The sequence below is a fragment of the Phacochoerus africanus genome, chromosome 1 (genome assembly GCF_016906955.1).
Source record: "Phacochoerus africanus isolate WHEZ1 chromosome 1, ROS_Pafr_v1, whole genome shotgun sequence".
In the NCBI taxonomy this organism is placed as follows: Eukaryota; Metazoa; Chordata; class Mammalia; order Artiodactyla; family Suidae; genus Phacochoerus; species Phacochoerus africanus.
The window spans coordinates 28574037-28697170 of NC_062544.1; the positions used below are offsets into that span (position 1 = coordinate 28574037).

Genomic DNA, 123134 nt, shown 5'->3' on the forward strand with positions numbered 1-123134 from the left:
ATTTATTTTTTTATTTTATTTTTAATTTTTTTGCTTTTTAGGCCCGCACCCGTGGCATATGGAGGTTCCCAGGCTAGGGGTCCAATTGGAGCTGTAGCCGCCAGCCTACGCCACAACCACAGCCATGCCAGATCGAGCCAAGTCTGCAACCTACACCACAGCTCATGGCAATGCGGGATCCTGGATCCACTGAGTGGGGCCAGGGATCAAACCTGCGTCCTCATGGATGCTAATCAGATTCGCTAACTGAAAATCACTGACAGCCTCACAGGAGACTCGGAGACCAAGCTTGAAATCAAGCCACAACGGGAAATCCTGGGCTCTGTATTGCCAGCAGCCTCTCTGGGGCATCGTAATGATCCGGACAGGGGGAGACCTGAGCAGGGACCCTGGCTTGTGCCCTGGCCCTGCTGTTTGCTCAGCTGGCCCAGTGACTCCCTTCCTCGGCTTCCTCTGTTTCCTCTGCTGTGAGTGGAGCGAGTAAGTGGTGCCCACCCAGCTCAGACGGTGGTTGTGAAAATTCCCTAACATTCTTAGGGTTCGGGGAATATGGATTTGTTGCAATGATTCCACATAGGATTTGTTACAACAGCAATTTAAGAAATAAAAAAAAAAGGTATCTGTGTGGAATTGACAGCAGCATCTTCTCCTTTGACGTGGGAGTCTCAGGATGCTGGGATCAAGGCACCTGGCCCCCATTTTAGAGATGAAATGACGGAGGGGGCAGATTGGACTTTGGAACTCCTGTGGGGGCGGGGCGGGCATGGGGGCGACTGCCCTGGGTGGGAACTGCAAAGGGCTGGGGTGTGAGAGGTCACGGCACCCCCCTCCCCCCAAGTGGCATTGCTCAGAACACCAGGAAACACTTCCAGGTAGGGATGGTGACACTGATTTCCAGGAGGACAGTTGGGGCCAGAGAGGAAGCACCCAGTTGCCTCCCTGACCTGGTCTGCATCCAGGGATCGTGGCTTCCTATGACCCCCTCACATCTCTGCATGCGACTTGGCTGGGCCAGAGGTTCCACCCAGAGCTTGTTTGCTGAGATGGTCTCAGTCTAGCCGGTGCTCTGCTTGCTCATGCGCTCACTCGTTCATGTCACAGTTATCCATTGAGCACCTGTTGTGTGCCACGTGCTCTGCTGGTGCTGGGGTGTGAAGCTGACCACCATAGACATGGTACCTGGTCTCGTGAAGCTTCCATCCCAGCAGAGAAGAGGGACCTTAAAGGATCAAGAGTTGCTGGAGTTCCCGCTGTGGCACAGTGGGATCAGCAGCATCACTGGAGCTCTGGGATGTGGGTTTGATCCTGGGCCCGGCACGGTGAGTTAAGGATGAGAATTGCTGCAGCTACCTTGTAGGTCACAACTATGGCTGTGATGTGATCCCTGGCCCGGGAACTCCATATGCTGTGGGGTGGCCAAAAAAGAAAAAAAAATAGAGCTGGGCAAGAAGGTCCAGGCGTCTTTGGGCACATTCTGATCTAACGTGGTGTGGGTTCTGGAGGGGTAGTGCCACCTCGAGGCCTTGTGATGAGCAGACCTGGGCAGATGCCAGGGCGAGGGCCCAGGCCCCTCCAGAGGCAGAGGTGGGCGTGAACTGTCAGCCCTGGCCCACTGGCTGGAGAAGGCATCGGGGCGGTGAGGGGTGACCCTCAGCACAGCAGGAGCAGCTCTGAGCGGGGAACTGGGTGGGTTCTTGTGCTCTGGGCAACCTGCAAGTCTGTGCTGCTGAGACGGACGTGGGTGCAACCCGGAGGGAGCCAGGCCAGCAGCCACTGGCTCTTGCGCTGTCCAGTCTCTCTGCCAAGAGGCTTCTTTGAGTCACATTTTCCACACGGACTTGATGTTTTGGAAATATTGACCTTCAACTAATGTCACTTATTAAATTGCAAGTCATATCCTATTCAATTCACAAAAAGGACAATGGACTGGTGGCTTAGTTCCCGGCCTGCTGGCAGGAGGGAAATTGACAGCACTTGAGGCCAAAGAAAGACAGATGCCTTATCGGTGACCATCCCCGCCTTCCACCCCGAGTCCCTATGTCCCCGGGGGGGGAGGGGGCAGTGTATCTTTTCTGTAAGACTCTGAGGCCAGGCTGGAGAAGCTGTGGCAAGGCCGGAATGCCGAGTCCAGGCTGGGGGGCTTGAGCCTTGATCACAGGAAGCAAAGAAACCTTTTAGAAAGGTGAGGTCATTTCGTACAGGCTGGAGAGGAATTTCGGTGCCTCCTGGGCAGCAGCACTTGGCTAGAGAAGGCTAGAGGCTGATGGTGCACGAGCCAGGAGTGAACTGGGCGGCTGGGGGCTTCCTGAGGGAGGGACGGGAGTAAGAGTGGGGGTGGGGTCAGGGGACGGGTCAGCCTTCTAGCCCAGGAGCTCTGCACCTGATGGGATTGGGAGGCAGGGGAAGCGGCGTGAGAAAGGGCAGGGGATACAACGGCGGGTGATGTGGGCCTGGTTTGTAGGCCACCCAGAGGGACTTGGCTTGGGGTCTGCTTGTGCAGCATCAGGCAGTGGGGAGCCATAGCAGGTTCTGGAGCAGGGATGTTGCTTAGGAAGGAGAAAAGGATGAAATAAATGTAAAAATCTCCCTAGGGCATGGACACAGGGTAACTGAAAGCCCATTGGCTTCGGTCAGTATGTTTCCCAGAGATTGTGTGTGTGTGGGGGGTGTCTCCTTGGTAGAATGACTGCTCCTTAATCACACCTTCAGGGAAACAGGAGACAGACTGTGGGACCAACCTCAGGCTGAATCCATGCATAGGAAATGCCTAAACCACATTGCGGGCATACGAGCAGCCGTGGGAATTGTAACCAAGGACCAGGGGCCCTGAAAACCCCATAGCAGGAAATTCACAGATGGGAAATTTACGTATTTATTTGCCTTTTTTTTTTCTTTTTTTGCCTTTTTTTCTAGGGCTGCTCCTGCAGCAAATGGAGGATCCAAGGCTAGGGGTCTAAGTGGAGCTGTTGCTGCCAGCCTCCAGCACAGCCGTAGCAACCCTGTCTTACTTTCTCACAGGGATGTCTGGCGTAAGAGACTTTTCCTCCTTGAGTCTAGAACTAGACAAGTCTGGACTGTTCATTGTGTGCAGCAGTGAACACTCACAGCCCTGATCCCAGCCCTTCCCAGCTGTGGGATCTCAGGCAGATTCTTATCCCCCCTGGGACTCAGTTTCCTTATCTGTAGCAATGGGCCAGTAACCCCACCCCCCAAACCCCCAGCATCACATGAGGCAAGATGAGATGCTATCTATGGATTGTCAGCAAGTGCTCCACCAGGGCCACCAGGTCACTGACCCCTTCCTCTTGGGTCCCATGAACCCCCAGGACCCCAGGCAGCCCTGACGTATGACCCAGTTCCTTCCCCATGTCCTTGTTTTCTGCCATCCTTTGTAGTTCCTTGAGTGGGGGTAGTAAAACCTGGGTCTCCCGTCTGCTCTCTGCTTTACTTCCCTTTTCACTTCTCCTGCCCTGGGCTGGTTGTTCAAACATTCATTTGTTCATCCATTCACTTACTCATTGTGTACAGGCATTTAGGCTGGTCGTTGTGCTGGGCGCTGGGGGCCCAGTAGTGAACGAGAGGGATATGGCATCTCCTGTCCCGGAGTCCTCATTTTCAGCAGTTAAATCAAGCACCCAATTAAACTTGTACTATCAGTTGGGAGTTCCCCCCGTGGCTCAGTGGAAATGAATCTGATTAGCATCCATGAGGATGCAGGTTCGATCCCTGGCCTCGCTCAGTGGGTTAAGGATCGGGCGTTGCCGTGAGCTGTGGCTCGGATCCCGTGTTGCTGTGGCTCTGGCGTAGGCCAGGGGCTGCAGCTCTGATTCGACCCCTAGCCTGGGAACCTCCATATGCCATGGGTGTGGCCCTAAAAACAGCAATAAATAAATAAATAAACTAACTTGTACTGTCAGTTGCTATGAGAGCTGTGAAGGATAAACACAGGGGGGCCCCTCTAGAGGTTGAGGGAAACCTCGCTGCAGGGACCCGGGGTGGCTGTCTGAAAGATGCTTGCGAGGAGCCCAGGTGGAGGCAGCCGCAAGGGTAAAGGCCCTGAGGTGGGAGGTGACATTGTCCGGGCTGGAGGCTTCAGCTGGGCCCGGCTGTGAGGGCCTCAGAGGGCACGATTAAGAATATGACCTCTGGAGTTCCCGTCGTGGCGCAGTGGTTAACGAATCCGACTAGGAACCATGAGGTTGCGGGTTCGGTCCCTGCCCTTGCTCAGTGGGTTAACGATCCGGCGTTGCCGTGAGCTGTGGTGTAGGTTGCAGACGCGGCTCGGATCCCGAGTTGCTGTGGCTCTGGTGTAGGCCAGTGGCTACAGCTCCGATTAGACCCCTAGCTTGGGAACCTCCATATGCCGCGGGAGCAGCCCAAAGAAATAGCAAAAAAAAAAAGAATATGACCTTTATCCTAAGAAGCCTTTGGCCCTTGAAGTATTGTGAGCAGATCTTCATGAAAAGCTCACTGAGGAGTTCCCATCATGGCGCAGTGGAAACGAATCCGTCTAGGAACCATGAAGTTGTGGGTTCGATCCCTGGCCTTGCTCAGTGGGTTCAGGATCCGGTGTTGCCATGAGCTGTGGTGTAGGTTGCAGATGCGGCTCGGATCTGGCGTGGCTGTGGCTGTGGTGTAGGCTGGCGGCTACAGCTCCGATTGGACCCCTAGCCTGGGAACTTCCATATGCTGTGGGTGCAGCCCTTAAAGAGCCAAAAAACAAACAAACAAAAAAAGCTCACTGAAGGGGAAGGAGAGCAGGTAAGAGCCTCTTTCAGTGTCCGGGTGAGGGGTGGTAATGGCTCACACTGCCCACACATCGGGTCCTTTGATCACACACTGGAGGAGCAATTCGTGACTTGCACTGAGCGAGACCAGAATCCTTGGATACAGAGGAAAGTTATAGACGGCAGGACTGCGTGACCTGGAAGCCTGGGGTGTGCTGAGATGCCTCTGCCGAATCACCTGCTATCATGTGGCCATGAAGACAATAATCCAGGCCACTCAGAGGAACCCAGGAAAAACCTACTATGTGCTTAGCAGGCCCAAGTTCATGATCTCCGTTGACCTTGCCAGTATCCCTCGGACTGGGGCGGGAGCGCCCTACTGTCCAAAGAAAGAGAAGGGTGTTGGGCCCGGGTGAGGGATTTGCCCTGGATCCTGCCTGCTGGGTGTTTGGGGCCCAAGTCTGCATGTCCTTGGCCTGTAGGTAACACCAAGGAGAGAGCACGTCCGTGTTTCTGAAGCACTTTGGATGGGTGACACCAGGTCAGGAGGTTCTGGGGCCAGGAGAGCCCTCTCTGGGGCTGTGACTTCGGAGGCTCGCGTTGCCCCTCAGCCCAGGCTCGCCTTCATAGCTCCCTGGGGAGGGCTCTGTTCCCCTGTATACCCTGCTCTGTGCCCCCTCCCCCCATTTATCCTTTCCAGCCTTGGGTCGCGGCAGGGCCGGTCCCTGTAAATACCAGTCCCCTTACATGTGCATTTTTCCTCTATGATTTTTCCTGTTTTGATGAAACACTGCTCTTGGCTGTGCAGGTTCCCAAGAGGGAACTGAGGCCCCGGCCCGACCAGCCAGTCATTCAGGAACTTTGCTCCCAGGCCCAGCCCCACACCCAGCCCGCATTCCGCCAGGGCCGTAACCTTAACCTCCTCGCGCTGTGTGAATGGGCCCGCCCCTCCCCCAGCCCCCATTCCCTGGGTTCCCAAGGCCACCTCCTTATCGCTTTTCCCAGCTGACGGAGGGAGGCTGCATTCCAGCTGAAATCAGCCTCACCCCGCCCCCCCGCCGCCCCCCGCCTCTGTTTTCTTCTAGACTGAGGAGTGTGAGAGTTTATTAGAGTTCGTGGTCCTGCCTCCAGTGTCTTGAGCCCCCTGCATCTGTCAGGACCTGATTCACAGGGTGCCTGTAGGGAAAGGTGTGCTGCCTTAGCCGGCTTATTCTTTGGTTCGTTCAGCAAATGCACTGAGCGCCTACTATGTGCTGGGCACTGTTCTAGGTACTAGGCCTACAAAGAGTGGGTGTTAAGGAGTGTCACGGAGGTAACAGTGCCATCGGCCCACCCTGTGAGGTGCACCTGCTCTCTTTGGCTCCGCTTTGCAGGTAGGAACAGAGGCAGAGCACTGAAGTAGGTCTCCCCGGGCTGCCGGTGGCCTCTCTGCCACCTTTGTGGGGAAATCACATTAGAAGCCCCTGGCGTAGGGCCTCTGGAGCCCAGTGTAGCCCTCACACCTCCTCCAGCTGAGCACAGGTGACATTCCAGCCCTTCCCCTTTGCCCCGGTCAGGACATTCTGCTCAGCTGTACGTGGTGGCCTCTCCAAGACCACAGCATGGCCGGTGGGTGGTGGTTCCGGGATTTGGGGGCCAGGTTCCTCTAACTTCAAAGTCAGTTCCTTGGGGTGCTGCTTTTTTTTTTTTTCTTTTTTTATGACCGCACCTGGAAGTTCCCCGGGGCCAGGGGTCTACTCAGAGGTGCAGCTGCAGTCTATGCCACAGCCATGGCAACACCAGATGCAAGCCACCAGATGCAGCTTGTAGCAACACTAGATCCTTAACCCCCTGAGCGAGGCCAGGGATCGCGCGCACGCATCCTCATGGAGCCTACATTGGGTCCTTAACCCACTGAGCCACAACAGGAACTCCCAATTGTTTGAGGGTCTCGATTATTCGTTGGCTGGGTTACCCCTGTTGCTGTTTTCTTGGGGTGTTTCTTGCCTTTCTGCGGTGCTGTGCCTGCAGGCCTTGTCTTAATCACCCAGCTCTGCCAGAGGTGTTTTGTTGAAAACAGTTGTCCTGTATAATTACAAGCTTTTAATCTTACCTTTGACGCATGTTTACTCATCCCATCCTCCTACATATTTGTTCATTACTTATTCATTCTTTCAACAAACAGCATTTATTCAGTACCAGGCCCCTGCGTGCCAGGCAGGGGAGGGACAGGTGAACCGGACTTGTCCCTGTCCTTGGGGGCTCACCCAGATGTGTGGCAGTGGGCTTGGTACTCTGATGGGGGTGGCATGCAACCTGCATGGGCCTTGGTGCTCATGGTGGGAATGGCTCACCTCAGAGTAGCATATTCTCAGGGCACCTGCACCGCCTTCTTGCATCTATTAACCGATTTAATCCTCACATCCACCTCTCTGCGGTCCCTATAGGGTCTCTTATCAGCAGTGTTTTACATATCAGGAGCTAATTTGCCCAGGTGGCAGAGGCAGGATTGGAACCCAGGCTTGGCTAGTGGCAGAGGCAGGATTGGAACCCAGGCTTCCTGACGCCCCGACCCAGTCTGGGTCCTTTACTGACCGTGCTGCGTGAACGTGAACTTGCTAGATGAGGAAACGGGAACAGGCTGTGCAGATGACAGGACCGTGCCAAGGCCAGCGGGTGCCCGAGCGGGAGCAGAGCCTGGGGCTGAGCTCGAGCATGGGTCCCGGGCTCCAGGCAGGAGGACGGGCTGGGCTTGGGTCCTTCCGGAGCAGGAGACCCAGAGTGATCTCGTGTAAGGAGGAAGCCAGGGTGTGGTCCGCACCCGAGTTTCTCTATGAGCACAAAAACACAGCCCAGAGCCAGACTCTGAGTTCCAGTGTTTGGAGCTCTGCCTGAGGGCCTGGGCCGGTGCTGTGTGGAGGAGGAAAGGCCTGGCGAGGGCAGACGGAGGCCAGGCCAGCCTCATCCGGAGCCTGGCTGTGTCACTGACCGCTGGGGTCACCCTGGGTGAAACACGGTCCATCCACTGCAGAGAACAATCCAGAATCCTTTCCCTGGTCTGCAGGGCTCTGCGTGATCTGTGCCCTCTACCCCCCATCCCCGTCCATGACCTCCTCCTGTGCGGTCCCTGCTCCCTGTGCCCCAGCCACGCGGGCATTGCCGCTCCCTGACCAGGTCAGCCGTTCCCCCGCGTCACCTCCTCCGAGCTCTCGGCCCCACCAGCTCCTTCCCTCCCCTCAGGCCCTGATCACGCCGCCTGAAGTGTCCCCATTGAAGCGTCCCCATCACGCTCTCTCAGATGACCCTGTGTGCTCCTTCATGGCTCTCGGCACACTGCGGAGCAGTCCCCTCTCCGCTTTGCTCTGTCCCCTCTTCTCCATCCCCTCCGTGAGAACTCAGGTTCCTCAGTTTGTGGCCCTTGCCTGTCTTGCTCCCCGATACCATCAGGGGCGCCTGGCACTTGTGGACACTAAAGGTTTGTTTGGCTAAATGAACGAGCCTCAGTTTCCTCATCTGTAAAATGGGAAGCAGCTTGCTGGTTACTAAAGTTAATGTAGGGATTAGAGCGGGTTTAGGTTAAGGTGCCTGGTACAGTGCCTGGCACATAGTAGGCACTTCGGGTGGGTAAATGAAGCACATGCTGAGGCCCAGCCGTGACTCTCCAGCCTGGACTCTGGGGACCTGCATAGCTAGGTTTTTTTGGTATCGCCAAGCCAGCCTGGTGCTCACCCGCTCTGCAGATCAGGGTCGTGGGTGGGGCAGAGCGAGGTGAAGGAAGAAAAGAAGAGAGAGGAGAAATAAGAAGGGAAAGGGCCTGGGATGCAGTGGATTGTTTTTCAGTGGAAACATAGAAAGAGAGTTTCTCTCAAGGCCTATTTTGCCCCCTGGAAAGTTTGTACCTTCCTACCAAGATACTTTATTTTTAAGACCAAAGGAAAAAAAAAAACAAAACAAACCCCAATCCAGAGAAAGGAGCACACAGGTAATTCTAATTAATAAATTTAGAAAGAATGGCACAATTTGAAAATCACCATTCAAACTCCGTGGTAATAGGAGTTCCCATTGTGGTGCAGCAGAAACAAATCTGACTAGGAACCATGAGGTTGCAAGTTCGATCCCTGACCTTGCTCAGTGGATTAAGGATCCGGCGTTGCTGTGGCTGTGGCAGCAGCTGTAGCTCTGATTCGACCCCTAGCCTGGGAACCTCCATGTGCCGCACATTCGGCCCTAAAATGCAAGCAAACAAACGAAAACCCCATGGTAATAATTGTTTCAGGTAAAATCGATGAATGAATGCTAAAATTAGTGGGCAAAAGTTTAAGCAGAAACAAGATATTTGTATAGTCTCAGTCTCCTCCCCCAAATATTGAGTCATTACAAATGAAATGGTAACTTTAGGATGGTGAATCCTGGCAGATCCCATCTTAGCCGAGTGATGGAGTCCAACAGCACAGGTGATAAGACATATGGACATCCTGTCCCCAATGTGGGGCTCTTAGGGAGGGCACAGCACTGTGGGATTCTTCCCAGAAACTCACATCCTGACTTAAATCACCAGGATGCATCAGACGAGCCCAGTTTGAGAGGTATTCTTCAAAGTAAATGACAAACAGTCTTCAAAAGTGTCACAGTCTTGGAGTTCCCATGGTGGCTCAGCGCGTTAAGAACCTGACTAGTATCCATGAGGATACAGCTTCCATCCCTGGCCTCGCTCAGAGGGTTAAGGATCTGGCGGTGCTGTGAGCTGTGGTGTAGGCTGGCGACTGTGGCTCCATTCAACCCCTAGCCTGGGAACCTCCATATGCCGCGGGTGTGGCCCTAAAAAGACCAAAAAAAAAAAAAAAAGTCACAGTCATGACAGTCAGGGAAAGATGTGGGATTGTCACAGATTGGAGGAGACAAAAAAAGGCGTAACGTGGGGGCCTAGGCCAGAAAAAGGACACGAGTGGGAAAACTGATGAAATCCTAAGTTTGTCTTTTCCTAAGAGTATTGTACCACGGTCACTTTCCTCATTTGGAGAATTTTCCTGTGGTTTTCTCTGATTCTGTAAGATGCAAACATGAGGGGCCGCCGGGGAAAGGGCGTCTAGGAATTTTCTGTACCATTGGTGCAGCTCTTCTGTTAAGGCTCAGGTGACCTCCAAGTAAAACGGTTAGAAAGATGGCATTAGATGAAGGGGGACGATAGAGAAGATGGCAGGGGACATCTAGTGGGGGCTTCATTGTGGCATCCAGACTGCGCCGATGAGGACGTGTCTGCAGAAGGGCCCTCTGTGTGCGAAGGCACAGAGGTAGACTTGCAATTGAAAAATCCCGTTTCTATGTTTTCCACGGCTGGGTGGCCAGCTGGCCTTGACTTTGCTCTTCCTTCCTTAAGGGGTCTGGTTCTTCTCTCTTGAGCTCTGTCACCCCTTACTCAGCAGAGGGTGTGCCTTTAGTGACGCCCATTGATGTCAGGGTGTGCAAAGCCACGGTGGGATTCCCCAGGGGCGGATTCGGGAAATCCTTGGCAGCATTTGCCAAATGGAAACCATTCCCGGGCCACTTGCACGCTTTTTGCCATTATCTGCCTCTACCCATACTGTTGCAAGCTTTCTATTTTATTGTACGGACCCACTCTCAAGACTGGAATAGACGAGTTAAAAAGAAAAGGTAAAACCACAGCGTTCCTGCTGTGGCGCAGTGGGTTAATGATCCGGCTTGTCTCTGTGGCCTTGTGGCATTGCCAGTTGGATCCCCAGCCCCGAGCAGTGGGTGAAGAATCCAGCGTTGCCGCAGCTGTGGTATAGATCGTAGATGCGGCCTGGATTCCATTCCTGGCCCAGGAACTTCAACTTCCATATGCTACAGGTGCAGCCAAAAAACCAAAAAAAAAAAAAAAAAGAAAGGAAAGAAAGAAGGAAGAAAAGGTAAAACCAATATCATCTGCCGGTAACCCAGATCTCAAATCAGTGTAAAGAAAGATCACGCTTGGACTAGCGCTGGTGGAAGGTTCTGAGCCTGAAACCTGCTCTTCGGTTTATTAAAAAGTGAGATTATTAGGTGTTAAAAGATGCTCTGGCACCACAGTGAGGCTTTCTCTTAGACTTATTCAAGAGAAATAACAAAAAGAACGGGAGTAACTCCCTCACCAGGTGATTCAGCTTTTTGCCACCTTGTCCGGATTCCACCTAAAACCATCTCGTGCGGGAGCACTGAAGCTCCCCAAGAGCCACCTAGCCCTTCCTGAAGGCCAGGAGACAAAGGGCCCCAGGGCTCAGCTGGCCACACTCTCGGCCTGGGTGGCCATGAGCCCTCCCTCGGCCTGGCCCACCTCTTTCTTCCAGCTCCAGGAATTCAGATCTGACTGTGGGCGCCCAGGTCTGTAGCCACGACCTCCGGCCAGCTGTCCCTAATATTCCTTCAATGCCAGAGCATGTCAGCTTTAAAAAAAGAAAAAAGAAAAAAAAAAGCAAACACCTGCCTTTCTTGGAGGTATTAGAATTATTCTCATACCGTGTTATTGTCCTTACTTAACTCCAAGAACTAGGCTTCGTCATGTTGAGCTGGTGCCTGCTACGTCACAGCTGTGTGAGATTCACAGGGCTTTTAATCACTTGTGACAACTACTCTTTGTAAGAAATACATTTTCTATCGCAACCCAGTGTACAACCTATAAAAAACTCAGTGCAGCAAGGCTTCCTTTTAAGCAGTGCAAACAGATTTTTTAAATTCTATCGTAGTCTATTTTTTTATTTTAAAAAAATGCTGTTTTCAAGCCATTGAGTTGATTTTCTCACCTTGCTAATCAGTCATAGCTTAACAGTTAGTAAAACATTGCTCTAGAGGCTGAAAGCATGAACCATAATAACAGGTCCGTCCCCCCCCCCCCTTTTCTGGGACCCTAGCGTATGCCTGGCACAGTGCTAAACACGGTCTTGTTTAATCCTGACTGTGTTTGCACCTCGGACCACTGTGTCGCAGAGGGGACACCGCTTAGCCCGGCTCGCACAGCACGTTGAGGGCAGAAGTAGGATTTCTACCTGTCCTTGGGGCTCGGGAACCCTTCCCTTGGGTATCTGCCTTTGTACCTCTATCAAGATTGTCCCCGGAGAATGTGGTGACAGATGCGCGACGACAGGCTCAAACATCAAGTAGGTATTGAAAGAAATTCAAATGATCTCTTTAGTTTTACCCTAAGCCAGTGCGAGGGGGTCCCACACCTGGTCAATGATTTGATGTTCTTTCTTCTTAAAATTTTACTTAATTTTTTTATGGCCACACCCACAGCACAAGGAAGTTCCGGGGCCAGGGATCCAGTCCAAGCCGTAGCTGCGACCTACTCTGCACCTGCAGCAACGCCAGATGCTTTAACGCACTGCGCTGGGCCTGGAATCTGACCTGTGCCTCCACAGACCTGAGCTGCTGCAGTTGGATTCTTTTTTTTTTGTCTTTTTAGGGCCACACCCACGGCATATGGACGTTCCCAGGCTAGGGGGCAAATTAGAGCTGCAGCTGCTGGCCTACCCCGAAGCCACAGCAACATGGGATCCAAGATGCGTCTGTGACCTACACCACAGCCACAGCAATGCTGGATCCTTAACCCACTGAGCGAGGCCAGGGATTGAACCTGCATCCTCATGGATACTAGTAGCATTTGTTTCTGCTGCTCCGCAGTGGGAACTCCCTGCAGTTGGATTCTTAACCGACACTGCACCACAGCAGGAATTCCCACTTTTAATTAATTTTGTTTGTTTGTTTTTTGTTGTTTTGTTTGCTTTTTAGGGCCGAACCTGCAGCCTACTGAGGTTCCCAGGCTAGGGGTTGAATCGGACCTACAGCTACCGGCCTACACCACAGCCACAGCAATGCTGGATCCTTAACCCACTGAGCGAGGCCAGGGATCGAACCCTCATCCTCGTGGATACTAGTCGGATTCGTTTCTGCTGGGCCACAACGGGAACTTCCTTAATTTATTTTTAAATTTAGGTATAGCTCGTTGTAAAGTGGATAACACAATTCTTTTTACACACCTACACCCGTGCCTCCACCCCCAGATCAAGACACAGAACATTCGCAGCACCGGGAAGGCTCCCTCGGGCCCCATCCCAGCCAGTACCCCACCCAAGAGGGAACCCTTCTGATTGCCCTCACTGTTGATTAGTTCTGCCCATCCTTCCAGATCACGTAAATGGAACCCCATGGTATGTGTGTGTCTCTTTCACTCAGTCTAACACCTGTGGGATTCACTCGTGTTGTTGCATGCATCGGTAATTCATTCTTTTTTGCTTCATAGCATCTGATTTCTTTTTGGTACTTTTAAGCTTTATTTATTTATTTATTTATTTATTTATTTATTTTTGTCTTTTTGCCTTTTCTAGGGCTCCCTTGGCATATGGAGGTTCCCAGGCTAGGGGTCTAATCGGAGCTGTAGCTGCCGGCCTACGCCTCAGCCACAGCAACGTGGGATCTGAGCCGCGTCTGCGACCTACACCACAGCTCACGCACGGCAACACTGGATTGTTAACCCACTGAGCGAGGCCAGGGATTGAACCCGCAACCTCATGGTTCCTAGTTGGATTTGTTAACCACTGTGTCACGATGGGACCTCCACTTTTAAGCTTTAAAAATTTTGGGGGGGAGTTTCCTCATGGCTCAGCAGGTTAAGGGTCTGGTGTTATCACTGCAGTGGCTTGGGTCACTGCTTTGGCTCAGGTTCGATCGCTGGCCCAGGAACTTCTTTATGCTGTGGGCATGGCTGAATTTTTTTTCATACATTATTTTAGGCATATCAAATAGAGAATAATCTATACCTACCCCCCCCCCATTTTAAGAAACACACCTTGGAGTTCTCACTGTGGCTCAGTGGAAATAAGCCCTGCTCGTCTCCATGAGGATGTGGGTTCAATCCCTGGCCTTGCTCAGTGGGTTAAGGATCCGGCATTGCTGAGAGCTACAGTGTAGGTCATAGATGCCACTCGGATCCCAAGTTGCTGTGGCTGGGGTGTAGACAGCTGTAGCTCTGATTCAGTCCTTAGCCTGGGAACTTCCGCATGTCACACCTGCAGCCCTAAAAAGAAATACACCCTAAGCTCTCATAGTCCTCTTCTCCTGTTTTCACATTTTCATCTTTGATTCATCCCCACCCCCATCTCAGGATGACTCCTCTCTTGAATGTGGTATTAATCCTTTCTGTGCATGTTGGTGATTTTTTTACTCCCTATGTATACACATTCCTAATGAGTCCTCCATTTGAGTGTGTGTGCACATGGTTTTTTTGGGGGGGGGCATTGCTGAGCCCAGATAAAAAATATTTTTAACATGTTCCAAGTCTTTCTGGAATTCAGAACCTCAGCTCTGTGCTATTGAGGTCAGGAGAGTTGGAGCCGTGTCCAGAAGGAAAGGCCAGAAGGAAAGGAGAGGCAGGAAGAGAGCAGAGTGGGGACAGAGACCCAGGGGGCAGCAGGTCCCGGCACGTGAGGCAGCTGTAACCTGGGAATCTCTGAAGCCCCTGCCTCGGTCTCATCCTGGATGCACAGGCCCCTCAGTGCACCCCCTCTTTCTGACCTGATTTCCTGGGTCCACTGCTGCATCCTTTGCCCAGGCAGCTTCCGAAGGGACTTGAGGGGTGTGAGGTGGGGTGGAGAATGAGGTTCTCCTTTGGGAAGAAGCAAATGCTTTGTGGTCCCCTCTGCCGCACGCCCTGCAGCCTCATCTTTAACAGGTAAAGCCTTGAGCACTCACTCGGGGCCCGATGCTGAGCTAAATGCTTTTCACGTTTTAACACACGGGCCCCCTCAGAGCTACCCAAGAAAGGAGCACAGTTTGCCAGACTGGAACTGAGGCACCGGAGGGTGAAGTAAACGCCCAAGGCCACAGCTAGCCAGTGGCGAGCATGGCCTCACAGACGGAAAGACCAGCTCCAGACCCACAGTGACCCGTACACTCACCAGCCTCGATTCTAAGAAAGGGGTGAAGGCCCTCGACCTTCCCTTCCTGGCGCTCATCTCCTCCCGTAACTGCACCTTTGCAACAGAGCTTCCTTAACTCTGGCCCCGGGCAGGCAGGGGCAGCCTTCGTTTGATTCACATCGTATCAGAGGGCCGAGCTCAGCATCCAGGACAGCGTAGATGCTAGTGACATTTGTGGAATTGATGCTGAGTGAAGGAAGGCATGAGCGGGCAACAGCACCAAAGCAGCTCCGGGAAACCATCCCTGAGGAGGCCTCTGGGTGGCGTCTGCAAAGCCCAGGCTTGCCTTGGGGCTGCAGGGGATCCAAAAGGCAAAGGTTTGAGTTCCAGCTCCAGTGCCCCCTGGGGGCGCTTTGTCCCCCTCATCTGTCATGGGGATCATGCCTGTTCCTCCCTCCCAGGGTCCTCGACCCTGCATGGTCGGGGTGTGATGCGTCACAGACAGGTGGGGGCGGTGGGTCTCTATAGACAGAAGGCCAAGGTCATTCCGTGGGAGAACACAGGCGTCCTGGCTCGGGCCCAGCAGTTGCATGGAGCTCCCTGGTGGGCACCTGTGAGCTATTCAATGGATGCTGCCCCATGACTCTGCTCCATGTCCCTAGTTCTGTCCCTGGAGGCCGCAGGAACAATGCTGACGGGCCTTGGCCACTCGCTGTCATGGACACCAAAATGACAGCTAGCTAGGCTGCACAGGTGTTACTGCCCGCATTCCTGGCTGACGTCCGCTGGATCCTGGCCGGGCCAGACAGCAAGGCACTCGCTTTGAAAACCCTCCTGCAGGCCTGGTGCTGACCAGCAGGCTTCCATCGCCATTCTCTCTAACACACGCACGCACCGTCCACCTTCTCTGCAAGGTGTCCTCAGCAGGGCTACTCACAGGAAATGCCAAGCACCTCTCCTTATAGCTTTGGACTAACCTTTTATGAGTGCCTGCAGGGTGCCAGGGGCTCATTCTGGCCTCCAGTTAGCCATCCCACTTGTTTCTTAAAATTTCTCTAGAAGAAGAGTTTCCGTCGTGGCGCAGTGGAAACAAATCCGACTATTAACCATGAGGCTGCGGGTTTGATCCCTGGCCTTGCTCAGTGGGTTAAGGATCCTGTGTTGCCGTGAGCTGCAGTGTCAGTCACAGATGCGGCTCAGATCTGGCATGGCTGTGGCTCTGGCTTAGGCCGGCAGCTGCAGCTCTCATTAGACCCCTAGCCTGGGAACCTCCATATGCCACAGGTGTGGCCCTAAAAAGACAAAAGAAAAATAAAATTGCTTAGAAGAGAAATGTAATCCATTGAGGTTCAGAGAGGCCTAGTTAGTTGCCTAAGCAGAGACAGCATTAGAATGCCAGCCTGGGTATTTCTGCTGTGGTGCAACTGGCTAAGTGTCTGGCATTGTCTCTGGTGGCGTGGGCTTAATCCCCGGTCCAGTGTGGTGGACTAAGGATCTGGCATTGCTGCAACTGTAGCATAGGTCACAGCTGTGGCTCAGATTCAATCCCTAGGAACTTCCATATGCCTTGGGTGTGGCCATAAAATTGTTTTTAAAGTTTAAAAAAAGAATGTCAGCCTGTGTGAGCCCAAAGCCAGCACTGTCTCCATGGCCCCCTGTGCCACTCTGCAGAGAAAAGCCAGAGTAAACCCACACATGGCCATACCAGCCACAGTGCTAGTGATGATAATTGCAGCTAACATCTGTCTCTTGCTCCCTGCTGCAAACTGTAATCCATGCCTTCCGTACGTTTCCACACAGATTCCTCCCTCCCACGAGGTCGTCAGGGTTTTTATTCCCGTTTTACAGATGAAAAACACTGGAGGTTCAGAGAAAATTTTGTCAAAGGCACACAGCTAATGCATGAGGCAGCAGAGCCCCTGGCTTGGCGGATCCGCACCCCAGGGGTTGAAAAACCAGGTACCCTGTGGTTCATCTGGACACTGGCATATTTTTCAGGCCTGGAAATAAATGAGCTATGAAGCCATGAAAAGACCCGGGGAAAACTTAAATGCATATGTACGGACTGAAAGAAGCCCATCTGGAGAGGCTGGATACTGTATAATTCTCCTTCCATGACATTCTGGAAAAGGCAAAACTATAGAGACAAGAAAAAGAACAGTGGTTGCCTGCGGTGCCGGGGCTTGTTGAGGGATGGATGGCTGAACAAGAGGATTTATAGGGCAGTGACACTCTGATACTCTGGTGGTGGATGCATGTCATTTTCCGTTTGCCCCGTAGAGTGTACAACACCCAGAGGGAGCCTTAATGTAAACTGTGGGCTTTGGGTGATAATGTCAACAAATGCCCCACCCTGGCAGGATGTGGACAATGGGGGAGACTGCATGTGTGGGGGCAGGTATATGGAAACGTGGCTGTACCTTCTTTTTTTTTTTTTTTTTTGTCCTTTTAGGTCTGCACCCACGGCATATGGAGGTTCCCAGGCTAGGGGTCTAATTGGAGCCGTCGTCGCCAGCCTACACCACAGCCACACCAGATCTGAGCCACATCTGTGACGTACACCACAGCTCACGGCAACGCCAGATACTTAACCCGCCGAGTGAGGCCAGGGATCGAACCCTCAACCTCATAGTTCCTAGTCGGATTCGTTAACCACTGAGCCAGTGGTTAACTCCTGCCGGTACCTTCTGTTCAGTTCTGCTGTGACCCTAAAACTGCTCTAAACAATGGTCTGTTTTTAAAAAAGCAAACAGGTACACAATGCCCTCGTTTCGGTGCCTGAGCCACCACCAGCCTGACCCCCGGGACAGTGTTCTTCCCGCCCCCTCCAGCAACGACGTGGGGGTCATGGCTCTGCAGAGTGTAGGGCTTCCCTGGCTGGGTTATCAGGGGGGGTGGCAGGCCTGCCAGGGGGGCTCTGCCAGGGCATGGACTGATCCTCCCCCTGGGGGAGGAGGCGGGGGGAGGTGAGGGAGGCGATAACCGCATTCTTTGGTCTTCATTCCCCAGGACGGCGTGTGCTCAGGGAGGCTGGCCTTGCCCCTGCTGGGGCATTGCAAAACTCAAACGCAGTTGAATCAATGTCCTTTGGAAAAGTACATTTTGCTCTGGAGCCAAAAGTAAAAGTGAAGGTTTTGCAGCCAGCACACTAAAGTCGAGAGCCATGACTCACACTGAATGGGAGGGAGGACGGCCGAGCTCAAGGCAGGCTTCGGCCCTCAGGTGCCAGGCCCTCAACCGGGACAGCGAGCATGCTGGGAGGAGCATGCTCAGATAGCATCAGCAAGCCTCAGACCCGCTTGATGTTTAGAAAAGGTTCTGTCCCGACAGAGCTGTGGATAAAATGAATCACCGTTAAAATCAAATTTCCGTATTGACTTGCAGTATTGGTTTAGAGATAGACCCGGGCAGTGCAGTGTTGCTTCCCGAACCTCTGTTTGTCTGCCTTTAAAATAGGTCTGGGCTAAATCAGCCTTGCTGAATACCCAGGAAGCATGTTGCCAGCGCCCCCAGGCCCGTGTCCTTGGTAGGTGTTGCTAATCCATCCCAGCACATACACCCCCAATGCAGTCCCAGCCTTAGCAGCGGGGCAGCCACTAGAATTGATCCCTGAGACGGACCTTCTTGGCCACACAGGACTCCATGATCTCCAAGTCCCCTTCTAGCTCTGCAGCTTCTGCTCTTCCTCTGCCCTCTCCTATCTTTATCATCCTACTCTCCTGATACAGAAATACTTTAAGATTTAAGGCCAGGTTCGCCAACTGATAGTCCCCAGGCCAAATCAGAGCCACACAAGAAAAGTATTTCCTTTGATTTGCATACTGTTTTATTTTTAAAAACCAAAAAACCCCCAGTTGCCATCATTTTCAAATCGGTAATTTCACATAAGACCCCAGATTTCTGGTTCTCCCTCATCTGGCCGCCCCAGGGCTCCTTGTTCTGGCCGTGGGCTAAGCTGGGGGACTTTCTACCCTCTTTAGATGGGCTGTGGACCCTCCGATTGCCCCAGGCCCTGCCAGCCCTCTTCTGTCATCCCAGTACCTGCCTGGCCCCAGAGGGCATCTTCTCCTGGGGAGCGTCTACTTCCTTCGGAGACATGTGATGCCTAGTGCCTCTCACTTGGTGATGTGAGCAGCTAGCGGACGAGCGTCCAGGCCCGCTGATGCATTTAGGATGCTTGCTGTTTCCTGGAGTCATTTTCAGAGGGAGAAGTGTTTTCTCTCTGAGTAATCACCCCCCGGTGAAGTGCTTTTAAATTTTTATTTTCCCATGTGGGCGCTCGTGAAAGCCAGGGCTCAGATAAGCTGTTCGCTGGTGTGGAAGGCACAGGGCGAGGCAGATGGGGGTGCTGGGAGTGGGGAGGAGGTCCCCTGCCTCCCGTGGGTCTCACTCGTGACATCTCATTGTTGGGGGGTGGTTAGGAAGCCAAGCAGCTCCCTGAGGGGACTCACCTGCACATCTCAGGTGAGAACCACCACCAGTCTCCTGTGACTCAGTGGACCTCTTGCTGCTCAAAAATGATGCTCCCTACTTAAGACTGCAGTGCCAGGCAGTGGGGACCCTACGATGTCTGAGACCAGTTCCTGCCCTTGAAGAGTTCACAGCTTCAAGGGGAAAGACGCCAATAGGATTTTTTTTTTTTTTTTTTAATGACTATAATGCTATGGTAACAAGGACAGATGGGAGTTCCCGTTGTGGCTCAACGATAACGAACCAGACTAGTTAGTATCCATGATGACATGGGTTTGATCCCTAGCCCTGCTCAGGGGGTCTGGGATCCGGCATTGCCATGAGCTGTGGTGTCGGTTGAAAATGCAGCTCTGATCCCTCGTTGCTGTGGCTGTGGCTGTGGCCGGCAGCTGTAGCTACAATTGGACCCCTAGCCTTGGCACCTCCATATGTCGCACATGTGGCCCTAAAAAGCAAAAAAAAAAAAGTGGGGGGGGATCAGACAGAAGGAAAACAAGTGATAAAGTAACACAGGGTTTGGTTTGTTTTTGATTTTATATTCACCGGTTTGTTGTGTTTTTTAGATTCCACATAGAAGTAATAACATATGGTATTTATCTTTCTAAGTCTGACCTGTTTCACTTAGCATAATACCCATCCAAGTCCATCTGTGTTGTTGCAAATGGCAAAATTTCATTCTTTTTTATGGCGGAGTGGTACACACACACACACACACACACATACACATGCGCACGCATATCACATCTTCATCGATTCATCTGTTGACGGAAGACACCAATAGTAATGAGGCAGAGTGGGTTGCGCAGCTCATTCATTCTTAATGTGCAACGCATATATAATGACAACATGTCAGTGCCAAATGATGACAGAGAGGGGCTCGGCCCAGAATAAGGTGCCTCAGCCAGCCTGATGCCGATTGGAGATGACTTCTAAGAAAAAGAGTTGTGTGTGCTGAGGTTTAAAGAACTACGTGGGGGAGTTCCCATCGTGGAGCAGTGGAAACGAATCCGACTAGGAACCAGGAGGTTGCAGGTTCAACTTCTGGCCTCACTCAGTGGGTTAAGGGTCTGGCATTGCCCTGAGCTGTAGTGTAGGTTGCAGATGTGACTCAGATCTGGCATTGCTGTGGCAGTGGCGAAGGCTGGCAGCGGTAGCTCCGAATAGACCCCTAGCCTGGGAACCTCCATATGCTGCGGGAGCAGCTCTAGAAAAGGCAAAAAGACAAAAAAAATAAAATAAATAAAGAACTACCTGGGGCCTCTGACCTCACCTCCCAGTCTGGCTGTATCAGCCTCCTTGCTGAGGGAACATGCCCAATGTACTCCCTGCCTCAGGACCTTTGCACTGACCATCCTTTCAGCCTGGAACACTCTTCCCTGGATACCCAGGTGGCTACTCTCTCACTTAGCTGAGATATCTGTTTGCATTGTCACCTTGTCAGATGAACCTTCTCTGACGGCCCTCACACCCCATTCAAGCAGCACCCATCTTACGCTTTATCGCCTGAGCCCGGTATATGTCTCTTCATGGCACTGACCTGTATTAGGTCATTTATTTCTTGTCTCCTGCACTGGGATGTAAGCCAGGTAAAGGCAGAGAGTTCTGGGTCTGACCACTGGTGTTCCTAGCACCTAGAACAGTGCCCAGTCCATGGTGGCCCCTCTGTAATGACAGAGAGAATGAGTGAGCTGGCAGAGGAGGAGAAAGCGGGGTGCTGCAGCCAGAGGCACACTGCATGCAGAGGCCCAGAATCTGGGGCAGAGGAGGCCTTTCTAGAACAGAAAGTGTTGCTAGGGTCCTGGGGTAGGTGGGGTGAAGGGGCAGATAATAAAGAGATGGACTGGGGAGCCCAAGACAGGTCTCCTAAAACCCTGTTTTTATTTTGCTGTTTATAACCTATTTATTATAGAACAACTGAAAGTACCAAGATGTGACCAAAAGAAACTGGTCACCAACCGATTCTCCCTGGGGCCAACAAGGAGAATCCTTTGATTCCTTTCCTGGTGCCTTTTCACGTGGGCCTCTGTGAACATCTCACCTTGTAACTGCGGAGCCAGACCTGGTTTCCTAAAGCACAGAGCTGCTCCCGGGCGCGCGTGGTGCAGTAACTTTGAGTCCAGGCAGATGAGGGCACCGACCCCAGCTTTGCCACCTGCTGCTCGAGTGACCTCCGGCTTCCAGAGCCACGATCTTTGGCCAGAGCTGTCACTTTGCCTGAGACACATTTCCACCCCTTTTCCCAGCTGCTTTTCTGCTCGTCTTCCTGCACTCAGGGTCTCAGCCCCAGATTCACCCTCTCTGCACCGTCTTTGCTGAGCCTCGGTTCCTTTTCCTGTAAAAATGGGAGTCAGTCTCATTTTGCCATCTTGAGCGGTTTTGAGAATTTGATGAAATGACGTGAGTTCACAGGCTGGCTGGTGGGAGGTGCTTCGTCAGTGCTGTCCCTGCCTTCCCCACGACACCGGGTCCACCTCCAGCTTTTGCCCTGTTTTTCTTCCCTGACCTGCAAATCTCTGACAGTCTTTAAAAAAAAATTTTTTTTTAAATTAAAGTGTAGTTGATTGACAATGTTTTATCAATTTCTGCTGTGCGGGAAAGTGACCCAGTCTTAATCCAGTCCTAGGCTTCTACTCTCAGCCCTTTGCAGGAACTCAGCCTTGACTTCTCCAGGGAGCTGAGGATGTGGTGGTGGGGGGGCCTCAGGGCACAGAGTCAAACTGAATCCCACGGGCAGGTGGAGGGCAAAGGACACTTGGGGTTCCTCGCAGGGGGCCTTTTCCATGAGGATTTTTCCCCCCAGCTGTCTTTCCCCCCTGTTCTCTCCTCCTAAACTTAAAAATACCGGCACCAATCATTTCTTCCTTTTAAATCTCTGTGGAAGGCCGTGCCCTGGCGGGGAGCCACGGAGATGAGAATCTAGTCCCCGGAATAGCTCCTGCCACTGAGCATTTAAATGCCGTCTGTATTTTTATCCGATGATGGGTCACTTCTGAAAAACCCCGCTCTTGTCCTGCCCCTCTCTAAGAATACATTTCCATTTATAGCGTCTGCGCTGGGGATGTTGTGTCCCGGTGTGGGGCCGGCTGCAGCGTCCTGTTTCCAGTGACTTGGAAACACGTCGGGGGCCCTGGCTATGCCCTGGCCCTTGCTCCCTGTGGCCTTGACGACTGGGAAGCCTGACTCCCAGCCAAGCACCCGGCTGCCTGCCGGCCTTGGGCTGCGACACCAGGCCTTTTCCTGTTTCTGTGGGACCATGAGCTCATCAGGCTATTGCAGGGCGGGGGAGCCCGGGGGGCTGAGGGTCCCTCCCAGGGCCTCAGTGGCACTGCATCACGGTTCTGTAGCTCCACGGGACCCCTACTCCTCCTCCTCTCACTCAGTAAGTGCCCCCAGCCCACTGAAGGTGCTGGGCTGTGCACGGGTGAGAGAGGGCAGCAGGGACAGTCAGGCTCCCCCGGGGCCAGTGTGGCACTTTGGGGAGGGCGCAGAGGGGGAAGCTGACCCAGGTTCCAATCCTGACCCTGCTCTTGTTGGCTGTGTGAGCTTAGGCAAGTGGCTAAGCCTCCTTGAGTCTTGGTTTCCACATTTTTTTTTTCTTTTTAGGGCCGCACCTGTAGCATATGGAAGTTCCCAGAATTCCCAGGCTGGGGGTCGAATCGGAGCTGCAGCTGCCGGCCTCTATACCACAGTCATGGCAATGCCAGAGCCAAGCTGTGTCTGTGACCTACACCACAGGTCACAGCAACGCCAGATCTCCAAGTCACTGGTCGAGGCCAGGAATGGAACCCGCATCCTCATGGCCACTGGTCAGGCTTGTTACTGCTGAGCCACACCGGGAGCTTCCAGTTTCCACATTTGTTGATGGCCCCTTGTGGGTGATGGGGAGAGGGATTGAGTGGGATAGAGTAGGTCAAGGGTCCTAAGTCGTGCTTGGCCGATAGGGTCAGAGCCCTGGAAGTGTCCTTGCCTGTCCCTCTGTTGACCTGTGGTAACTCAGGTGGGTGCAAGCAGAAAGTCTTAGGAAACAAATTTGAAGTTGGAAGTAAATGCGTGACTTACACTTTAGCAGTCCGTGCCTGCCCTGTCATTTCCTGAACTGCACTTTTTTTGGCCATGCAGATTTCTGCCCTCCCCACCCCCATGCTGGGTTTAGTTCATTCTGCCGGGGGCCCCTGGAATCTGCAAATTTAACCAGCTTCCTGGCAGATTCGGAGGCAGTGGTTCATGGACGAGACTTTGAGAAACACTGCCTCCTTCATCCATTTTGAAATATTTCTGCAGTCCTACTGGGTGCCAGGTGCTTTTTTAGGCTCTGAGGATATGGTGGAACTCAAAGCAGACAGGCCCCTGCTCTCCTGTCACTTGTATTCTAGTGGCTGAGTGGAGCAGTGACCAAATACACAAAACCCACATGCTAGCAGCGAAGGTCTCAAGGGCAGTGAAGGGAAGGGCAGCAGAGTATGGAGGGAGTGGTGTGTCTTAGCTGGTGGCCCAGACAGGTCTCTAAGGAGGTGACATTTGAATTTAGACCTCAAGGAAGTGTAGCAGCGAGAGAAGCCAAGATGTGAGGGCAAAAACATTCCAGACACAGAGAATGCAAGGCAGAGGGGGCCTGAAGTTGAGAGCATGCGTGCTTGACTGTTCAAGGAACAGATTACATTAGGATTTAGAACTGATGCATTTATGGAAAAGAATAAGATGAGTGCCCCCTCCCTGCTGTGCATGAGCTTTTGTTCTGCCCCCAGTGAGCCTGGATCCAGTAACCGATAAGGGTGGTGTTGTCTAGCCCAGTGAGGTCTCCATTTTCCGGTCAATAGACCATCTAAAATACTCTCTGAGAATTGCCTGGATGGTCGTCTTCCTGCTTAGCTGGTTTTACTTTCTTGTGGCCCAGAACAGCCCATCTCACCATTTCTCAGGCATTTGGGGACCTTAGGAGGACATAGGCTACGACTTGGAAAGCATCAGAGATCCTTATCTTTCTAACGAGGTGTTGCTGTCCTTCCCGTATTTCAGTTGAACTCTCTGCAGATGGGCGTGTTTGGATTCCACGAGGCCTGAGGTTCCTTCTACCTCTGTTGCTTTGGCAGTTTAAGAGCAGGCTTTGTGTGAGAAGCTCTTGAGTTTTGTTCTGTTTTGTTCCATGTCAAGTGTGAGGGGCAGGGGTGATGCTTTTGGGAATGAGAACGCCCCTTGGGCATTACTGTGTGAGCGCCACTGGATGGGGACCACTTCTGTCTTGTTGACGTCCTCCTCTCTCCCTGGAACTTGGTGCAGTCAGTTAAGGCCTCAACAAGTTGGGGATGGGAGTTAAAAGAGAAGGCACCTGAACGTAGACCCTGGGGTGGGGGATATACCTGGATATCAGGGGCAGGAGGAGGAAAAGGAGCAGACAGAGAGGATGCTGAAGAGTGAGGATGCCATGGTATTGGAGGCAGCCGAGAGAAGGGAGAGATCCAAGAAGGAAGGACAGTCAGTAGAATTGGTGCAGAGGCAGTATTGAGGAAAGCCAATGGCATCTGGCCCTCAGTGACTCTTGGGTGATCTTAGCTATAGAGCAAGAAGAGAGAGTGGGTGAGGGGGGCTGGCTTCAGTTTGCTATGGGATGAGGATCAAATGAAGGTGGAATGTGAGGTGATTTTAGGCCCATCATTGGGAAGTGGGCTGTGCACTGCCTCCTGTGTTCCATGGAGTACAGAACCACTGGTTCTTTTCTTTTTGAGATGCTAAGATCAATCATTGTGTTCAGGCAGTGGCAGCCTCATCTATCTGTGATGAAATTTCCCATCCTTGCTGATAAATGCCTACATCCAGGATTTCATCAGAGGATGCACCATGATGATTTTTTGAATTCTATTAGCCCTTCCACATTATTCTTTGAAATTATTCTACAAAATAAATTTTGTCCTCATCAGCTATTTGGCTACCTAGAAATACATTGTGATACCAAAAAGTCAGAATAAGTGCTTTCTATTTTTACCAATTTTCAGAATAATGAATTGCTGGCTTAGCATCTTCAGAGGTCCCCAAAGAGGCTTTTTTTTGGCTTTTTGAGGTATCATTATGAACTCATGAATTGCTTAATATATTTGATGTGTTTCAATCACAGCTATCATGAAGAAGTTTTTTTTACCAACAGGTTTATTTGAGGTATAATTGACATACAGTAAACCTCACATACTTGAAGTGTACAGTTTGAGAAATTTGACCTGTGTATACACTCATGCAACCATCATCACAAGGGAGTGAATGAGGCTCTCCCTTCTTTCCTCCCTGGGCAGCCAGTGATCTGCTGTCACTGTAGGTGAGCTTATGCTCTCTCCAGTTGTATGGAGGTGAAATCATACAGAATGTATCCTAGTTTGGCTTTCATTCAGCGTAATTATTTTGAGAATCATCCATGACGCTGCTTATGTCAATACCTCATTGCTTTTTATTGCTGAGTGATCTTCCATGTGCAGCTGTACCATAATTCATCTATCCATTTGCCTGTGGACGGATATTGGGTTGTTTCTAGTCTGTGGCTATGACAAATCAAGCTTCCTTGAATATTCGTATGCATGTCTTTGTTTGGGAATATATTTTCCTGTCTCTTGGGTAAATGCCTAGGAGTGGAATGGCTGGATCATATGGGAAAGGTATATTTAACATTTTCAGAAACCGCCAAACTCTATTCCCTAATGGTTGTAACTACTTTACATTCCACCAGCAACATCTAAGAGTCCCAGTTTCTCCATATCCTCACCAACGCTTGGTAGGACCAGTCATAATTTCAGCCATTCTGATAGGTGTAGAGTAGTATCTCTTTGTGGTTTTAATTTGCGTTTCCCAATGACTCTGATATGAGCATCATTTCATGTGGTTATTCACCATTGGTAAATCTTTGGCAAAATATCTGTTCGTATCTTTTGCCCATTTTTAATGGGTTATTTGTTTTCTTATTGCTGAGTTTTGAGAGTTCTTTACATTAAATATAAATCCTTTAGGAGACATGTGGTTCCCATCTATTTTTCCCGGTCTGTGGTTGTCTTTGCTTTCTTTTAAGCCTTTTGAAGAGTAGATGTTTTTTGTCTTGATGAAGCCTAATTTTATTGGGGGGAGGGGTGTTTTAATGGACCATGCTTTTGGTGTCTTGTCTAAAAAGCCTCTACCTAACCTAAGATCACAAAGATTTTTCTCCTGTGTTTTCTTCTAGAAGGTTTATAGTAAATCTTGAAGTCAGATCCCACTTTGTTCTTTTTCAAAGTTGTTTTGGCCATTCTCAGTCCGGTGCATTTCCATGTGAATCTTAGAATCAGCTCGCCCCATTCTGCAAAAATGCCTGCTGGAGTTTTGATTGGAAATGAATTGAATCTACAGATAAATTTGGGGAGAGATGCCATCTTAATAATTTGGAGTCTTCTGACCCGGTAATACAGTATATTTCTCTTTTTACTCGGTTCTTCTTTAATATCCTTTGGCAATAATATATAGTTTTCAGTATATGGGTCCTGTACTTCTTTTGTCAAATGTATCCCTGATACTTCATATTTTTATGCATCTCTTAAGAATAATGGAAGTGACCATTTGTGTTAGTTTTGGTTACACCTTCTATTGTTTCTTTTTAAAAATATAAACAAGGATGTAGATTTATTTTTATCACCCCCCGCCCCCTCCCTCGCTCATAAAATTGAACAGAAGGCAGTGTTCCGCAGTTTGCTTTTTTTCTCATACTCTGTAGAGACCTTCCTCATTGCTCTTTATAGCTGCATCATCCTCCACTTTATGGATGGTCTGTATTTCTTAGCTGGTATCCTTGGATGGTCTCCAGCTGTTTGCTATTACAGCTGCTACAGCGGTGGATAGTCCCGTGTGTGCGTCATGTTATATTTTCACCTGGAATTCACTGAATGCCATTAATGGGCCAAGCCCTGCACGACTCACAGGAGATTCAAGAACAAATCTGACCGTCCCCGCCCAGCAGGAGGGTAAGACCCTGCAGTCGTCTAGGAGCTGGGCCAGGAATGTGTGTGTCCCCAGGGCCCAGGGAGGTGGGGGAGGCGGCCTTAAGAGGGACCTTCTAGAAGCTCAGCAGTCACATTTACTCCTCGTCCTCTTTGGCCAGACTGAGTGGCTTCTGTGGGAAGGAGGGCAGGGGAGGGGCCAGGGCTTTGTGGTCAGACTGGACGCCTCAGGTGGCAGAGGTCACAGGTGGAGGCAATTGGAGCTGGGAGGTCACCTTGTAGATAAGAGACCTCCACATGGGCACCCAGATTCAGGGGCAGAGCCACAGGGCATGGGCCAGAGGGCGAGGACTGTGTGTGTGTTAGGATTGTGTCCACAGAGGATCGTCCATCACCCAGCGCCCCCGCAGATACCCGCCGCTACTCCGCCGCTCCCGGCCGTTCTCCCAGTGCCAGGCAGGCATGGGGCACAGTGGACAGGGCAGAGGTCCTGAGGCCAGGCTGCAGGACTTCGAACCCTAGATCTTGGGCAAGTGTGATGGAAAGGATGCTGGTATCTGCTGAAGAAGGTGGTACGAAGGCACTGAGCTGATGAAAACACAGTCCAAGTCCAAGGCCGGGTTCCTGGGGATCCCTCACCATGGGGGCAGCAGCAGCATGGCTGCGATTGCTCTTCTTCTTCTTCTTCTCCCTTCTGAGCCCCTCTGTCTGGGCTGGAGACAGACTTTTTTCCCTCCCTTTTGACAGAAGGAGGAGTGGTATGTGAACTCAGAATAGTAGCTTGAATGTCAAGGACAGGCTTTGGGGTGAGAGCGATTCTGGGCTCGTCGGAACTGGGGCTTGCACGGTTCTCTACCGGCCATGCCGGCTCTGGGGCCCTTGAACACGCCTGCGTGTGTGCACACACACCAGGGGTTCTCAGTCAGGTGGAGGGGCTGATAAGCGAACCAACAAGCCTGTTTTTCACCCACCTCCCTGAGTGAGGCACCGAGGGCTCTGACAGGCTGGAGGCCAGGGGTGACCAGGCCAAAGAACCAGCTAAAAGCCTTGCTGCCTATTTTTGGGACGAATGACCCACTGCTTCCAATGACTTGCTCCTAAATGGCGTCTAATTTCATTAGGTCCTGGAAACAGTGACATCACGAGCACCTGGCTTGGTGGCCGCCCACCTATGGCGAACCGCAAGGCGATCTGAGATTCATCTTGAGGAGCCGGGGAGAAGTGAGGTCCCAGGCAGCAAAAGTTAAAATAGCAGAGCTGAGGCATCGTGCTATGAAAAGAAATTACAGAAGAAATCCATTAGTCAGAGATTTCCAGTGGCAGTTTCCTTGCTTGGGAGCTGGAGGAGACTGACGCGTGTTTATTTTGGGTGAGGTTATGTGGTGTCCTTCGCTCTGTAGGCTACATGTGGCCTAAAGAGCAAATTTCTGTTAATTACATCCTATGGTCTCAACAACTTTTAGTACTGAGGTTGACATATGTTTTTTTGTTTGTTTGTTTGTCTTTTTAGGGCTACACCTGCAGCACATGGAGGTTCCCAGGCTACGGGTCAAATCAGGGCTACAGCTGCCAGCCTACCCCACAGCCACAACAACACAAGATCCAAGCTGTGTCTTCGACCTATACCACAGCTCAGGGCAACGCCAGATCCTTAACCCACAGAGCGAGGCCAGGGATCAAACCCGCATCCTCGTGGATGCTAGTCGGGTTCATTACTGATGAGCCAGCATATGGGAACCCCGACATATGTTTCATCCCAAGGAATTTGCTTGATCCTAAGGTGTAATGTAGTGAGAAGCATGGATCCGGCAGCTTTTTGATTCAGAAGTGACGCTTGTTCTTACCACCCCTTTATTCGAAGTCGCAAGTCCAGCCAGACTTCATTTTTTCCCTGTGGGCTCCTTTGCCGCTTCTTGACAAGTGTGCCCGCTCAAGCAGAGCAGGGAAAGGACAAGGAAAGACTCAGGTTCCTGGTCTCTGTGGGGTGATCAAAGCCATGGCCAGGATTGCCACCGTCCAGAGCAGAGTTCAAAGGAGGCTTCTCTGTGGAGAGAACACAGGCTCTATGGGAAGAGTGAGCTTCCCACGTGGGAGGCTTTGCTCTGCTTACAACAGGCTTTCTCAACTTTAGCGCCATGGACATTTGGGGCCGGTAATCCTTTGTGGTGGGGAGCCGTCTGGTGCCAATAGCATTTGAATTGTAGGATTCATTAGCATCCTGGGGCTTCAACTGGCTGGGTACCACCCACTCCCTGGGGTGACAACCAAAAATATCTCCAGACATTGCTACATGGCCCCTGGGGGGCAAAATCGCACCTGCTTGAAAGCCACTAGCATGTGACATTTCAAGAGCATGAGATAACAAGGATTTCACAAGCTTTTTATTGGCTTGTTTTTGTTTTAAATACTCTGAGTTTAATTATGCTTTGAATTGGGCAAGTCACTCCTTCTCAGGGGCTTCTGTTTTCTCTTCCGTAAAATGAATGCGTTAGATGCAGTGATCTCAGAGTATCTTCTAGACCCGCCAGCGGAGCGTGGTGAAGGCAGGAGGCCCCCTGGGGTCTCCATATTTGGGTCCTGTCCCAGCAGGTGATGGGACCTCTGATCCACCTGGCTCCAGGCACTGCTCCCATTCTCCTGACATCCAGCTCAGTCTTTTTTTTCTTTTTTCTTTTTCTTTTTCTTTTTTTTTGCTTTTCAGGGCCGCACCCGCAGCATATGGAGATTTCCAGGCTAGAGATCTAATTGGAGCTACAGCTGCCTGCCTACACCACAGCCACAGCAACGCCGAATCCATAACTCACTGAGCAAGGCCAGGGATCGAACCCACAACCTCGTGGTTCTTGGTCAGATTCATTTCTGCTGCGCCACGACGTGAACTCCTAGCTCAGTCTTTTAAGTCCACTTGATTGCTCTCTTGCTTTCATTTTAGCCCATTTTGCCTTTTTTTAAGTGAAAATTTCTACATATCTGTAAAAGTAGAACAGTATGAGGAAGCCCCAAGGACCCATCACCCAGCTTCCCCACCCTCCATTTCGTCTTTGTCTTATTTTTAGGGCCAGCTGCTGGGCCTTATGTTTGTGTAGACTCATTCATTAACTCATTCATTCGGATCACTTCCCTGCAGGCCTGGATTGTGCAGGGCTGGGCAGGCTGGATGCCCAGGTCCTGCCACTGAGAGACTCGTAGTCTAGTGGGAGGGCAGGGAAAGAACAATTTTTGACAAACACTAAAGAATCCATCCTTTAGCTTTCTCTGTTGGAGGCTAACCAATTTCAGTTCTTTAAACTTTCTCTCTCTCTTTTTTTTGTTTTTTGTTTTTTGTCTTTTCTAGGGCCGCTCCCTCAGCATATGGAGGTTCCCAGGCTGGGGGTCTAATCAGAGCTGTAGCCTCCAGCCTCCGCCAGAGCCACAGCAATGCAGGATCTGAGCTGCGTCTTCGACCTACACCACAGCTCATGGCAACACCGGATCCTTAACCCACTGGGCAAGGCCAGGGATCAAACCTGCAACCTCATGGTTCCTAGTCGGATTCGTTAACCGCTGAGCCACAACAGGAATTCCTAACCTTTCTTCCTAAGAAGTATTTTCCACCCACAGGGTCCTGGTATGTCCCCACATTGTCGGGAAAAGCAAAAGGAATGTAAATTAGCCTGGATTCAGATCCCTGCCATGGCACTTTAGGTGTGTGAGCTTAGCCGAGCCTCATCTGTAAAATGGTATGACAACCCTTCACTCCCAGGTTGGCCAAGAGACTTGGATGAGAGCATGGCGGTCAAGGGCCTGGCACGAGCCTTCCCCCTTTCTCCTTAGCCTTTTCTCCACATTCTCTTAGCAGTGGTGGCCACAGCTAATGGCATTACCACATCCCCGCAGGGAGGGACTGACTAATGTGAGCCAGAGAGGACGGCTCACTTCCTGGTCTGTCACATGCCTAGGTTCTCACCAGCCTCCTGGTGGCCCATTTTCTTAGTGACATTCACTGCTGACTCATGCAGCTTGTGGTCAGCTCTGAACCCAGGGTCTTTTTCAGCTCTCCCTTTGTCCTCCCCCTCCCACTCCCCAGTCCCGGATTTGTGGTGTGGGAATAAGATCATGATCAGAGAACATTCTGTTTAGGTGGCCTTCCCAAGGAGCCAATAGCATTGCCACACCGACAGTTTCATCGGGGTGGGGGCCCCGTCTACCTTGGCCATTTTCATTTTCCCACCATCTAATGCACTGCTAGTAGGAACTTGGTAAATACCTACTGAATGAATGAATGTGTTTTGAACTGGTTCCTGTTTTCCAAGAGAGCCTCCCTGCTTGGGGGCAGCATCCTTGGAAAAGCAAATAAGCAAAACCTTGAGATGTTAACATACCAATAAATAAGCTCCGGGAGGTCCTGCCGTGGCTCAATGGGTTCAGAATCTGACTGCAGGAGTTCCTGTCATGCGCAGTGGAAACGAATCCGACTAGGAACCATGAGGTTGCTGGTTTGATCCCTGGAATCACTCAGTGAGTTAAGGATCCAGCGTTGCCGTGAGCTGTGGTGTAGGTCGCAGATGCAGGTCGGATCCCACTTGCTGTGGCTGTGGTGTAGGCTGGCAGCTATAGCTCCAATTCGACTCCTAGCCTGGGAACCTCCATATGCCACCAGTGTGGCCCTAAAAAAAAAAAAAGAATCTGGCTGCAGTGGCTTTGGTTGCTGCGGAGGTGTGGGTTTGATCCTCAGCCCACGCAGTGGGTTAAAGGATCGGCACTGCAGCAGCTGTGGGGTAGGTCACAGTTGTGGCTCAGATTCAGTCCCTGGCCCGGGAGCTTCCATATGCTGCAGGTGCGGCTGTACAATAAATAATGATTAAATGAGCTCTAAACTGCTTCCTACAAGTACAGGGCAGTGGAAGGATCATGGTCTGTGCACCCAGATGTGGGTTTGAGTCCCAGCTTAATCACTGACTTGGTAACTGAGAGCAAGTTGCTTATGACTGAGCTGTAGTCTTCTTCCTGGAAAAACAGGATATCAATATCTGCCAGAGTCACTGTGAGAATTTAGTACAAATACACATGGGAACATGCCCAGCATGTGATGGCGGTGATCCTGGTTTTGCATCATTCACTCCTTCCAGAGCGCTTGCCTTCTGGGAGTGCCGTTGCCTCCTACAGTTGGGTTCAAGTCTTGCCTCCTCTCCTAGACCTTTGTCCACTCAGCCTTCCTCTCCCCTCTCCCCTCCAACAAGGACATACTCTGCCTGACACCCAGCATATTCGGCCAATATTTGTTAGACCCGCATCTCAAACTTAGATGCCTACAGGGATCAAGCATGTGTGAAGAAAGTGAGCTGGGTGGGTTTTTTTTTTAAATTTTAACATTTCATTTTGAAATAATTACAGACTTGCCAAAGAATTGCCAAAATAATATGAAGACTTCCCACATGCTTCCTTCAATGTTAACCTCTTGTATAACCTCTTGTATAACCATTTTCAAAACCAGGAAAAGAACACTTTACAGGACTATTAACCCATCTACAGATCTTAGTCCGATTCCATCCATTGTCCCACCGATGTCCTTTTTCTGATCCAGGACCTCCTGCGGGATTTAGGTGTCGCATCTCTTTAGTCTCCTCCAATCTCTGACAGTTCCTTGGTCTTTTTTTTTTTTTCTTCCATTTTTTAAAGTTTTATGGAAGTACATTAATGTACAATGCTGTGATAATTTCTGCTGTATAGCGGTGATTCAGTTTTCCATATACGCATACGCATCCATACATTTTCCAGATTCTTTTCCCATAGCGATGATCACAGAGGATCAGGTAGGGTTCCCTGTGCTGCCCAGCAGATCCCTGTCAGTTCCAAGGTCTTTACTTGCCTTTGTGTCCTTGACACTTTTGAGAAATGCTGGCCGGTCATTTTGCAGCATGACCCTCGGTTTGGATGTGTTTGAATTTCTCATAACTCAGCTGAGGTTGTACATTTTGAGCAAGTTCCCCAGAGGAGTGCTGGGGGGCCCTCCCCAGTACGTCTTATCAGGAGGGACATGACGTTTCTCCTGACTGGTGACCCTCACTGCGATCACTTGATCAAGATGATGTCTGCCAAGTTTCTTCTCTGTGCAGTTACTCTTTTTCCCTTTATAATGAGTAAAGATTTTGGGGGGGAAGTATTTTGAAAGCAGGGAACTGGCCTCTTCCTCATCAGACTTTTTGATTTATTCATTTCTTTATTTACATGTATGTAGATTTGTGGCTTCCCGTTTTATCTCATAGGTTATAATCTATTACTATGAGTATTGATTTAAATGCTGACATTGTCCCTTCTTCAGCCGGTGGGAGCCCCTGTAAGCTGGCTTCTTGTCCTTTTGATATGTCCCATCATTCTTTCTTGCCTTCTGACATAAGAAGATACTCCAAGTTCATCTTGTATGGTCCCTGCCCAGCCCTGAAATCAGCCATTTCTCCAAGGAACGGATTCCTTTGAGTAAAGAATGAGATTTGGGAGCCAAGGTTCGGGAGGCAGATGTGCTCATTGTTATCGGACTGTCACTGTTTCTGCCCCTTCTCTCCAGAATGAGCTACGAAAGAAATGCGGATATGATGTGGATACACACACACACACACACACACACACACACACACACACACACGGATGTTTCTTTACTTGTGTATGTTGAAAACCAGGACTCCATAGCAATACCTTCATTTCCACCCTGACACCACAGGGTTTAAGTCTGCATCTCTGTCTACGTGTATGTCCCTTCCCCGACAGTGAGCCACCTGGCCCCCCGCTGTCCTGACTGTATTTCCACACTTGCTCAGCTTCCCTGTGTGTAACAATCTCCCATCCCTTCCTCACCCTTGTCGCACTGCTCTAGGCTGCCCCCACCTCCTTACTCTGAGTGGCCTCTAACTTCCCATAAAACTCCCAGGTGGGGTGGGGGATTGGGCCACGCCCATGGGATGCGGAATTTCCTGGGCCAGGGATCGAACCTGCACCACAGCAGCGACCCAAGCCACAGCAATGACAGCACTGGATCTTTAACCCACTGTGCCACCAGGAAACTCCTAAAACTTGAGATGGTGGCTCATCTGTTTTTTAACCCATGAGGCCCAGTTTCTGTCTGTGGGCCCAGGAGGGTGACCCGGTATTAACTGGACGCGGGAGCTGGCTTGTAAGCCTCTCTCCCTCCATTCTCATCGCAGCACTACAGGCAGGTACCCAGCCCCTCAGCCTGCCAGGCTCCACCATCCTCCTGGCCTCTGCTTTGGCTGTTCTCCCTACCTGGACCAATCTTGGCCTGTACCTCCCCTCCCTCCCGTCCTCCTGCTCGCTTCGGAGAGGACCCCTTGCAGGAAGCTTCAGGATCGCCCCTGTCCCCTTTCCGGATTCCTCTGCCTCTCGAGGAGCACGACCGCATTCTCTCGTTTGCTTCTTTGGCTCTGCTGCTGAATTACAGGCTCACGGGCCCGAGGGCTGATTTCGTCTCCATGTCCCTAGTACCTCAAAGAGGACTAGTGCGTTGTAGGTGCTCGTAATTGGTAGCCAAATGAACATTAATCGGAGTAACACCAAATACTCCTAAACCACTTTTGGGTGCCAGGCAGGGTTCTAAGCGCTTTACGTTCACAAAGTCATTTGGTCCTAATCCCTATGCTAGGAGATAGTTACTACTCTTGCCCCATTTGGCGGGTAGAGGAACTGAGGCACAGAGAGGCTCAATGTTGTGCCCAAGGTCACGACACAGTAGTGAGGTCACCTTTGAGCCCAGGCAGTCTGACTTCACAGTATGTGCTCTTGCCTCTCACGTGCCTCTCACAGCTAATGGGGGCAGCGTTAGAACTTGGGGTGGGGAGAGTTCCCATCGTGGGGGGGAGGGGGAGTTCCCATCGTGGTGCAGCAGAAACGAATCCGACTAGGAACCATGGGGTTGTGGGTTCGATCCTTGGCCTTGCTCAGCAGGTTAAGGATCCGGGGTTGCCGTGAGCTGTGGTGTAGATCGAAGCGGCTCGGATCCTGCATGGCTGTGGCTGTGGGCTGGCAGCTGTAGCTCCAATTTAGGGCACAGGTGTGGCCCTAAAAAGCAAGAAGGGGGGGGGGCGTAAGTAATGTGAGCTCCCCTCCTGTCCCGACCGCACGCTCAGTTTTCCATGCCCTTCGGAGCCTAAGCACAGTAGCCGAGACGGAAGGAGAGAAAGCAGTACCTTTTACCTCGCTGCTCACAGGAATTTTTTCTCCCCTGAGGTTTTGGGAAACCAAGCACGTTTCATGTGTAATTAGAGCGCAGAGGAGTCAAGTATCAGATCTTAGGCAAGCTTTGCAAGTCCTTGCATTTGGGTGAGCAGGGCAGTGATATTGTTTCCCAATCACCCAAGAGGAACCATCAGCCAGCCCTTTACCCCATCAGCAGCCTCTACCGTGGAGCTGGGAATGCCGTGCGGACTTTTTCCATAGAACTGCCTGCTCAGGTTCAAGTGAAGGGGAGGAAGCCAAGAGCCTAGAGAGCCTCCCTGGGGACACTGTGTCACACCCTCCACAGACTTTTTTATTTCCCTTCCTCCTCTCAGTGGCCTGGCACGGCCTCATAACAGCAGCCCCATTTTTACAACAAAGGAAACAGGCTCAGAGAGGTGAAGTCACTTGCCTAAAGTCACACAGCGAGGAAGAAGGCCAGCCAAGATGTGAACCTGGGGCAGGCAGTCTGATTCGAGGGCCTTCACTCTTAAAACAGCTGGCCAGAATTACACCCGTGTCTGCCTGACTCCGAAACCCCAAATTCTTCCCCCACATCCCAGCACCACCCACCCCACCCCACCCCTGTCTGCTCCGGGGGGATCCACAGGAAAGAAAGGCATCTGCCTGTGTCTGGGTGGAACAAGAATCGGGAGCTGGGAGCGGGGACTGGAATCAGAGGAGGAGGTGGAGGCAGGAAAGGGAAGAGGGGGCGGAGAGGTGACGCCAGGCGAGAATGCAGCGTCATCAGAGAACTCAGGAAAGACTGCGTTTCCCTGTTCCCTTCAGCGTCAGAGAAAGCCGACACTCGGGTTCAGTTCATTCCCCTCAGGCTTTTTGAGCACCTACTGTGTACCAAGCCCAGGCCAGGGGCTGGGGACATGGCAGGGGGCAAAACCTAATGAGGTCGCTGCCCTCATGAAGGTTACATTCTCATGGGGGCAGGACCAACCCAGACCCATGACCTCAGGGGTCTGGGCCACCTGTCTCAGGTGGCGACACGTTGTGAGGACGCGCCTTGAGGGAGGTGGGGGGACCCGGTGAGGTGGGGGAGGGGGCGGCCTCCAGGCCTCTTGGAGGAGCCGGTTCTGGGGAGCAGGGCAGCCGCTGACCCATGTGGCCCATCAGCCAGCATCATTGCCCCCACTGCCTGACCCCTGCCTCCTGTGCGCGCCTCACCCCTGTCCCCTTTGCTCTCTGCAGGTTTGACATCTACAGGAAGGTGCCCAAGGACCTCACGCAGCCGACATACACTGGGGCCATTAGTGAGTAGCCCCCCCTCTTGCTGCTGCCCCCGACCCCCTCCCAGCCCCCATTCCCGTGTGTGCCCTCCCTCTGCAGAAATGCTGGGCGGGGTGGGACAGAGGGGAGACATGAGGGGCATCGAGCCAGGCCCTGCATCTCGTTCCTCAGCTCATCTCTGCCCCCACTGCAACCCTGCGAGGGGTGGGCATCACCTGTCTCCAGAAGGAGACACCAGGAATCATGGCGAGGAGCTGCCTCCAGGAAGGGCGACAGGCTCTGGGGTTGGAGAGCCCCGACCGCTTCAACTTAATTTTCTCTTCATGCCTTTTAGACTTTTGGAGTTTTTGACATAAGGATGTTTCTATCCGTTTTCCAAAAGAACCGTCTCAGGCAGATTTCAGTTTCTGTTCACCAGTCTCCACTAAAAGGACACAGGGCTCCTTGGGGAAGTGGCAGATTGCAGGGCTGGGGCAGGACGTGAACAACGTGAGCCTGGGACACCTTGTGCCAGACAACAAAAAAGTGCCGAGGGGAACACAAGGGATGAGGGCACGTCAGCAGGACTCGGGAGCCAGCACGAAAGAGGACAAAGGCCAGCTGGGGCACTTGGAGTAACACAGTGAATGATGGCGTCATTGGCTTCTAAGCCAGAGAAGGAAGAAAACATTCCTTCTCTGATCTAAATGGTGGAGAAAGGGGGAATCGTCTCACTAGAGGAATTCCAAAATATACATAAGAAGATATTTCGACTCTCCTCTCCTGCACTGCAGGCTTGTGACTTGCCATTAAAGAGGAGATGATGGGAAGGAAAGGATAACTGTAGGGTGGAGGCATCCGGAGGCGGCCCCTTCACTGAGGAGCAAAGGTTAGTTAGCATCAGCCAGTGAGGGAGAGGTCACGTGGATGTCACAGGCCCCCAGTGGGACGTGATGGGAAGGTCACCTCACCTCCTGGGACTCTTCCCCTGAAACCACAACCCAGACGAATCATGAGAAAGCACCAGACGTCCCCCACCTGGGGGACACTCTACGGGACACCTGGCCAGTCTGCTTCGAAAGTGACAAGGCCCTGAAAACCACGAAATGACTGGGGAACTGTTGCAGATTCAAGATCAAGGACACAAGGACTAAATGCAAAATGGGATCCCGAGTCAGGTCCTGGGACAGAAAGCCCGCACCAGCGGGGGAGACGCGTGGTCTAAGGAGTCTGTAGCTTAGTTAACAGTGTTGTACAGGCGTTCCCATCATGGCTCAGTGGTTAACGAATCTGACTAAGAACCATGAGGTTGCGGGTGCAATCCCTGGCCCTGCTCAGTGGGTTAAGGATCCAGTGTTGCCCTGAGCCAGACCTGCCCAGGTCACAGACGTGGCTCGGATCTGGCATTGCCATGGTTGTGGCATAGGCTGGTGGCTACAGCTCCAATTAGACCCCTAGCCTGGGAACCTCCCTCTGTCACGGGAGTGGCCCAAGAAAAGGGCAGAAAGACAAAAAAAAACCCAAAAAACAAACAAAAAAACCCCACGACAGTATTGTACACTGTTAATTTCTTCATTTTGACAAACAGTGGGGTTGTGTAAGCTGTTAATATTAGGGGAAGCTGGGCGAAGGGGGACAGGAACTTGCAGTACTGTCTTTGCGTCTATTATTATTCCACAATAATGTTCATTTTAAAAAAAAGCATAAAAACAAACCAAAAAGAATGCTCTACCGGAATTTCCCAGATGAGAAAATGGACTCAGAGAGGTGAAGTGGCATGTCTGAAGTTTCACAGAAGGTGGGCGTCCCTGCACCCCCTAGCTGCTCCAGTGCTTGGTGCAGGAGAGGGACCCTCCCCTGCAGACTTCCCCAAGCAGGACAGTCAGATTGGAACCCACTGCTCCTCCCAGGGCCTGCCCAGCTCTCCCTCTCTCCAGCTCAGCTCAGGCAGGTGCCATCCTGAGCCTGGATCTCCACATCCTTGGAGGAGGGAACAGAGCAGCCAGGCAGCAGGATTTGTCACCTGCCGGGCTTCGGGTTGGCCAGAGCTAGGTTCCTTCTCCTGTTGGCAGCTGGGTGACCTTGGGCAAGTCATGTCAGTTCTCTGAACCTCAGTTTTCATTTCTTTTCTTTCTTTTTTGGCCGTCCCGTGGCATATGGAATTCCCAGGCCAGGGATCAGATCCAAGTGGCAGTCACTACCCAAGCTACAGCAACACCGGATCCTTAACCCACTGTGCCCGGCTAGGGATCAAACTTGGGACTGAACTTGCACCCCAAGCACTCCCAAGACGCTGCTGATCCCTTTGTGCCATGGCAAGAACTCTTGAGCCTCAGTTTTCTGATCTGGGGATTAAATTGCAGTTGTTGTTGCGACTCAGCAGGTTACAAACCCGACTAGTATCCATGAGGATGCGAGTTCGATCCCTGGCCCTGCTCAGTGGGTTAAGGATTCGGCGTTGCCATGAGCTGTGGTGTAAGTCACAGATGTGGCTCAGGTCTGGTGTTGACATGGCTGTGTCTGTGGTATAAGCCGGCAACTACAGCTCCGACTCAACCCCTAGACTGGGAACTTCCACATGCTGCAGGTTCAGCCCTAAAAAGCGGTGGGGAGCGGTGGGGGAAGGGTCATGGCTGTGTAGGTTATGTGCCAACCCCTCAGAGCTTGGACCATGTAGCTCTCCTTACCACTGCCTTCCCGGAGCCGGCAGCCTGCGAGGGTCTGTGACTGCAGAGGCTGTGACGCTGTGTGTCTTGGTCCCCACGGAAATGACATTCAGGGGACATGAGAGGAAAGGGGCTTGTTGGTCTGGCTAGTCGCCTAGTTTATGAACCTGGTCACAAAAACTCCAGTAAGGCTTCCTGTCCCCTTCCTGCCACCAGCTTCGTTGCAGGCTCTGCAGTTTCTCTCTCCTCAAGCATGTTTAACCATCAGGTCTGTGTTCAGTTTTTTAGAAATATACTCTGGCTTTGAAATACCTGTGTCGTCGCTATAAGCGCAGATGGGAGCATGCATGTCCCACACGCCTTTCCTACCGGCACGTAAATGGCCACCAGGTTCTTCTCCAGCTGTGTCGTGTTCCATGATCTGCCTGACCCCTGGTTGATGCAACCAGCCTCCTGAGGGTAGGCGTGCCCATTCCGGCTTATTGCTATTACAGACATCCTGGTCCGTGTGTTTTTGTATCCTTGTATGGTTAGGTCTGTAAGGTAACTCTCCTAGAAGAGGAATGACTGGGTCAGAGGGCAAGGTACTGCCACATGGCCCTCTGGGGACATGGTCGGATTTGCCGTCTCAACGAGAGTGTGCGAGAGGGCAAGTTCCCTTGCACAAGAGGAAAGGCGTGAGCGTGGGAAGCCAGCCCTTAGCTACCATTCAGTGAGCAAATATTTATTAACCAGGTCTGGGCCAGGCCCCGTGCCAAGTCCTGGGACCACGTTGATGAATGGGCTTCCGTCTTTGTCCTTGAAGAGCACGTGACACACAAACACACCATTTCATGACGTCACAGTAAGGGCTATTAATAACTGAAGAAACCAGCAAGGGCGCTGGAGACTCACAGGATGAGCTTTGAATGTTGCCTCTTCCACCGAAGCAGCCGTGTGGCCCTGGACCAATTCCTTGACTTGCCAGGCTCTGGGGGCTTGGTTCTGGTGCTTCTTTTGCTTGCTGCACCAGGTCTTTCACGAGCCAGCATCCTCCTGGGGTCACATTCCTGCTGCCAGCGCCTGAGTCAGTTTCAGAAATCTAGAGTCAGAGAGCCTGAGCGTCTTGCCCAAACATGGATTGAAAAACTCCTGATGTCACAAGGCCGTTCTGATGAAAATACTTCCTACCTGCCTTCACGATTTTTATTCATTCAGTCAGTCATTCAACAAATATTTACTCCACACCTCCTCTGAGCCAGGTACTAGGCTAGACCCGGAGGCCCCACTGGTGCTGAGACATTGTCTCTGTCCTCCCGGTCCGGGGACAGGGTCTGGGGAGCAGACCCAGAGACTGGGCTGCCGGACATTCGGGATTCAGCTGTGTAGACTCTGCACTTACCACCTGCTCAGTCCAAGCCTGGAACGATGCATAGTTTGGAAAGAGGCCTCCCATCTCTGTCTCCCCACCACCTCCGATCTGCATAGAGTCAGAACGTTGGGGCCCATTTGCAGGCTCGGGGCAAGGAAGGCAGCTGGAAAACCTGCATTGGTCTGAGTCAGCATTGACCTTCAGAAACACCTCCCTATTTTGTATCTGTTCATCATTAAAGCAACCAGAGTTCCTGTGTTGCTCAGTAGTAACAAACCCTACTAGCATGCATGAGGATGCAGGTTCGATCCCTGGCCTCGCTCAGTGGGTTAAGGTTCCAGCATTGCTGTGAGCTGTGGTGTAGGTCACAGACGCGGCTCCGATCTGGCATTGCTGTGGCTGTGGTGTAGGCCAGCAGGTATAGCTCTGATTTGACTCCTAGCCTGGGGACGTCCATAGGCCTTCGGTGCGGCCCTAAAAAAACAACAACAACAGCAAAAATAGTATGTTTTATTAAAGCAACGCGTGGATTGCTAGGGCTTAAATGTGGGGTGGGTGGGGTGAAAGTGATTCTGAAACATGGGTCAGAAATGGTGCAAGATTCCAGGTGAAGGGTGCCTTACCCGCCTGGCTGGATTCTTTATCAGGAGGCATCACAGCCGGACTGCCCAGGTGAGGAGGGGAAGGTATGAGCTGGGAAACTTGGATGGCCAGCTGGTCTTCTGCAGTGCATTTGTTCAGCAGCTGGAGAAAGACACTGGACATTAATTTCCAGAAAGGCCATGAAAATCAACAAGCAGTGTGGCCACTCCGTATAAACTGGTGTGGCACCTGCTTAGACGCAGGTTGCCGAGCGAGTGAAGCACAGTTGAAGGGATGTGTGTCTTATGCTGTTGACTTAGACGATAAACTCGCGTGCCCGCGGCAGGACAGCCGCTGGAAGGGCGGTACCTCTGGGCAGGGGGCTGTGGGTCAGGCGCGAGAAAGAGACTCACACAGTTTGCCTTTTTCCATAACGATGATTTTTCTTTCAGGTGCGTGTATAACCTTCTCCCAACACGCACGCATACACAAAGTAAACCCCTTAACCTCTGCCCCCTACAGCTTTTTTGAAGTTTGGAGGAACTGGGGAGTCAGGCTAGTGTCCCTCACGTCTGGGTGTGGTTTTGGATGTGGCTGTCCCTCCCTTCACTTGTAGTCCCAGACCTCGGCATCCTCTTTCTTAAGGTGCTCTAGGATGCTGAGGCTCCAGCCCACCCTCCCATGTCCCTGGGCCAGGCTCTTCTCTCTCTGAGCCTCCACTTCCACAGCCTCCACGTGGGCTCTTGCCTCCGGTCACGCGGGAGCGTGAAATGACGAGTATCCATTAGCTCTCCCACGGCAGGGCCTCTTAGGTGCCCAGCAAACCCCTCTTCTCTGCCTTCTTCCCTGGGAGGGCATCTCAGCTCATTTTACCGAAGGTAGATGATGTAAGGACAGTGACAGTCATGACGATAAATACTTCGTTACAGCGTCCACCCCGTCAGCGCAACCAGGTGCAGGCTGTCGAGAATGCAGCCGACTCTGCAGTTCCCTGGTGGCTCGGTGGGTTCAGGATCCAGCGTTGTCACTGTTGTGGCTCTGGTTACTGCTGTGGCACGAGTTCGAGCCCTGACCTGGGAACTTCTGTGTGCCATGGGCACAGCCCTTCCCCAACCCCCAAAAAGAGAGAGCGAGCTATGAGCCAGTTCTACAAAAGACTGGGTAAGAAAGGAGTACATGAAGTCCTCAGAGAAAGAGTGGTACAGATGGAAAACCAAACTAACCATGTGTCCGAAGACTTTCATGAATAGTCACGTGAATGGATTTAGGTTCATTTTCATCCTGTTATTAAAAACTTTAAGGAGTTCCCGCCGTGACTCAGTGGTTGACGAATCCAACTAGGAACCATGAGGTTGTGGGTTCAATCCCTGGCCTTGCTCAGTGGGTTAAGGATCCGGCGTTGCCGTGAGCTGTGGTGTAGGTCGCAGACGCGGCTCAGATCCCACATTACTGTGGCTCTGGCGTAGGCCGGTGGCTACAGCTCTGATTCGACCCCTAGCCTGGGAACCTCCGTATGCCAAGGGAGCGGCCCTAGAAAAGGCAAAAAGACAAAAAAAAAAAAAGCTTTAAATTGAGTCTGTTCCTCCCTCCTGCTTTCAATAGGCACATGTTTCTGAAGGAAACACTTTTGGGTGTAGACAAGTAAAAATTCTAGGATCCAAAAAAAAGGGACTGTAGGCAAATCAACAGGTGGGACTGGAAACTTTTTTTTCTTTGCAGGAAACTAAGGGTCAACCCTTTGCCGCATCACCTTCCCCCATTCACCAGACCACCCTCCAAAGTCTCACTGATGAAAATCCTAATAATGAGCTAATGCTCCAGTTCTCATTACCTGCCAGGCACTATTTCAAGTCCAGCCTCTGTGGTGTGGAGGTTCTCAGTCGGCCCCATAAAGCAGGTGCTGCTGGTGGTGCCATTTTACAGATGAGGAAATGGAGGTGTTGGGTAGGGGCGGGGGGCTAAGTAACTTAGCCAGGGATGCACAGCAGGTGGGCCCACGCTGTGTGAGCCCTTGCCCCCCACGTCTCTGGGGTAAAGCCAGATGCGGCACACTCAGCCCTCGGTCTGTTCCCCAGGGGGCCGGCTCCCTGCTATGCCCACAACTCATTGTGACCTCCTGCGTGCCCAGCCCCAGGCCAGGCACTGAGCTGTCGAGTTTTTGCCATCCAGGATGTCAGTCTAAAGAAAAGGACAGCCACAGATGACCAGTAACATTTAAAAAGGGTTCAAATGGAAGCTGGGAATACAGAGTAAAGTGTGACCAGCTCCACTTCTGAGGGTTGGGAGAAGTTTCCCACCAGAAGGAACATTTGCGTTGGGCTTCTACCTGGGAGGATGAGTAGGAGTTCACCAGGCAGAGAGGATGACCAGGGAGGAGGAAGGACAATGGGGAAGGACATTCCAGATAGAGGAACCACATATTTAGGGAACAGCACGTGGCGTGGGGTAGCTGGGTGGTTAGAAGTTGGGGAGTGTCAGGAGATGGGGCTGGTGGTGAGTTGGGGGCCAGCCTTGGGGCACTTGTTATGTCCTGTCCCAGGGAATGACTCCAAGGTCACAAACTCCGGCATCATCAGGGGCCAGGCAGGTGAGGTAAATACAAGTGATGTGGGCCCACTGGGAACGCCTTTCGTCCTCTGCATTTCGGACTTCTGGGACCATCCTTCCCTCCCATGAAGCGCTGCCTCTTCTCTTAAAGCATAGCACTGGGTGGCCTCATTGTCCTGCCTCTGATGCGAACAGCGGCACAACATTGATGGTACCACAGCGGGTGGTGATAGATGCTCCGCCTCAGCAGATGCAGGGCAGCAAGAGGGAGTGGTGGGGCCTGTGGCAAACTGGTGAGCTCATACCTCCTACAGGAACAAGGGCTCAAGTGTTCTGGAGCAGCCGGAAATCTGGACTGCTATGTGATATCTCTGGATTGTTCAATGTCGACTCCAAATTTTAATTTTATTTATTAATTTATTTTTTGCTTTTTGGCCGCCCCACGGCATATGGAGTTCCTGGGCCAGGGATCAGATCCAAGCCACAGCTGCAACCTAGTGTGGAAAGTAACATAATGTCTTTTCTATCAAAGGAAGTCTTGGTGACTCCATGCTGCTCCAGTTTCACTGAAACACCTTCCTGCGACCGCCCCCCCCCTCTTCTCCCAGTAACAATTTGTTCCACATTAGCCCACCGAGAAGATTGTGCACCCTGAAATGACCCATGGGAAGGGGATAGGTACATCGCCTGCGTTAGGGACAAATAGGGAGGGTCTTTTCTTCTTTGCGCGGCGCTCTTTGAGCACCCACCCCCTTCTGCAGAAGGAAAGAGCTGTGTCGAGATCTCCCCGTGTTCATGTGTGTCATTTTCCGACACTGACGATCTGAGCCATGTCCCCAACACTAGGCCATAGCTGCAGCAATGCCAGATCCTTAACCCACTGTGCCAGGCTGGGGATCAAACCTGCATCCCAGGGCTCCCAAGACTCTGCCCATCCCATTGCACCACAGTGGGAACTTCCAAATTTTAAAATATGTGTCACTCGAGCCAAACAGAATACATCTGTGGGCCACCGATGTGCAGCCCTTGGTTTTTGACTGATGTCTGCATTAAAATGCCCTTGTGGAAGGAAGTCAGACTGGCCCCTTGGAGGGTCTGCCTGTGTGGGGGTCACTGTACATGGGTGGGTGGGGGAGAGGTCAGAATTATTCCCAAGGTGGTTGACTTTTATGGGAGTGGGGAAGCTTCCTATCAAGGCCAAGAATAAGAAGGGGCTTTGCAGGGTCTGGGCCTCTGTCCCCTTCCCTGTAAGCAGCTTTCCTTGCGGGGGGGGCTCCCTCCTCCATCAGCGCCCCCCCCCCCCTTAACTGTGCGTCTGCCTTCTTTCTTCCAGTCTCCATCTGCTGCTGCCTCTTCATTTTCTTCCTCTTCCTCTCGGAGCTCACCGGATTCATAACGACAGAAATGTAAGTCACATCCCCTCCCCCCCGCCCCAAGGGGCGTTCCAGAACTTTCGGTGGGGGAGGGGGACTGGCAGACGAGAAGGGGAAAGGGGCTTTACAAGGGAGAGACACCTCTAAACCTTCCGTCTGGTGTTTCCAAGCCTGTGGCATCAGCCACTCCTCTGTTTCTTAAAAGGGTTTTAAAGCCAAGAGCCAAACCCAAGGTTGCTTTGTTAAAGCCGAAGAGAAAACGCTGGTTCCCTTCTGGGGTCGAGGAAGCTCCTGTTTGTCGTCCCTGTGTTTGGCCAGTGGACTTTTTTCCCTCTGAGTCATCCCAGGCTTGTTTGATGTTCGAGCTGGAAGAATTCAGAGAAGGAAGACAGGCAGCTCTCCACCCGAGAGGGGGTGAGGTTCTGACATCAGAGCCGGGCCCCCACCACCAAGCCCCCTTCCCTGTCCCCAGGCCCACACTGGGTGAGGAATCAGTGCAGGCTTCCTGGCAGCAACTGACGCATGGTGAATCCATCCCTGATTCCTAGAATCAGCCGTTGTTCAGATAACCTAGTAAATGCTCAGGGCCTTTGTAACCCCGAATGCCATTGGAATTATTCAGTTACAGCCTCATCGGATGCCCCTCTGAGATGAATTAAACCCAGAAGCTTCCTGCCTTCACCTCTGGCTTCTAAGCCTCTTCATTTCCATGTTTACAACCCAGAAAGCCCTCACAGGCCTCTGGCTGCTCACTCCCCTGTCCAGCACTGGAATTTTCTTTTTCACTTAGGGAATTTCTTGGTTTCCTTTGCCTCCCTCTCAGCCATCAGACGATAGGACACTGAAGACAGAGCTGAGCGCCCAAGAGGGTCTCTGTTGCCCTATAACCACGACCCGCTTTAACCCCTCAGCCGGTCCTGGGAGGTTGTTGCCCCCTCTTTACAGATGAGGAAACCGAGGCTCAGAGGGGTGAAGGGACTTGGCCCCGACCTGCTCCCACAGGAAAATCAGTCTGGGCCCCTCCACCCCTACCCCAGCTCTTTTCTGAACAGCACCCTGCCCTCCTTTGGTTGGGGGGGGGGGCGGTCAGGAGAAGGTGGATTTGTCTTCTCTGTTCCTCGGAGCAGGTTCTTAACCCTGATGGCACCCGTGCCCCAGGGGGCCCCATGGAGTGGTGGAAGGAGGACTGGACAAGGGCTTGGGAGACCCAGGGCCAGGGCTCTGCTCAGTTACCACCTGCTCTGTGACCCTGGGCAGGTTGCCAAACCTCTCTGGGGCCCAGTATTGCTGGCCAAACAGGGGAGGGTGCGCCAGAGATAAGGCTCCTTTCCACATCTGGGGAGGCTTGTCAGCTTCCCAAGACACGACTCCTTGACCAGGCAGGGGTCAGAGAAGGATGTTGTTTCCCTGGGAATTGACTCTGTCTTGGAATTGGCTCTGTCCCGGTCACGTGTCTTCCTGTCTTTGCACATTTGGGCCACTGGACATCTCAGGGGTCATCCCATTGTGATTTGGAGGTGAAAGCAGAGAGAGCAGCCAGAGATTGAGGCCTGCTGTGTGCCAGGCACCTGCTGTATGCCACACCCCGTTCCCTGGGAAAGGGGGCTGCAGTGCAGGCCTCCCATGTTCTGAGCAAGGTGACAGGGGGTACCCATGTGACAGCAACAAGGTACCAGGTGCAAGGCTTTATATATCTCAGGCAGTGACATTAGCAAGTGCAAAGGTCCTGAGGCGGGAACTACCTGGTCTGCGGGAAGAGCAGATAGAGAGCTGGTGTGGCTAAAGCAGAGCGAGCAGGCAGAGAAGAATCTGGAGACCGTGCAGGAGGTGGAGCAAGTCAGGCTGGGCCCTGTACACTGCCCTGTATTGATGGGAATCAGCCTTGGTCCTGAGCCCCCAAAAGTCAGGGGCCAGGTCTGCCTGTTCACCGCTGTGTGGCTCCCTGCTCAGAGAAAATGCAGGTGGGGGACACAGATCATCAACATTGAATAAAAAGGAACGTACCAGTTAGGGATAAAGGCTCTGAAGAAAAAACAAAGCAGGATCGGAGATGGGGAAGGTGTGTCCTATTTCGTAAGGCTTTATTTCACAAGGTGATTTACCTGAAATGTGCTTAACGTAGTACCTGATAGACTGAAAATTTCTTTTGTTAGAGTTGAGTCGATGTGCAGTGTGTATCAATTTATGCTGTACAGCATCGCGACCCCACCATACACTTAGATATATACACACACATATATGGATGTCCACACTTTCTCCCATAGCATCTTCCGTCATGTTCTACCCCGAGATCGGACGTAGCTCCCTGTGCTGGGCAGTAGGGACCCCGTTGCTCATGCATATCCTTTCAGGCATTTATTCATTTCACACCTCGTCCACATCTCACAGGAGAAAGACTCGGAGGCCGCTCAGCCCCTGGCATGTCATGAGCTCCCTGTGAGTGTTCATTTCCTTGTCCCTGCCCTCGAGTTAAGAAGGGGCCTCCCCCGTGTCCTGCCACCATTCTGAGGAGCAGTATTTTCAGCCGAGGTCAGCTGAACATACTGAGGTGCTGAGGCAGCGCCCCAAGAGCTACATTTTGATGTCACAGCTGGTGACTGCAGCCGCCCTGTGCAGGGTCCTTGAGCAAGCTCATTCCACGGACCAGGGCAGGGCTGCCCCTTTCCCAGGAGCAGACTGTGTGCCCTCCGCCCCGCCCACTCCCCCCCTCCAGGACTTCCTCTTCCTGGCTCCTGGGGACATTCTGGACAGTCTGGTCCCACCACATCCCTGGAGAGGAAGAAAGATGAGGGGCCTTTCATTGAGCCCTCAAGATGAGCCCCTCATCTTGCCTTGTGTCTGGCCCCCGGGACTGACAGTGCGGGGGAGAGGGGGTGAGAAGAGACACCTGTCTGGGCCGCAGGCTCCATCCGTGATGCTACCGGGACCCTGATGCCTTCTTGGTCTCCACGGCCTCTCGAGCAAGGTGCAGGGGTTGCCAAAGGCAGTCCTCGGGGGTGAGGACTCCGCAGAACAATCCAGGCAGAAAAGGTTGTGCCTGGGAGTTTGGTCCTCAACCAGAAGCTTCTCTGACCCCTAGGAAGCCCTGCTGATCCCGGAAGGACTGCGGGTCACAATTCTTTTCCTTTTCTGGGTGGCTGGCCCTCCCTGGCAGTTTTGTGACCACAGTGGGCCACTGCCCCCCACCCCCCCAACCTGCCATGAGATTGTAACCCAAGGAAATGAGGTCACCGCTGGTTGGATCAACATCTCTCCAGCCCTGGCCTGTGGTTATCAGTGACCTAAGAGGCTATTCTGGCCTGGCCGGGAGGGCGAGGGAGGCCTGTTTGTTTGGGTGGTTGGACTTCAACCTGGCTGTTGACTATCCTTGGGAAAGTGGCCCCGCAGGCTGCCCTGATGCTCCACGTTTCCAGGGGAGTGGCACCTCCCTCCTCGGAGAATGTGGCCGCAGAACATTCCAGCCTTTGACTGCCCAGGCTCTGTCTGCTCTTAATTATTAACCTGATGATGATTTATAAGAAGATGTAGTCGCTAGAACTCTCCGTTGATAATTTATAGCTTAATACAGCTCATCATACTTTTCAGTTATGGTTTATAATAGGCGACCCTGTGCCTGCCACCTACGTTCGCACTTTACAATCCTCGTCTCATTTTATGGTCACAAAACCCCTTGCACCAAGGCCTGCTATTAGCATTAGTCTCACTCGATAGCTGGGGAAACAGAGGCTAAAACCACGATGAAGTTATTAGTGAGAGTTAAACCCAGTCCTGTGATGCCAAAGCCTAGACTCGGTACCCAGGCCTCTGCATCCCACCCTTTTCTTTTTTCTTTTTCTTTCTTTTTTTTTTTTTTGGTGGAGGGGGACGCGCCCATGTCATATGGAAGTTCCCAGGCTATGGGTCAAATCGGAGCTGTAGCTGCCGGCCTACGCCACAGCCATAGCAACACAGGATCTGAGCCGCATCTGCAACCTACACCACAGCTCACAGCAACGCCGGATCCTTAACCCACTGAGCCAGGCCGGGGATTAAACCTGCGTCCTCATGGATGCTAGTCAGATTCGTTTCCACGGAGCCACACCGTGAACTCCCCACCCTTTTCTGCCCAGAGCACTTTGAAGCCCAGGGACATGGGAGCTGCTGCCTTTTGTTCAGAAGACCGGAAGGCCTGGACACACCCTTCCTGGGGGAGGTGGCCAAGCAGACAGGAAGCCATTGGCCACCGAGTTGGAACTTGGACATCACCTTGAACTGTGTCCTCACATCTCTGGTAGCTGGCCCAGAGTGGGGAGGCCAGTAGCTTGGCCAAGAGGAGGAGCTGGATGGCTCCCTGGGGGCCCAGGTTACCAACTCTGAGGCCGGATTGTGAGCCAGGGCCAGGAAGAGAGCCGTCATGTCACATGGAGGTGCCATGGGAGGCCTGAAGGCTTCTGAGCATAGAGTGATAGGATCGGGTTCATGCCTCAGAAGATCACCTCTTGCAAAGATGGGTTTGGGGTGGGGTGACCCTGGAGGCCAAGGCCTGGAGAGGGAGCTGGGCAGCGACCCTAGGCAGAGGGGCTGAGGGTCCTGGAGTGAGGGCTGTGGAGAAAGGGGTGGGGGCAGGGCCAGGTGGCTGCAAGGAGATGGGTTCGGGACATCCTGCTGGTGGGGAGCAGGTGCTTGCTTACACCTGGAATGGCCCCGAGCGCTCACTTTCATACCCTCGCCTTCCGCTCCCACCCCAGGCCCTTCCTGCCAGCCTTGCTGCTGTGTAAGTTTCCATTAAATCAGATTATTAAGCATAGAGGTCAGCGACTTTGGGCAGGAATCTGAACTATTCAAGTGCTCTTCTAAAAGCAAATAAAATTGTTTTCCGTCGATGTCATCGGATTCACGCCTCAGCCTAGAATTTCAAGGCCCTCCGTTACATTCCACCTACGCTCCCCCCACCCATACCGCCCCAGTCCCTCTCCTCCTCTCGCCCTACATGGCCACTGCTTACTGACCCCCACGCCATCAGTCCGCAATCCGATGACATCCGATGCAGTCCAGCATCCCCCACCTGGAATGTGCACCCCCCCACCCCAGGTTGTGAGCATGCGCTCTCTGCTGCTGGCTCAAGGAGCCCTTGCCCTGGGGGGAGTGGGAGGGAGGCAGACACTGCACCCCACAGGGAAACAGTGGGTTGGGGTGACAAAGGGAGGTTTGTGGGACACAAAGGGAGTAGACCCCTTGGCACCTCCATGCCCTGTAGGTACTTGGGCCACGGTAGGGTAGGTTGGGCGTCTGGAGATTATCGGAAAGACGGTGCATCACCCGTCTGCTTCACGGGTCTGCTTGGGGACAGTCTCTGTCTGTGATTGATTCCTGTCCCATCGGTGGAACGCCGTGGAAAGAGCTTGGCCCCGGGTGCCAGTGACTCTTAACTGCAGTTCCTGCTTCTGCCTCTTCCCAGCTATGTGATCTCGGCCAGTCTTTGATCTCTCATCCTCTGAGCCCCGTTTCACGCTTGTGAAAAGAGAACAGCGACCCCTCTTAAAAGCTGGTTTGCTGTGAGGATTAAGTGAGAGCCGCTGTGTGAAAGGTCCCAGCGGGAGTGCCTGGCACCAGAACAGGGGCATCTCGTGCGGGTGTTAGAATATACCGGGGGCTGCCGCAAAGCTGTGAGGTAGATACTGTCACTGTTCTTGTCATAAGCAACTCAGTAAGCAGTGTGATATTCGTAGTAACAGTAAAAGCACTGGACATTCATTGAACACGTACTGTTTTCTAGGAGTGTGTCTGTGGTTGTCCTCGCTTTACATCTGGGGAAGTTGAGGCTGGTGAAGGCAAAGCCCACTGTAGAAGGTCAACCAACCAGGGGAGCTAGGATTTGAACCCCGAGAGCCTGGAATTTCGGCATGCTGCCTTATTGTCTTTGCCCAGAAATCTTGGCACTTAGCCCTACCTAGCACCTGTGCTCTAGGCCCTCAGACGTGGGTAACATACGGAGCCCCAGCCCCGGGCACCCTGCAGCCTGCCAGTCCTCAGCCGGCCCTGGGAAGTAGCTGGAGCCTTATCCCTTTTTTTCTCCCCCTTTTTCTCCTTTTCTTCCTTCCCTCTTTCCTTTCTTTTTTCTTTTTTCTTTTTTTTCTTTTTTTTTCTTTTTTTTTGCTTTTTAGGGCCTCACCTGCGGCATATGGAGGTTCCCAGGCTAGGGGTTGAATCAGGAGCTGTAGCCACTGACCTATGCCACAGCCACAGCAACGCGGGATCTGAGCCGCATCTGCAACCTACACCACAGCTCACGGCAACGCCGGATCCTTAACCCACTGACCGAGGCCAGGGATGGAACCTGCGTCCTCATGGATACGAGTCAGATTTGTTTCCCCCGAGCCACGACGGAAATGCCTTATTTTCTTTCTTTCTTTTCCCCCTTCCTTCCTTCCCTTTCTTTCTTTCTTTCTTTTCCTTCCTTTCTTTCCTTCCTTCCTTCCTTCCTTCCTTCCTTCCTTCCTTCCTTCCTTCCTTCTTTCTCTCTCTCTCTCTCTTTCTCTTTCTTTCCTTCTCGCTCTCTCTTTCCTTCCTTCCTTCTCTCTTTTCTCTTTCTTCTCTCGAGGTGTATGAGGTGTGTCTACCGTACGTACACACAACAAAGTGCATGAATGTTAACGGTGACACTTGATGAATGCGTGCCTGTGTTCACACCCGTGTCACCATCACCCCATCAAAACAGCACATCCCCACCACCTGGAGGGTTCCTAAGTCCCCTCCCAATCAGGAAACCCACCACCACCATTCTGGCTTCCAGTACCATTGGTGATTTTGCCTCTCTTCACACTTCATAGAGAGCACTCCCTAAGCTTTACAGTTGAGGAAACCGAGGCTGAGGGAGGTGAGGCAACTTGCTCCAAGTGGCAGAGCCAGGAGGTGAGCCTACATCTGTCTGCCACTGCCCCCACGAGTTCTCATCACCCGCCCATGCTCATGACAGGAGGAGTCTGGCCCCAAGCAGCAGTGGTGAATCCATGAAAAGCATTGCTTTTCCTTCTAGGTGGGCTGATTTCTAGCCTCCATTTGTCTTTTAAAATCAGTTTAACTCCGGAGTTCCCACTATGGCACAACGGGATCAGTGGTATCTTGGGAGCGTTGGGATGCAGGTTCAATCCCTGCCCAGCACAGTGGGTTAAGGATCTGGCGTTGCTGCAGCTTCAGCTAAGTGGCAACTGCAGCTCAAATCTGATCCCTGGCCCGGGAGCTCCATATGCCTTGGGGCGGCCAAAAAAGGGAAAAAAAAAAAAAGAAAAAGAAAAGCCAGTTCGGCTAGGATGTGAGCCAGCCTTGGCAGACGCCTGCAAGTGGTGCAGAGGGCCCTGGCAGGGGGCGGCAGGAAGCCAGGAGCCCTGGAACATTTTCCTTGGATGCAGAAGGCGGCTGTATTGACCTCATCGGGCCAGTGGCACAGGTGGTTGAACTGTGTTTATCCTGCAGCCCCAGGGCCCTTCAGGAAGGCGCCTGGGAGCAGCCAGTTCTGACCTTACATAACCAGACTGGCTCCAAGCTCTGCAGTCCAGTGAGTTTTCCATCCCTCCCCAGCACTTCAGCCCCTGGGAGCCTGGGCTCCGTGGGCCAGGGGGGACCTCCTGGGGCCTCGAGGGTGAGCTCACCTTGGCGCCGCACCTGGGATCCACCTCACTCTGTGCTGAGGTCACCCTCCGAGGATTGCCAGGGGCTAACATCATCCCACGATGTGCACGGCCCAGCCTCCCAGGTAGGAAAGGTGAGTCCCTTCTCGGAAGAGTGTCACGCAGCTGGAAAGGGAAGCTGGGGGCTCTCCCTCTGTGACGCATCGATCTCATTCCCAGCAACCCTAGAGAGCTGGGAATTAAGGCAGGGGTGGGAACTGGGCCCTGAAGGCTGAGGAGCAGCATTCAGCTTTGGGGAAGTTGCTCTTTCTCCAGTGGAACCTCCGAAGGCCCCGATCCCTCTTCTCCCACTGGCTCCTGACTTCTTCCTGATCTCTGATGTGGCCCCACACCGTGAGCCGGCCAAGCACAGGCCCCTGCTGCCTCTCTCGCACCCTGTGGCCTCCGAGCTCCAGCTTTCTCCCCCTCCCCCAATTTCACCCTTGACCCTGGATGCTGAGGACAAGAGGGAGGGAGGCAGCGTGAGCCCTGGAGAGCCCAGGGGAGGGCAGAACGGAGTTGGCATTCCACCTAGGCCAGGTCTTGCTGGGCGACTCCAGGGTGCGACTCACCTTCTCTGAGCCTCTGTATCCTGGTTCTAAATGAGGCTCAGGACAGTTCACAGGAACAGAGGGGGGAAGGTGACTGCACCTGGGTCTGCTTGGGCCTTGCCTGGCTTACTAGGCTGGGGGGCCCAGCGATCTGAAGGCTAGGCTGAGTCTGCTGCTCTTTGGGAAGGTCTTTGGGACCCCCCCTACAAGGAAGCAGGCTCCAGGAGTTTTTGGAGCCCACCGTTTCCTGTTCATCGCCCAGCAGCTCTCACACTAGGAGCCAGGGGTGCAAAGACAGGGTCTTAGTGAAAATGAGGTGCTCTTGCCCTGGCCTGACCCATTTGTTCCCAAAGACGGGGCCATTTGCCAGGCTCTGAAGTCCAATTGTTTAGAGCCGGCAATCCTTCTTTCTTGACAGCCTGTGGACAGGACCCACAGGGCCTGATTTCTGCTTCAAAGAACCGCCGCCCAGACACCTTGAGCACTGCCCCCTAGCTGCCCATCAGGCCAGGCTTTAGATTCTGTGTCCTCTCCCCGTGGGGCGTTACCTGGGAATCGGAAGTGGGCTTCAGCCACCGCCATCTGGTGTCCACTCAGCCGCTCCTCAGGGATGTACCCGAGTCACCTTGAACTTGGCACAGCCATATGGAACTCGGTACCCCCTCCTTCCCCCATAGTTCTGCTCCTCTTCCAAGGGCTCCTAACCCAGCAAATGATTCCAGAAAGAAACGTGGCGGTCCACCTGCATCATGCCTCCCCCGACTCCCGCCCCGTCCATCTGTGGGTCCTGGCCGCTCTGCACAGCACAGCCCACGTCCCTCCCTCCCCTGCATCCCCACCACGCCAGGCCAGGCCACCGTCTCCCACCTGCACCACTGCAGTGGCCTCCCAGCTTGCCCTGGTGCACAATCACCCCTCTGGTCAGTCCTGGAAGCCACCAGGGGAGCCTTTCAAAGTGCCGAAGGCCTCACCCTGGCCTCCGTGCCTGACCTGTCTGCTCCCCCTTCTCCGACGGCATCACAGCTGCTTCCCTCTGCTCTTCACTGCCACCAAGGTGACCTTCGTCCAGTTCCCCCAGCTTCCAGCCTCTGCACGTGCTGGCCCAAGGGCCCCCCCGCCCCCCACCCTTTGCTGGCACAGCATCCTCATCCTTCAGACCTGAGCTCCCATCTCCTCAGGGATGTCTTCCCAGCCCCCTCTCCCCAGAGGGCCGGCACCCTGTGGGTCTCCCCATCAAAGCGGCAGTTGAGATTGGGGTAAGGGGTTTATTTAAGAAGTGAGCAGTGTCTCTCAGCTCAACAAAGGCAGGGACTGTGTCTGTCTGGTTCCTCGCTGTCTCTCTGCCTGAATACTTAGCATATAGCTGGCAGGTCCCAATGTACTGCCAAGGTGTCTTGGCTGTCTGTGGAGCCACCTGCCCCACACTGTCTCCCCCCGCCCTGCCTAGGCACCCACGTCCTTGTCCCTGTAAGCTGCCACCATGTTACCTTGCAAGGTAAAAGGAACTTAACAAATGTGATTACGTCAAGGGCCTTGAGTTGGGAGGTGGCCTGGGTTGTCCAGGTGGACGGCAGAGAAGCACAAGGGTCCCTCTCAGAGCAAGTTAGGAGGCCAGAGCGGAGAAGACACGGGCGGGTGGGCTTGGGAGATGGAAGAAGGGGCTCTGAGCGAGGCCTCTAGAAGCCAAAAAAGGCAAGAAAACCGATTCCCCTCTTGGAGCTTCCAAAAGGAGGTCAGCCCCACAGACCTGTCTCAGACTTCTGACTCCCCCAAAGTATAAGATAATAAATGTGTGCTGGGTTAAGCCACTAGCTCCGTGATCATTTGTCCTAACAGCCCCAGGAAAGTGATGCATGTATTCGTCTAGCTGTGTCTCAGACCTGGTGCCCATCCCGGGGCTTTGTGAAGGCTGGGACACTGAGAACGAGCCCCCAGGGACCCTCCCCCCACACACAACTTCCCAACCAGTGGGGGAGGGGAGCTCAAGAAAGGAGGGAGTCAGGACTGTGAGCCTGTTGGCCAGGCCGTGATCCCCAGTACGGTCTTATTTCTCATTTGAGTGTTCAGAGCGCCCTGTTAACAGTGGGTAATGGGGAGTTGCCTGGTGGTCTAGTGGTTGGGATTCGGTGCTTTCACTGCTGCCACCTGGATTGAGTCTCTGGTCTGGGAACTGGTGTGAAATCCCACATAATTAAAACAACAACTACAACAGTGGGTGGCGGTATCCCCATTTAACATATGGGCCCACAGAGGTGACATTATCTGCCCGAGTTCCATAAAAAAACCTGGCGGTGTCAGCGTTGGGAAATGCACCTGACTCTGAAAGCTATGCTCTTTCCACCGTCCCCGTCCCGTCTGGTCCCCCTCTTGTCCTTGTAAGCAGTATGGCCCGCATTTGGAGGGTGCCACGGAGCTAGGAGCCCCGCTCCCCTGTGCCCAGCAGGTGCAGGCTTCCCCCAGGCCGGAGTCCTGGTTCTCCCAGGGAAGTGTCCCTGGCTGTCCGCTGCAGCCTCGATGGATGCCCCCATCTCAACGAGGCTTCTGTCCTTGTCTCCCTCAGCGTGAACGAGCTCTACGTCGATGACCCGGACAAGGATAGCGGGGGCAAAATTGACGTCAGCCTGAACATCAGTCTACCCAATTTGCACTGCGAGTGTGAGTATCGCCAGCCTCCCTCTGCTCCGACGAGACACCTCCCCTAGACAGTGCTGTGTGTGCAGAAATGGCGAGATAACCAGGACAAGGGGACGGCAAGCTGCAAAACAGGCAGCAGGAAACTCTCCCCAGTGGAGCAGGGCAGGGGGAAGATGTGCTCAGATGTTCCTGTGCACACACACAGGAAAGTGCTAACAGAGGTGACCTCTGGAGAGCAGCCATGTAGGTGTGGGGGCGTCTCTAGGGTCAAGTTCCCAAGAAGCAGAGGCTCCATTTGCGGCAGGTGATTTATGGAGAGGGGGCTGTCAGGAGGAACCTGCGAGGGCACGAGGGAGGTGGCAGGAGCAGCGGAGCTGTGTGTTGGGCTGAGGTCTAATTGCAGCCTGATCCCAAGGGGAGCCGGGGCGTGTCAATGACACCATCGTTTGTCCCGCCTGGTAGCAAGGAGGCTGGCCATTAGGCATATCCTTGGCTGACGGCTGCAGGGTGGTGTGCTGGGAGGGTTGGGGGTCATCCCAAGGCAAGAGGACCTCCAACCAGCCCAGAGTGGTCACTTGGAAAAGGATACAGCCCTGAGCTGGTAGCAGCCGTGGGAAACTTCCTTATTCACTTCCTCCATTGTGTGTCTCTGTGGTTGGGTTGGTTGGTTGTTTTTCATTTGCTCCAGCCAAACGAATGAATTCCCTGTACAAAGCAAAGCCCACTGGGAGTCTGCTTTGGAGTCAGATTCTGCTCCTTTGCCTACTCAAGGTGACCTGGCTAAGGTGACCTCTCTGAGTCTCAGTTTCCTCAGCCGCGAAATGGGCACAGGGCTCTCTTGCTTGAGGTTGTTGGGAGGATCAGGTGAGCTGGTTCCTAGAGTCGGTAACGAGTGGCCTGGGTTTCCAGCTGTCCCTCTGCCCAGGCTGGCTCAGACCTCATGCAGGCCCTTCTCCTCCCTGCCTCCCCTCCCCTCACCCCCGCCTTCCCACTGCAGGGCGGAACGCTGGGTGGGTCTGCGGCAGAGGTAGGCAGAGGCAGGCCTGTTACTGCTTTTAGTGAGAATTACATCACCATTTTGAGCCCACGGTGGGCCCCAAGCCAGAGAACCTATTGAAATAGGTTGGTTTTATTTTTATTTTCTCTCTTTCTCTTGGAAAAATAATTCCTCTGGCAGCTTCTCATTCAGGAACTGGTCATGTCCTCTGGAACAAGGAACTGTTTAGGCCAGAGGACTGGGGCCAGTGGGGGCGGGCAGGGAAGGAGGGAAGGGACGTGGTTCCAGGCTCCATCCCAGCTCTGGGTGGCCACCCAGAAGGGGCTGGGTGGCCTCAAGCTGGTGGCTGCGCCAGCCCAGCAGGCCCTGCCCACCCTAGCAGGAGCCCGCACCTGGGCTTTTCTTTAAGAGAACTTCAAGTTTTTATCATAGGAAAAAAAAAAAATGCATGCTCATCATTGTACCTTTGGAAAATCCGGAGCAGCAGAGAAGAAATTGCCCATAATTCCACCCCCACGACAGCGTCAGTTGACATTTGACGCCGTTCCGTCCCATCGACCTTCCCTTCCGTGCGTTTCTGAACATGGCTGAGCTCATGCTGCCTGTGCAATCTCGTATCCTGCTTTAAAAAAAAATGTTTTTCTGTTACACAACTAATACAGGGGTACATTTTTTTATCTTTAAAAATGATACATGTTCAACATACAGAAATATAGGAAGAAAAAAGTAAAAGAAGCACAGGCCTCCCAGCAAGCCATCCACCCCAGAGGAAGCCTCTGTTAGCAGCTGGGACCCCTTCCCCCAACCCCGGGAATGTGTCTTTCTGTCTGTCTGCAAACATAAGTCATGTTTGGTTTTTTTGTTTTGTTTTGTTTTTTGTTGTTTTTTTTTCCTTTTTATATAATTGGGGACTCAGTTACAGGAGACTTTGCTGGGGTGTCTTGTTTTTTCCATTTACATCTTGGAGCCACTCTTCTATTACTCATAATATTAGTTAAATAATAACCACAGCTGCCGCTTATTCAGCTATTACTCCAGGTTGGGCCCTGTCTTGAGTCCTTTAGCTGTATTAGTGCTTAAGATGAGAGCTGTTCTAGCAGAGGGGCCAAAGGGTGTGGGCTCTGGATCCAGACTCTGTGGGTTCCAATCCAAGTGCCATTGTTTCTTAGCTGGGAGATCTCAGGCAAGTAACCTAACCTCTCTGTGCCTCAGTGTCCCCCAGTAAAAGATGGGCCTGATAATATTACCTATTCCATAGGAATGGCCAGATGGTTCCTTCTTATGGAAAAGGCACTTGAGGGGTTCCTGTTGTGGCTCAGTTATAACAAATCCGACAGGTATCCATGAGGATGTGGGTTCAATCCTTGGCCCCACTCAGTGGCTTAATGATCCGGAGTTGCTGTAACCTGTGGTGTAAATTGAAGAAGCAACTCAGATCTGGCGTTGCTGTGGCTGCGACATAGACCAGCAGCTGCAGCTCCAATTGGACCCCTAGCCTGGGAACTTCCACAGGCCTTGAGTATGGCCCTAAAAATACAATACATATATTGTTCATTCAATATGTATGAAAAGAAAAGGCACTTGGAAGAGTATCTAACCCCTAGTCAGTTCTGTTTTAATTTTTTGAAATCCTAATCCTCATGTTTTTATCCTGATCAAGCCCAGGATAGAGCAAGAAACTGAAGCACAGAAAGGTTGGGTAACTTGCTCGAGGTGCCACAGCCAGTAGGGGTGGAGCCAGGAACATAGACAGGACAGCCCCAGAGCCCACTCTGAGCTGCCTCTCCCCACATCTGGCTACAGCAGTCCAGAGGTGGCCAGGCCACTGACCAGTCCCCTGCTGACAGGCAGTTGGGTTGCTTCCAGTTGTCACCATTTCCAATAAGGTTGTCCTGAGACTTGAGCCTCTCTCCGGACGTGTGTGTGTGTCTGTGTGTCTGTGTCTGTGTCTGGAGGATGGCTCCTGGGGGCAGAACTGCTGAGTCAAATGGGGACCTGCTTGCATTTCTTGTCATTATTATAGCATCACCATTTCCCACGCACAACAGGCCAGGGAGCCTTGGGGGCTTTTGGGTTTTTTGTTTTGTTTTGTTTTGTTTGTCAATTTGTCTTTTTAGGGCCACACCCAGCACATATGGAGGGTCCCAGGCCAGGGGTTGAATCAGAGCTGTAGCCGCCAGCCACAGCCACAGCAACACAGGATCTGAGCCACGTCTGCGACCTACACCACAGCTTACAGCAACACCAGATCCTTAACCTGCTGAGGAAGGCCAGGGATCGAACCGTCATCCTCAGGGATGCTAGTCGGGTTTAACTGCTGAGCCACAATAGGAACTCCAAGAAGCCTCATTTTTCACGGTGCATCCCTCCCCCTTCTGTGGACAGACCCTCTGTGTCCTTTCATCCCCGCTGAGGAATAGCGGCATCTTCCTTTTTGTCCCTTTTCCAGTTTTCGCTGAAAATTGCTTCCAGCTATTCCTTCTCTGTATTGCAGCCTATTTCCTAGTGCTCCATTCAGGGAAATCTCTGCATGTCAGAGTTGCCAGCCTTCCCTCCACCCCCTCCCGCCCCCACTTGCCCCTTGGACCATCTCAGGGAACACAGTCGGCCTGGGACTGCCCATTCCGCAGATTGGGAAGCCGAGTCGCAGTAGGTGATGGAGCGTCCCATCAGCGTCAGGACCAGGACTCCAGGCCCCAGGTTTCCCATTTAGTGCCCTGAGGAACCGAGAAAAGGGCCCACTCTCGGGGAGGGCAGGGCCTGGAGGAATGGATGCTGGGGAAAGGATGCTGTGAATGCATGACCGCTTGAGCCTGAAGGACGCCCCGGCAACCCAGGGACTGAGGCAGAGGAAGTGCTGACATTTATAAAGTACTTGCCACCTCCTGAGCGTCAGGCCTCGGGCGAGCATTCTCAACATGTAGTAATTATTGGATCCTCCTGACTCTCCAAGGAAGCTTTAATGATTATCACCTCTCCACTTACAGAGGAAAAAAGCCAAGGCATCAGGAGGTTTAGTGCCTCAGCCAAGGTTGCAAGGCAGCTAAAAGGCAGGGCCAGGATCGAGGTGACCTTCTAAGCCTGCCCCTCGCCGGCTTCCCCGCAGCCTCGCATCTAGCAGAGTCCTCACCCCTGTGCCCTGCAGCCCTCCATCTGTGGACCCCTTAGCTGCCGCCTCCCCTGACTCTCCCCGGTTCCTTTCCAGCCAGCAGTGGCAGGGGACGGGAATGCTGTGTGCACCCTTTCGGTCCAGCCATCAGTTTCTCCTCCTCCTCTGCTGGCTGACACTCGGGCCCTAGACTGTGAGCTCCTGGAGAGCCGGGGCGGGGGGGGGGCGCCTGTCCCAGTCCCAAGGGGAGGGGGCCGGTCCCTTTTCTCTGAGTGTTTGTGACTCTTCTCCCCCTCGGCTCCTGCAGTGGTCGGGCTGGACATCCAGGATGAGATGGGCAGGCACGAAGTGGGCCACATCGACAACTCCATGAAGATCCCGCTCAACGACGGGGTGGGCTGCCGCTTCGAGGGGCAGTTCAGCATCAACAAGGTATGGAGACCCTGCCCGGCCCCCTCTCACCTGCTCCCCACCCCCTGCCTCCCCTTCCACCCTGGAAAGTGGATGGCAGGGCTGTGTGCCCACTCGCCCTCCCCCTCTCCCCGCGACAGAGCCCTAACAAGCTGGGGACCAGCGCCCAGGTGCCTGGCTCTTCCTGCTGCGAGTCTGGGTGGGGGTTCAGGTTCCCTGAGGTGTGGCGCTCCCGCTGGCTGGTTCAGGAAGGAGCTCCTCTTCTCCTCCACACAGAAGGGGAAGACAGGGGGATTGGCAGCCCTGAGCCCCAGTGTGCATCCTGCCTGGGGTACCCCCTCTTGGCCAAGCAGAGCCCTCCAAGTCGCTTCACCCGTCTTCACCTCCGCGGCACACCTTTAGGCTGAAGATGTGATGACAGTAATACTGTAGTGACGTTAGTGACTCTGCAAAGTTCACATGGTGATTAAATGAGCTACTACACAGTCATTCATTCAGAAACCTTGTATCAAGCACCTTCCACGGGTGGGTTCTTGGCTCTGGCAAGGCATGGACTAGGTGGGGGGCATTCCTGGGCTGGTAGGGCTTCCGTTGTGGTGGAGGGAGGCAGACAATGGGCAAACTAAAAAGTGTTTCAGTGGGTGGTGAGGGCTGCGATGAGGAGTAAAGCAGGGGGTGGTGACGGTGGGTTTGGAAGAACCTGGTCGGCTCCAAAGGACCATTTAGGTATTGCTGGGGTTTTGTCGCTAGAATCAGGAACTTCAGATCCCAAATCCAGAGTATGAGAGGCGTACACTTGGGAGAGCCAGGGAAGCCTGGCAGGGGCCAGCACCCTTTTCAGTTTTTTTTTTTTTTTAATTTGTCTTTTTAGGGCCACACCCTCGGCATGTGGAGGTTCCCAGGCTAGGGGTTGAATTGGAGTTGTGGCCGCCGGCCTATGCCACAGCCACAGCAACGTGGGATCCAAGCTGCATCTGCGACCTACACCACAGCTCAGGGCGACGTCAGATTCTTAACCCACCGAGCGAGGCCAGGGACTGAACCTGCATCCTCACGGATACTAGTCAGATTCATTTCCACTGAGCCACAACAGGAACTGCTCAGCTCTTTTTATGTGTTATCACAGTGGAGCCTCTCAGCAACCCTGTGCGGGCGTGATTTTACAGATGAGGAAACTGAGACCCAGAGAGGTTCAGTATCAGCCAGGGTTGCACAGCTCTCCCATGCCCCACAGCGCTCCTTCCTGGCTGCAGCCAGACTGAGCCACTGGCTTCTGCTTGCCCTCCTGTAGCCTCTGCACAGATGCCCTTCCTCGAATCCCCGACAGGTTGTGGACTCACTGGCCACATCCAAACCAAAGCCAAGTTACCTCTGCCCTGTACGGCATCCAGATCCACCAGAGCCCATATCAAAAGACCAGGAGTCCAGATTTCTGGCTTTTAGAAGTCAGAGGCTGTGGAGTCTCATTGGAAACATCTGGGCCAGAGTCTCACTGGAAACATCGATCTGGAGCTGAAGACCCCTTTAGACAGAAAGCCCCCCCCCCCCACTCCAGCAGTCCCCACCAGCTGGCTTCGAGGCTCGGCCCAGGGCTTGGGATCACTGTACCTGTCTCTCTCTTTCTCTCTCTCCGGGGGTCCCTCCATGCGGATTTCTTCCACGACAGCTTGGGGCGCCTTGAAGTGCTAAAGTGGAAACTACCGTTTCTGCCACGTTTTATGGGAGTTACCTGCTAGCCCAGGTTCCATGTGGGAGGGGACTACCCAATGGCATGGGTGCCGGCAGGGTGTGGTTCATGGGGGCTCTCTCTGCTGATTAGCTACCCACACAGGGTCTTCTCTGTGCCCCCTGATTTGGCTTTATGGTGCTTGTGATGGGAGCCATTTGAAGATTTGGATTTTTTTTTTTTTTTTTTGGCCATGCCCGCAGCATGCAGAAGTTCCTAGGCCAGGGATGGAACCCATGCCACAGCAGTGACCTGAGCCACAACAGTGGCAACACCTGATCCTTAACCCCCTGAACCACCAGGGAACTCCAAAGATTTTAAGCAGGAAAGCAATGCAGGAGTTCCTGTCATGGCTCAGTGGTAATGAACCTGACTAGTATTCATGAGGACATGGTTCGATCCCTGGCCTCGCTCAGTGGGTTAAGGATCTGGTGTTGCCATGAGCTGTGGTGTAGGTCACAGATGTGGCTCAGATCTGGCGTTGCTATGGCTGTGGCGTAGGCCGGCAGCTGCAGCTCCCATTGGACCCCTAGCCTGGGAATTTTAATATGCTGTGGGTGTGGTCTTAAAAAGACCAAAAAAAAAAAAAAAAGAGAGAGAGGGAAAGAAAAAGAAAAGCAGTCCAGTCAGACTTATGCTTTAGAACTGTACTATCCAATAGAGTAGCCACAGTTCCATTTGAGTTCACCAAAACTCAGTCAAATTCAGTCCCTTAATCTCACTAGCCGTATTCAAGAGCTGCATAGCCACATGTGGCTAGTGGCTACCATATTATGGCAGTTATGAAACATTGCCATCATCAGGGAAAGTTCTGGACAGCCAGCTTTAGAAAGATCACTCTGGCATCTCTCTGTGTGGGGGCCAAGAGCAGAGGTCATGGGCAAAACTTGTGGCAGTGGCCTTGGAGGGAAGGGTCCAGGTTAGGGGGCATGGAGCCAACAAGACTTACTGGCCACTTGGCTGTGAGTGGTAAGGGCAAGAATGGAATCAAAGACGCCTCTTAGGTTTTTGTCTTGACAACCACGTGGTCCCATTTCCTAGATGTGGAAGCTTGGGAAAGCATGGATTCTCTGGGAGGGGAGCCTGGGCCTCAGCCATTCAATTCTGGACACATTTCCTTTGGGATTCCCCTTGAAGATGTTAAACTGTGGAGCTTCTGTTGTGACTCAGCAGTCCCAAATTCAACTAGTATCCCGGAGGATGCGGGTTTGATCCTTGGCCTCGCTCAGTGGGTTAAGGACCCTGCATTGCCACTAGGTGGTGTAGGTTGCAGATGTGGCTAGGATCTGGTGTGGCTGTGGCTGTGGTGTAGGCCCGCAGCTGCAGCTCCAATTCAACCCCTAGCCTGGGAACTTCCATAGGCCACAAGTGTGGCCCTGAAAAGCAAAAAAAAAAAAAAAAAAAGAGTTACATTGGAAGTTGAAGAGGTGCTTCTGGAGTTCAGGAGAGAGCCCAGGGCTGGCAATGTAAACGTGGGAGGCATCTGTGAATAGGTGACGCTGGCCATCGTAAGTCTACACCAGAACTACTCAAAGTAGAGGCCCCAGACCAGCAGCATCAGCATCACCCAGAACTTGTTAGAAGTGCAGATTCTCAGGCCCCGCTTCAGCCCTGTTGAATCCGCGTTATACCAAGCTCTCCATCCTGATGCCACTCATGTGTGAGGATCCCTGGTCTAAACTCGATTACCTGGGGAGAGGTATAGAATGCTGTCCTAAACCTGGGGTTCACAGACACCCCAGGGAGGGCAGATCAAATTCAAGGTCTGTGAACATGGATGGCGGGGGAGGGGGGTGGATGACATATTTATTTTTATGAAGCCCTGACTCTGATTTAGGGTTCTCTTCTGTGATTTAGGCAACAAACAATGGAGGCATTAGCAGCACCCACAACTTTGTCACCAGTAGAAATTGCCAGTATTTATATCATGCGAACATTGTCACAGATCCTTTCAAGATACCGTTTACATTATTTGAAGTTTTGAAATTATAGTAACCAGGTCTTGTTATTTGCTGCATTAATAAAGAGGCATATGCTGATCTTTATTTTAATTACTGCTTAAAATGTCATTTCTTTCCTCTGTGATCCTATGTATTTTATGCATTCAAAACATTTTAAGCATTTAGTAGTTCCTGCTGTGGTGCAGTGGGTTAAGAATCCGACCGCGGGAGTTCCCTTTGTGGCTCAGTGGTTAATGAACCCGACTAGGATCCATGACGATGTGGGTTTGATCCCTGGCCTGGCTTAGGGGGTTAAGGATCCAGCGTTGCCGTGAGCTGTGGTATAGGTCTTGGATGTGGCTCGGATCTGGCATTGCTGTGGCTGTGGGGTAGGCCGGCAGCTACAGCTCCGATTCAACCCCTAGCCTGGGAACTTCCATATGCCGTGGGTGTGGCCCTAAAAAAAAAGTGGCTCAGGTTGCTGTGGAGGTGCAGGTTCTATCCCTGGCCGGGCACAGTGGATTAAAAGGATCCTGTGTTGCCACAGCTTCGGCCTAGGTCGTAGCTGGGTCTTGGATTAAGTCTCTGGCCCAGAAACTTCCATATGCCTGGGTGCGGCCATAAAAGAAATTTTTTAAAGCATTTAAAACATAGGTGTCACCAGACTGGCAAAGGGTCTGTGGCACCAAAAATGTAAGAACCTAAGATCTTTTTTTTTGTTGTTGTTGTTGTTGTCTTTTTAGGGCCACACCCACGGCATATGGAGGTTCTCAGAGCTGTAGCCACAGGCCACAGCCACAGCAACGCCAGATCTGAGCCGAGTCTGCGACCTACACCACAGCTCACGGCAACGCCAGATCCTTAACCCACTGAGCGAGGCCTGGGATCGAACCCGCAACCTCATGGTTCCTAGTCGGATTTGTTTCTACTGCGCCACGACGGGAACTCCAGAACCTAAGATCTTGAGAAGGATGTGATTTGAGGAGTGATTTCTGGTGCACGCCAGGGTTTAGAAGTGGGGACGGGAGGTAGAAGGAGCAGCCAGATGGGTAGGAGGAAAGCAGGGCTGCTGCCACCAGACTGGGGTGGACCACTGCCGGTCTACAGCAGGGAAGGCTCAGCAGGGGGGCAAGCACGGGCTGCTGCACAGCCAGGTCCTTGCGGTGCAGGCTGCCGTGGAGGGCAGACCTTGGAGATGAGGAAGGCATGATGCAGGGAGGCGGGGGCACTGGTGGTGGGCCAGGCTCTCACTTTGCCTCTGGTGTCCTCTCTCTGCCCTCTTCTGTGTACCCGGATTGCTGCAGCTCCCCCATAGGTCTCATTGACATGGATGCTACAGGGGGCCCCCTGACCGACCCTCCCCTTGTGGTCCTTCTGTTGCTCTTGACCATTTCACTTCCCGACTTCTTTGGACCGTGGCCCCGGCCCCCACCCCAGCTCATTAACTCTTATGTCCTTCTCTTGAATGGCTACAGTGTCTTGACTCCACACTTAGTACAAGAAAAACAGCCGTGGTCCCTGCCCTTGGTGGCACTAAGGGTCTATTATGGGGCGACAGGTAAATACTCAAGCCAATGTGTAATTTAGGTTGTTTTTTTTTTTCTCTTAAAGTATAGGTGATTCACAGTGTTGCATTAATTTCTGTTGTACAATGTAGTGACCCAGTCATACATAGATATACATTCTTTTTTTTTTTTTCCACTTTTTAGGTCCACACTTGTGGCATATGGAGGTTTCCAGACTAGGGGTTGAATCAGAGCCACAGCTGCCGGCCACAGCCACAGTCACAGTCACAGCCACAGCAACACCAGATCTGAGCCACATCTGCGACTACAGCACAGCTCACGGCAACGCTGGATCCTTAACCCACTGAGCGAGGCCAGGGATCGAACCCGCAACCCTGTGGTTCCTAGTCAAATTTGTTTCCGCTGCACCACGACGGGAACGCCCATTCTTTTTCTCATGCTGTCTTCCATCACGTTCTATCCCGAGAGATTGGATCTACCTGAGGTGTACAGTAGGACCTCATTGCTTATCCATTCTAAATGCAATAGTTTCCATCTATCAACCCCAAACTCCCTGTCCCTCCCACTCCCTCCCCCCCTTCCTCTTGGCAACCACAAATCTGTCCTCCATTGTCTGCGACTCTTTCTGTTCTGTAGAAAGGTTCATCTGTGCCATAGTTTAGAGTCCACACATTAAGTGATCTCATGTGGTCTTTGACTTTCTCTTTCTGGCTGACTTCCCTTAGTATGAGAATCTCTAGTTGCATCCATGTTGCTGCAAATGGCATTATTTCCTTCTCCGATGTGTGATTTGAAGCATCTGGGAAGAGAAGGAAGGGGGCGTTCAGTGGGGATAAAGAAGGAGAAGAGATAAGATCATAAGAGAGGGGGTTGAAAGATGCTTGAATATGAATAGACACAAACCTCCCAATGGTAGGGGCCTCCCCTGCCGGGGGTGGGATCCCCTGGGTTAAACAGATGCACGCCCCAGATGGGAAACAGGAGGGACTGCGTTTACTCAGCACCCAGTGTGGGATGGGCACAGGAGAGACAGGGTGACCACCTGGAGGGTAGCCCAGTGCCACTCCCTCCCCAGCCTGGCAGACATGCCCAAGGCTGCAGGCGGCTCCCCTCAGACAGGCACCTGTGAGGCCCCTCGCTGGCTCTGGCTGGATTGGAACTTGCTCTTTGGAGTCAGACCAGTGGTCAAGAATCCTGGCAATGAGGAGTTCCTGTTGTGGCGCAGCAGTTAACAAATCCAACTAGGAACCATGAGGTTGTGGGTTTGATCCCTGGCCTTGCTCAGTGGGTTAAGGATCTGGCATTGCTGTGAGCTGTGGTGTGGGTCGCAGAGGAGGCTCGGATCCCGAGTTGCTGTGGCTCTGGTGTAGGCCAGTGGCTACAGCTCCGATTAGACCCCTAGCCTGGGAACTCCATGTGCCACAGGAGTGGCCCTAGAAAAGGCAAAAAGACAAAAAAAAAAAAAAAGAATCCTGGCAGTGATGCTCACTGGGTACATGACTGGGCAGTTAAGCCTCTCTGAGCCTTAGTTTCCTCATCTGTAAAATGGGGATAATGACACTGCCCTCCCTGGCTGTGAGACATGAACAAATGAAAATCCGCAAAGCACGTGTCACGGTGGCGACGGGACAAGCCTTGGTGCCCTTCCCCGGCCGGCCTTATTTCGCGTCAGTGGGGGTGTCTGTGAGCTCATCAGCTGCCACCTGCATCACTCAGGTGCAAGTGTCCTCATAAACGGGCTGGCTGACATCCGAGAAGCTGGTCTGTCTTCTCTGGTCAGGGGAGCACTGGAATTCTAGGAAAGGGTCACAAAGGTTGCCACTTTTTGGGTTCTCACTGACCCTTTGCCGTATGAAATACTCACTTAGTCCTTGCAACTCCCTGAAGAAACAGGTTTGGGGGATTAAGTGACACGCTCAAGGGCCAGCAATCAGGATTTGAACACAGGCCGCCTGACACCAGGACCCCTGCTCAGTCTCCCAAGCCCCTGCTCATTGCTGCTTCTAGCCAGCATCTGTCACACATCTGTTCAGTCCAGGTCGCAGCTCAGGGCAGCCTCTGCGCCCCCACCCCTACCCGTGGAGGATTAAGGGTCCGTGCCTTCCCGGAGCTCTCCATCAGGGGGCACTCAGATGACAAAGCCAGCATGATGACGGGCAAGGTCAGCAGCCACCACCCCCCACCGCCGTATCTTCCAGCATCAGGCTTCAACTTGCCCCATGGCCCCGTTATCCATCCATCAGGAAGTCAGCCAGCAACCAGACGTCAGAGTTCACATGTTTTGAGCTGCACCAGCAGCCCCCAGCAGGCTCCCAGCAGCCCAGACGCCTCGTTTAATCACGCAACACCCACCCCCACCCCCCCGCCAGGAGGGAGACAGGATGGGCCAGAGTTTGGGGCCCATCTATATGTTTTTAAAACCCATCAGAGATGCTGACGTAGGTTCCTAAGTCACAGCTCTAAAAGCGTCGTCTTTTCTGTCTTCAGCCCAGCGCGTGCTGGCATGAGTCAGCCACCTGCGATGGATTCCGAGCCGAGGGGGAGCGGGTCGCTGAGTCACAGCCTCGCCGGGCAGCAGCGGGTGGCAGATACGCGGCAGCCAGCCTCCTTGACTCACTTAATTCTGGGAGCGTGAGGCCCAGGCTCCGAACCCAGTTCTGAACTCTGCCCACAGCCTTGTCCACAGGAGGCCCCATGGTCACTGCATAGACACCCTCTGAAGGACACAGGCTGAATGCTATTCGTTTCTGACTTCTGGGGGCCATAGGCAATGGGGACTTTAGTTCTGACTCTCCCGCATGAATTTCTTTAAAAATTTTTTTTTTATTGACAGGTAGTGGATTTACAATGTTGTGTTCATTTCTGCTGTACAGCACACAATTCAGTTATATATGGATATACGCTCTTTAAAAATATTATTTTCCATTATGCTTTATCAGAGGACATTGAATATAGTTCTCTGTGCCACACAGAAGGATCTTGTTTATCCCCTCCATGTGTCATTGCTCACATCTGCTAACCCCAGCCTCCCCCCTCCAACCCCCCCTGCCCCCCAGCAACCACAAGTCTGTTCTCTATGTCTGTGAGTCTGTTTCTGTTTTATAGATAGGTTCATTTGTGCCATATTTTAGATTCCACATATAAGTGATAGCAGATGGGATTTGTCTTTCTCTTTCTGACTCATTTCACTTAATACGATCATCTCTAGTGGCATCTGTATTGCTGTCGATGGCATTATTGCATTCTTTTCTATGGCTGAGTAGTATTCCATTGCATATGTGTGCCGCATCTTAATCCATTCCACTTTCGATGGACATTTGGGTTGTTTCCATATCTTGGCTATTGTATCACATGAATTTTTTATAGTGAAAATATATCCAGGTGTGATTTATATAAGTAAAAATGAAATTTAAAGTATTTTTACAATTCAGTAGGGTTTTCCCCATACCCTGCCCATGTACATGCGTGTTCCCGCTTCCAGCAAGGTCCTTCTCTCTTGGCTCAAACATGTTCATCCTATGAACCCAACCCAGGAACACCTGCCATCAGCTTTGTAGTCATCACCTTTTTTAATCCTCCCATAACCCTTTCTGGGCATTATCCCCATTTTGCAAATGGGGAAACTGAAGCATAGACTGATTACTGCTTGCCCAAGGCTGCCCAGCCAGGGAGTGAAGCTGGACTGGAGTGTGTGCACGGCCCTCAGCAGCTACTCTACAGGCAGCTGGCCCCCCTGAAGTGGGCAGTGCTGTCCCCCCAGGGAGATCTCCCCAAGCTATTGTTGTTTACCCCAGACCCAGTGGTTGCCCCCTCCTCCAAGCTCCCTGGGCCTAGGGCCCAGGCACCATTCAGCCCATGGCAGACTTGACTGTGAGCGCGCTGTCAACGCTGGTACCTCCCAAGTCCGTCCAAAGCTCAGGCCCTAATGAAGGCAGGCATATTCTTGCAGGGAGCCCACAGCTTTGTACTTGAGACAGGCATGCTTACAAAATAAGTGGATGCCAGTGGGCTGCTGGATGCTAAGCCATCAGCCGTATTCCTTCCTCTAGCACAGCTCACTAAATTTTGGTTGAGCTGGAATAAAATAAGCCTCGAGTTCTTCAGTGTGGCATTTGGGATCTTTGCTAAACAGCCCCACTTCCCTCTTTATTTCCTGCTGCAACCACTCCCGCAGGCATCTCTTTTACTTGGGGTTTGATAAAACCAAACTCTTTTCGTTCCTTATAAACGCCCACCCACTGGGCAGGTTCTGAGCACCACACTTCTTCATGCTGTTCCCTCTGCCCAAATGCTATTCCCCCTATTCCTGAGTAATGCAGACTTCTCTTCAGAGCCTAAGCGCAGGGTGTTCTTTCCCCTGAGAAGCCCTCCCTGAACATCCCCCGCTGAGTCGGGGCCCTGCCCCCTGGCTCCCGCAGTCTTTGCATCCTTCTGGTTCAGTGTGGGTCACGCAGTCCCATTTTCTGTTCCAAGTCAGTGCCACGGGAGGCCAGGGGTTCATCCAGGGCCAGGCTCTGGGTCCCCTGGGTCACCTCCCCAAGCCTGGCACCTCCTGAAGGGCTGCCTCTACGTGGCCCTCAGCCCAGGGCCGCTGAGGTAAATGGCCACAGTTTTGATGTGTGACTTTATTAGCAAGTTGCGTCACTGCTCTGAGCCTCCATTTCCTTTTCTGGAAAATGGGAATTACCAGTTGCCAAAGCTGAACGTACTGTCTTAAGGATTCACATCCCTTACTCATTCATTCGTCCAGCACACATTAATTAGGCACCTGCTCTGGGACAGGGTCTGGGGAATACAGCATCAAATCAGAAAAAACCCTACCAATCTAGAGCTTACACTCTCGTGGGAGGAGACAGATGAAAACAAAGGGAGGCTAGAGAGGGGCGGGTGATGCTGAGCACTTGAAGGGCTGGGAAGATGGGGGTCAGCGGGGCCCCAGAACGGAGACCTGAGGGAGGGGGAGCCACGTGGCGGAGGGTTCCAGGAAGAGGGTGTGGGCACAAAGGCCTGGGGTGGGACCATGCTGGCACCGTTCTGTGCAGCAGGTAGGCCAGCGTGGCCAAAGGGAGTGACAGAGGAGGACATGAGGATGTGGCTTCAGCTCAACAGAACGGAAGCCTTGGAGTTCCCGTCATTGCTCAATGGAAATGAATCCGACTAGCATCCATGAGGATGCAGGCTCCGTCCCTGGCTTCGCTCAGTGGGTTAAGGATCCAGTGCTGCTGTGAGCTGTGGTGTGGGTCTCGACGTAGCTTGGTTCTGGTGTTGCTGTGGCTGTGGAGTAGGCCAGCGGCTATAGCTCCGATTTGACCCCTAGCCTGGGAACCTCCATATGCCCTGGGTATGGCCCCAAAAATTAAAAAAATAAAATAAAAAAGGAAAAACAGAATGGAAGCCTTGGAGGGTCCTGAGCACAGGAGTGGTGGGTTCAAATGTCAGGTTCAAGACCCCCCCTGGCAAAAAAAAAAAAAAAAGGAGTTCCTGTCGTGGCGCAGTGGTTAACAAATCCGACTTAAGAACCATGGGGTTGTGGGGTTCGACCCCTGCCCTTGCTCAGTGGGTTGATGATCCAGCGTTGCCATGAGCTGTGGGGTAGGTTGCAGACACGGCTCGGATCCCGTGTTGCTGTGGCTGTGGCAGAGGCTGGAGGCTACATCTCCGATTGGACCCCTAGCCTGGGAACCTCCATGTGCCATGGAAGCGGCCCAAGAAATGGCAAAAAGACAAAAAAAACAAAAAAGACCCCACTGGCCACTGTTGGGGAAAGGCCTGGGGGCGCCAAGCCAGGAGCCCAGTAAGGAGGCTGCCGCCAAGTTCAGTCCGGGGTCAGATGCTGGAGCTGACAGCATTTCCTCTGCGAGGCCTCAAGACCCAGGAAGGAAAGGAGGCGGCTGCAGCCTTGCCTTCAAGCATCCGCAGTCTAGGGTGAAGGGGAAGATTTGGGTGGGTGATGGTGTTGATTTGGAGTTGGAGGAGGCGTTATTAGTCTGCAGGCCTAACAGTCATTCCCCGACCCCCAGGGGGCAAACAGGCAGGAGTTGATGGCGGGTGGCTGCCTTTTTGAGCCTTGGTCTTGTGCCAGCTGCTGTGTTGGGCACTTCACAGGCATCCTCTCACCCACGGCCCTGGCAGCCCCCTCGGGTAGCCACCGTTATCACCCCCTTGCTACAGGTGAGGAGCCCAAGGCTCAGACAGGGCAGTGGCTCCTGCAGAGGCTCATGGTGGGGACATGACCAAGCCGGGATCCAAACCCAGAGCTGCCCAACCCCCGGGTGAATCCCTGCTCCCCACCCCCTGGGGCAGCCACCCAACTCCTGAAACTTGTGTCTCTCCCCAGGTCCCAGGCAACTTCCACGTGTCCACACACAGTGCCACAGCCCAGCCACCGAACCCGGACATGACCCATGTCATCCACAAGCTCTCTTTTGGGGACACACTACAGGTGAGCGGGGCACACTCAAGGTGGCATGGGCTGGGGGTGGGCGTCCAGCGGCCACATCACCATCCTTCTGTCCTCCCTGGGCACAGACAGATGCCCTCCAGGGGAGGTCACGCCCTTCAAGCCTCTGCTCCATCAAACGACCCCCCAGGGACTCTGAGCGTGCAGCTGTCTTGTCATCAGCGCTGCGCTAAACTTGAAACTGAGGCTGGAGACCCGGACCTGCGGAAAGGGACTGGCTGTCATGAGCAGGTACCAAGTGCTGGTGCTTTCTCTGTGCCAGGGCAGCCTCATGCGAGAGGAGGGACCCCCCTTCTCCGTCTTCCAGACCTGGCGCTGGGCCTGGAGAAGCCATTTGTCCAGAGTCCCCGGCAGGTGTCTGACGGCAGCCCAGCGCCCCTGACTCGGAGTGAAGGAAGTGTCAGAGGGTCGCTGTGGTGATCCCGATGGCCAGGGCCTGCCGGGTGTGGCCGGCCTGACAGTTGCCTCCCTGTGGCAGCAGACACTGACTGCCTGACCTCTGGCTGCATGCAGGGGACAGCCACATTCACTCACTGCAGCACTGCCAGTGCCACAGTGCAGAGGGGAATGAGGGGGGCTCAGGAGGGGGAGGAACCATTCCTGGCACAAGCCTTGCTTGATGAGAAGCCTGTTTCCTGGTTGAGGCTGCTCGATGGGTGCCCTCCAGGCATGGGGATGTGCCCGTGGGGGCCCATCGGCCGCAAGTGCATGCACACGTCCTTTATGTGAGCGCGCACGTCTGCTCAGACTCCCACGCACACTCAACCGACGCGCACTGAGAGGTGCGCCCTGACCTAGGCGTGCTGTATGTGCACCCTGAAACCACCCAACACACACACACACACACACCATGTGCCCACACTCAGACCTCGCACAGCTCACACACACACACGCAGGGCTGTGACATCCTTATAATCCTTCCCCACACCAGTCCGCTCATCCCTGCACACACACACTGTCCAGAGGTACACACAGACCCACCCGGGCTGGGACATCTCACATACAGACCCACGTGCACACAGAGGCAGGCACTGTCCCCCTCGCAGGTCCACAGACAACAAGGATGCTGACGCTGGTTGAACGCCGTGTGGGCCAAGCACGGTACCTCACAGCACGCTCCTCTTTCACTTTCTCAGCAGCCACAGTGGTAGAGACTATGCATGGTCCCCATTTTGCAGATGAGGAAACTGAGGAGGTGCAGCCTGGTGCAGAGCCCGGGTCCGAATCCGGAGTCTGCAGGGACCGCCTCCTGGGCGCTCTCACTTCCTTTCTTCTTCCTTGTGGCTCGAGCTCCTTGTTTTTCTTCTGTTGTTGTGTTTTGGCCACACCCATGGCATGAGGGAGTTCCTGGGCCAGGGATCGAACTCCCACCACGGCAGTGACAACACTGGATCCTTAGTCACCGGAGCCACCAGGGAACTCCTTGCTTGTGCTTCTTTCCCGGGGGCACCTTGAGCCCAACCCGAGTGGCTCCGTCATCATCTTCCCAGTCCCTTTGGAGGCTCCAGAGGTTTTTCTCTTGGGGGCAGGGCTTAGGAGCAGAGAAGGCCCGGACTCCCCGGGCCAGACTCCCTGTGCGAAGCACAGCCGCGTTAGGACTGTGGACTCACTTCCTGCAGGTGATTTCACACGGGCTTCACGCCCACACCCTCCCTCCCATCTCTCCATCCAGAGGACTATTGTGTGCAGCTTCCCTAGCCTGCCCTTCTAGCTTCAAATCCTGCGCTTAACTAGTTATGTGACCTTGGACAAATTATTTCTTCTTTTTTTTGCTTTTTAGGGCCTCACTTGGGGTATATGGAAATTCCCAGGCTAGGGGTTGAATCGGAGCTGTAGCTGCCGGCCTACACCACAGCCATAGCAACTCGGGATCTGAGCCATGCCTGCGACCCTCACCATAGCTCACAGCAACGCCAGATCCTTAACCCACTGAACGAGATCAGGGATCGAACCATATCCTCATGGATTACTAGTCAGGCTCCCAACCCACTGAGCCACAATGGGCACTCCCAAATTATTTATTCTTGCTAAGCCTCAGTTACCTCATCTGTAGAATGGGGGCAATCATTGTACCTGCTTCATGGGATTGTGGTGGAGATAAAGTGAGTTAATGCACGTGACGCTCTTAGAACACTTGCCTGCCACAGAGTAAGTGGTCAGTAAGATGAGCTCTGATGATTGTTGGACCAGGCCCTGCGGATACGATGCTGCCAGTCCACAGGGACTCACACGGCCATGGGGGAGACAGACGTGGGCTGCTCACCACGCCAGTGAGATAGGAGCAGACAAACCACAGGCAGGCCAGGACCTTCCAGATACGAGCATTGGGCAGCACCCCAGCTGCCTTCGCACTCAACAGCTCAGCAGATCCTCAACACAACAGGGGGAGGCAGGCACTGTGACTCCCGGTGTACACACGAGGACACAGAGACCAGAGGCCCAGACCAGGGCCACGCAGCTCACAGGCAGCACCACCAGAATCCAAACCTCGCTTTGGCAGCTCACCACGTTCCTTCCTCGTGGGAACCTTTCACCCCCGCAGCCTGCGCTGAAACCTGCGCTTTGTCACCTGGAGAGCAGCGTCCCAGATGGTGCCTTGTCGAACTCTCCCAGAAACTCTCTCAAGGATGTTAGGTGACATTTCTTTTCCCGGAGGAGGAGGCGGGGTCAGAGAGGTTCAGGAACTTGCCCCAAGCCATGCAGCTTGTAAACCAGCTGTCTGGCCCCAGGTCTGCCTTGACTGCGCCTCATGTAGTCATGGATTCATTGGACCCTCTGAGAATTTCTGCTCTGCACCAGGCTCTGTGCCAGGCCCTGGGGTAACAGCGATGGATAAACCATCCAGGATTCTTGCCCTCGAGTGAAGAAGAGATTAAATGTAAACAAGCCTGACCGCCAGGACAAGAGAGGCATGGGATTCTGGGCAGTGACATGAAAGAGATGGGGGCAGGGTCCTCCCCTAGCCTGGGAGGTCAGGGAGGGCTTCCCCGAGGTGACATCTGAGCCAAGCCCTGAGCAGAGAGAAGGATTTGGCCAAGCACAGGACAGGGAGGTCTCACAAGCATGGGGCATCTTGCATATGACCCCTCTCTGAGGACACCCACACTCTATATGACACATCCAACCAGTTGTTTTCACAGAAAAGCCCCTCAGTGGAGTTCCCATCATGGCTCAGGGGTAATGAACCTGACTAGCATCCATGAGGACACAGGTTCAATCCCTGGCCTCACTCAGTGGGTTAAGGATCCAGCATTGCTGTGAGCTGTGGTATAGGTCGCAGAAGCGGTTTAGATCACCCGCGTTGCAGTGGCTGTGGTGTAGGCCTGCAGCTGGAGCTCCAATTTGACCCCTAGCCTGGGAACTTCCATATGCAACCCTAAAAAGCAAAAGAAGGAGGGAAGGAAGGAAAAAGAAAAAAGACCCTCAAGGTCACTTTCAGAAAAAATGGATCAGCAAGTGTCCATGACATCAGAATGGCCTTCTGAATGTGCGATCCCAGAAGTGTCCACCTGGAGTGGGGAGCGGGGAGCTGGGTTTTATTTTTTTATTTTTTTATTTTTTTGGCTTTTTTTTGGCTTTTTTTTTTTTTTTTTTTTTTTTTTGCTATTTCTTGGGCTGCTCCCGCGGCATATGGAGGTTCCCAGGCTAGAGGTCAAATCGGAGCTGTGGCCACCGGCCTACGCCAGAGCCACAGCAACGCGGGATCCGAGCCGCGTCTGCAACCTACACCACAGCTCACGGCAACGCCGGATCGTTAACCCACTGAGCAAGCGCAGGGACCGAACCCGCAATCTCATGGTTCCTAGTCGGATTCGTTAACCACTGCGCCACGACGGGAACTCCGGAGCTGGGTTTTAGGTGGAGCCGGAGACCCCGGTTAGATTTAGGAAAGCAGCAGCTGACGGGGGCAGGTTGGTGTCATAGAAAATGCATGGTGAAGATTGGCCCTGAGGCAAGGCTGCAGTAGGGAGGTGAGGGAAGGGCTGGCCAAGGCCAAGGCCGGGGGCAGGGGGCGAAGAGGGAAGGAGGCATGGGCCAGTCTTGCACGGCTGTCTGCCTTCACAGATCAGGGCAGTAGTAGCCTTCCTTCCACTCGGTCCTTAGGGTGGAAATAGGATTTTTTTTTTTTTTAATGTAAAACACTTAGCTGAGGGTCCATTTATCCATCCATCATCCAGTCAACAGACGTATCCTGAGCACCTACTCTGTGCTGAGTGTCACACACATCAGCAGGGACGAGCATGGTCCCCACCCATGTGGAGGGTACAGTCTAGAGGAGAGGATGGAAACGCATCAAATAATTATACCAATGAATGTGAGCTAAAACCCTGACATGCAACGATGTGAGGGAATATTCTTTTTTTTTTTTTTTGTATTTTCTAGGGCCGCTCCCATGGCAAATGGAGGTTCCCAGGCTGGGGGTCCAATTGGAGCTGTAGCCGCCGGCCTACACCACAGCCACAGCAACTCGGGATCCGAGCCACGTCTGCAACCTACACCACAGCTCACGGCAATGCTGGATCCTTAACCCACTGAGCAAGGCCAGGGACCGAACCGGCAACCTCATGGCCTCTGGTTGGATTCGTTAACCACTGTGCCACGACGGGAACTCCAAGGGAATATTCTAGTACTCCAGTCTCCACAACTACTGCCCGCTTGGGTTAGAAACCACGTCTTTAGAAAGTCAATCCCAAGGCAGCAATGGACCTACTTTCCTTTGGGCTTGTTGAGAGTGTGCAGTTCTGTTAAGTGCTTGATAAACATCAGCCACCTGAGACCAGGATCGGGGTCAGGTCGCTGCAGGAGCCGTTCCCCTCCTGCCTCTCTGACGCCTTTCCTTCCCACGCCTCACCCCCTTTCTCTCTAGGGCCGCACGGGCCCTGTTTCTGTCTCCAAACTCACGCGTTTGCGCATACTGCTTGCCTGATTAACTTCCCTGTTTCCCACAGGTCTCGGTGTCAGTGGAAGCCCTCCAGGATGTCTAGCTTGGCAGCCCCTAGTGACATGCTCAGGAGGACAGGCCCCACGTACCGGGCATCCTTTGTCCTGCTTTAGATCATCCTTGGGAGTGACCTGGTTTCTTGTTGTCCCCAGAGGAGAAGGGGGATGTGGCCTTCAGTCCCTGCCAGGGGGACACAGCCAGGCCGACTGCTGGGAGCGGTGTCTTCCCAACTGCTCTCTGGTCCCCACAGCAGACAGGGTGGGAGGCCAGCAGCCCTGGGTCTTCTATCAGAGGGCAGGAAGTGGGGTGTAGTCCTCAGGAGGGGCGTGCGGTCAGCCTCCCCTTTATGTGAATTTTCTGTGTCTTAATGAAAAGAGCCCCAGGCTTGAAGGTAGACAGACCTGAATTCAGAGTGCGATTCAACCAGTTATTAGCTGCAGGATGCTGAACAAATTTTGATGCTTCTCCAAGCCTTGGTTTGCTCTTCTGTACAATGGGGCCATAGTCCACTGTTTGGGGCATTAAACGTGATGACACTAGGTATCTGGGATGTAGTGGCACATAGTAAGTGCTCAAGATGGGAAGCAAGCTAGTGCCTCCTGCAAGAGAGACCGTGCTGGGTCCCCGTTTTACCCATGGGTCAGATTCTTAAACCAGATGGCACCTGGCTGTTCCCACACAGCCAGGGCCAGGCCTGGAGGTGGTGGCATTCTGGGGTCGGTGCCTCACTGTGCTTCTTTCTCCACAGGTGCAGAACATCCACGGAGCTTTCAATGCTCTCGGGGGAGCAGACAGACTCACCTCCAACCGTAGGTATCCCCTGCCTACACTGGAAAGAGCCCTGTGCCCTGGGATTCCCAGTGTTGCAGGGGGATGGGGGAATGGGGACATGTGTTTATCAAGACCTCGCTGTAAGCCAGAATTTTTTTTTTTTTTTTAACCTTTTTAGGGCTGCACCTGTAGCATATGGAGGTTCCCAGGCTAGGGGTCGAATCACAGCTATAGCTGCCGACCTACACCACAGCCACAGCAATGCCAGATCCGAGCCATGTCTACGTGCGACCTACACCACAGCTCATGGCAGATCCTTAACCCACTGAGCAAGGCCAGGGATCCAACCCACATCCTCATGGAGCCAGGTTGGATTTGTTAACCCCTGAGCCACGATGGGAACTCCAGCCAGACTCTTAACGCGTCTTTCCCACAGCTAGTCTGTGAGGAGTGGAATTACCCCCGTCTTACAGAGAAGGGAAGAAAAGTGACTTGTCTGGGGAAGGGGCAGCACGGGGAGGAGTATGTGGCAGCCCTGGGCCCATCGGCAGTGCCCCATGAATGCCGCCTGTTATTGTTGTCACTACTGCCATATCATTGCGCTTGGTGGAGACAATGGCCCTAGATCCCACAGGGAGCAATGACAGAGCCAGAATTCATCCCGGCTCCCAGTGGCACCGAGAGAACAGGGTTGTGGGTGGCTCAGCCGGGTCTGGCCACCTGGGCGGCCCCCACCTCACCCTTTCCTCCTACTCGAGCCCCTCCCACCCACGACGGCCCCGCCCCAGCTCTCCGGCGCCTCGGCCCTGTCTTTACACACGGGCAGAAGAGCCTGCACACCTACACACCCGTGCACACACACACGGAGCCTTGCACAGAGCGGGCCTGGGAGGTCTGTCTGCTCGAGCAGATCCACCCCCTGGTCCTGCAGGACAGGTTACCAAGACTTTTCTTATTTCCTCACCTGAGCTCACCTTTTCAGCCATATCTTTTTTTTTTTCTTTTTACAGCCACGCCTGTGGCATATTGAAATTCCCAGGCTAGGGGTCAAATCAGAACTGCAGATGGCAGCTTATGCCACAGCCCCAGCAATGCCAGATCTGAGCCACATCTGCGATCTAAGCCACAGCTTGTGGCAATTCTGGATCCTTAACCCATTGAGCGAGGCTAGGGATCCAACCTACATCCTCACAGAGACAGCGTCCAGTCCTTAACCTGCTGAGCCACAACAGGAACTCCATTCGGCCGTAAGTTTTCAATCATTTCTTAAAATATATTTACAGGCAGAGATACTGTGGGTTTGGTTCTAGGCCACCTCAGTGAAGTGAATAACAGTAAAGCAGCTAGTTGTGTGATGTTTTTGGTTTCCCAGTGCATGGAAAATTTATGGTCACACTATACGACAGTGCATTAAGTGTGCAACAGCATTATATCTTCAAAAACAATCTAAATACCTTAATTTTAAAATACTTTTAGGGAGTTCCCGTCGTGGCGCAGTGGTTAACGAATCCGACTAGGAACCATGAGGTTGCGGGTTCGGTCCCTGCCCTTGCTCAGTGGGTTGACGATCCGGCGTTGCCGTGAGCTGTGGTGTAGGTTGCAGACGCGGCTCGGATCCTGCGTTGCTGTGGCTCTGTCGTAGGCCAGTGGCCACAGCTCCGATTCGACCCCTAGCCTGGGAACCTCCATGTGCCGGGGGAGCGGCCCAAGAAACAGCAAAAAGACAAAAAAAAAAATACTTTTAGGAGTTCCTGTTGTGGGACTAGTACCCATGAGGATGCAGGTTCGATCTCTGGCCTCAGTGGGTTAAGGATTTGGTGTTGCTGTGACTGTGGTGTAGGCCGGCAGCTGCAGCTCCAGTTGGACCCCTAGCCTGGGAGCTTCCGTATGCCGTGGTTCAGCCCTAAAAAGACTAAAAATTAAAATAAATTACAATTCTTTGAGTTCCCTGGTAGCTCAGCAGGTTAAGGACCTTGGCCTGCTGTGGCTCCAGGCGCTACTGTAGCAGGGGTTTGATCCCTGGCCCAAGAACTTCTGAATGCCATGGGTATGGCCAAAAGAATTTTTACAAAGAGAGACCCCCTTTAAAACATGTGTAAAATAATAAAAATACTTTAGGGAGTTCCCTAGTGGCCTTGTGGTTAGGATTGGCATTTTTTACCACTAGGGCCCATGTTCAGTCCCTGGTCTGGAAACAGATCCCACATCAAGCCGCTGCATGCCATAGCAAAAAAAAAAAAAAGTGAATAAAATAAAAATAATACTTTATTGCTGGAAAATTCCAGTCATCATCTCACAGCACAGAGTTGCCTCAGACCTTTAATTTGGCAAAACAAAACAAAAAACCAAACACTCCCATACCTTTGATGCGCGAGAAAGCAAAGCAATAAAACCAGGTATGCTGCCTGTACTCTCTAACAGCCCAGCATGGAATTAGGATATCCAAACCAAAAAGAACTTCCCTCTGTGACCTGCCCCCTGCTCCACCAACAAATCAAGCTTTTCATTTCTCCTTGTCCCTGGGAATCCCTGTCCGTGAGCAGAAGTCATTTTTTTCCAGAGTTCCCACTGGGGCGCAGCGGAAACGAATCCGACTAGGAACCATGAGGTTGCGGGTTCGATCGCTGGCCTCACTCAGTGGGTTAAGGATCCGGCGTTGCTGGGAGCTGTGGGGTAGGTCGCAGATGCGGCTCGGATCTGATGTTGTTGTGGCTGTGGGGTAGGCCAGCAGCTGCAGCTCCGATGGGACCCCTCACCTGGGAGCCTCCATGTGCCGTGGCTGGGGCCCTAAAAAAGAAGTCATTTTTCCCAAGCACAGATTGCAGCTTACCTTCTGATTTGGGGACCTCGTGTTACTTCATAACCACAATTTGTGCAGTTTTTCTGCTGGTAACAGAGGCACAAGTGCCCATCCAGCAGCACTGCCATGCTTTATTTATTTCTTTCTTGCTTTCTTGCCAGGCTTTATTAAGGCATTGTCTGTTCATGAGAAATCTGTTGTTTCTAGCTTTTCCCCATGACAGTAATGCCCCTAAAAGTTACAGGATTGGCTTTACTTTGCCATGTTGCTCCCCAGCTGCGTCCCTGCCCATCCACGCTGCCTCCGGGAACGTATAAGCATGTGACCGTGCCACTGGGTTTAGGGGTTTTTCTTTGCTTACGGCCGAACCTGCGGCATATGGAAGTTCCCAGGATAGGCGTCAAATCGGATCCTCGGCTCCTACGCCTCGGCCACAGCAACACCAGACCCAAGCCGCATCTGCGACCTACACCACAGCTTGCGGCAGTGCCAGATCCTTAACCCACTGAGCAAGACCAGGTGTTGAACCCGTATCCTCATGGATGCCAGTCAGGTTCTTAACCCGCTGAGCCACAATGGGAACTCCTGTTTGAATTTCTTCCATAGTAAGATGTTGGGAGGGAGAGAGGGAGCAGGAGGGGCATGTGGGCCTGCCTGGATCCAGTTGGAGCCAGCAGCCCCAAGGAGGGGTCCTCTGGTAAGGAATCCTCATGGGTATCGTTAGGTGCAGTGTCTCCAGTGGGCATTTGGCAAATTGTACCCAAGGCCTTAAAAATGGTCATTGCCTTTGAGTCATCACTTCTACTCAGAGGAGAGGACATTAAGGAAACTATTAAAAGTATGCAAGGATTTAGGAAAATGATGGTCATTGGGTCATTGTTTATAAGAGTTTTAACCGGCCACCAGCATCAGTGTCTGGCCCCGGCGGCCTGGTTGAGCACATCCTATGCAGCCACACTGGGGGGCGGGGGAAGCATGTGGCCGTGACCGTGAATCATCACAACCCTGCTGGTGATCGGGCAGCAAACCGTGCCTGAGGACCTACTATGTGTCAGGCACGGCATGAGGGGACAGTGGGTAAGGCCAAGGCCATAGAGCTTACACTGTGTCTTAGACCCGAAACAGCATCTGCAGTGCACAGTTCTCAGAAGAAGGTTCAGGAGTTCTCCTGTGGTGCTGTGGCTTAAGGATCCAGTGTTGTCACTGAAGCAGCTTGTCAGGTCACTGCTGTGGTGCAGGTTCAGTCCCTGACCCAGGAACTTCCAAATGCTATGGGCCAAACCACAAAAAGAAGAAGGTTCAGGACTTCATCGCGGCTCAGTGGAAACAAATCCAACTAGTATCCCTGAGGATGCAGGTTCATCCCTCACTCGGTGGGTTGGGGATCTGGTGTTGCTGTGAGCTGTGGTGTAGGTCACGACACGGCTTGGATCCTGCATTGCTGTGGCTGTGGTGTAGGCCAGCAGCTGCAGCTCCAATTGGACTCCTAGCCTGGGAACTTCCACATGCCTCAAGTTTGGCCCTAAAAAGCAAGAAAAGAAGGTTCAGTGTGACGCCGTGTTAGGGAAACATAAATATATGTATAAATAGAAGTCTGGCGGTTTTTACGTGAGAATGCAAATCTATGATTTTCTGTGGAGGGTGGATTTGTGGGTGATAATTTTTTTCTTTTATGATCAACTGTGTTTTGCACAAATTTTAACTATTACAGGTGTGATCTTTTCATAAGGCATTTACTGTCTCATGCCTTTAGACTTTTTTTTTTTTTTTTTTTTAATGGCCAGACCATGGCATATGGAAGTTCCGGGCCCAGGGATCAAATCCAAGCCACACCTGTGACCTATGCCACAGCTGTGACAACACCAGATCCTTTTAACCCACTGTGCTGGGCGAGGGCTCAAACCTGCGCCTCTGCAGTGACCCAAGCTGCTATAGTCGGATTCTTAACCCACTGTGCCACAGCAGAACCTCCCCTTCAGATTTTGACGCAGGGCAATGAACATTTGGACCTCTGTATTTCTTTAATTGTTTTGCTTTTTTAGGGCTGCACCCTCGGCATATGGAAGTTCCCAGGCTAGAGGCTGAGTTGGAGCTGCAGTTGCCGGTCTACACCACAGCTCACAGCAACGCCAGATCCTTAATCCACTGAGCAGGGCCAGGGATCAAACCCACATCCTCTTGGACACCAGTCAGGTTCATTACTGCTGAGCCACAGCAGGACCTCCTAGAGTACCGTACATCATGTGTGGTCTTTGGGCTCCTGGTTTGTTAATGGGAATTCTGAGCCCCACTGCAGAGCCAGTGAGCAGACATCATCAGGGTCGAGGCCCAGGTGTCTGCCTTTTAAATCCTGGGTGACCCCAGTGCTCCTGACATCTGAGTACCAGTGGGGCTGAGCTGAGGGATGTTGGGGTCTTCATGGGCTCAGCCCTGGAGTTGCAGGGTTTTCCTGGTTTTGAGGGGAGTTGGGTCTCAAGACAGTTCAGGAAGCACCGTCCTTTCCCTATCAGGATGGAGCATTGGCAGGAAGAGGCTGTGAACGTCATTACACCCCGTCCCCTTTTACAGAAGCTGAGTCCAAGGACTTAGGACCGACTTAGCCAGGAGACCGGGATCAGAGCCCACAAGCCTAAATTTCTGGGTAATTTTAGTTGCAGGGTCCTTGAGCTGCCCCTCACAGCCCAGAAGCCCAAGGGAATATCACCTTTCCCAGGATGCTATTTCACGGCTCTGGGGCAGCGTTCTATCAGCCCGGTGTCTGATTCCGGTTACCTCATGCTTATCAGAAGCTGATTCATCTGTTCTCCCATTCATGTCTCTGACCAGTCATCCATCTCTCCATTCATTCATTCAATAAGCATTTGCCACTGTCCACTCTGTACCAGGCCCTGCGCAGGGTTCTGGGGACAGAAAGATGAGTAAGGCTGAGTCCCCCACCCCACCCCGCCCCCCGCAGCCTCCCTCATCCAGCAGGGATGGGGTAAGAGTTACAAAGCAATCCCACAGGACCAGTTCAGGGGACAACTGACCTCCCATTAATTGAAAATGAGAAAATGAGGGAAGAAATTAATCAGTTCTTTATCGATGCAGTTTTTCTTTTTCTTTTTTTTGGTTGGTTGGTTGGTTGGGTTTTTTTGCTTTTTAGGGCTGCACCTGTGCCATATGGAGGTTCCCAGGCTAGGGGTCCAGTCAGAGCTACAGCTGCCGGCGTACGCCAGAGCCACAGCAATACGGGATCCGAGCCACATCTGTGACCTACACCACAGGCAGCGCCGGATCCTTAACCCATTGATCGCCGGATCCTTAACCCATTGATCAAGGCCAGGAATCAAACCTGCAACCTCATGGTTCCTAGTCGGGTTCGTAACCGCTGAGCCACAATAGGAGCTCCCCGGTTTTTCATCTTTAAAACTTGAACCCAGTTTGTTTCGAAAGTAACAGAATTCAAACAGGATAAGAAGGTGCATGAAGAAATATGACATTTATCAAATCCCACGTTCCCTCCCAGATGCTAAAACTGCTAATAGTTTCTTGGGTATCTTTGCAGAAAATTCTTCTGTGTATTCATGCATGTAAAGGAGTGAGTCTTCCCTGCCCCTAATCCAGGGAATCACATTATTCACCCTGGTCTGTAACTTAATTCTTTTCACCAAACAAGTGGTTTCTTCCAGCAGCCCCTCCTCAGCACTTGCCCTATTGATGGACATTTAGGTCGTTTCTAGAATTTAATATTCTATACAGTGCAGGAGTAAAGATACTGACAGATGGAGTCTTTCAAAAAGAAGAGGGGTGGTTTGGTGGCAAAATTATGCAGGCTGAGTCCCTCCCACCCCGTGGCAATGCCAAGCACGTCTAGGGTTGAACTGACGTAGAAAGAGCTGCCAGCCAGGCAGTGCCCACCCCCGTGCTTCATGCTGCTGTGTCCTTCCCTCAGCTCTCGCCTCCCACGACTACATCCTGAAGATCGTGCCCACGGTTTACGAGGACAAGAGTGGCAAGCAACGGTACTCTTACCAGTACACGGTGGCCAACAAGGTATGCGGGTGGCAGCTGAGCCCAGCTGCGTGCAATCACGCCCTCTGCTGGCCAAGATCAGAGATGACAAGTGTCTGGCTTGATTTCCTGTGATTTCCCTTTAAGGGACTTTTCCTGGGTGATCTGCCTGGGTAAAGATGGGAGGCCAGTCTCAGAGTCAAGGGGAAGAAATCTAACTGCAAGATAGGGTGTGGCATGTTTGAGAAAGAGCAGGCGGGTGGCCTGCCCCAAAGGTCCAGGTGTTGCAAACACCTCCTCGGCCCTACATCTGACCCCAGTCCTCCAGACGCAAGACCCTGATTGATTAGCACACAGCAGATGCTCCAGCTCTTGAGGCAACAAGCTCTTTATCCAAAATTGTGAGATTCTCAAATTACACCAGATGGCCGTTTGTAAACAGGTATGTCCCAGGACCCCAACACTCAGTGTCATGGAGAAGCAGACAGGCCTTGGTAGGAAGTAAAGCATAATCGGAGCCAGCAGATTGGGGTGATGGGCAGTGGTTTGAAGCTTATCCGTTGAGACACCCCCATGAGGCCGTCTACACCAGGACTCTCATTTTTTGTCCTGTCCCAGGACTGCCCAAGTCCCTTATAAGCAATATATTGTTTGACTCTAATAATAATAATAATAGTAAGAGTAGAAGCTATCGCTAATGGACTGCTTTGCTGGACATTGTGCTAAGCTCTCTAGGTCTCCCATCTTTTTCAGTCATCATGGCAGTTCTGATATTGGGACTGTTACTGCCCCCATTATACGGATTTGGCCACTGAGGCACTGAGAGGTGGCCCTGGAGCTATAAAGTGGCCGGATGGGGATTGGAACCAGCTTCTCGTCCCGTTCCAGAACCTGGGCTCTTGATCACATCAGCTGCTCAGTCTGAACACAGGGCCTCTGAGTCTGCCAGGCTAGGAGCCCCTTTCTCTCAGGTGACTTGGCACCATTGTGCTCTGATCCACCTGAGGTTTTGCTTAACAATCCAGGGGAAGTCCTCTTTCTTTTATTCGCCCTTTCTTGGGGGGCATCTCACTGGACCCCTCAAGTGCTGACAGCAACGAACAGATGTGAGAAGGCAGGTGCAGTCTGAGCAGAAAGAGCGTGGGGCTGTGGAACAAAGTTCTGATTCAAACCCACTCAGTCCCTTACCAGCTATGGGACCCGGGACAGGTCACAGAACTGTGCCTCAGTTTAGTCGTGCATAAAATGGGGATGGTGCCACCTCCTAAGAGCGCTGTCAAATAAGGCAGTGTCTTTAAAACCACCCACCCTGCAAAGAAGGCTTTGGGTCAATGGTACCTACTGCTGATGCTCCTTTTTATTATTTTCCTCTGGGCTGTGACCCAGACAGTCACCCTGCCCCATCAGCTCTCCCTGGAGAAAGCTGATCTTATTTTGCCCAAGGCTTCTTCCCCTGAGGCTTTGGCAGTGGCCCAGCGGCCAGAACAGCTTGCTCAGCTCTCTGCGGCCACAGCCCCAACCTACCTTGAGCCGGTGGGCAGCGTGCCCATTGGGGCCTGCGGCAGTCCAACCGAGAGGGCGTGTCTAGGGAGAAGCTATGGGGCTGTGGCCTTAGCATTTGGTGTTGGGGCTTTATTTACTTATTTATTTTTTGTCTTTTGTCCTTTTGTTTAGGGCCACACCTGCGGCATGTGGAGGTTCCCAGGCTAAGGGTCTCATTGGAGCTGTAGCTGCTGACCTAGGCCAGAGCCACAGCAACGCGAGATCCGAGTCACGTCCGCGACCTACGCCACAGCTCATGGCAACACCGGATCCTTAACCCACTGAGCAAGGCCAGGGATCAAACCTGAAACTTCATGGTTCCTAGTCGGGTTCATTTCCGCTGTGCCACGACGGGAACTCCAGGGTTGGGGCTTTAGTTTGGTCTCCAGTTGCTGTAGAAGAATGAGAGTAACGCTGAGGTTTTCAGCATCCTGAAGTGGGCACAGTGTGAGTTCTGCCCTTAGCATCCTTGGCGTCTCAGCCGGTGCCTTCTCAGGAAGGCTTTTGGTAAGCTGATGGGGCTGTGCCCTCTGACTTTCCAGTTCCGTGTGTTCCTGCTTCGAAAAAAACTCACTCTGCACAACGTCCTCATGCTCAGGGAAAGAGACCTTCACTCAGACCGAGCCCAGATCACACTTGTCCGTTGACATTGCTGCTCTCAGCCTCAGGGTTGATTCTGGTGCTGCTTCCAAGGTCCCATTTACAAGCAGCCAAAAGGGTCCAAAATGCCCCGAGTGAATGGTGGCCGTCCAGATGCTAATGGCAGAGGCTCTGCGGGGAAGGGGGTGAAAGGAGGGGTCCCTGGAGCCTGGCTCCGGGTGGGGAGAGAGGGAGAAGAGCCCATTCCTGTGGGGTGCCGGGGACCTCCTGCTATCCATCCCCCCACCACCACCCAGACACGGTGTGTGTGTCTGCGTCTCACACCCTCCTCCCCCATTCTCTCTCCTTCTGCCCCAGGAGTACGTCGCCTACAGCCACACGGGCCGTATCATCCCCGCCATCTGGTTCCGCTATGACCTTAGCCCCATCACGGTCAAGTACACAGAGAGACGGCAACCTCTGTACAGGTTCATCACCACGGTGAGTGGGCGGGGCACCCGCTGTGGGCTCCTCCTGGCACCCCCACCAGTTCTCCCACAGGGCTCAGGACTCAGGCTGTCCGCCCAAGGCTGTGACCTCTAGGATGTTTAGAAATGCCTTCAGAACGACGTCAGTATCAATGGCATTTCATCCAGAAAATCTTTTCCAGAGGGGAGCGCCGCTCCATCAGTCTGTTTCTTAAGCAGATCTTTATATGGCTCGGGTGTCCCTGATTTTCTCTCGTTTTTTAATTTTATGGAAGTTATTCTTAGCAGGGCTTATCCTTTTCAGTGTAAATTTTACAGTGCGGATTTAACTCATTTTTTCTCCATATCTATTTTCCAACTCTAGCTGCTGAGATTGTCAGGTTTTTCCTTTCTTTCTTTCTACCCATCTTTTTTTTGTTTTGTTTTGTTTGGTTTTTGCCACTGTCTCTACCACGTCCAATTTTCTGCTGGGTAGCTTTAAGCCGATACAAGTGTTCTTTAATGCTGATTATGTTTACTGAATATGCTATGCTGGTCTCCTAGTCAGAATGTCCTTGGGGTTAAAGCAACAGGATTGCAGTGCCCTTCTCTAGCCAAGAGGCCTGGAGAAGTTTGGTAAGCCAGAGTCAGCGGAGGTGGAAGAGATGGGGTGATTGTCCCTTCCACACAGATTCGGGAACTAAGACCTAGAGGCCCTTATGTTTTTCTGCTTCTTCATACTTTTAATAGTGATTCAGGATTAGGTGTCCTGACTTCTTCATTTCTTGCTCTGACTAGGTCTGTATTAAGACTCTGTTACAGAAGGGACAGAACCCCACATCGAGCTGGCTTGAGAAATAAGTGGGCTTCAGGCATGGCTGGAACTAGGCACAAACGTTCTAATTGGTCTCTCTTTATCCTGCTCACCTCTACACTGGCTTCTTTTTCAAAGAGAATTTGCCAGTAGAAAGTGCCTCCTTCTCAGTAATTCTACACCACGTCCCAGATAGAATAGCACTGTCATTGGCCCAGCTTAGGTCCCATGCCATCCTTGTGGCCTTGAGAATGAACGGAGTGCTCTAGTTGGCCAGCCCCACCCAGACTACAAGGACAAAGATTGTGAGAGGGTGGGGGGTCCCCAAGAGAAAAATCAGAGGCTAGTTACTAGAAGAGGGAGGACTGGGTGCTAGGAGGCCAAAAGGCCAGATGTCCACTACAGGATCTCCATCCTGAAATCTGTAAAATAGGAATAACAGTCCCCACTCTTCTGACCCCCTAGGGACTCATAGGACTCAAAGAACCCAGCTAGTATCCATGAGGATGCAGGTTCGATCCCTGGCCTTGCTCAGTGGGTTAAGGATCCAGTGTTGTCATGAGCTCTGTTATAGGTCGCAGACATGGCTCAGATCCCGAGTTGCTGTGGCTGCGGTGTAGATCGGCAGGTACAGCTCCAACTCGACCCCTAGCCTTCGAACCTCCATATGCCGTGAGTACGGCCTTAAAAAGACCAAAAAAAAAAAAAAAAAAGAGAGAGAGAGAGAAAGAAAGAAAGCAAGCTATGTGGAATACAAAAGGTGCCAAAATTCTGGTGCTTACGTGAACCTCAAAATAGCCTTTTACTGTTCTCGAACCCCATAAAAACTTGAAACTTCTGATCAACCAAGAGCACCTAATATAAAGCTAAAACAGCAGACATAAATTGGGAGAAGGTATCTGTATGCATACAAGAAAGAAGTATACCTCAAAATTTGTATGTTAAAAAAAATTCCCGAATTCCCATTGTGGTTCAGCGGGTTGAGAACCTGACTAGCATCTGTGAGGAGGTAGGTTCAGTCCTTGGCCTCACTCAGTGAGTCAAGGATCCACCGTTGCAAAAAGCTGTAGCATAGGTCACAGGCGCAGCTTGGATCTGGCGTGGCTGTGGCTGTGGCATAGGCCTCAGCTGTAGTTGACATTTGACCCCTAGCCTGGGAACTTCCATATGCCGCGGCCCTAAAAACGAAAAAAAAAAAAAAAAATCCTGCCAATCAGTAAGAAAAAGTTAAATGACCAAAAAGAAAATCAGTAAGGACTTGACTGTTGACTTTAAAAGGGACCGCAGAGGAATAAGATTCAAAACAGTGAGAGCCAATTCAATCCCATCAGCCTGGCAGAAATTAAAGACCTTTCACTAAAGATTAGGAAGCAGGGGGACCCACATATGCTGTCAGGTGCATGTGCTAAGGGGCTCAGCCACTGTGGAGGGAGACGCACTAACCTTTTGGCCCCAAACCAAGGGATCTGTGAGCAGGTGATTTTACCCAAGCCTCCATCGTGGAGCACCCTAGGTGAGTCTTGGCGCTGATTCTTTTTTTTTTTTTTTTGTCTTTTTGCTATTTCTTGGGCCACTCCCGCGGCATATGGAGGTTCCCAGGCTAGGGGTCGAATCGGAGCTGTAGCCACCAGCCTACGCCAGAGCCACAGCAACGCAGGATCCGAGCCGCGTCTGCAACCCACACCATAGCTCACAGCAACGCCGGATCATCAACCCACTGAGCAAGGGCAGGGACCGAACCCGCAACCTCATGGTTCCTAGTCGGATTCGTTAACCACTGCGCCACGACGGGAACTCCTCTTTTTCTTTTTTTTTGATTCTTAGGGCCACACCCTTGGCGTATGGAATTTCCCAGGCTAAGGGGTCACATCAGAGCTGTAGCTGCCAGTCTACACCACAGCCATAGCAACACAGGATCCGATCCGCATCTGCAATCTACACCACGGCTCACAGCAACACCAGATCCTTAACCCACTGAGCAAGGCCAGGGATCGAACCTGCATCCTCATGGATGCTAGTCCGATTCGTTTCCACTTCGCCATGACGAGAACTCCCTTGGCGCTGATTCTTAGCCCACACTTCTACTTCATAGCGAGACTAGGACAGAGACAGAGAGATGTGTGTGGGCACCTCTGTGGGGGTGTGGTCTGCACCTCGGAGCCCCTGGGGTCTGCAGCATTGACCGTGGCCGAGAAACCCCTGGGCCCGCTCCTCACTGGAGGGTAGAGAAGCTCTTCATAACCTGCTTCCTGTTTGCTCCTGCGCACCAGTCAGCTGAGGCTCTGAGTGTCCCTTGGCAAGTGACTGAGAAATGAAAGCCCTTCATCTACTCGCTAAACCTTTGCTAGACTTCACCCCGCGCCAGGCCCTCTGCTGGGCAGCAGGGGTAGCGAGTTAGACATAATCCTTGCCCTTAAGCCGCTCCCCAGCTGGTGGGAGAGGCGGGCGAGCACACACCGAGCTGCCATCCCGATGGAGCTGGGCACCAGGCCCCTGGTGGCAAAGACCCCTCTCTGTTCAGAAAGGTCAGAGAGTGGAACCCCAAGATGGGTCTTGAAGGGTGAGGAGACATTTTTCAGACTGGTACAGGGAAGAGAGTCTCAGCATAGGGAACAGTATGGGCAGAGGTGCCCAGCAGAGGGTGTCTTGTGAAGGCCATGTGGCTTCTTTCAATGGGGATGGACTTCTGAGAGCTGGCGCTCCCAAAATCCCAGGGGGAGAGCTGGTCCTGCGTCACCCAGAGGCCTGCCTTCCCCTCCCTTTGGCCCCCAGCCCCTCCTCCATCTCCGCCCTGCCCACCTGCACCTGAGTGTGGGCCCTGCCGCAGGGAACCTCCTGACATCATTAGCCCGGCCGGGTTTCTGACGGCCCCACGCTGCTGTCTTGGTTGCCACAGCAACCGTGGGGTCAGCCCAGAGCGAGCCAGCCGGCTGTCCCTGGCAGATGGCGTCATTGTGGAGCTTCAAAGGCCCTTGTCACAGGGCAGCAGATGTGAGGATGACGCTCGCACACAGACACACAAACACAAAGCCCCCCCAGGAGCCCTCCTCACCAGGCAGGGTGGGGCTGGGATGGAAGTGGAGGCACCTGCTGTGACTTCTCTTTCTCTCTTTATAAAATCACACACTTGTGTGCAAGGCCCCCGAACCCCAAACGGGAGCCTCTACAAATAGCTCCTCAGAGGGGCTGCTGAAGAGGGGGCTTAGGCTGGGATGTCGTCATGTGGCGGCTGCTGGGGTGCGGAGGCAGCTGTGGGTGGGCTGGAATGAGGGGCGGGTGCAGCCTTGAGGGGTAAGCGGGGGAGTGGGTGTGGAGGGAAGAGGCAGGTGGGGCTTCCTAGTCCTAAGTAATAAATACCTGGCTTATTTGGGGGTTGCCCCTTCCCAGGTCTTATGATCTGGAAGGAACTTGTTCATCCCCAGCCTGAGCTGGGGAGGCATCGTCCCCCCAGAAGTCTCGTCCGGGCTGCCCTAGGCTCCTCTCTCTGGACACCCACGGCACCTTGCTTAGACCTTCACTCTGTGCCGTTCCAGAAAATTCCACCCCTGAGGGAATAAACAGATGGTGTCTAACACCATGCAAGCGATCCCCTTCCAAGTGCCCCCTCCCACCCACACACATGTGTCCCTTAGCCCTGCCACTTGCTGAAGCCCCTTTTTGGAGATGGCCTTCAAGTGGGTTGTGGTGACAGATCGGATGTCTTTGGAGGTGTCACATGGCTTTCCTTGTGGGTTTGATTCTATTTGGGGGGAACAGCCAGAAGTCACCAAGTACCAAATTGGGTCAGGATGGCTGTGACACTTTCGCCCACCGAAAAGTAGCAGCTGGTGATGATGTGCCCCCGTTGGCAGCAGGAATAGCTGAGTGAGACATCACCCCTGCCCTCGGGTGCTCCTTGCCAGTGAAATCATCCCCCAAACTTTCGATGCCCCTTCATCCTCGCCAGGCCTGATTATGACGGGCTCCAAGTCCGACTCCCTTCTGTGTCCCCAGAGTCCAGCACAAGGCTAGGCCCTGAGGTAGGGGCTCAGAAATATACCGGGGATAGCTGCTTGAAGAAGTGATCGCAGGAGTTCCCGTTGTGGCCCAGTGGGTTAAGAACCTGACTAATATCCATGAGAATGCGGGTTCGATCCCTGGCCTCGCTCAGTGGGTTGAGAATCTGGCGTGGCTGTGACATAGGCCAGTGACTGCAGCTCCCATTCAGCCCCTAGCCTAGGAACTTCCATATGCCACTGGTGTGGCCCTAAAAAGCAAAAAGTAAAAAGTAAAAAGAAGTGATCACGTATCACATAGCTACACTTATTAAGCACCTCGTAAGTGCCAGGTCTTTTACACAATCATGTGCTTTAACCCTCCCAGGAGCCCTCTAAGGTCGATAGTTTCATTCCCATTTCATATATATAAATCATCTGAGGCCCAGACAGGTGAAGAAGCGCTTCCAAGATCACACAGCCAGTAAATGGCAAGGCTGGGACGTGACCCCCAAACCTGCCTCTGCCACATCCCTTCCCCCAGCCGCTTGGGAACCTCCATTTCCCAAAACAAAGGCTCTCAAGGATATTCCAGCAGCGGGGCCCCCAGAAGCCATAGAGCCCTTAACAGGACACCGGGGTCATTTGATACAGTGACTTCTATGCTGGGAATCAAATATTATAGCAAGAAACAAGGTGATATTAGCATGTGTGATAAAATCTCAGTTGTGCACATGCAAACCGTAAAAAAAAAAAAAAAAAAACAAGCAAACTGAAGCAAAATATAAAGAAGCCATCGGTGCATGCAGGTGGGGACGAGGGCACCCTTTGGGCGGAGGTGGGCTGGTGGTGTGCAAGTTTTCCTGCCCTTGTCCGACTACCTTTCACTCATCTCCTTGGGCACCTGCCAAGACTTTCCTTTGACAAAAGGCAGCAGGTGCCTGGAGTATATAGGGGGCATATAGGATGGTTTAAAAAAAGAAATTGAGAGGAGACAAACTTACAACTGTGAAGGTTTGGGAGTGGTAACAAACCTGACTAGTATGCATGAGGACGTGGGTTTGATCCCTGGCCTCGCTTAGTGCTTTAAGGATCCAGTGTTGCTGTGAGCTGTGGTATAGGTCGCAGATGCAGCTCCAGTTGGACCCCTAGCCTGGGAACCTCCATATGCCGAGGGTGTAATCTTCAAAAGACAAAAGGAAAAAAAAAAAAAACCCAAGACGGTTCTACCTCTGAGAGTGTGTGAGTTGGAGGAAGACCGACTTGGTAGCTGGACTGGCACGACAGCCATTTCAGAGCCTCCATGCTTCTCCTGCTCAGACTTTCCTCAGCAAGTGTCTCTTCTCAGGACTGTGAGCTCCGGGAAGGAGGGCTGGGTCTTAGTCATCTCTGGGCACCAGACCTGGGATAGCATCTGTCCATCTATCCTTCTGTCTGAGCAGGTGATGAGTAGGTGTGAACAGGGAGCCACATGGGGGGCGTTCACCTAGGCCCACTCCCTGCAAGACAGGCTCTGTCATCTGAGGAAGAGAGCAGAGCCCCAGTTAGCTGCTCGGTTATCCAGGTCTGGGCATGTGTAAGAAACTCCAGTTCTGATCCTTCTGGACATTTAAGCAAAGCTAGGTCTTCCAGAAGGTTGTGTGCTAGGGACGGATTGCTCCCGCTAAGGTTTTGCAATCAGAATGGAAGCTTCTGGTGCTGGGTTTTCTGAGGCAGCTTCTGAGATGAATGAGGGATATTAGAAGGGTGACGGCTCCGTTTTACAAAGTATACTTATTTGTACAGCCCCACAGCTTCCTACTTCATAAACTTTCCTGACAGGAACCTCTTACTGCAGGACATTGGATAGGTCAGACTTCACCGAGCTGAGAAAGCCGAGTATAAAGAAGCCAGCTGTGCCTGCAGAGGCCACATCTGCAGAACCAAGGGGAGCCTTCAGGTGGGGGTCGAACAGGGCGGCGGAACTGAAAAAAGCAAGCCCTTTGCTGCCTCCCAGACCTGGATGCTCATCACCCTCGCCTGCCTGGTTGCTGTGTGACCTTGGACCAGTCAGTCCCTCTCTGAGCCTCTGTGTCCTTGTCTGGGACATGGAACTCACTTCATTTGCCTTAATTGCTTGCAACAATTAATGAGAAGGCAGAAGAAGGTGCCATCTCCGACCTGGTACCTAGTAGGTGCTGAGCTGAGGTGGGGTTTTTTTGGGGTTTTTTTTTTTTTTTTTCATTGGGGAAGGAGGGTATTTTGCAGCTGCAACCACTGTAAAAATGGCAGGGGGAAGGCGTCCACTCCCCCGCAGGCCCTTGGACCGCAGGATGGGAGCAGGGGGTCTGGCAGAGGTGACGCCACTGGGTGGAGACCCCCACGCTCTCTCCTCCTCCGCCCCACCCCCACCTCTCCCGGGGCGCCGTCCTCAGCTTCCCCTCCGAGGCCGCCCCCGCCTCTGCCCAGCCACAGCCCGGGTGTTCTCATCCGAGGCTCCAGTCTGTCTGCCGCCGCCGGCCTCCGATGGGCCTCCGATTCATTATTTATTTCCTCATACTGTGCCTTTTCCACAAGCTTTTCAAGCCGTGCTAACAGGATGAGGAAAGTGGATGGACGGTCCCCGGGCACTCACAGGGGCACCTCAGGCAGCGAGACCAGAGGTCATCTGGGGCCTCAGCGTGGACCCCATTTCCCAGATGAGAGAAACTGAGGCTCCAAAAAAAGGAGTCCTCTGGCTTTGCGGGCCTGGGTCGTGTCGCCGTGCTGGGATCCGCCCCTGGGGATGTTTCCTCCAGAGCCCGGTGGAACAACAGAGGGATTCAGGCCTCCAGCCTGTGTGGTTGGAACTTGTCCCCTGCACGTAAGGAATCGAGAGCCCCGCCGGAAATGTCAGGGAAACAAACACCCCCCCTTCTTTTCAAGGTACACAAGCTGACTTCACTCTCCCCCCAGGGGACAGGAACAGAGGGCCATTATGGATGACTCCAGAGGCAGGCAAAATCATGTGCTTCTCCCAGACTCGCCGGGGCCCATGTATCGAATTGTCCTTGTCGTCATTTCTGGAGCTGGGGCCGCTGACCAGAGTAGGGCTGCACGTGCGGCTGGGGTGGCCCTTCCCCGCTGGCTCAGCAGCTCCGCTCTCCCCTCCGCCACCCCCAGAGGTTGTCCCCCTGCCTTAAAGCCAGGAGACACAAGAGCATGGCAGCATGGAGGGACCAAAGGAACAGCCATTTGGGGGGCGGTGACACTGACACTTGCACGCAATCCCGCAGCGGTCCTTCCCATGTGTAAAAGTTCGGAAACTGGAGTTCCCCATGTGGCTCAGCAGAAACAAATCTGACCGGCATCCACGAGGATGCAGATTCGATCCCTGGCCTCGCTCTGTGAGTTAAGGATCCGGCGTTGCCGTGAGCTGTGGCATAGGTCGCAGATGCAGCTCGGATCCCGCGCTGCTGTGACTGTGGTGTAGGCGGGTGTCTTCAGCTCCCATTGGACCCCTAGCCTAGGATCCTCCATATGCCGAGGGTGCGGTTCTAGAAAAAGACAAAAAAAAGTTAGGAAACTGAGGCTGAGGAACAGCGGGAGTGGTTCCACCCGACCTGCGTCTCCTCGTCTGCACCCCCAGGTCCCAGCTGACAGCCCTTGGGTGAGTCACCTTTGCCCCCTGCCTGGAACAATTCTACTCCTTTCCTAAAATCCTCCTTCCTTCCTCCTTCGCTCACCTGCTCCTCGTCTGTGCTCACGCGCTCCTGTAATTGGTAAATGCGTCCTGAGCCTCCTGTGGATCAGGCACTTCTGCTGTCTTCTCTCCCTGGGGTGTTTAGGACAATGAATGTGTTTAAGTGCTTGAGGCAGAAAATTGGAGAGATTCGAGGTGCTCCCTGACTGGCCAACGGCTGGAGACAACCTCCAGCCTGTGGTACTTGGCCCCGGAGGGGTGGTCGTCCTCACAAGCGCCTCGTGGCACTCCCCGGAGGAGATACCCTGTCTGGGCCTCAGGGGCTCCATCTGCAGAATGGGCCCTTCGAGAGCTTGGGACTCAGCAACTGCAAAGAATCTGCCTGTGGGGCCTGGGACACCCTTGCATCCTGTCCTCCCATGAATTGACTTGTCCCCTGCTTGAAGAGCCAGGTAGAGAATGGAAATTGAAACCTGAAGCCCTGCTCTATGGGATAAGCGCTGTTTTACCTGTTATTCTTCTTAGAGTGGGTCTCAGAGAGGTTTAGAAAATCTCAGATCTTTGGGAGTTCCTGTCGAGGCTCCATGGTTAATGAATCCGACCAGGAACCATGAGGTTGCCAGTTCGATCCCTGGCCTCACTCAGTGGGTTAAGGATCCGGCATTTCGGTGAGCTGTGGGTTTAGGTTGCAGACGCTGCTCGGATCCCACGTTGCTGTGGCTGTGGTGTAGGCCGGCAATTAGACCCCTAGCCTGGGAACCTCCATATGCCATGGGAGCGGCCCTAGAAAAGGCAAAAAAAAAAAAAAATCTCAGATCTTAGCAACAAAGTTGGAGCCGTCCAGTCAACTGGGAGAGGACATGAAGTTTACTGAGCACCTACTGAGTGCCAGGCCCTCCAGAGACATTACCTGCGGTATGACAGTTGGCAAAGGAGGGATCGTTTTCCCATTTTGCAGATGTCCCAGGAGGGCCTTCCCATGTCCAGTGGTAGAAAGTGAAAGCCAGGAATTCCCATTGTGGCGCCGCAGAAACGAATCCGACTAGTATCCCTGAGGAGGCAGGTTCGATCCCTGGCCTGGCTCAGTGGGTTAAGGATCCAGCGTTGTCGTGAGCTGTGGTGTAGGTTGCAGACGCGATTCGGATCTGCATTGCTGTGGCTGTGGCATAGGCCAGCAGCTGCAGCTCCAGTTCGAACCCTAGCTTGGGAACCTCCACAGGCCGAGAGTGCGGCCCTAAAAAGCAAAAAAAAAAAAAAAAAAAGTGACAGCTAGGACTCAGCTTCCAAAGGCTCTTTCTGTTGCTGCAGCCAGGAAGGCCACTGTGAGCTCCCCAGTCCTCACCTCAAGCCACCTTAGCCTTAGTTGGATAGTAACTCCCTTAATCACGAGCCGCTGCCTGCGGGCTCCCAGAGCCTCAGTTTCCCCACAGCTGTGTGTCCTCTTGTGTACGTCAGTGCACGTGTTGTCCCCTGCTCCGGGCCAGCCCAGTGAAAGGAGGCTTCAGTCTGAGTGCCAGGTGTATGTGAATCACAGGCTCGCTCAGGCTCCAGAGCGTGTCGATGAATATAGATGTGTGTGTGTGTGTGGTTATTTTTTATTTTTTTATATTTGCTCCATTGCGCTGAAGTCACATTTTCCTATCCTCTGATCCAAGCTCTAAAAGCATTTTGCGGTACAAAATCTCCCATCATCTGATCCACTCTACCGAAATAACCCAGTTCCCCTGCTGTCATCTTCCTTGAACAGTGGGCCTGCGTCATGCTCCGAGGCTGGCTGGGAGAGGCCTTCCCCACTGAGAACACTTCATAATAATCCCCCGCGCCCCCCATCCTCCTTGCTCCCTGGAGGGCTGCTCCAGTTTCTGGAGCTGTTATTACTGGAATGCCAGCTGCTCTACTTACTGCCCATCCGTACAGACCTGCTCTGTCTGTCTTGGGCCCCCCAGGCCTCTGCTTAGCTCATCTCGTGGAAATATAATTTTAAAAATAAATGCTGCTTCGATTCGCACTTCCCACTTGCCTCCGCTGAGTCTCCTGGCCTCTTCCATTTGGCACCCGAGGACCCATTAAGGCACTGCTGTCTCCCCGAGACCTCCAGCAGTCTAGTGGCAGTGTCTGGGTAGCCACCTTGCGGGGGGCGGGGGGGGGGGGTTCCAAGGTGGCCTCAGGGCCCAAATTGGCTTCTTCTGAATCCTGTGGTCACTTGAGTGTTCCTTAAATGTGGCCCAGGGGAAAGTGTAAGCTCTGGAGGCAGACAGACTGGCTCTGCCACACACTTGCTGCGTGACCTTGGACAAGCTCTTTCTCTCTCTGGGCCCCATAAGTACCTGAAAGAAGAAAGGCCTCCCTCCTAGGCATACAGCGTGGTGGGTGGTATTGGTTTCTATGAATGTCATAAAATGTGTCTTTAGGGGGAAAATAAGTTTGAAGTTTCCTTGTAAATCTTTTATACATTGATTCTCTTATGGCACCCAAAAGCCACTCATAGGTAGGCCAGAAAATTTTGAGTAAAACATAGCATTCTTTTAATGGATCACAAGTAGAATCCTGACAACTTCACAGCAAAGTGATTAATTCAATTAGGTGGGCTGTTTCATGCCTGGGAAGCAGCAGAGTGCCACAATAAGAGTTTTGAACTCCTAGGAGTTCCCATTGTGTTTCAGCAGGTTATAGACCTGACTAGTATCTATGAGGATGCAGGTTCAATCCCTGGCCTCTCTCAGTGGGTTAAGGATCTGGCGTTGTTGTGAGCTGTGGTATGGGTTGCACACACAGTTCGGATCTCGTGTTGCTGTGGCTGTGGTGTAGGCCGGCAGCTGCAGCTCCCACTCAACCCCTAGCTTGGGAACTTCCATATGCCACGGGTGCGGCCCTAAAAAGAAAAAAAAAAAAAGTCTTTTCTGAACTCCTGGAGTTCCCTGGAGGCTCAATGGGTTAAAGATCCAGTGTTGTCACTGCTATGGCTCAGGTTTGATCCCTGGCCCAGGGAACTTCTGCATGCATGGCCAAAAAAAAAAGGTTTTAAATTCCAGTTCAGCCACTAATTGCGGTGGTGCTGACTCAGTGGTTGAGTGTCCCCAAGCCTTAGTGTCCCTCTTCTTAGGTATGAGAATAGGGCTGTCCTCCCTGGAGTTGGCCCAGGGACTCAGTGACGTGGGGGGCATGAAGCATTTCAAACTGCTTCTGTGCGAGTGCTGTCCCTTTTGCTGTAGTTGGTATTACGTGGCAGGAGAGGAGGAAGCACAGACACAGACACACGGGCGACATTCATTACCATCCCCTGTCGGAGCAGTTCTTCATCAGGGGGCAGCTTTGCCCTCCAGGGGACCTTGCCCTGTTTGGAGACATTCTGGTTGTCACAACAGGGAGGAGAAGGTACATCTCACACCTTCTGGATGGAGGCCCAGGACGCTGCTCCCTGTCCTTCAGTGCCCAGGACAGCCCCCGCAGGAAAGAATGTCGTGGTCCCCAAAGTAAATAGTGCCGTGATACAAGCCCTCGAGTAGCACCGCTGCTTTGCAGTGCTTGCCTCGGTTGTGATTTTGCATGTACCTGTAAGATTCTTTGAGGACGACCCATCCTACTGATACAGCGCAAGCTTCTGAAGGTGAGAGGAGATTTGTGCCTCACTCCAGCCCATCCAGGCCAACTCTGCCTGTTCAGGCAGCACGGGGCCTGGGCTTGTCAGACCCAGGTTCGAGTCCCAGTTGTGCCGCTTCTTGGCTCTATGACCTTGGGCCAGTGACAGTGCCTTTCTGAATTTCCATTGCTGCCTCTGCAAATGGCATTGTAAATATCTGATAAATTTAGAAGCTAGGACCACTGGCTCCAGGATGAAAGACACGCCCGAGTTCAACTCAAAGCTTTGTACTTTACTATGTGACTGTGTTTACCTAAGATTCAGCTTTCTCATCTTTGAAATGAGTCCAATAATCTAACTTTCAGAAGGTTAATAGGGGAATTAAAGGAGCTGATAATGATTTCTTTTCTTTTCTTTTTTTGTCTTTTCTAGGGCCGCTCCCGCGACATATGGAGATTCCCAGGCTTAGGGGTCCAATTGGAGCTGTAGCCACCGGCCTACGCCAGAGCCACAGCAACTCGGGATCTGAGCCAAGTCTGCAACCTACACTACAGCTCACGGCAATGCTGGATCGTCGAGCCACTAAGCAAGGCCAGGGACCGAACCCGCAACCTCATGGTTCCTAGTCGGATTCACTAACCACTGCGCCACGACGGGAACTCCTGATAATGATTTCTATTCTGTTCTATTTATTTTTTGGCCTTGCTCACAATATACAGAAGTTCCTGGGCCAGGGACCAAACTGAGCCACAGCAATGAGAATTCTGGGTCCTTAACCACTGAGCCACCAGGGAACTCCATGATTACTTTTATTATAATTTAAGTCATCATCCAGCAAGTGAGGGTTTGAGCCCTGAGTGTGTTACCACGTGGTGGGATGACGGGGCGGAGCATCTGCACTTGCTGAGCTCATCCTCTGGTGATTTGGGAGGGGTCTGGCCTGGTGCTGCCTCCAGTGCTGACTTCTGACTTCTGACTCGCCCCCCCTTTCAGATCTGTGCCATCATCGGCGGAACCTTCACCGTTGCTGGCATTCTGGACTCGTGTATTTTCACAGCCTCAGAGGCCTGGAAGAAGATCCAGCTGGGAAAGATGCATTGACGACCCGCCCGGCCCGATGGCCGAGGACCCAGGGAGACCGCTCACCCTGCCTCCAGCGCCCTGTCTCCTCCTGCCCTCTCTCTGGCCCAGGATCTGGCTGCGTCCCAAAGTGGGGGTGAGGGGAAGGAGGGGGTGGCTTATGGGTTTGCAGCTACCTCTTTTCCCCATGTTTAACTTTAGCTGAATGACACTGCCTGAAGTCGGGGTGCTCCTTTCTTTCCCTGAGGAGCCCCACGATCAGAGTCGGGCAAGGAAGGCTTGGGGATATTGGGAACCACTCCTGGGACAGCTGCAGTCCCTTCGCTCTTAGGGGAGCAGCTCACAATCCACGTCCACCAGCCCTCAACCAGGCTCTGACAATCTCGCAGCCCCCATCGTTTCAGACGCATTAATCACCTGGTTTCTCCCCTGGGCAACCAACCCACCCACAGACCTGAGCTCCTGACCTTGGACCTGGCTGCCCAAAGGTACCCCCAGCCGGCGCCCACAACAAAGAATGGTACTTCCCAGGCAAGCCCCTGAGATGTGGCGCTGCAGGTGGAGCCCTCGCTCCTCCTCCATCCCTTCCTGTCCAACCTAGAGCCCAGCCTCAAGGCCCTCGCCCCTGCCCCTTCCTTTTTCTCCCCAGAAGCAGATGCCCAGTTGCTGGGCAACAGCTGTGTAGGCTCAAGTCTGCCCACTGGTCACCGGGCACGTGGCGAGTTCCCCTTCTCTTCTTGTTCCTCTGAGCCCCCTGCCAATGTGCCTCAGCCCCCTACCCCAACCCTGTGCTGTGTGGCAACTGCATCGCTTGGTGGAGGGGCTGGCTGTGATGAATGAGGAAGCATCCTTTGAGAACTGGGCATGGCTTGTGCACCTATGGTCCGGATGGGACGCATCCTTTTCTGCAACCCTAAAATAAGCATTTTTTGGCCAGGCAGTTGCCATTGCTCCCAAGGGCTTGGGTGGGGGAAGCAAAGCAGACCAGCCCTTCTCCCATCTTAGGACCTGAAGGCAAACAGCTCATGGGCCTCTCCTGCAGCCCAGTTGTGACCCGCTTGTCCCGCTGAGCTCCCCCATTAGCCGGCCACACACCAACTCCCTCCTGGTCCCTGGGGCAACTCCATTGTCTCCCCACTTGCTCATGGATGGGTCCCTACCCCACTGCTCCCCCTCATCCTTCCCCTGTAGTCCTGAAAGGGAGGGGCAATGGTCCAGGCACAAATTCCACCCCCCCCCCACCCCCGGGGAATTTTAGTTATGCCCTCCTGTCCCAGGCAAAGGGCCGCCCACCTGTTTCCCATTTATATCAAGATTGTTTGCATACTTTTGTAATTAAGGGCACTGTCCAGTGGAATGAGTTTTTAAATTATCTATGTGGATGGCTCAAGTCTCCACCATTTGTAAAATTGTAATTTGGGCTCTAGATTCCAATAAGAAAAGCTTTCCCTTTGGCATATGAGTTGACTAATAGAAGTGTAAACTGCATTTGGTTATTTCTGGTAACTGGCCACTCGGATGGATTTTTTGTTTTTTTTGTTTTGTTTTGTTTTGGCATTCTGTTCCCCATTTACAGAAAGGAGCCCCTTGGGTGTGTGAAGACATGTGCCTGGAGAGGGTGGGCAGGGCTGGGTGGGGAAATGTGTGGCATGCCCAGGAATTGAAATTCCACTTTTATGCATTAAAAAAAAAAAAAAAAAAAAACCTCTTGAGGACCTAGGGGGATGTCAGTTTCCTATGGAAGAGACACCTCTGACCCATTGTTCTTATAAACAAAATCTCAAGGGAAAAAGATGTGTTAGTTCTTTGCCCATTCATTGGGGTCAAATAGATTAAAAGGCTGATTTTCAGAAATACTGCTGCGTGTTGCTTTCTGCTTGATTGTGGCCGGGTAGCCTGGAGGCTGGGATCAGCGAATGAAATTTCATTCTCAAGGAGAGAAACTGGGAAATGTGGAAATGAGCTGTGGGCGTGATCCGAAAGCCAGGACCCCTTGGATTAGGTCCTTCCTTTATTTCCTTTCTTTCTCTTTTTTCCTTTTTGGAGTTCCCAGGCCAGGAGTTGCCATGAGGATGTGCTGAACCCACTGTGTGGGGCGGGGGATCCAACCTGCGTCCCAGCGTTCCAGACACGCCACCGATCCCAGTGTGCCACGGCAGGAACTCCCAGTCCTTCCTTTATTGCATCTGTACGGAATGTTCCTTGTTCTGCTCCTTTCTAGTTGTGTAGCCTCAGGCCAGGTCCTTAACCTCATGGGACTGTTGCAGAAATTAAGTCTATAACATGTACAAGTAAATTATTCTGGATCAGAACAAGGTCGTGTATGCAGGAAAGTGGTCCATGGTTAAGTTTTCTTTCTTTCTCATTCATTTTTCTTTCCTTCCTTCCTTCTTTCCTTCCTTCCTTCCTTCTTTTTTTTAAATTTGGTAATGCTTTCTTGGATATGACACCAAAGGCACAGTCAACAAAAGAAAATTTCACTTCATCAAATTAGAAATTTTTGTGCAACAAAGCACACCATTATCAGAGTAAAAAGGCAACCCACAGAATGGAAGAAAATATTTGCAATTTGCTTACCTGATAGAAGATTACTATACTATGCAGTATATAGGGAGAACTTTTAAATTCCTAAAAAAACAAACTTCAATAAAAAATGGAAGGTGTTCCCTCTGTGTTGCATTGGGTTAAGGAGCCGGCATGGTCTCTGCAGCAGCTCGGGTCACTGCTGAGGCATGGGTTCGACCCCTGACCGGATGCAGTGGCTCGTTCTTTCACATCCTGTGTGATACTTGTTATTGTGATATCAAGCTAGTGGTCACAGTGTATGCCTAAGGGCAGTCAATGGGCTGTGTTTCCAAACGTGTGTGTCCAGCCATGCTTTCTGCTGTGGTGGTGTGACTTAGTTAACCAATGAAATGTGATTGAAAGATGAAAGCATCTCATAACAGTAAGTTGGATATTTTGGAGAGACTTGAAAAAGGTGCATTGCCACCCTCTCCTCGAAATACAAATGCTACTGAATTGAATATGAATAAGACAACTAAAAAGAGTTGGGGGAGGGGGCAGCCCTTGAGGACTCCGCTTTCACCTTGTGGAACCCTGGGCTTGGTTAATGGAAGGACATGCTTTACGGAGGGAAAATGAAGGAGAACTCCAACTGCGGTTTCTCAGGGAAAAGCCTTGCTTCAGGGTCAAAAGATGGGCCAATGTGTTTTAAGCTGACGTAAAGTATTTAAGGTATGTGTGTGTCATTTTTATGAGTTCCTCCTTGACCCAAATCCTTTCAGTTTTTTGGTAAGAGGATTTCTCAATCAGAAATGGGGGGAGGGGCTGGGGGGGGCATTTGCAGCTGCAAGAGAGGTGAAGTCATAGAGGAGCTTGGGTGAGGACCTGCTGAGCCCCCACTGCCTGGGGTGTGGGTGGGGACTGTGAAGCTTGCGAAGAAGTGGGGGTGTAGCAGTGGGGCTCCTGAGTGGCACTTTTAGTGGCACTTTGAGTTTCGTTACTAAATGGGACAAATTTATGTCTGATTCTTGCCTGAAACAAAGACACACGTTTTCTCAACAGGGCATGCCCCTGGTGGTCCCAAACCCTTCTTAAGAAGCTGGTTCCTGGAGTTCCTGTTTTGTCTCAATAGGTTAAGAAACTGACTACGAACCATGAGGATGCAGGATCGATCCCTGGTCTTGCTCAGTGAGTTAAAGGATCCAGCATGGCCGTGAGCTGCAGTGTAGGTCTCAGACGCAGCTCGGATCAGGAGTTGCTGTGGCTGTGGCGTGGGCTGGCAGCTACAGCTCCAATTTGACCCCTAGCCTGGGAACCTCCATATGTCACGGGTGTGGCCCTAAAAAGCAAAATAGAATAGAGTCAAGTCGAATAGAATAGAATAGAAAAGAAATAAAGAAGCTGGTTCCTTAGCTGCCGCAGCAGATAGATGCCCATAGTCTAGGAATATGAGGGGGCCTGTGGGGAACATTCACCCAAGATCCTCCGACCCCCCCCCCACCCCCGCAGCAGTTGTCTTTTGCCAGTTGTGTGGTGATGAGGTCATGCACTTTATTCTGACCAAAATGAGTTATTTTTATCTCAACTCTTGTAGTAATAGCTATTGAAGGTTGGGCATTCTCCACGTGCCAGGCAAGGAGTGATTGTTCAGGCCTTGTCTCTCTTAATCCTCACAGCCATCCTACAAGGTGGCTGTTACCTCCTTTTTAGGAAGGAGAAAACAAGAGATTTAGCAGTTTAGTCACACAGCTAGCAAGTGGTGAAGATGGCATTCAAACCCATGTCAACCTGACTCCAAGGTTATGCAGCCTCGTATGGCTCTGCCATATGCCCCACAATCACCTCCTCTGTGTCAAAAGTATAAACTTACCATCCCCTGTGGGGCATGGTGTGGGGATTGAAAGTAGTGAGGGTATTTTACTTTGTTTTCTTCCTTTAAGTTTTTAATTTTAATTTTTTGTCGTTGTTGGCTTTTTAGGGCCGCACCCACAGCATATGGAAGTTCCCAGGTTAAGGGTTGAGTCAGAGCTACATCTGCCGGCGTACACCACAGCCACAGCAACACAGGATCTGAGCCACGTCTGTGACCTACATCACAGCTCATGGCAATGCCAGATCCTTAACCCACTGAGCAAGGCCAGGGATCGAACCTGCATCCTCATGGATACTAGCCGGATTGATTACCACTGAGCCAATACTGGAACTCCATCCTTTTAAACAGCCTCTAAAGGAAAGCTGAGTTGAACATTAGGGACATTATTTGTTTGTTTGTTTGTTTTTCTTTTTTTTTTCTTTTTATGGCCGCACCAGTGGCATATGAAAGTTCCCAGGCTAGGCTTGAATCAGAGCTGGAGCCTACACCACGGCCACAGCAATGTGGGATCCTTAACCCACTGAGTGAGGCCAGGGATCAAACCCACATCCTCACAAACAATATGTCAGGTTCTGAACCTGCTGAGCCACAACAGGAACTCCCCATTGGGGAACTTCTTAAACAAAAATTGAAAACACAACATGATTTTAATTATACAAATAACACATGCTCATAGCCCCACTGGAGGAAAAAAGAGCAAAAAGGAAAAAAAAAGGAAAATTAAGGTCATTCATAATCCCCCTGAGCAGGGATCATCAGTTAATAGTTTAGTGATATTCTTCCATAAACAAAATGGAAACATACTGTTAATATTATTCCATAGTTTACTTTTTTTCTCATGCAACAGACACCTTTCTACGTTCATAACAGTGTATCTCCTCATTATCTTTTTGGCTGCAAGATTAAGACAGCTGTAGTGAGTATCTAATGATGGATCACATTCAGCTTCTGCTCCCCTCTTTCGGAACCTGTTTTCTCACCTGCAAGTGGGACAATTCCAAGGGTCATTTACCAGATTAGATAAGGTACCGTTTGTAAAGCTGTTAGCACAATGTCTGGCAGTATATGCTCAGCCTCATACAACTAATCAATATTATTCACTCATTTAATAAGTAATATTTTCTACCATTTGTTAAGTGCTGACTTTGTGCCAGACATTGTGCTGAGGGGTCACGGACCCCTGACACTAAACCGATGAGGTAAATACTCTCATTATTCCCATTTTGCAGATGAGGAAAGTGAGTGACCAAGAGGCTAAAAATCTCATCCCAAGCTCCAAAGCCAGGAAACGGTGGAGATTCAAACCCAGGCGTTCTGAATCGAGGGCTCTCATACTCCCTCACATCACCCTCTAACTCAGAGACATCAAAATAGTGCCCAACATTATCTGTGCCAGCTCCTGGGGCTGGGCACAGCCCCTGGGCATGTTTCCCAGATGAGCATGAGGTGGGATGGTAGCCAACGCCCCAAAGTCCTCATTAGAATGACAGAACTCGGAGTTCCCGTCATGGCGCAGTGGTTAACGAATCCGACTAGGAACCATGAGGTTGCAGGTTGCTCAGTGGGTTAACGATCCGGCGTTGCCGTGAGCTGTGGTGTAGGTTGCAGACGCGACTCGGATCCCGCGTTGCTGTGGCTCTGGCGTAGGCCGGTGGCTACAGTTCTGATTCGACCCCTAGCCTGGGAACCTCCATATGCCGTGGAAGCCGCCCAAAGAAATAGCAAAAAGACAAAAAAAAAAAAAGAATGACAGAACTCCAGGCTCTTGTCATCTTCTCTGGTGATGTCACTGTACCTGTCTGACATTTACGGAGCCACGAGGGGTGGGGCTGAAGAAACACCTCCCCACCCTGGTTGTCTGCCCTCACGTGGTTGCCTTCACCAGCAAGGCTCTGCACTCCTGGGGAGCAGGGACCGGATTTCACGCCACCCCAGATCTCTTTGATCTCTCTGTACCTGTGGCTCCATGTAGGTACCAAATAAATGGAGGATAAATTAAGGAGCAAACGGATGAATGTGTGAGTAAATGATTAGTTGAATGACTTCATGAATGAGGGTGATAGAGGAGTGATGAATGAACATAGAAGGAGCCAGTGAGATAGTGAATGAATGAATGCATGCATGAATGAACACATTTTATCAAGGGGCTTGTGTCTGCTGAGCACTGTAAGGGATGCTCAGACAAAAAATCTCTTGACTGTTTATGTGCACTCAGGTAAAACAGCATTTGCTCCTGCCTCGCCCATGGGAAGTGACTTCCTTTCCACCCCTGCCCCAGCTTTACTGAGATAAAATTGACCTATAACATTGTGGAAGTTTAAGGTGTTCATGTTAATTTAATACAGTCACATATTTCCTAACTGCTGCCCAGTCTCCTGCAGACAGCCCAGGTGTAGCCATCTCCCACCCCCGCCCCAGTCTGAAGGTCAGAGGTCTCCAACACTGACTTCAGAGGGTCTGGAAGGAAGCCTAAAAGCAGCAAGTCCAGAGATCAAGCCAGATGCCCTTGTCGATCATGAGTAGGAGTAAATGCTGGTCTTTCACAATTTCATCACCATATGTCAGGGAACACTCAAACTGGGAGAGAACAGGGGACCCGCCTGAGTCTGGCAAGGCATCCCCTCCTCTGAATTTCAGGATGCCCATCTGTTAACTGAGCACCACAAATCCTTTTATCTGGCATCTGGCGCAAAGTAGGTGCTAAATAGATATAAACGGAATGAATGAATCAATTCCTTCAATGAATGAATCAATCACTGAGCCTCCTGCACAGCGGAGCCTGGACTGGAGACCTTTCGCTTTCAAGGGCCGCGCACAGGGAATCTCAGCCCTCAGAGGTCTCCGGTGCTCTGTGTTGTCTTCCGCAGGGCGAGGCCAGGCGGGGACAGGGACCGCAGGACAGAGTGGGTGGGGCAGTGACGACCAACCCAAAGGCGCGCTGGGCCGCGGAGCACCGGGGGCACTAGCCGGCTCTTACAGACTTTCAGGGAGTTAAAAAAGAGAGAGTACAACCCGAGCTTCAGTTTGCATGACGCATCGCACGTGTTTACACTAAACAAGGAAAGCTTACAGTTGGCGTCATTGGGAGTTAAAGGCAAAAGTCTGACTCTGGTGAAGTCTGGTGAGGTCTGCTCCTTGCTGACATGGAGCAAGCCCCATACAGAGGCCTCTGCTCTCAGGAGGAATAATTGCTGGCTGTAATTGAGCGCTGTGTGCCAGTGTTCTAAACACATTAAACGGTGTAATTCACTTGGTTCTCATATCAACTCTATGAGACAGCCACTAAGATTATCCCTGTTTCACAGATAAGGAAACGGGTTCAGAAACGTGGAGTCAGTTCCCCAAGGACAGGCAACATGAAGAAGCACTTGGGTCCAAGTCTCACTCTACAGCCCTGGCTCTTATAAATGGGCTTAAAAACTGGGGGGGGGGGGGTAGTTTTTGCAAATCCAAGTGATTGTTTCGCAATGACCCTCAAATATTGGTGCGCCTCAAAAATCTTTGGTGAGGAGCAGTGCTTGCTTTAAATTCAGGGTCCGTGACCCTGACCCAACACTGTCTGGTTTTGTACGATAATCTGCATTTTGAAGACGTTTCTCAGTGATTTAGAAGAAGCAATTCAGGAATTCCCCTCATGGTTCAGCGGAAGTGAATCTGACTAGGAACCACGAGGTTGTGGGTTTGGTCCCCGGCCCCGCTCAGCGGGTTAAGGATCTGGCGTTACGGTGAGCTGTGGTGTTGTAGGTCGAAGACGTGGCTCGGATTCGTGGCTGTGGTGTAGGCCTGGCAGCTGTAACTCCGATGAGACCCCTAGCCTGGGAACTGACATATGCGGCGGCCCTAAAAAGCCAAAAAATAAAATAAAGAAATAAAAAGTACTTCAGCCAGTTGCATCTAGAGCATCATAATGGTAAATCGATATGGCTAGACGAAGAGTTTGGGGAAGGAGAGAGACTATAGATAATGCATGTATTAAAAGAACATCAGGAGTTCCCGTCGTGGCGCAGTGGTTAACGAATCCGACTAGGAACCATGAGGTGGCGGGTTCGGTCCCTGCCCTTGCTCAGTGGGTTAACGATCCGGCGTTGCCGTGAGCTGTGGTGTAAGTTGCAGACGCGGCTCGGATCCCGCGTTGCTGTGGCTCTGGCGTAGGCCGGTGGCTACAGCTCCGATTCAACCCCTAGCCTGGGAACCTCCATATGCCTCGGGAGCGGCCCAAGAAATAGCAACAGCAACAACAACAACAAAAAGACAAAAAGACAAAAAAAAAATCAATGAGGACTCTATTGCAGGCCCTGCAAAAGTTCTCCTTGTTGTTTTCGCTGTGGCAGAGTGGGTTAAGAATCCAACTGCAGAGGTGCAGGTTTGATCCCTGGCTCTTGCAGTGGGTTAAAGGATTCCAGGCCACCCAAAGGGTAGATTGCATGTGCAGCTTGGATACAATCCCTGGCCAGGGAACTTCCATATGCCGCAGGTGAGGCCTTTTAAAAAAAGAAAGAAAAGAGGCGGGGGTGGGGGTCCTTGCCCCAATGGTGCCAAGTCACCGAGGTTCCCAGTATGACCCCCTGAAGCCACCCAGCTTTCCCATCCCACTGCGATCCCACCCCAATCCACAGGGGGTGCTATTCACTTTCCTTCCGACCGGAACGGAGCTTTGCTTTCCTTCTGCGCTTGCGCAGCAAGGAAGCCTCACTTCCGGCCCTGAGCAGCGCATCGTCTGAGCTCTGACGGTAACAGGTAGAGGTATAGCGGCTCGCATTTTCTGCTCTTATGAAGCCCTTTGCTTCCTTGGACCCTGCCCTACGTGGTCAGGGGCTGCCCGCCCCCCTTAGACCTCACTGCGTGATCCGCAGCCTTGCATTCTTCTCCAGCCCGAGCCCTCCTTCCTCAGACTCAAGGGCCCAGTTCCGCCCTCACCCCACACCCCACTAATGAAGCACGCGCCCCTCTCGCACTTCGTAACCCGTGTAACGTCCAGGCGCCTCTCTTCTCCCCCCTCCTCTCCTTCCGAGGCTCTGTCCCTAGAGCTCTTGTGCGGTGATGGGGAGAGGTGTCGCGGGTGGAGTGCAGGCCTTGGGACCCTAGTGAAGGTTCCTTTGCTCTCTCCCTGCTTCTCTTTGCAGACGGTCACCATGAAGTTCAACCCCTTCGTGACTTCGGACCGCAGCAAAAACCGCAAACGTCATTTCAATGCCCCCTCCCACGTGCGCAGGAAGATCATGTCGTCTCCACTCTCCAAGGAGCTGCGGCAGAAGTACAACGTTCGCTCCATGCCCATCCGCAAGGACGACGAGGTCCAGGTAGGAATCCGCCGGGCTCTAGTTACCCAGCAGTTTGGCGCTCGGGCTCCGTCGTTGCCTGCGTGTGTTTGGACGTAAAGTAGTAATTTTAGATTCACATCTTCCCAGGATCCTGGCAAGTAACGTGACCCTGAGATGTGTTAGACCAAAGAAGGAGCCCAGAGCCACCAAAGAACACCTATCTAGCCTAAATAAGAGGATTCCAATTCGGTTCTAATTCGGAAAAATATATTGTGCCAGCCAAAGGAAACTCTGCTTTTTTATGTAGTCCAGAGGCTGCTAGTTTGCCAGGCATTGCTCAGGGTGGCTCTTCGAACCAGATTTTGCAGGGGAGAATGGTGTGATAAAAGTGAAGTTTTGGTACCGTAAGCTTTAGTGGAAGCTGGGCATTTGGTGGTGCTGGATTTGGCAGGGAGAATGGAGAAGCAGCAGCAAATCGGGGCCTGAAATTGTGAGAGTATGGCCCAAATGAGAAAGTATAAGCCTCCCCTTCTCTGACTGGAGCTTGGGGTTAGGATGTGTGCTAGGGAAGGGGAAGTAGAGGTGAGTAAGCAGGCAGAGGCTGTAGTCAGTCCTTGAAGAAATACTAACTGAGCACTCACCCAGGAACTGTTCCCTAGTAAACGAGCTGTGAACAAGGCCCACAAGGCCTTGTTACCATCAAGCTCACATGTTATTTATTTATTTGGTCTTTTTTTTTTTTTAAGGGCTGCACCTGGGGCATATCGAAGTTCCCAGGCTAGGGTTCCAATCAGAGCTGCAGCTGCCGGCCTACACCACGACAATGCTAGGCCTGAGCCACATCTGCAGCCTACACCGCAGCTTGTGTAAACACTAGATCCTTAACCCACTGAGCAAGGCCAGGGATGGAACCCATGCCTTCATGGATACCAGTCGGGTTTGTTACTGATGAGCCACGATGGGAACTCCCGAGTTCACATTTTGGAACAAGGTTTCCCAGCCTCAGCACTATTGACTTCTTGGGCTGGATAATTCTTTGCTGGGCTGAGCCCTCCTGTGCACTGTAGGATGTTGAGCCACATCCTTGGCCTCTCCCCACTAGGTGCCAGTAGCACTCCCTCATAGTTATGGCCAGCAGAGACATTTCCAGATATTGCCAAATGTCCCTAAGGTGCAAAATCCACCCCTGCCAACCCCTTCTATTGAGGACTGTCGTTTTAGAGAATGAAGTGACGGATTTGGTATATCATCCGAGGCATCAGGACTCTGAGGGTGGAGGAGGATTGGGAGCAGAGGATAAGTTAGGCTGAGGGTGTGATGGGGATGGAGTGGACAGGACAGTTCAGAGGTCTGAGGTGCCTCTTGTCTTCCGGATCCTTCCTATGAGACATGTACTAGAATGGGGGGATCGCAACTGCCTGTAGGGGCTAGTTAGGCAAATTAAAGGAATTGGACTCTTTTAAGGAAGAGCGTCATATATTCTCGGCTCACTGCTGCTATAGGGGAATGCAGGTTCATTGTCAGATTCAGTTTTACAGGAGATCTGGAAAATTTGGATTCTTTATAAAAATTGCTTTTGGCTGAGATCAGCGAAAACTTCTTTATAACTAAATTCAAGGGTTGCATCTTGGTCTCACTGTCCTTGACTTTTTCAGCAGCATTTGGCATAGGTGGCACCACCTTACTTCTTGAAATAGTTTTTTTAGCTTCTGTGACATTTCAGGCTCACAGTTTACTTCCAACTTCTCAGGCTCCTTTGCCAGCTCTTTCTCCTCCGTCTGATCCCTACCTGCTGGAGTTCGTCAGGGCCTGCACTTGGTCTTGATTGTCTTGCCCATAGTGTCCATTCCTAGAGCTTTAACTGTCTGCCCTGTGCTAACACCTTCCTCCTTAAGATCTCAGTCCAAACCACTTTTCTGACCACAGATGTTTAGATCTTCCTGCCGAACTTCTTTCTTGGTGTGTATATCTCGCAGATATCTCAAGCTTCTTATGCATGAGTACCCTTGACCCTGACACTTGCATCGCTGCCCGTGAAATGTGATTCTCCTCCCAGCTTTCACACCTCAGTACTTGCCACTCTGTCTCCCCACTTGAATATCATACCTGAACCTTTAAATTACTGTTAACAGCTTTCTCTAATTCCTCTTTTCTCATCTCTGAAGTCTTGGTGATTCTCTTACAGATTCTTACCGATTCTCTAAGTTTTGAATCTGATTAGTTGTTATATTTCCATTTTAGATCTAAGCATCTCCAGCTTCTCCTCTTAGCCTAGTCCACTCTCTACAGAGTAGCCTTATTTACAAATCAGATCCTACTTCACCTATCAGCAGTGCTTGATGTGCCGACGATAAAAGCTGAGCGTTGACAGGGTCCAGTTCCGATGTAATTTTCCCATCTCCTCTCATCTTATGATCCCCCACATGCTCTAAACTTCAAACACATCGGTCTTTTCAGGTCCTTCACTGCACCTTAACCCTTTCTTGCTCAGGATCTTTGTCCAGAATGCTCCCTCTGTCTGGAGTGTTCTTCTCCTGTTCATCTAACTCCTCATTTTGGAGGTCTCATCTTAAATGTCTGTTCTTCAGAAAAGCCTTCCCAGTTACGTAGGCAATATTTTAGCATAGCATCCCTTATTTTTCTTCCATAGCAATAAATACAATTTGAGATCCTTTTTTTTTTTTTTAACTGAAGCATAATTTATGTAGAGTAAAATGCGCAGGTGAGTTTTGGTGGCTGTAAAACCATGTAGCCATCACCTGAATATGACACAGACCATCTTTACCATCTCAGCAGCTTCCCATGAACCCTGTCCCAGTTAGTGATTGTATTTTGCTTATTTATCTCTTAACTGCTTCTGTGCATCAAACTAAGCTCCATAAGGCCAGAGAACTTCTCTTCTTTGCTACCTGAACTCAGTGCAGAGCCTGACACATAGCAGGGGCACAGTCACTATTGAATAGATGAAAAATGACTGACCAGATGGACTCTGAAGGTGAGAAAAAGGAGGGCAGGAAAAAAGAAGCTGCCACTTTTTTTTTGTCTTTTGTCTTTTTAGGGCCACACTAGTGGCATATAGAGTTTCCCAGGCTAGGGGTCAAATCAGAGCTGTAACTGCCAGCCTACACCACAGCCACAGCCACACCAGATCCAAGCCGAGTCTGTGATCTACACCATAGCTCATGGCAACGCCAGATCCTTAACCCACTGAGCAAGGCCAGGGATCAAACCTGAAACCTCATGGTTCCTAGTCAGATTCGTTAACCACTGCGCCACGACGGGAACTCCAAGCTGCCACTTTTTGAAGGCCTATGGGGTAGGAATTGTTTTTCTTTTTTTATCTTTTTAGGGCCTCACCCGCAGCATATGGAGGTTCCCAGGATAGGGGTCGAATCAGAGCTTCGGCCGCCAGCCTACGCCACAGCCACAGCATCACCAGATCAGAGCCTCATCTGCGACCTACACCACAGCTCAGGGCAACGCCGGATCCGTAACCCACTGAGTGAGGGGATAGAACCTGTGTCCTCATGGATACTAGTCAGATTACTTTCCCCCGAGCCACAACGGGAACTCAGGTTTGCTTTTCTTTTTAGATGTGAAGAAAATGAAACTCAGGCTAAATAATAAAGAAATAATATAGAAAATTCATGTTGGAGTCACGGAATCCAGACACTGGCTCCAAAAGCTATACTAGATAAGTATTTATCCATGAGGAGAATAAAACAGTCCCAGTTGTGTTTGTTAAAACTGCCTTTTCTTTCTCGGGATCCTCCGAATCTCACGTACCTCCTTCTCTGAGCAGCTGACTATTCCTCCTCCTTCACAGAGAAAATTAAACCTATAGTCCAGGAACTTTCAGAACCCCTGGCTCCACACCCTCTGACTTCCCTGCAGTTCCACCCCTCCTGTTGTCATTCTCTCCTGTCACAGTGAAAGAGAAGTCCCTGTCTCTGTCTAAAGTTATCCCTCTGCCACTGTAGGTGACATCCCACCACTCTCCTCTCCCGTCCTGAGAGCCTTCCATCCATCACCCCTTTTTTACAGTGTCCTTTATCTCTTCCTTCATCCATGTCCTTCTCATCAGCATTTAAACACATTCCTGTTTCCCTCTCTTTATAAACTGTATTGTCCCGTAACTTCCTCTCCCTTGAGCATATTATGTCCTCTCTCTCATCCCCTTCAGATTTAAGCTCCTTGGGTCTTTTTTCACCTTCACTTTCTCTCCTCTGGTGAACTCGTGACCTTATCGTAAACGGCTTCATCCCACAGCTCCACTGAAAGCACGATAGCCATGATGCCCAGTGACCAGCTTGTCTCATCTGTTACTTTATTCTTACAGTGGTCGACCATTCTATGGCATTGTCCTTCTCTTCGCTACTGTAACCCCATAGTCCCTGGTTTCCCTTTTGCAAGCTCTTCCAAAATGTTGGCTTTTCTCAGATTTCTACATTCTGCCCTCTTCTCAAACCACCAGCTCCCTAAGTCAAGTCAGGCTTCAAATTGCCATCTCTGTGGGTAACTCCCAGGTCTTTGTTGCGAGCCCAGTTGGCCTTTCAGCTGTGTTTGGAATTCTCCGCTAGAATGTCATCAGATGCCTCAAATTGAATATGTTCCAAACAAAACTATTTTCTCCTAAAAGCTGTTTGGTTCCCCACGTTCCACGCCTCTGGGAAAGGCATATTCATCCATCCAGTTGCCCGGCCAGACTCTGGACGTCACCCTTGCGTCTTCTCCCTCACCGCTCCAGTCTGCTTGGTTTAGTCTTACCCTGTCTCCCTCCTCAGTGTCTAGTGTTTGTCCACTTCTCTTTATCATGAGTGTTCCATTGACTCATTTTATCATCTTTCTTTAATCTTGATGATAGTTAACAGGGCTTTTTTATAGCTTTTCCACATGAAAGTCTCTAGGCGTGTAGACGGCGGTAGATTTTCAGTGAGGCATGCATGCCTACTCTCTTTTCAACCTGAAAATCACCTTGGTAAGTAAGCTGAACAATCTAGGTAGACATTAGGAGTATTGAGATTTATATGTGGTATTTCCTGGTTTTTTTGTTTTTGTTTTTGTTTTGTCTTTTGTCTTTTTTTAGAGCCATACCTGCGGCATATGGAGATTCCCAGGCTAGGGGTCTAATTGGAGCTATGCAGGATCCAAGCTGCGTCTGAGACTACACTGCAGCTCACGGCCTTGCTGGATCCTTTAACTCACTGAGCAAGGCCAGGAATCTATCCTGCATCCTCATGGTTCCTAGTCGGATCCATTTCCTCTTTGCCACAACGGGAACTCCTCCTCTATCTTTCTTGATCAGTATTACTTATATTATGTCTGCAACCTACACCACAGCTCACGGCAACGCTGGATCCTTAACCCACTGAGCAAGGCCAGGGAGCAAACCTGCAACCTCATGGTTCCTAATCGGATTCGTTAACCACTGAACCACGATGGGAACTCCCTGTTTGTTTGTTTTTAAGGCCACACCTGTGGCATATCAAAGTTCCCAGGCTAGGGGTCAAATCAGAGCTGCAGCTGAGACCTACATTATAGCCACAGCCATACCTGATTTGAGCCACATCTTCAGCCTACACCACAGCTTGCAGCAGCATCAGATCCTTAACCCACAGAGTTAGGCCAGGATCGAACCCACACCCTCATGGAGACTACATCCAGTCAAACTGATGAGCCACAATGGAACTCCAACACAAAGCAAATTTATACCCAAGAAAATTGTTGATATTGACTGCCAGGATTAATTTGTTTTTGTGCGAAAAGTTGTATTTTTAGCCTGTGTGTTCCAGATAATTAATTTCCTCATCATGATGTTTAAGAATTAGAAACAGGGAGAATTCTCAATTGTATTTTCTCTTAGGTGGTCCGAGGACATTACAAAGGTCAGCAAATTGGCAAAGTAGTCCAGGTGTACAGAAAGAAATATGTCATCTACATTGAGCGGGTGCAGCGGGAGAAGGCTAATGGTACGACTGTCCACGTGGGCATTCACCCGAGCAAGGTATGGCCTAGACCCAGCAGTGATCGTGGCCGTGTAGCCTAGCATTCTTGGTGGGGTTGTTGGATATCCTGTACTGTCCCAGACAGGCAGCCGTGATAAGGACATCCAGAATCTTCCAAGTCTGGCAGGCTTGGTTGGTTCCCTGGCTTAGTTATATCATCAAGGATCCAAATTCTTTTCTTCTTTCTTTTTTCCTTCCTTCTTTCTTTCCTCTCTCTCTTTTCTCTTTCTTGGCTACACCTGTGGCATATGGAAATTCCTTGGTCAGGGATTGAATCTGAGCCACAGCTGTGACCTATGCCACAGCTGCAGCAATGCCAGATCCTTAATCCACTGCACCATAGTGGGAACTCCCTAGATTCTTTGCTTGTCAGTTTTGTCATCCTTGGTGAAGGCCCCATCTAGAGGTGATAGCACGTTCCAGGCATCACTTCCCCATGAGGGAGTGTCCAGAGGGAGAAAAGAGAACCCCTCTTCCTGTGGCCCTTACCCCATCTAGTAGAATGTGCTGTTCCTCCTTTAAACTCATTTTATACGTTGAATTGTAGCGTCTCTCTCCTCCAGACTTTCAGATCCGTGGGCAGAATGGTTGGGTCTTACTCCTCGTTATGATCTCTGTATTGCCCAGTACCCAGAGGGAATGCAAGTATTTTCAGAACAATGCACTTAGCCATCCAAGGGAAGACAGACAAACATCCAAGTTGGAAGTATGATTTTTCAGAACCCAAGTGATATTTCATATCACTAAACTATCTAAATGGTCTCCTAGGAGTTTCCACTGTAGCTCAGTGAGTTAAAAACCCAACTAGTCTCCACGAGGATGTGGGTGGGATCCCTGGCCTCACTTAAGTGGGTTAAAGATCTGGTATTGCCACAAGCTATGGTGTAGGCTGCAGATGAGGCTTGGATCTTGCATTGCTGCAACTGCTGTATAGGTAGGCCAGCAGCTGCAGCTCCTGTTTGACCCCGAGCCTAGGAACTTCCATATGCCGCAGGTGCAGCCCTAAAATATATATACATATCTCAAGATACGTTTGTTTTCTCACCCTAACAGGTAGTTATCACCAGGCTAAAACTGGACAAAGATCGGAAAAAAATTCTTGAACGCAAAGCCAAATCTCGACAAGTTGGAAAAGAGAAAGGCAAATATAAGGAAGAACTTATTGAGAAAATGCAGGAGTGAATATACCCGTTCTGCAACATCGGTTTATCTGTAGATTTTTTTTTTTTCCTGGTGTGTGTTCTTCTGAAACTTTTCAAGATGTCTCTGCAGCATTTTGTTTCCTTCCTGTTTTTGTTATTGATGTGTGGCTCTGTAAATCTGCTCTTGCTGTTTTAATAATTTTATGAATAAAAATTGGAAATGTTTTCTTGTTCCAAATGGTATTTATTGTTTTTAGATAAAATTCCATACTATCAATTCCCCACTGCCAGTCTTGTATATTTAATCTACAGGGCCACCTAATAGCAGCAATGAGGTTAAGATAGCCCCACTTCCGCTGGGACCCTCCTGCTGATGTGTGGACAGGACAGGACTCCGGTCCCTAATGCAGAGGCCTTTCCCACTTGAGTGGAGGTCAGGATGTGAAGTGGCACGCACGAGGCCCCCCTGAGAGTGAGCACTCACACTCGGGCCTGCCAGCTTCCTCTTGTTCATGACCCACCCGTACCTAAGAGCCTGCACTTCCTGACCTGGCTGTCCTCCCAAGTCTTGCTGTTCATTGCCAGTGCCACTTCCTTGTGAGTGAAATGCCCTCATCTCTCCTGGGGCTAACTCACAGCCTATAGGCAAGACTTGGCACACAAACGGATTTTGTTTGTCCTGTTAATTAATAGGACACATTAATTAAAATTAATTTCCCCCACATGGAGTTCCCTGGTGGCTCAGTGGGTTGGGGATCTGGTGTCACTGTTATGGCTCAGGTCGCTTCTTAGCGGGAAAAGCACTGTCACCAGCTGTCAGGCTCCAATCCCAGCTCTGCCACTAGACAGAAGCCTTTGAACCAGCTGCTTGTCTGAGCTCCCAGGTTTTCTCAGTCGTAAAAAGACAGTAATATCTGCATGGCCTTCCTGTCCCATGGAAAATGCAGAAATAAGATGCCAGGATCAAATGGGCTATTTCTGAGCACACTTTGAAAGTATGAATGTGTAAATATCGCAATTATTGTTCAGTTAACTTGTATTTCCAATTCTGACATTCACTTTACACTCAAAGAAGTAATGATTTTTTTCCCAAAAGATTGGTAAGATCAGGAGTTCCCATGGTGGTGCAGCAGTAACGAACCCAAGTAGAATTCATGAGGACTCGAGTTCAGTCTCGGCCTCAATCAGTAGGTTAAAGATTGAGCAACTGCTGTGAGCTGTGGTGTAGATTGCAAAAAAAAAAGATTGGTAAGATCACAAACCACAGAACTCAGTGTGTGTGCTCTGACTTTGCAGCATTAAGAGTAGGTGGAATGATATCCTGGCTCTGGAGCCAGATGAACCTTGATTCAGAAGTCCTGCTCTGGGAGTTCCCGTTGTGGAAACAAATCCAACTAGGAACCGTGAGGTTGCAGGTTCAATCCCTGGCCTTGCTCAGCGGGTCAAGGATCCAGAGTTGCCATGAGCTGTGGTATAGGTCGCAGACGCGCGCCTCGGATCTGGCGTTGCTCAGTGGGTTAAGGATCATGCGATGCTGTGGCTGTGGCGTAGGCTCCAATTCCACCCCTAGCCTGGGAACCTCCATATGTTGCTGGTGCAGCCCTAAAAAGCAAAAAATAAGAGTCCTGCTCTGGTCCTTGCACAGCTCATTTTTATGAGCCTCTGTTCCGTATTCTATGTAAGAAGTTGGAAATACTGATCTTCTAAGGCTGGGAAAATTAAAGTTGCAATCCTCCAGACGCCCCTGATTTTAGGAGTCCCGTGGGTGCTTGCTAGTAGTCTCCATCTCTGCCTGGAGATGCTGTGATGCAGTACGTCTGAAGAGACCTCTTCAGGTCTTGTGCACATATGTCGTTTTCACATGGCCCTTATGTGATGCTCATGATGAGGTAAATTTGGGAAACTGTAGGCAAGAATGTATACACACACAGAGCATGTAAACACAGTAGGAGTCCAGCTCAGCAGCGATGTTAGCATTCTGAGCTGTATGTCTAGTGAGTATAATGAGGGGGTCAACCAGTAAAGGCTGTAGTTTGTTTTTCTTTTTTTGAACAGGAGAAGGGTTTATTACTCGTAGCAAGTAAGGAGAACACTGGATATCTGTCCCAAAGCAGTGTTTCCCTGACCGGCAAAATTAGGGGATTTTTTTTTGGTGTGTGTGCACCTGGGCCAGGGATCAAATCTGCACCACAGCAGCCACTCAAGCCCCTGAAGTGAGAAGCCAGATGCCCAACTCACTTTGTAGTTTGTTTTTCAAATTTTGAGTTTTGTCTATTCTCAACCAACACATGTTTTAAGGTCCCAAATTTGTATAAAAGTCAGATTTCAAACTAGATTAGAGTAGGATGGCATCTGATGTCTGGTCTGAGCCCTAGGCTCCAGCCATTACACTTATCATTACATTTAAATTATGAGGAGTTACTGTTGTGGCTCATTAGTAACAAACCCGACTAGGATCCATGAGAACATGGGTTTGATCCCTGGCCTGGCTCAGTGGGTTAACAATGGCAGACAAGGCTGGGATCCCACACTGCTGTGGTATAGGCTCTGATTCAACCCCTAGCCTGGGAACTTCCATATTCCTTGGGTGTGGCTTCAAAATACAAAAAAAAAAAAAAAAATTATGAATTCTTTTCTAGGAATCAGATTTGGTTTCTTTCCAGCAACCTATTCAAGCGATAGATAAGAGCTTCGAAAACTATAATCTCCCCTAAATCATACCAGACTGCTTATCATCAGTCCTGTGAATAATAGTGCATGATTAAGAGCAGGAATTCAGCATCAACTCAGAGCTCTAATCCCAGCTCAGTCTGCTCCTAGCTGTGTGACCCCGGGCAAATGGCCTCACCTCTCTGGTCTGTTTTGTAGTTTATAAAATGGAACTAAAAAGAGTGTTTAGTAGTTCCCTGGTGGCTCAGTGGGTTAAGGATCTGGTGTTGTGAGAGCTCAGCATATGTTAGCTATTGTCTTTCCAAGGAGATTGCCAGTGGGTTTGTTTGCAGGAGCAGAGGGAAAAGTTTTTCTCCAGGGAGTTCAGATGAATGCTGGTTCTTGAATGAAGGGGGAAGGTTTAAAGGCAGCAATGTAGTGTTTGGGCTGGTGCAGGAAATAGGGACTGCAGAATGCCCCCTGGGTAGGCTTGCTTATCAAGGTTCAGGCCCCAGGGGTTTAGCATGCTTCCTGGAATGAGTTTGAATTAAGCAGTTTCCTACTGACCTTTTCAACGCATTTGCAGATGTCCATTTACTTGAGTAAGTCCCCTTGTGCTATTTTGGGAAGACTCCCAACTTTTTAACTTCAGATAAAGTTTTTAACTTCTGAATGTCTGCTTTCATAGTGCACTCGGGTCTGAGATGTTCAGCTACAGAACTTTCAATATGAGTTGGGCAGGCAAGTAAGTAATTGGATCTTCTGGGAACCGGGCAGAACTGTACCAGCCAAGAGTCCTCTGTACCTTGTTGATGCTGAAGACTTTGAGCAGTTCCAATCTGGTAGTGGCTTGGGTCTTTGTTCATTTTTTTTTTTTTTCCTTTTTTGGCGGCCCCTGCCCAGCTTGTGGAGTTCCCAGGCAAGGGATCAGATCTGAGCCACAGTGACAACGCCAGATCCTTAACCCACTGAGTCACACAGGAACTCCTGAACTATTTTATTTTTATTTTATGTTATTTTATTTTTGCTCTTTAGGGCCGCACCCGCGGCATATGGAAGTTCCCAGGCTAGGGGTCAAATTGGAGCTACCGCTGCCAGCCTACACCATAGCCACAGCAACGCAGGATCTGCATCTGCAACCTACACCACAGCTCACAGCAACGCTAGATCCCTAACCCACTGAATGAGGCCAAGGATGGAACCCGAAACCTCTCAGTTGCTAGTCCAATTCGTTTCTGCTGTGCCAAAACAGGAACTCCCAACATTCATTTTAAATTCATTTAAAAATAACAATAGGGAGTTCTCGTAGTGCAGAGGGCTAAAGATCTAACACTGTCACTGCAGAAGCCTAGGTCACTGCTGAAGCACAAATTTAGTCCCTGGCCCGGGAACTTCCATATGCTACGGGCATGGTCATAAATAAATAAATAAACATTGAGCTAAAACATGTTAACAGAAATAACATTTTTTTTTGAATTCCCATTGTGGTGCAGTGGAAACGAACCCAACTAGTATCCATGAGGATACGGGTTTGATCCCTCGCTCAGTGGGTCGGGGATCTGGTGTTGCTGTGAGCTGTGGTATAAGTCACAGATGAGGCTCAGATCCTGTGTTGCTGCGGCTGTGGCTTAGGCAGGCAGCTGTAGCTCCAATCTGACCCCTAGCCTGGGAACTTCCATGTGCTGCGGGTGCGGCCCTAAAAAAAAAAAAGAAAAAGAAAAAGAAAGAAAGAGATAACATTTTTATGGAAAAGAACTATCTTTTTTATTTTTTTCATTATAGTTGGTTTAGAAAATAACTATCTTTTCTAAACAAATCAAAAAAATGTAGTGAAACCAATGACACTGTGTTACATGTTTGCAAAATTCCTTAACGTCTGGCTTGATAGAAGACAAATGGATTCTTACACTGCTTCTGCATTCAATCTGTTGCAATATGTCGTTGTGGAAGAAGCATAGGAAGAAAATTCAGCCTCACACAGATTGGTAGTTAGAAAAGAGAAGACCCAACAGATAGGCCGGAGAGTCTCAGGGACTCCCCAGGATCCTGGGACCAAACTGCCCAAAGTCTGATTTATTTCCTGAGGCAGCCTTTAGATGCCCCCAAAGCAGAGGCTATTTCTTCATTCGGAGGGTCACTGAATCCTAGCTCCTGGACTTCTCCAGTTTTCACTTGGACCATGTGATAAAATGTTTTTGACAGACTGACTGATAGAGGGAGCTATTGGCCAATAGTAGCCCACAAATTAAAGATTTTTCTCATTTCCCAGATGAGGAAACAGAACTGGTGTTTGAACAGCCACATCCCTGTCCTCCCTGATATCTGCTTCTCAGAGAGGGTGCCAAGAAAGCAAGGCAAAAGTTAGACTTCGGATCAATTTAAAAGAAAATAATATCTCCATTTATTTAAGAAGGGGAAAAAATTTACAATAGCCAAAAAAATGGAAGCAACCCAACCATCCATCAAAAGGTGAATGGAGAAACAAAATGAGTATATACATACAGTGGAATATTATTCAGCCTTAAACAGGAAGGAAACTCTGATACATGCTACAACATGGATGAATCTTGAGGACATTATGCTTACATCAGGTATCTTTTTTTCTTTTTCTGTACCTGTGGCATGCAGAACTTCCTGGGACAGGAATCAAACCTGCACCACAGCAGCGACAACACTGGATCCTTAACCCACTGAGCCACCAGGGAACTCCTGTACAGCAGGTATCCTGAGTAGTCAAACTTACAGAAACAGAAAGTAGAATGGTTGTTCCTAGGGGCTGGGTGAAGAGCAAATGGGGAGTTTCGTAGTGGGTTTGCAAAAGTTCTGGAGATCAGCTCAGGTACACGACAGTGTAAATATACTTAACACTACTGGACTGAAAACTTAAAAGTGGTTAAGAAGGTAAATTTTTTGTTATGTATGTTTTACCACAATTAGAAGTGAGTTTTTTTTTTTTTTAAAAAAAAGGAAATTGAAAGAAAATAGGAGCAAGCTTTTTTCTCTGATAGAGATCGGGGTGATCTCACCCTTTCTTAACTATTCAGTTCAGTTGTACAAGTGTTTATTAAGCACCTTCCATGTATAAAGTGCTCCTAGGGGGCAAAGATCAGTTTAACACGCTCATTCTCAAGCACTCGATCCTCTAGCAGAGGGTTGGCTTGATTATGCACACACACAAGTACAAGGCCACAAGACATGCATTAATGCAATGAAATAGGTCTTGGAGAGCGTGGTGCTTGGACTGGAACTTAACGACAATAGAATTTTTGCCGCAACTGAGCTGCTGGGGGAGAAATATGAGCACAAAGGAGACCAACTAGTTTCCTACCTTGTCCTTCAGGTGAAGGTTGGGCATCATATTTGAAGAGTTGGTACAGATGCTAAAGATCATTGGTCCAATTTCTCATTTAATACAGGGTCCATTCTAGTTGAATGAAGAAAGAAATCAGGAGGTAATTCGAGGTGAAGAAAGGTGACTACTGCAGAAAAACCATGGTCCAGGGTAAAGTACGTTGGATTGGTTTATGGATTTGCTTTCAATC

General features: G+C 51.6%; 2 protein-coding genes across 3 annotated transcripts; both read left to right on the top strand.

The window, feature by feature from the left end:
* Positions 1–27870: 27870 nt before the first annotated feature.
* ERGIC1 (endoplasmic reticulum-golgi intermediate compartment 1) lies at positions 27871–101876 on the top strand. Its single transcript, XM_047799217.1, has 11 exons — positions 27871–27902; positions 28265–28378; positions 36418–36479; positions 44915–44987; positions 55712–55806; positions 60199–60323; positions 71832–71936; positions 77645–77705; positions 84402–84502; positions 86960–87082; positions 100071–101876. The coding sequence occupies exons 1-11, from the start codon at positions 27871–27873 to the stop codon at positions 100176–100178; spliced, it is 999 nt and encodes a 332-aa protein (XP_047655173.1). The 3' UTR covers positions 100179–101876.
* Positions 101877–109186: 7310 nt separating this feature from the next.
* Positions 109187–117168, top strand: RPL26L1 (ribosomal protein L26 like 1). 2 transcript variants are annotated; one of them, XM_047789530.1, is made up of 4 exons: positions 109187–109272; positions 109659–109835; positions 115660–115800; positions 116855–117168. In XM_047789530.1, exons 2-4 carry the CDS (start codon positions 109668–109670, stop codon positions 116981–116983), a joined length of 438 nt encoding a protein of 145 aa, XP_047645486.1. In that variant the 5' UTR covers positions 109187–109272; positions 109659–109667; the 3' UTR covers positions 116984–117168. The 2 variants fall into 2 exon arrangements, with proteins under 2 accessions (XP_047645486.1, XP_047645572.1); XM_047789616.1 differs by having other exon boundaries at positions 109193–109278.
* Positions 117169–123134: the final 5966 nt, after the last annotated feature.

What these genes read in the sequence shown, in the direction of transcription:
- RPL26L1 (XM_047789530.1), top strand. Translation starts at nt 109,668, where the DNA reads ATGAAGTTCAACCCCTTCGTGACTTCGGACCGCAGCAAAAACCGCAAA. An exon ending in GCAAGGACGACGAGGTCCAG is followed by an intron (nt 109,836 to 115,659) that starts GTAGGAATCCGC and finishes ATTTTCTCTTAG; the next exon opens with GTGGTCCGAGGACATTACAA. An exon ending in TGGGCATTCACCCGAGCAAG is followed by an intron (nt 115,801 to 116,854) that starts GTATGGCCTAGA and finishes TCACCCTAACAG; the next exon opens with GTAGTTATCACCAGGCTAAA.
- ERGIC1 (XM_047799217.1), top strand. Translation starts at nt 27,871, where the DNA reads ATGCCGGCTCTGGGGCCCTTGAACACGCCTGC. An exon ending in GACATACACTGGGGCCATTA is followed by an intron (nt 36,480 to 44,914) that starts GTGAGTAGCCCC and finishes TCTTTCTTCCAG; the next exon opens with TCTCCATCTGCTGCTGCCTC. An exon ending in AGACAGACTCACCTCCAACC is followed by an intron (nt 77,706 to 84,401) that starts GTAGGTATCCCC and finishes TCCTTCCCTCAG; the next exon opens with CTCTCGCCTCCCACGACTAC.